Below are 144,179 nucleotides of genomic sequence, written 5' to 3' on the forward strand. Positions count from 1 at the left end.
CTGAGCTTGTGTGGCCTACCACTTCGCGGCTGAGCCGTTGTTGCTCCTAGATGTTTCCACTTCACAATAACAGCACTTACAGTTGACCGGGGAAGCTCTAGCAGGACAGACATTTGACGAACTGACTTGTTGGAAAGATGGCATCCTATAATGGTGCCATGTTGAATGTCATTTAGCGCTTCAGTAAGGCCATTCTACTGCCAATGTTTGTCTATGGAGATTGCATGGCTGTGTGCTCGATTGTATACACCAGTCTGTAATGGGTGTGGCTGAAATAGCCAAATCCACTAATTTGAAGGGGTGTCCACATACTTTTGTACACATAGTGTACCTTGTGAAAAGCCTGACGACCACCAACAGCGGAATTCTAAATCTCTCCCGTTGGAACAGTAAACACCTGGTACAGTGATGTTATAGTACTGTTGGATTGTTTCCACTTTATTCGCTCTACTATTTTCTAATCATTTTTCACTAGCGGATCAAGGCAAGAGAAGTTGAGGGGAAACGGCTCATATCCCCTCTTATCCTCTTTCGCTCGACCGAACAAAACCCACCAACCCAGTTTCCTGATCATAATGTAAATATAGCTCACCCCATGAAGAATACAGACTGTGCTGAAAACACAATGAGCAATATATCCTGAAATAAAACATGAAAGAAAAACACTATTTACAGTAAGGTTTAGATCACAGTTAACATGAAAGAAAAAGAAAAACACTATTTACAGTAAGGTTTAAATCACAGTCAACATGAAAGAAAAAGAAAAACATTATTTACAGTAAGGTTTAAATCACAGTTAACATGAAAGAAAAAGAAAAACATTATTTACAGTAAGGTTTAAATCACAGTTAACATGAAAGAAAAAGAAAAACATTATTTACAGTAAGGTTTAAATCACAGTTAACATGAAAGAAAAAGAAAAACATTATTTACAGTAAGGTTTAAATCACAGTCAACATGAAAGAAAAAGAAAAACACTATTTACAGTAAGGTTTAAATCACAGTTAACATGAAAGAAAAAGAAAAACATTATTTACAGTAAGGTTTAAATCACAGTTAACATGAAAGAAAAAGAAAAACATTATTTACAGTAAGGTTTAAATCACAGTTAACATGAAAGAAAAAGAAAAAAATTATTTACAGTAAGGTTTAAATCACAGTTAACATGAAAGAAAAAGAAAAACATTTACAGTAAGGTTTAAATCACAGTCAACATGAAAGAAAAAGAAAAACATTATTTACAGTAAGGTTTAAATCACAGTTAACATGAAAGAAAAAGAAAAACATTATTTACAGTAAGGTTTAAATCACAGTTAACATGAAAGAAAAAGAAAAACACTATTTACAGTAAGGTTTAAATCACAGTCAACATGAAAGAAAAAGAAAAACATTATTTACAGTAAGGTTTAAATCACAGTTAACATGAAAGAAAAAGAAAAACATTATTTACAGTAAGGTTTAAATCACAGTTAACATGAAAGAAAAAGAAAAACATTATTTACAGTAAGGTTTAAATCACAGTCAACATGAAAGAAAAAGAAAAACATTATTTACAGTAAGGTTTAAATCACAGTCAACATGAAAGAAAAAGAAAAACACTATTTACAGTAAGGTTTAAATCACAGTTAACATGAAAGAAAAAGAAAAACATTATTTACAGTAAGGTTTAAATCACAGTTAACATGAAAGAAAAAGAAAAACATTATTTACAGTAAGGTTTAAATCACAGTTAACATGAAAGAAAAAGAAAAAAATTATTTACAGTAAGGTTTAAATCACAGTTAACATGAAAGAAAAAGAAAAACATTTACAGTAAGGTTTAAATCACAGTCAACATGAAAGAAAAAGAAAAACATTATTTACAGTAAGGTTTAAATCACAGTTAACATGAAAGAAAAAGAAAAACATTATTTACAGTAAGGTTTAAATCACAGTTAACATGAAAGAAAAATAAAAACATTATTTACAGTAAGGTTTAAATCACAGTCAACATGAAAGAAAAAGAAAAACATTATTTACAGTAAGGTTTAAATCACAGTTAACATGAAAGAAAAAGAAAAACACTATTTACAGTAAGGTTTAAATCACAGTTAACATGAAAGAAAAAGAAAAACACTATTTACAGTAAGGTTTAAATCACAGTTAACATGAAAGAAAAAGAAAAACATTATTTACAGTAAGGTTTAAATCACAGTTAACATGAAAGAAAAAGAAAAATATTATTTACAGTAAGGTTTAAATCACAGTCAACATGAAAGAAAAAGAAAAACACTATTTACAGTAAGGTTTAAATCACAGTTAACATGAAAGAAAAAGAAAAACATTATTTACACTAAGGTTTAAATCACAGTTAACATGAAAGAAAAAGAAAAACATTATTTACAGTAAGGTTTAAATCACAGTTAACATGAAAGAAAAAGAAGATGTATATAATATAACTTATCGTTATATCTTAGGACTTCTTACACTTCTCTTAGAATCTTTTCTTTCTCTTTTTTCATGACAGGAGAGTGAACCTTTTCTAGTAGACACTCCCTGTACTTCTAAACTCTGGTTCCATGTCAGATTTTAACACAGGGGAGTAGTTTGAAGCATTCCTAAACTCACAGACCTTTAATTCTAGGGTCAGATTGAAACCACTGTGGGGAGCTCTACAGCATTCCTAAACATCAAACTGGTCTTGAGTCAGATATTGAACAGTGGGGAAAAGCACGGATGAACACTGGGTCTTGTTCTCTGGTCTACAGAAATCTAAGACATTCCTAAACTAACATCAAACTGGTCTTGGGTCAGATATTGAACAGTGGGGAAAAGCCCTGGGAAACATTACTGAACACTGGGTCTTGTTCTCTGGTAAGGTTGAGACCACTGGGGTGTAGTTTTCTACTTTTTAGTAGGATGGTTCACTTGTGTTTCGCACACGTTCTTGACTTAAAGTTCCGCAAAGTCTCGTGTACACACACACACACACACACACACACACACACACACACACACACACACACACGTAGTCCGAGACTGTGGACAGATTTACCTGTCAATCTATAGAGGGTTTTCTCCTGAGAGGTGGTGTAGACAGTCATCCAGATCTTGTTTTCTTTGTGTGGGTGTTCGTGCCAGACACAGAAGCCTCCACTCAAAGACAATTTGCTCACTTATCTTTCACTTTCCGTTTGTGCCTTTAAAAACTATTCTCAATGTCTAGGAACCCTTTAAAAACTCTTCTCAATGTCTAAAACTCCTTTAAAAACTCGTCTCAATGTCTAGAAACTCTTTCAACTCTTCTCAATGTCTCAAAGCCCTTCAAACTCTTCTCAATGTCTCAAAGCCCTTTAAATTCTTCTCAATGTCTCAAGGAAACAAATAAAGCTGGACTAAAATGGGGCTGAATAAAGGTGTCAGGACATCAAAGCCAGGATGTGGGCATGGCATGGCATGGGAGGGGAGTGTGTGTGTGTGTGTGTGTCTACCTGCCAGTGTGTAAGTCTATGTAGGCTATTTCTGGTTCCCACTGACTATCTACACACTGATTAGCTACATCTACAGATCCACCTATAAACAGCTGTGTCAGATTCAGAGCGGTCTGTATTCCATGTAGCTCAGATTCAGAGCGGTCTGTATTCCATCTAGCTCAGATTCAGAGCGGTCTGTATTCCATGTAGCTCAGATTCAGAGCGGCCTGTATTCCATGTAGCTCAGATTCAGAGCGGTCTGTATTCCATGTAGCTCAGATTCAGGGCGGTCTGTATTCCATGTAGCTCAGATTCAGAGCGGTCTGTATTCCATGTAGCTCAGATTCAGAGCTGTCTCTATTCCATGTAGCTCAGAGTCTCTAACCTTCCTGTGCCATATAGAGTTTGACTTCTAAATGGCACTCTATTTCCTATATAGTGCACTACTTTTGACCAGAGCTCCATGGGCCCTGGTCTAAAGTAGTGCAGTACATGTGGAATAGGGTGCACACACAGAGATAATGAAAACGCTAGTATAAAAAAGTGGAGAGGGGGGAAAAAAATATGACCATGGAAGAGAGGGCTAAGAATAGCAGCTAATTGTGTGAAACCTGCCACTGGCGCTCTCTCTCTCACACACACACACACACACACACACACACACACACACATTCCTTGGCAACGAGTCTGAACAGTAACCTAAGCTGGCCCACCACAGAAACCAAGGCAATCAGGAAACCAAAGTGCTGTGTGTGTGTTTGTGTGTGTGTGTGTGGGGGGGGGGGATAAACGAAAGCAGAAGACGTGGTGGAAACAAATCGTCCGAAAAATGAGCGGTGTGTGTGTGTGTGTCTCTGCAATCTGATGTATAGGTGAATGAGAGAGATTTTGTTCACTCATCCCCTCATCTTCCCCCTACCTTCACTCCTGGAGAGCCTCTGAAGTCCATTCTCTCCCCCTCTTTTTCCACCACACACAAACACAACATCTCTCTCTGATGGGCCACTCTCCTCTCTAACTGTGCCCAGACATTTCTTAACACAAGGCAAAAGGGAAAGAAGGAGAGCAGAGAGGAGAGGAGAGTGGAGGGGTTAAGTGAGGAAGGAGAGAGGAGAGGAGAGTGGAGGGGTTAGGTGAGGAAGGAGAGCAGAGAGGAGAGGAGAGTGGAGGGGTTAAGTGAGGAAGGAGAGAGGAGAGGAGAGTGGAGGGGTTAGGTGAGGAAGGAGAGAGGAGAGGAGAGGAGAGTGGAGGGGTTAAGTGAGGAAGGAGAGAGGAGAGGAGAGGAGAGTGGAGGGGTTAAGTGAGGAAGGAGAGAGGAGAATTGGTGAAAGGAGGGTGAGTGCAGAGTCAGAGACGGAGACGAAGAGAGAGTGAGAGGAAGGGTGAGGGAGAAGGAAAGAAGGAGAGGGGTGGAGAGGAGAAGGGTGAAGTGGAGAAGAGAGAGGGGAGAGGGGTGGAGAAGAGAGGAGTAAAATGGAGAAGAGAGAGAGAGGAGAGGAGGAGAGAGGAGTCAAAGGAGGAGAAGAAAGGAAGTGTTTGTTCACAACCACCGGCTGATAACTTCTCTTATCTCTTGCCCAGCTAAACCACATGCCCCTAGGCCACACTGAGGGAGCGGTGTGTGTGCGTGCGTATGTGTGAACAAGACAGGGCACGTGCCAGACGGACAGGGAGGAGAGAAAGTGTGAAAGAAAGAGGTCAAATAGGATGAATGGAGAAAGTGAGAGAATAAGAGAGAGAAAACATGGCCATGGAGAAAGGAGAGAGAGCAAGAGAGTAACAGACAGACAGATGGGGGAAAGATGAGTAGAGTTAGCAGGGGCTCGGCTTTGACCTGGTTCCACTCTCTCCCCCATGGTCACCCAGTCGCCTGATGACCACACACATCGCCGGCCCGCCGCGGTGCAACTGGCAGGGCACAGACGCCATCGCCCCACGACACAGAGCCGCCGCCACAATCCTCCAGACACCCCAGCTGGCCACCATTTTTGCTTGACAGCCCTGACTTAACATCTTTGGAGCTGATAGTTCGCCGTAACAAAAAAAAATGACTGTTGTGTCCGTGGAAAATTTTTGAGGGAAAGTGTGAATGTCAAACAACGCTTGGACTGCTACCGTATGTAGAAAACATATATATTTGCTTAGTTTTGTATTACTAGCAAAACATAGCGGCTGCCAAGACATTAACATAAAAGCTACATGTTTTTGAATTGTCGAGTTAAATGTTAAGTTAAATGAGGAGTGAAATATACACAGAGTATAACAGTGTGTATCCAGACAACGGTGACTGGGGTTGGGACGCAAATCGGTGAGTCGCTCCACATGTTCCAACTCCGGTTGAACCTTTAGGTCCTCGACTTCTGACTCCCCTGTTTATTGCTTATTATTAATTTATTATAATTACTATTTATTACAGTTTATTGGAACGCGATATCTTTAAGGCTTTATTCATTTCAGCTTTAAAAGGCCCGGTGCAGTCAAAAACGTGATTTACCTGTGTTTTATATACACGAGTGTACAAAACCTGCTCTTTCCATGACATAGACATGCGATCGGATGTAACAATTACAGGCATGTGTGCTTTGTCAGTGGCTGCGATGTAGGGTTCAGCCAGGAATTGATGGACAGTCGGAAGAGGTAATTAAATGGTAGGAGGAACAAGTGGTTTCAGATTTCACATCCTACGTCACACAGGCTCAAAACAAATACTACTGGGTCCGTGAAAACCAGGGCTATCACTCAATGTAAGGCAATTTGAATCTAGTGTCCACAGATCAATTTAAGTGAAAATGTCAGTCGGAATCAGTACCAGAGCCACACAGGTCCCCAAAACAGGGGTTCTTACATCGCAAATGTTTTAAACTCTTCCCTCTGCAACTGTATCCTGGACTTCCTGACGGACTGCCCCCAGGTGGTGGGGGTAGGCAATAACACATCCGCCCTGCTGACCCTCCACACGGGGGCCCCTCTGGAGTGCGTGCTTAGTCACCGTCTGTACTCCCTGTTCACCCACGACGGCATGTCTGCACACGACTCCAACACCATCATTAAGTTTGTTGACGACACGATGGTGGTAGACCTGATCACCGACGACGGAGGTCAGAGAGCTGGCAGTGTGGTGCCAGCACAACAATCTCTCCTTCAGCGTGAGCAAGACAAAGGAGCTGATCGTGGACGACGGAGGTCAGAGAGCTGGCAGTGTGGTGCCAGCACAACAACCTCTCCTTCAGCGTGAGCAAGACAAAGGAGCTGATCGTGGACGACGATGGAGGTCAGAGAGCTGGCAGTGTGGTGCCAGCACAACAACCTCTCCTTCAGCGTGAGCAAGACAAAAGGAGCTGATCGTGGACTACAGGTAAATGAGGATGAAGTGAATTCAATAGCTTGATTGCTGTTGGCAGTTTCCCTCTATGCCAAGTGATGTAACACCACTGTGAGTGAGGTTAGCTAACTCCTGGTCCCATTCATTAGGCACAAAACAAAAAGAAACAGGGAGGGACTAGCTGAACTTGCCCAATGTGAAACGCTCATATTCTTTTTCCGATGTAAAACGTTTTGCTTTGGCATGCCTTAATGAATACGACCCCTGTCCGGATGTCTGTCTCTCTCTGCCTCTGGGCTGCGTTCAGAGGAGTTTTTGTGTTCCTGAACGTTCCCCAGCGAGGTCTCGTTCCTCAATAACACCTCCTGAACAGCCTACTGTACAAGCCTTTGGGGCCTTTTAACTGTTAGTTTCACTCAGTGGGAGATTTATACGTCTATTAATGGAGGGGAGAAATTCATGCCTGTGGATGTTTTTATCTGCTCGATCTCAATGCGTGACTTTACATAGCAACAGCGATGAAAAATATATTTTTTTATTTAACCTTTATTTAACTAGGCAAGTCGGTTAAGAACAAATTCTTATTTAAAATGACGGTCTACACCGGCCAACTTGTGCACTGCCCTATGGGACTCCCAATCACGGCCAGTTGTGATACAGCCTGGAATCGAACCAGGGTGTCTGTGGTGACGCCTCTAGCACTGAGATGCAGTGCCTTAGACCGCTGCGCCACTCGGGAGCCCAATCTCTAGACTCTAGAGAGTAGTAGTACTACTGCGAATGGGAGTTGTAACGATTGCGGAATAGTCCTTACTCTCTCTCTCACACACACACACAAAAACACTTCCGGTGCGGAGGTGCACTCTTTATCACTGTGACAGTTCCATTTAACACGCGGCTCAAACGCACTTAGCCTCACATCCGTGTTTCCTGTGCCCCCATAGCGAGCAATAACACCCCCCCCACCACTTAACATTTGAGACGGGCGTAAAGCAGGAACAGATCCCATCGCCATTCACAGAAAAGCTCATCATATCCCTCCATATCTGGAGAGACAGCAGACTGGTGGTGGGATTGGGGGTTTGCTGTTATCCAAGACAAAGAGAATAGGCGATGTATCCAAGCTGTCAAACTTAGAGAAACATGTATGTAACCGATAGAGTCACGTTGAATAGCTGGTTTATACTGTATGCCTATACCGTCAGTATACAAAACATTAAGAACACCTGCTCTTTCCATGACATAGACTGACCAGGTGAAAGCTATGATATCTTATTGATGTCACTCGTTAACTCCGAAAGATTTAAATGCCTTTGAACGGGGTATGGTAGTAGGTGCCAGGCGCACCGGTTTGTGTCAATAACTGCAATGCTGCTGGGGTTTTCCTGCTGAACAGTTTCCTGTGTATATCAAGAATGGTCCACCACCCAAAGAACATCCAGCCTACTTGACACAATTGTGGGAATCATTGGAGTCAACATGTGGAACGCTTTCGACACCTTGTCTGAGTCCATACCCAGATGAATTGAGACTGTTCTTAGGGCAAAACGGGGTGCAACTCAATATTAAAGGTGTTCCTAATGTTTTGTACACTCAGTGTATGTTGCCACTTGAGAAAGCACATTTTGTACTGGTCAGCTGACCTGGTAGGCCTTCCGTTTTCTCGTGGAAGACAAGTCTGCTTATTTAAGTAGTGTTGTACAGAAAATCACAGATGTACAACACGTGGCCATTTGTAGATGGGATAAGGGATATGAGTGATATAGGCAGGCAGGCAAGGCAGGCAGGCAGGCAGGCAGGCAGGCAGGCAGGCAATGAACACGCACACACACACAGGCCTACATATTGGGCTTGGCACAACTCAAAATACAAATTAGGTTACTGAATAGGGTAGAACGACATGTTTAATATCCAAGAATAGGGGATTCATCCAAGGCCTACATCTGACCTTTCCAGTGAACCGTGTTATCCCCAGAGAACCTGAGCTCTAATGTCTCATCACCTACTGACAATTAAAAATACAACTCCAGGGCTGGCAGAAAGCCAGCAGTGTAGTGCTGCAGTGAGGCCTCTTCTCTCCCGGCAGCGGCATTAATCTGAAACACATGGCGAAACAGATGACTTTTTTTCTCAGGTCTTTCATTACAGCTACCGACGGACGGATGCTGACTGTTGCGGAGACGGATGCCGACTTGCTGTGACCTCGGGCATGGGGCGGCTACTACCAATTTCGCAATGCGAGCGGCAGCCATCTGCACAGTTGGACCTCCCGCCACTCTCTCACCCCGTAGGACACAGCACACAGAGATCCGGCCGTTTTCACATGGTGATTAATCACAGCGGACACGCTGTGCTGAACATGGCCAATCACCTCTATTAGCCCGGGAACCGCCGCCAACACAAGGCGAGACAGAGGAGACTTTGTTGGCGAGAACACAGGTCATTGTCCGCCGGTCGTGGCCTCGGCGACGCCTGGGTCCGTTTTGCGGACATGAAGTGGACATTGTGCGGGGCGTGTTTAGACAACCTCGCCGTGCACGGCCATGTATTTCCTCCCCAGTAGAGGCTACGTTTCCCATTTCATATTTTGCCACAAGATTCATTTTTCATGAATGTTTCATATTAGGCCTACATGCTAGAAGACGATTAAAAAAGGCACTTACTTAGCAAAGTAGCAGAAATGACATCTGGTGTGGCTTCTTCCACAGCAATAATTGGCACATGAAAGTGGTTTTGCACATTGATACTCGAACCCTAACTTCTTGACTTTTAATTCTATATCACTTTCTCCGAAGGGCCCGTGGCGGGGATTCGATGACAAAACGCCAGGTTACAATGAATTTCCTTTCTAAAGTTTAATCCAAACCCAAGTAGCAGCAGCAAAGACTCCATCAATCTGCTTTGTTACAGCTGACGGATGATTCCTAAAACTAGGAAAGTTTCCACTTTGGAACGTTATATTTTGAATATTCATGTTTATATATTTCTATATTCCTAAAATTTTGAAAATTGTTATTGAAATCAAAATAACTTACTACTCATATTACAGCGCAAGAGGTAGAGCTTCATTTGACACACATTAGTCCTTTGTAGCACGTACATATGAAACGTTATGTAGTATTAGAGGTGGTCTGGGTAAGGCGCAAACATCATTGAGAAATAATTAAGATACAAAATGTCAATTATGCTGTATGACAACAATTATTTCTCCAAAAGACCCTTCGATGGATAAAATTGTAAAAGAAATCTAAAAATTCTGGTCTTATTTTATTATAGTTTGGTGAGGAATCACCCTCTCATCTCTCAGGTGAATCTCCTCAGGTGCAGGTGAGCATTAGAAGGGTAGCCTACTGTGAAAATAAAAGTCCCTAACAAAGTCTCAATGGCAACGCCATAATAAAAGTATCAGATAACATAACATTTCTGATTCGGATTACTCCCTGGGAGCCTTTGACGTGGACGGGGATTAAGGCAGCCTCCCGGACCTCTCTGATTCAGAGGGGTTGGGTTAATTGCGTTAGACACATTTTGGTTGAATGCATTCAGATTGTGCAACTGACTAGGTATCCCCTTTCCATTCCCTGTCCCTGCTTTCAAGACCAGATAAGAAGACAAGATTGACCTACCTGAAGTGTGAGGTGACCAATTCAGGACTGTACGCAGCAGAAGGGCCACTAGTCGCTCTAGTTATAGACATCCAGGCTGTCAATCAGAAGGTTCAGGGCCCATATCCACAAAATATCTCTGAGTGTATTGATCTAGGATCAGTCCATATAACCTCATTATGATCTAAAAAGGCAAAAATTATCCTAGATCAGCACTCCTAGTCTGAATTGCTTTGCGAATAATAGCCGTGATCCTCATCTACCTCCCAATTAAAGTCATCTCACTGTTCAACACATTGTGTTAACCTACCTCACAACCTCTATATCAAGGGTGGAAATCAGTCTGGGAACTGGTTGTTTGCAAAATCCTTGAATTCACCTTAAATACATTTTTTACATGTCAAAATTATTTCACTCCCAGAATCTGGTCCATGCCTGTATATAACCCTCAATTCCTAGGCTACTGATTTACAAACACAAATTACCACTGCCATAAGCATTTTGTATGCTTAGCCAGTTTCGTCTCAACCAAATGCCATTAACATTTGCCGACATTTCCCTCTGCAGGAACCCACGACAGAGTCATGGCCCATTGGCAAGAAGATGATGCAGAGTTGTCTGGATTCTTAATACAACGAAATAAGACTGGGGTAGTTGGACTTAACATACGGGCTAACTATAGTCTACATACCTACGCCCTCCCAGGCCCACCCATGACTGTGCCCCTGCCCAGTCATGTGAAATACATAAATAAAGGCTAAATGTATTTATCAGTTTCAATTGACAATTGTGATGCCAGACACAGGCCTGGATGTTTCTGTGGGGGCTCACCTGGAAATTAAACTAGGGGAAACACTGGCCTAAGGGACCTTGGCAAGATAGCATTTAAGTGAACCAGTTATGTAGCGTTGTCAGTTACCTGCATTGCTATTAATGCTCATCCTGGACTGGTCAGTCGACGGAACAGCTCCTGATCGCTCCCAGACAAAACTGTGGGCAGCAATGCCGGCGAAGACAGGGAGTCGTGCCAATCAAAAGAGCTGTCAAAGAGGGTATTCAATGGCACGCCATGAAGTCCACGGCACGCCAGCAGTTCCGCCAGTGGGGATGCCTTCAGGCTGGCAGACACACAGGCGGGCAACGCAAGGGGGCAAGGGTCTTGGCAAAAACCTTGCGTTGGGTTGGCATGCCTTTTGGTCGAGTAGAGCTGGCATCCCTAGGCCACTACCAGACTGCCCCTCTCCCCAGTCCGGTAGGGAGTCGAGAGAGAACACACACCGTCATGCTGTGGAACAAAAGTAGCATTGGCGGGGAGAAAGGCTGTTTTTGAAACGCGTCTTGTCTCTAAAGTCAATAAAGGCTTTGTAGTGAATGGGGTTGGAAATAGGCGTAGTGAATCACAATGAATCGCGGCCTGCTGAGCTTTGTGGATCAGATGGGTTTAATCAGATGGTTTTAATTAATAGCAGACGTTTGATAGCCGACTCTGCTATTGAAGGGATGAGGCAGGATAATGCGTTACGCACCAAGGCGGCCCCATGTCGCAGTTTGCTTTTTGGTTTAGTTCCAGGGCCCACTGAGGCACAGATAAGACAAGACTAATCAATGTTTATCGTAAAGACAACTGTCAGTCACACATCTATCCTGGTCTTCACCATAAAAATTGTGTGTAGTTAACCTTCAACAATTGCCCTTTGGGGATTAATAGAGTGGATGGAATTAAAACTAATCTCCCCTGGCCCATAGACTACCTGCAAAATGGGAAATATTTAAATCATTGACATTTTAATGAGCATACAAAGGCAATCTAATACAGATGAGAGACCAATAAAAAAAAATAAAAAAAAGAACTGTAAAGTCTTATTGTAACCCCAGAGGTGGTGCTTGTCACTTAAGCGGTCAAACCCTGCTATCAAACGTTACACAGCGGGTCGAAGTGGACTACAAATGATCTTCTCTTTGAAGAAACATGCACTACTGTAGTAAAACAAAGTAACAGTTTATCAAAATAAGCAGTTTGATGAGAAAATAAGAACCATGACAACCTCTGATTAACCTGCATGTGAGAACTCAAGACTCATAGAAGACAAAGGCCCAGAAAGAACATAAACAAAGACCCACAAAGGACTTCAACAAAGACCCACAAAGGACTTCAACAAAGACCCACAAAGGACTTCAACAAAGACCCACAAAGGACTTCAACAAAGGCCCACAAAGGACTTCAACAAAGGCCCACAAAGGACTTCAACAAAGACCCATAAAGGACTTCAACAAAGACCCACAAAGGACTTCAACAAAGACCCACAAAGGACTTCAACAAAGACCCACAAAGGACTTTGAATGGAGGGGATGGCTGCCATTTTACAGGCTACTAACCAACTGTGCTATTTTGTTTGTTTTTTCACATTGTTTGTAACACATTTTGTACATAATGCTGCTGCTACAGTCTCTTATGATTGAAAAGAGCTTCTGGACCTCAGAACAGCGATTACTCACCTCGAACTGGACTAAAAAAAATTCTTTAATGAGTCTGACGCGAAGGATATACTGCTTTGTCAAGACGAGGCCCAAATCCCCATCATCAGCGTGAAGAACAGATGGAGAAAAAGGGGAAGGCAGGGTCCCTTGTAAGAATTTGCTGACGAGTAGGTAAACCACCACTACCCTCCGTATTATTGGAAATGTGCAATCACTGGAAAACAAATCTGGACGATCTACAATTAAGACTATCCTACAAACCGGACATTAAAAACAAATATCTTATATTTCACCGAGACGTGGCTGAACGACGACACAGATAATATAGAGCTGGCAGGCTTCTCCATGCAGCGACAGGACAGAGCAGCTACGTCTGGTAAGACAAGGGGCGGGGCTGTATGTCTATTTGTCAATAACTGCTGGTGCATGATGTCTAATATTAAAGAAGTCTTGAGGTCTTGTTCGCCTGAGGTAAAATACTTCACGATAAGCTGTAGACCACACTATATCTACCAAGAGAGATTTTATCTATATTATTCGTAGCCGACTATTTACCACCAAACTGATGCTGGCACTATGAGGACATAAGCAAACAAGAAAATGCTCATCCAGAAGCGGCACTCCTAGTGGCCAGGGACTTATTTCTACCAGCATGTCACATGCAACCAGAGGAAAAAAAATACTCTAGAGCAGCTTTACCCCACACACAGAGGCATACAAAGCTCTCCCTCACCCTCCGTTTGGCAAATCTGACCATAATTCAATCCTTCTGATTTCTGTTTACAAGTAATAACTAAAGCAGGAAGTACCAGTGACCCGCTCAATCCGGAAGTGTTCAGATGACACGGATGCTAGGCTAAAGGACTATTTTGCTAGCATAGACTGGAATATGTTCCGGGATTCATCCAATGGCATTGAGGAGTATACCACCTCAGTCACTGACTTCATCAATGACGTCGTCCCCACAGTGACCGTAAGTACATTTCCCAACCAGAAGCCATGGATTACAGGTAACATCCGCACCGAGCTAAAGGTTCAATTTGCCGCTTTCAAGGAGTGGGACACTAATCCGGATGTTTATAATAAATCCCGATATGCCCTCAGATGAACCATCAAACAGGCAAAGCTTCAATACAGAACTAAGATTGAATCATACTACACCGGCTCTGACGCTTGTCGGATGTGGCAGGGGTAGATAAATATTACGGTGTACAAAGGGAAACCCAGCCGTGAGCTGCCCAGTGACGCGAGCCTACCATACAGACTATATGCCTTTTATGCTATATACCGCCCCACAAGATCCACAGATGACGCAATCGCACTCAACACTGCCCTTTCCCACCTGGACAGTGTTCAACCCCATAGTGCCCACAAGGCTCATCACTAAGCTAAGGACCCTGGGACTAAACACCTCCCTCTGCAACTGGACCCGGGACTTCCTGATGGGCCACCCCCAGGTGGTAAGGGTAGGCAACAACATCTGCCATGCTGATCCTCAACACTGGGGCCCCTCAGGGGTGCATGCTTAGTCCCCTTTTGTACTCCCTGTTCACCCACGACTGCACAGCCAAGCACGACTCCAACACCATCATCAAATTTTCTGACGCACAACAGTGGTAGGCCTGATCACCGACTATGATGAGACAGCCTATAGGGAGGTCAGAGACCTGGTAGTGTGGTGCCACGACAACAAGCTTTCCCTCAATGTGAGCAAGACAAAAGGAGATGATTGTGGACTACAGGACAAGGAGGGCCCCCATTAACATCAACAGGGCTGAAGTGGAGCGGGGTCGAGAATTTCAAGGTCCTTGGTGTTCACATCAACAAACTATCATGGTCCAAACACACCGAGACAGTTGTGGGGAAAAAAAGTTATATAGCTGCAGCATCGAGAGCATCCTGACCGGTTACATCACTGCCTGGTATGGCAAATGCTCAGCATCTGACCTTAAGGTGCTACAGAGGGTAGTGCATCACTGGTACATCCAGGACCTATATACTAGGCAGTGTCAGAGGAAGGCCCAAAAAATTGTCAATTACTCCAGTCACCCAAGTCATAGACTGTTCTTTCTGCTAATGCACGGCAAGCAGTACCAGAGCACCAAGTCTAGGATCAAAAGGCTGCTTAACAGCTTCTACCCCGAAGCCATTAGACTGCTGAAAAATTCAACAAATGACCAACCCCCCCCTTTTGTTTTTACACTGCTGCTACTCTCTGTTAATTATCTATGCATAGTCCCTTTACAAATTACCTCGACTAACCTGCACCCCCACACATTGACTCGGTACCAGGACCCCCTGTATATAGACTCATTATTGTTATGTGATTTTCTTGTGTTACTTTATTTAGTAAATATTTTCTTAACTCCATTTCTTGAACTGCATTGTTGGTTAAGGGCTTGTAAGTAAGCATTTCACAGTAAGGTCTACACCTGTTGTATTCGGCGCATGTGACAAATAAAATTTGATTTGAACAAAACAATGGACTTCAACAAAGACCAACAAAGGACTTCAACAAAGACCCACAAAAGGACTAAAACAAAGACCCACAAAAGGACTTCAACAAAGACCCAGAACGAATTTCAACACATAATGAGTAGCTAAGACCAGAAAGGACAACCTTCCACCTCCCAAAGACCCCCAGTATAACTTTTCCAAGTGGACTGGCACGTCTTGTGTGATGCGAGGGCACCACCTGGAGGAGAAGTTGAATGTGTGCACTAACTGAGGTTTATCCATGTCAATATTTAGAACTGGTAATTGATAAGGTCAGCTTCAAACTATTACAAAATTGTCAGAAATAGTTTTAAAGGCATAAAGAGTTCCCATTCACAATATTCCACTAGACTTTTCAACATCAGTTTTGGTCCTATATTTATATTTTATTCATTTTGTATTTTTAATCCCAGCCCCCGTCCCCGCAGGTGGCCTTTTGCCTTTTGGTAGGCCGTCATTGTAACTAAGAATTTGTTAACTGACTTGCCTAGTTAAATAAAGGTTACATAAATAAATGAAAAATAAAATCCCCCCCAAAATGTTTGAGGTGTCAGGTGAAAAGCAGCTAGAGAACATTTAAACATGAGCCTAGTCCCAGCTCTATTCGCTTTGCCAACTCCTGTGGTCATTGTCAAACCCCTATAGGAGTTGGCAAGATGGCACAAACAGATCTGGGACTAGGCTACAGCAACATAGGAGTGCAGAGATAACACAATTCAGCCTTGCGAGTCGCTTCACAAAAGGTTGTAGGACATCATACAGCAAAGATAATTTTTAATGGTCCCAAATATTTCTGAACAACTAAGTATACACTTATGTAAAAGAAAACAAAGAAAAAAGAGAAGATATGACAAAATTGATCACATCTACAATTCCACTCAATCTTTAATCAAGACGGGATTACAAATTCTTTTTCCCAAAAAATCTGCAGTTTCAAAGGGCAAAAAAGGGTCAAACTAGCTCAACCTACTGAGGTCTTCAAAAACCTGTTCAAGAGCGACTGAAAATGTCCTGAACATGTAAAGGCTGGGTTGTTTACAAAAACAGGAGAGGGAGAGAGAGAGAGAGTGTGAGGGAGAGAGAGAGAGTGTGAGAGAGAGAAAAAGAGAGTAAAAAGACAAAATAAGAAACCGCTGTCTTTTTTCTAATCAAGAGGAAGAAATTCCCTCTGAGCGACGACAATGACATCATCAAAATGAAAAACAGACAGCATTTTCGCCGCACCGGTGTCTGCCGTCTCCCGTCTGGTCATAGAAACTAACTTCTTTAAAAAAACAACGTAAAAACAACAAAAAAACGGAGAGAGAAAAAGGGGGGAAATGTAGCGGAGGGAGGAGACAGAAAAAAAGGAGCTGGGTGAAGGAGGAGTCAGCGTAGGGGGTGAGTGGTGGTTCTGCGTCCGGATTGGCCGGCCCCATTTTGGGGGTCATTGCGATGTCCTTCCCTGAGTGGGGGGTTGGGGGTGGGGCAGTGGGTCATGGTCTGAGCCAGCAAGCTCTTTGGGGTTTTAGTTTGTATGTGAGTGTGTGTGTGGATAAATGTGTCTATTTTTCCGGTATTTTAGCTTTGTTGAATTATAAATCGTCAGTCCGCCCCTTTTATCTGACGGTAATATCGGAGATAGTCATTTCTCCACGCCTTCCTCTCTCGTCCATTCGTTCGCTGCGTTCGCTCCTAGCTCCGCGGCCTCCCGATTGGCACTTGTATATTGGGATTAGTCCGAGGAGACGCGTTTCCATTCATAGTCCGCTCCTCAACAAGAGCCCGATTAAAAAAACCAAGGGGGTGAAGTCATTGATGGTTTTAACAGTTTTTGTTAGTTTCTGTGCCTATCGTGGGATCGGTGGGAAATAGTCTGGCGCTCGGAGCGAGAGAGAACAACAACATTAACGTTTTTTTTTATTTTATTATTATTATTTTTAGGAGCTCAGCTTGGACTTCTTGGACAGGGGCGGAGTCTCCTCTTTACTCTCGCCGCTCACGTCCTCTTCGTCTTCCTCGTCGTCGTCGGGGTAGTCCACCAGCCCCACCAGACCTCCCTGAGAGAGCGATAGAAAGCGAGAGATGGCGAGAGAAAGAGAGAGATGGAGAGAGAAAGCGAGAGATGGAGAGAGAAAGCGAGAGATGGAGAGAGAAAGCGAGAGATGGAGAGAGAAAGCGAGAGATGGAGAGAGAAAGCGAGAGATGGAGAGAGAAAGCGAGAGATGGAGAGAAAGCGAGAGAAGGGGGAGAGATAATTAATCTATTTCAGATCTGATCCTCTGATCCGGGGGCCACATCAGGACCGCAAGCTACTTTCTTGGGGCCCACAGACTGATATCTGATTCCCATCCAGAGGACTTATTCCCTATTGGAACAATTACATTCATTACTATCGCATATTACAGGCCACATATCTTTGGAGTAACCATAGACCACCTACAAAACAATCTACACAAAGGGCGCAACAACTCAAACCACTAACATAGAATGCTGGCAAATATGTTAATGAGCCCCCAACAGCACACAAATAATATTTTGCACAATGTGGGCATTACTCAAAATGGCCAACTATAACAGCAGCAAGACGGGTGTTTGAGACTCCGGCATCAGACTGTGCAAAGCTAGCATACACCGCACCTGCTATTTGGGGTAAATTGACTACTGGGAAAAGTCAGCGGTTGTTGGTAGTGGCTCTGTAAACAAACCCAAAGTGTGGATTGCAGTCTGTCCTTCTCCAGACTGCGTTCAAGGTAAGGAAACAAATGTCAATTTTCTACTATGGGTAAACTATCCCTGTCTTCTGTAAGACCTAAACTACTAAAACACCCCCCAGCTCCTAAAACAAATCACCCCATTACTAGACACAGAACGAAGACAACTGACAAACTGGCAGGGTTACCTGGCCTTGTCCAATAAGACATTTTCATTTTCCATCGGGAAACATTTAAAATGTTTTCTGTTCTTACGTGCCTTAATGAACACAACTCAGGTCCCTGTGGGGTAGGTACTACTACCCACCTTTGTGGTGACTGCCGTCGGGGGCGAGCCCTTGGCCCCTGACCCTGGTGATCCTGGGGAGCCTGGCGAGCCGGGGTGCAACGAGGCGGAGGGAGGCGGGCTGGACAGGCTGGTCTTGGTAGTGGAGCCGGAGAAGGACAGCTTGAAGCTGGGGCTTTGGCGGCCCGAAAGACTACTGGACTTGCCCAGAACTTCCTTTTCGTCGGAGTCTTTCACTGTGTGGTGGAGAGACCGAGATACAGACAGTTGTAGGCAGTCAGTTTGACCATTTTTAAAGACACAACTTACTTTGTTCTCAGTACATAGACTATGTCAGCTACTTTCGAATGCATGAGATGCGCTTAAATTTAGTTAACTCAGAGTAACAGAACCAATTGAATAATCCCAAAAGTACAAATTCCAAGCTAATCCACGTGTACCTAAAAACTGTATTTCACATAACTGGCCTGGGTCAAATACACGGTTTGCCAGGAATTCATGCATTTTTTCCCCTGCAACTTACGTTTCTTCCTCTCCATGAACTTGCTGATGGGGTCCATGAGGTCTTCATTCTCGCCGCCGCTAGTTTTGGTGGTCTTGTTGTCCGAGGGGGGCACCACCGCCTCGCCATCCTCCAGCTCGTCCTCGTCCGCGTTGAACCACATCTCCTCGTCGTCATCCAACGTCCGCGCGTCTCGGCGGAACCTGTGGTTCCTCAGGATCGACCTCATGCTGTGTGAGGGGAGGTGACCAACGGTTAAACCTGACCGTGACTGTACAGTTTATTTACAGATACATAATGAATAGCAATCAATAAAGAACCGGCAGATTCCAAACTGTAAAAATGTTAAAACTATTGGTAAAGTCAATAGTGGAGGGGCATAAATATAGCAGCCCTCCATGCACTTATCACAAATTCCTCATTTGTTAAGTTCTCTGTATTGTACAGTGCTCTCTGTTACTCTTTTCTTGTATGGTCATTAGCAAAATATGCATGATCCCAATTCTAGATCCAAGATGGCGGCAACTTGAAAAAAAGAAAAAGATTGTGCTGATTTGTTGGCACATTGTACCATGTCGCGTGCAGTAGTTTAAACAGTCAGTGGGTAGCGCTAAAAAACAATCACATATCTGAACTCTGACATCTTTATCAATGTTTGACATTAGATCGAGTCAAAAGATCACAGCTCTAGCCAATGGGAATCCTTCAAAGCCAAAGACAGCCACTCTCTCACCCTGTAGCTAACGGTAGTCATTCCCAAACAACCACTGACTCACCCTGTAGCTAACGGTAGTCATTCCCAAACAACCACTGACTCACCCTGTAGCTAACGGTAGTCATTCCCAAACAACCACTGACTCACCCTGTAGCTAACGGTAGTCATTCCCAAACAACCACTGACTCACCCTGTAGCTAACGGTAGTCATTCCCAAACAACCACTGACTCACCCTGTAGCTAACGGTAGTCATTCCCAAACAACCACTGACTCACCCTGTAGCTAACGGTAGTCATTCCCAAACAACCACTCATTCACCCTGTAGCTAACGGTAGTCATTCCCAAACAACCACTCATTCACCCTGTAGCTGACGGTAGTCATTCCCAAACAACCACTGACTCACCCTGTAGCTGACGGTAGTCATTCCCAAACAACCACTGACTCACCCTGTAGCTGACGGTAGTCATTCCCAAACAACCACTGACTCACCCTGTAGCTAACGGTAGTCATTCCCAAACAACCACTGACTCACCCTGTAGCTAACGGTAGTCATTCCCAAACAACCACTGACTCACCCTGTAGCTAACGGTAGTCATTCCCAAACAACCACTGACTCACCCTGTAGCTAACGGTAGTCATTCCCAAACAACCACTGACTCACCCTGTAGCTAACGGTAGTCATTCCCAAACAACCACTGACTCACCCTGTAGCTAACGGTAGTCATTCCCAAACAACCACTCATTCACCCTGTAGCTAACGGTAGTCATTCCCAAACAACCACTCATTCACCCTGTAGCTGACGGTAGTCATTCCCAAACAACCACTGACTCACCCTGTAGCTAACGGTAGTCATTCCCAAACAACCACTGACTCACCCTGTAGCTAACGGTAGTCATTCCCAAACAACCACTGACTCACCCTGTAGCTAACGGTAGTCATTCCCAAACAACCACTGACTCACCCTGTAGCTAACGGTAGTCATTCCCAAACAACCACTGACTCACCCTGTAGCTAACGGTAGTCATTCCCAAACAACCACTCATTCACCCTGTAGCTAACGGTAGTCATTCCCAAACAACCACTGACTCACCCTGTAGCTAACGGTAGTCATTCCCAAACAACCACAGCTAGAATGACCACCAGCAACTCCAAACATCACTAGCAGAATTTTGATTCCACCGTCCTTCCATCCATTCAATCATTCATCCACCCACCCACCCACCCACCCACCCACCCAACCCATCCATCCACCCACCCACCCACCCACCCATCTACCCAACCCACCTTCAATCTATCCATCCCCCTCCCACCATCTTACAGCCTATATGTTCCCAGAGGGGGAAATCCATTTGCACCACATAGTAAAAACAATTGACACATGACAAACATACACAAAAACAATATTACCTGTCCAGCTTGGGGTTGTCAATACATTACCTGTCCAGGTTGTCAATATATTACCTGTCCAGTTTGGGGTTGTCAATATATTACCTGTCCAGGTTGGGGTTGTCAATATATTACCTGTCCAGTTTGGGGTTGTCAATATATTACCTGTCCAGTTTGGGGTTGTCAATATATTACCTGTCCAGGTTGGGGTTGTCAATATATTACCTGTCCAGGTTGGGGTTGTCAATATATTACCTGTCCAGGTTGGGGTTGTCAATATATTACCTGTCCAGGTTGGGGTTGTCAATATATTACCTGTCCAGTTTGGGTTTGTCAATATATTACCTGTCCAGGTTGTCAATATATTACCTGTCCAGTTTGGGGTTGTCAATATATTACCTGTCCAGTTTGGGGTTGTCAATATATTACCTGTCCAGGTTGGGGTTGTCAATATATTACCTGTCCAGTTTGGGGTTGTCAATATATTACCTGTCCAGTTTGGGGTTGTCAATATATTACCTGTCCAGTTTGGGGTTGTCAATATATTACCTGTCCAGTTTGGGGTTGTCAAAATATTACCTGTCCAGTTTGGGGTTGTCAAATATTACCTGTCCAGTTTGGGGTTGTCCTGCCTCTCCCTCTGCTGTTCGTAGCGCAGCTTCAGTCCTTTAAAGGTCTGCACATAGTTCACGTCCTCCAGAGCCTTCCAGTAGTTCTCCACTATGTGGGCCGTCAGGGACTTCACATCCTCCTGGGGGGAACGGGAGAGTATAAAGGGAGAAAGAGAGAGAGGGAGGAAGGGAGAGGAGGAAGGGGGGAGGGAGGCAGGGAGGGATGGGAATAGGAAGAACGTACCAGTCTTGTTTAATACAATGTCCTGTGTCATGTATATATACACGCACATTAGTATGTGGACTCTAATGAAATTTGTGAATTTGGCTATTTCCAGCCACACCTGTTGCTGACTGGTGTATAAAATCGAGCACACAGCCATGAAATCTCCATAGACAAACATTGGCAGTAGAATGACCTTACTGACTTTCAACGTGGCACCGTCATAGGATGCCACCTTTCCAACAACTCACAGTTCATCAAATTTCTGCCCTGCAAGAGCTGTCCCGGTCAACTGTAAGTGCTGTTATTATGAAGTGGAAACGTCTAGGAGCAACATCTGCTCAGCCGCGAAGTGGTAGGCTACACAAGCCCACAGAACGGGACCACCGAGTATGGAACGCGTAGAGCGTAGAAATTGTCTGTCCTCGTTCGCAACACTCACTACTGAGTTCCATACTGCCTCTGGAAGGAGCAACAGCACAAGAACGGTTCTTCTGCAGCCTCATTAAATAGGTTTTCTTGGCAGAGCAACCACACACAAGCCTAAGATCACCAAGTGCAAAGCCAAGCATCGGGGCTGGAGTGGTGTACAGCTCAAACATTGGACTATGGAGCAGTGGAAACGCGTCCTCTGGAGTGATGAATAAAGCTTCACCATCTGGCAGTCCGATAGACAAATCTAGGTTTGGTGGGTTCCAGCAAAATCCCACACCATCAGACCTCCTCCTCCATGCTTCAGGGTGAGAACGACACATGCGGAAAACACCCGTTCACCTACTCTGCGTCTCACAAGACACGGCGGTTGGAACTAAAAATCTAAAATTTGGACTCATCAGACCAAAGGACAGATTAACACCAGTCTAATGTCCATTGCTCGTGTTTCTTGGACAAGCAAGTCTCTTATTATTATTGGTGTCCTTTAGTAATGGTTTCTTTGCAGCAATTCGAGCATGAAGGCCTGATTCACGCAGTCTCCTCTGAACAATTGATGTTGAAATGCGTCTGTTAGTTGAACTCTGAAGCATTCATTCAGACTGCAATCTGAAGTGCAGTTAACTTTAATGAACTTATCCTCTGCAGCAGAGGTAACTCTGGTTCTCCCTTTCCTGTGGCAGTCCTCATGAAAGCCAGTTTCATCATAGCGCTTGATGGTTTTTGCGACCACTTGAAGAAACTTTCAAAGTTGTTGAAAATGTCCAGATTGACTGACCTTCATGTCTTAAAGTAATGATGGACTGTCGTTTCTCTTTGCTTATTTGAGCTGTTATTGCCATAATATGGAATTGGTCTTTTACCAAATAGGGCTATCTTCTGTATACCACCCCCTTGTCACAACACAACTGATTGGCTCAAATGCATTCAAAAGGAAATAAATTCCACAAATTAACTTTTAACAAGGCACACCTGTTAATTGAAATGCATTCCAGGTGACTAACTCATGAAGCTGGTTGAGAGAATGCCAAGAGAGTGCAAAGCTGTCATCAAGGCAAAGGGTGGCTACTTTGAAGAATCTCAAATATAAACACTTTTTTGGTTAATACATGATTCCATGTCTGTTATATCATCGTTTTGATGTCTTCACAATTAATCTACAATGTAGAAAAAATTTTAAAAAATAAAACCTGGAATGATTAAGTGTGTCCTAACTTTTGATTGGTACTGTATTTAGATAACATTTTGTGCACAAATCTGTTTACATCCCTGTTGGTGAGCATTTCTCCTTTGCCAAGATAATCCATCAACCTGGCATATTAAGAAGATGATTAAACAGCATGATCATTAAACAGTTGCGCCTTGTGCTGGAGAAAATAAAAGGCCACTAAAATGTGAGGTTGTCACACGACACAATGCCACAGATGCCTCAAGTTTGGATGGAGCGTGCAATTGACATGCTGACTGCAGGAATGTCCACTAGAGCTGTTGTCAGAGAATTGAATGTTAATTTCTCTATCATAAGCCACCTGACCACATGTAACCACACCAGCCCAAGACCACACCGGCTTCTTCACCTGCGGTATCGTCTGAGACCAGCCACCCGGAAAGTGCACACTGTCAGAAACTCCCTTTGGGAAGCTCATCTGCATGCTCGTCATCCTCACCAGGGTCTTGAGTGCCCCACGGTGGCAGTGGGGTTTCGGTTTGGACTGGCATAAGCTACGGACAATGAATTGCAATTTTATCGATGGCAATTGCATTTTATCGATGGCAATTTGAATGCACAGAGATACTGTGACAAAATCCTGGGGCCCATAGTCGTGCCATTCATCCGCCGCCATCACCTCATGTTTCAGCATGATAATGCACAGCCCCATGTCGTAAGGATCTGTACACAATTCCTGGAAGCTGAAAATGTCCCAGTTCTTCCATGGCCTGCATACTCCCCAGACATGTCACCCATTCAACATGTTTGGGATGCTCTGGATCGATGTGTACGACAGCGTGTTCCAGTTCCCACCAATATCCAGTAACTTCACACAGCCATTGAAGTGGAGTAGGACAACATTTCACAATCAACAGCCTGATCAACTCTATGTGAAGGAGATGTCTCACGCTGCATGAGGTGGTCACACCAGATACTGACTGTTTTTCTGATCCACGCCCCTACTTTTCTATTTTTAAAGGTATCTGTGATCAACAGATGCATATCTGTATTCCCAGTCATGTGAAATCCAAAAATACGGGCCTAATTACTTTCTTTCAGTGTATATATTCGAAAATTACAATAAAAAGTTACATCACAAAAAGATAAGACATCGGAAGCGGAAAAATACTCACCACGCGGACATACTCAAACATCTCTATGATGGCTGAGTTCATGAGGTTGTAGCGTGCGCCATTGTTGAGGAAGGCCTTGACCACGGGCTCAAAGAGGAAGTTCCTTATGATGTAGCGGTTGTAGAACTCGTCCTTCAGACCAATGATCCGCCGCATGAAGCGCAGCGCGCCTGGAGGAGAGGGTAAGGGGGGGTGGAGGAGAGAGAGAGCGAGAGAGGGTGTTGGAGAAGAGAGAGAGCGAGAGAGGGTGGTGGAGGAGGAGAGAGAGAGGGTGGTGGAGGAGGAGAGAGAGGGTGGTGGTGGAGGAGAGAGAGAGAGAGAGAGGGTGGTGGTGGAGGAGAGAGAGAGGGTGGTGGTGGAGGAGAGAGAGAGAGGGTGGTGGTGGAGGAGAGAGAGAGAGGGTGGTGGTGGAGGAGAGAGAGAGAGGGTGGTGGTGGAGGAGAGAGAGAGAGGGTGGTGGTGGAGGAGAGAGAGAGAGGGTGGTGGTGGAGGAGAGAGAGAGAGGGTGGTGGTGGAGGAGAGAGAGAGAGAGGGTGGTGGTGGAGGAGAGAGAGAGAGGGTGGTGGTGGAGGAGAGAGAGAGAGGGTGGTGGAGGAGAGAGAGAGAGAGGGTGGTGGAGGAGAGAGAGAGAGAGAGGGTGGTGGAGGAGAGAGAGAGAGAGAGGGTGGTGGAGGAGAGAGAGAGAGAGAGGGTGGTGGAGGAGAGAGAGAGAGAGGGTGGTGGAGGAGAGAGAGAGAGAGGGTGGTGGAGGAGAGAGAGAGAGAGGGTGGTGGAGGAGAGAGAGAGAGAGGGTGGTGGAGGAGAGAGAGAGAGAGGGTGGTGGAGGAGAGAGAGAGAGAGGGTGGTGGAGGAGAGAGAGATAGGGTGGTGGAGGAGAGAGAGAGAGAGGGTGGTGGAGGAGAGAGAGAGAGAGGGTGGTGGAGGAGAGAGAGAGAGAGAGGGTGGTGGAGGAGAGAGAGAGAGAGAGGGTGGTGGAGGAGAGAGAGAGAGAGAGGGTGGTAGAGGAGAGAGAGAGAGAGAGAGAGGGTGGTGGAGGAGAGAGAGAGAGAGGGTGGTGGAGGAGAGAGAGAGAGAGAGGGTGGTGGAGGAGAGAGAGAGAGAGAGAGGGTGGTGGAGGAGAGAGAGAGAGAGGGTGGTGGAGGAGAGAGAGAGAGAGGGTGGTGGAGGAGAGAGAGAGGGTGGTGGAGGAGAGAGAGAGGGTGGTGGAGGAGGAGAGAAGAACGAGAGAGAGAGTGGAGGAGAAGAAAGAGAGGGTGGAGGAGGAAAGCGTGAGAGGAAGTATCAGCACTGTGTGACAATATAGCTTCCGTCCCTGTCTGTCCAAAGCAGAGTTAGATCCAGAGACTCCGCACAACACCTGCCACCCAAAGCCAGCCGTGCTAGCTGACAAGCCAAGAGACTAGTCTATCATGTTGACTTTTATGTCTAAGGGAAGGTGACGTCAATTGAACGATGTCAGTTACTACAATCGCTAGATACAAACTAGCTAGTGATTTCACATCAGCTACAGTGCATTGGGAAAGTATTCAGACCCCTTCCCTTTTTCCACATGTTGTTACATTACAGCCTTATTCTAAAAAAGGATTCAACTAAATTGTGCAAACCCACAGTTTCCTCAGCTATCCGGGTGGCTGGTCTCAGACTATACCGCAGGTGAAGCCGGAAAATGTATTTAATCCATTTTAGAATAAGGCTGTAACGTAAGAAATGTGGAAAAAGGAAAGGGGTCTGAATACTTTCCACATATCCTGTATCACTCAGGGGGAAGGGATCTGATGTAGGCTGAAGCATGGGCTTGGTCCCTCTGTATTTACCCCATTGGACAACATCCTGACTCATCTTATTATAAATATATAAATTATTATTATTATTCACTCAAAAAAAGGTTGATTTCTATTACAAAGTAGGGCAATGTCATTGCCGGTTGTAACCGCATTTGTAAAACGATGCCATTCTAGCGATTGAAGGAGTAGAGAAATAAACATGGCGGCAATGGAAACCTGGGATCGCCCTCTTTATTAACAAAGGCCAAAACGACTTTCAAAATACATTTGCGAAAACTGCTTTCGAAAGTGTTTTCCTGTGATTGCATTAAGAATTGCTGTGCATTGACTTCATGTCAGAATACATGTTTCCCTCCCTATGACTCCTGCAACTTCAATGCACCTGGAGGGGAATATTTCTCTGGCACAGACTAGGTAAATAGGTAAACTGTTCTTCTATGGGGTTGTCTGATTTAGTTTTAATAACAGCATTATATGGCAGAAATAGTAGCAGTGGACAGTACCATCCTGAGAGATTGACTTAGCCGGCAGCTACCGTAGGCTACTCGCCGCTGCCACAGTGACGTGCATTATAGACCTGTTAATTCCCTTCATCTGAACATCGGAGTGTCCGCAAACAATCGTGCATGTCAGTTCAGTGCACACAGCGTAAAAGAAAATAAAATATTTCAGATTTACATTTATTTGGGAATATATTTTGTAGAACAGACATGGGTATGTATAGGCCAAACCAGCCTCCCCAACGTACTGTGTGTGTGTGCATTATAATTGTTATGAACACACCTATCCCTACCCACAAACACACTTAACACCCCCCCAAGATATACATTTTTATTGCAGATCTACACTGATCTGATAAGAAAAGAAAAAGATCTCTCCAGAATCCATATGAGGGGAAACCCGTCGTAGTAACAGTTACAGGCTGACTACACCGCTCGCGTCGCGTGTGCGAGCGCTGCAAAATAAATTTAGAAATCTGTTATTCAATTATTGCACCCACACTGCTCACGCGTGCGTGCCAACGAGCGACTGCGTTGCCAAGGGCTGAAATAGAAGTCAGTTCTATTTTTGACACAGATCGCGCTGCAAGTCCTGTCTCTCCCATCTCCTCATTGGTTTATAGAAGCAGGGACCCAAATGCCATCTCCTCATTAGTTATACCCATGTGGGTGACTAAAAGACGAACGAAGCCAGTGGCGGTAATGCACCTAATTTATGAAAGTTGCCAATCGCAATATAAAGTCAAGAGAAGAAAAAGCCTAGGAGAGATGACTAGAAACGATTCGGTTGACCGTTTTATGTGTGGATTAATTGGCAGAGTAGAGGACCTTGTGCATTTCAGGTAAAATAACAACTCAATGTTTTTATCACAGGACAAACTAGCTAGCAACAGCAAGCTAGCTAAAAAAAACAAATTAGCTAGCAAGTGCAAGCTAGCTAGCTAAATTGCCATAAATGTTTAATGCATTCGACCTGTCCCCAAGTTAATAGAATTGGTTCAGAGTTTGTTTTGATATTTTAACCTGCGTGTCGTGATCGCGTTTGGTGTGGGGGGACAAAATACATTTACGCACGATGGCTCACGGCGCATCCGGTTTGGGTTCCGTGTCAGGGATGCAAACTGCTGAGGGCCCAAAATGGTGACACTTTTTTTTGTTGCACTGAAACATGCAAAAAATCCCTGCTAGCGGGAAATGCAGGTTTAACTAACTAAACAACAAAGAATATGATCCACATGATCAGTCTCTGTGTGTAAAATAAAAAGTGGTTAATGTGAACCTAACTCACAGCTAAAAAATGTAAAGAAAGCAATCTAATGTTATTTGTTACCTAGATTTTACTGCAAATGAGAAAAAAACTATACAGTAACAGTGCAGTTAGCCATGACAGCCTTTATAATAGAATGCTTGTTACCATGACGGCCTTTATAATAGAACGCTTGTTACCATGACGGCCTTTATAATAGAACGCTTGTTACCATGACGGCCTTTATAATAGAACGCTTGTTACCATGACGGCCTTTTTAATAGAATGCTTGTTACCATGACGGCCTTTTTAATAGAACGCTTGTTACCATGACGGCCTTTTTAATAGAATGCTTGTTACCATGACGGCCTTTATAATAAAATGCTTGTTACCATGACGGCCTTTATAATAAAATGCTTGTTACCATGACGGCCTTTATAATAGAATGCTTGTTACCATGACGGCCTTTTTAATAGAATGCTTGTTACCATGACGGCCTTTTTAATAGAATGCTTGTTACCATGACGGCCTTTAAAATACAATGCTTGTTACCATGACGGCCTTTTTAATAGAATGCTTGTTACCATGACGGCCTTTTTAATAGAATGCTTGTTACCATGACGGCCTTTATAATACAATGCTTGTTACCATGACGGCCTTTTTAATAGAATGCTTGTTACCATGACGGCCTTTTTAATAGAATGCTTGTTACCATGACGGCCTTTAAAATACAATGCTTGTTACCATGACGGCCTTTTTAATAGAATGCTTGTTACCATGACAGCCTTTATAATAGAACGCTTGTGACCACACACACAAATATTGCACTTGGGAAAAAAACATCTTAAAGTAGTAATAGAATGAAACAAACAGGCATTATATTGTTGCTCTATTATAGTGGCCACTATAGTAGACATCGATCAAGTGCACAAGGCTATGTGTTCAAAAATAACTTTCACCTACTTAAAACAATGATAATCCCCCCTCATTCACAAGTGTTACTGTCAAGTTCAACACAACAAAAGCAATATCTTTGGGCTACACTGCACATTGTACACTTTCTGCCTGTAGACATCTGTTCTACAATGTGCCAGCAGAAGTGAGAAAGAGGGAAAGTGTGTGGTGTTCCTTTCACCTCTATAGTGGCATCCAGCTTAAGCCAGGCCCAGCTCCAGCTACACTTTAACCCTGAATCCACTTGTTTAACAATCAACACCTCATTTTCACCTAATTCTCACATTCTGAAAATTAGCCACATACAGTAGAGGGAAAACATTAGTTAACAGATTTGATCAGATGAGTTGGCTAATGTTGCTCAACATTTCTCTGGCTACCTAACGGAGATCCAGCTAGCAAGATACTTAATGATAATACTTGTTCCACCACACTTTCTCCCTCACCTCAAACTTTCCAAATGCCAGTAGTTTTTCGGTTAAAGCTCATGAAGTACGCTTCATCACCTTCTCACTCCCGTCTCCGTGGTCAGGCTTCTCACCTAACGTTACCTCTTCGTTATCTTTCAGGGGAAACGCTGGTGTAACTGACAAGCTGCCTTTCCAGAGCGCTAGCTGATGCTGTAACTAGTAAGTTGGTTGTCTCTTCTCTCTTCAGTCGGGTGCTGTGCTGCAATCTTTTGTTATGTGAACAATTGGCTGAGCCTTGGATACAGCCAGTATTGCTCCAAACGCGCATCACTCGATCTCTTACAGCCAGTGGTCATCAAAAGCCCCCCTCCCTCCCAAACTTTGCTCATCGGATGTACACGAATCACGTAGGTCACCTATTTTGGATTCAAAACGGCGAATTTCACCTAAAGGTGACTAGTTTGCATCCCTGAACAGTGAACTTTAACCCCTGACTATACGGTATGTATGTATGTATGTATGTATGTATGTATGTATGTATGTATGCATGTATGTATGTATGTATGTATGTATGTATGTATGTATGTATGTATGTATGTATGTATGTATGTATGTATGTATGTATGTATGTATGTATGTATGTATGTATGTATGTATGTATGTGACTCACAAAGGGCCAGGAAGGCGTGCTGCGAGGCGGTGAGCACCAGGACACGGCGTAAGACGTCCTTGTTGATGATGTAGTTCTTGATGTGGTAGGTGTGGTGCTCCACGCAGAACGTCAGCAGCTCCAGGATCAGAGCCAGCAGCTGAGACGTCTGGAAGTCATCTGGTGGAGAGAGGTGGTTAGTGTGTTTGGGGGGGTTCATAATTATCATAAAGCACTCACACACATACAGTACAGTGGCTCATATGGTGAGCGTGTGTGTGTGTGTGTGTGTGTGTGTGTGTGTGTGTGTGTGTGTGTGTGTGTGTGTGTGGGTAAGATTGGTGTTCATTCACTCACACATACAGTAGCTTATCTCAGGTGAGCGTGCCTGTACATATACCTTTCAGTGAATGTGTCCTTCCTCATGATAATCAGAGAACTCACATTTACAGTGGGCCATGGACAGGTCAAAAATAATGTCATCTTTGCACACACACACACGCACACACACACACACGCACAGGGGATTGATGACTCACCTTTGCTGAGTTTGTCGTCTGTGGTGTTGGCCAGTAGAGGAGCAGAGAGGATGTGCATGCAGTGCTTGTAGAAGAAGCTTAGGAACTCAGTCTTCTCAGTTTTCTGCAGGAGGACCAGATACAAACTGAGTTACAAACACTCCCAAGTAAAAAAAAAAAAGCTTCAACAAAACACAGGAGATCTACACCAGGGATTAGACGAGAGAGAGGCCTCATCTCCGGACGAGAGGAGAGAGGTGTGAGAAGGAGCTAGACCTTCGTTGGCGATGATCAGCATGTTCCCGCGTGAGGGTTGTTAGCTTAGGGTGAGAGGTGTAAGGAAGGGTGAGAGGTGTAAGGTAGGGTGAGAGGTGTAAGGAAGGGTGAGAGGTGTAAGGTAGGGTGAGAGGTGTAAGGAAGGGTGAGAGGTGTAAGGAAGGGTGAGAGGTGTAAGGTAGGGTGAGAGGTGTAAGGTAGGATGAGAGGTGTAAGGTAGGGTGAGAGGTGTAAGGTAGGGTGAGAGGTGTAAGGAAGGGTGAGAGGTGTAAGGTAGGGTGAGAGGTGTAAGGTAGGGTGAGAGGTGTAAGGAAGGGTGAGAGGTGTAAGGTAGGGTGAGAGGTGTAAGGTAGGATGAGAGGTGTAAGGTAGGGTGAGAGGTGTAAGGTAGGGTGAGAGGTGTAAGGTAGGGTGAGAGGTGTAAGGAAGGGTGAGAGGTGTAAGGAAGGGTGAGAGGTGTAAGGTAGGGTGAGAGGTGTAAGGTAGGATGAGAGGTGTAAGGTAGGGTGAGAGGTGTAAGGAAGGGTGAGAGGTGTAAGGTAGGGTGAGAGGTGTAAGGAAGGGTGAGAGGTGTAAGGTAGGGTGAGAGGTGTAAGGAAGGGTGAGAGGTGTAAGGAAGGGTGAGAGGTGTAAGGAAGGGTGAGAGGTGTAAGGTAGGGTGAGAGGTGTAAGGTAGGGTGAGAGGTGTAAGGTAGGGTGAGAGGTGTAAGGAAGGGTGAGAGGTGTAAGGTAGGGTGAGAGGTGTAAGGTAGGGTGAGAGGTGTAAGGAAGGGTGAGAGGTGTAAGGTAGGGTGAGAGGTGTAAGGTAGGATGAGAGGTGTAAGGTAGGGTGAGAGGTGTAAGGTAGGGTGAGAGGTGTAAGGTAGGGTGAGAGGTGTAAGGAAGGGTGAGAGGTGTAAGGAAGGGTGAGAGGTGTAAGGTAGGGTGAGAGGTGTAAGGTAGGGTGAGAGGTGTAAGGAAGGGTGAGAGGTGTAAGGAAGGGTGAGAGGTGTAAGGAAGGGTGAGAGGTGTAAGGAAGGGTGAGAGGTGTAAGGTAGGGTGAGAGGTGTAAGGTAGGGTGAGAGGTGTAAGGAAGGGTGAGAGGTGTAAGGAAGGGTGAGAGGTGTAAGGAAGGGTGAGAGGTGTAAGGTAGGGTGAGAGGTGTAAGGTAGGATGAGAGGTGTAAGGTAGGGTGAGAGGTGTAAGGTAGGGTGAGAGGTGTAAGGAAGGGTGAGAGGTGTAAGGTAGGGTGAGAGGTGTAAGGAAGGGTGAGAGGTGTAAGGTAGGGTGAGAGGTGTAAGGTAGGGTGAGAGGTTAAGAGGTAAGACGCTCTACTCACGTTGGCGGTAGCCAGCATGTTCTCAGGGTCCACCAGGGTGCGCAGCAGGCCCATCAGCTGCACGGCGCCGCCCAGCTCGGGGTCCGTGTCACAGATCATGTGCTCGATGATCAGGTTGATCAGCAGAATGTCCTGGGAGAGACACGGAGGGAGATACAAGAGAGACTTTAGACAGACACCATTAGCACTGCTCCCCCTAGGGACAGATCTGGGATCAGCTTCCCCTCCCCCAAACCTAACCATTAGTGGGGGGAAATGCAAAACTGACCCAAGATCAGCGTCTAGAGGCAATATTACCACTAGCACTCATGCTACCTTTAAAAACACATAGGCGACTCAAAGAACGTCAGACCGGATGATGTGAAAACCTGTTGACTACCCTACGTTGCTTGGCAGTTTGCCTGGCTGGCTGATTTGAAGAACATGCTAGCTTAGCAACATCCAAAATTCCAAACTGAACAAATATGGCACTTTGAACATCCAAACTTCCTAGCTACACTGTAGGTGATGTTGCTAAACATATCCTGATAGACATTAAAATGAGCCTAGTTATTGTTTTAGTTAGTCTTCATGACTAACAGAAGGCAAAAGGTTCAACCTTTTAGGCATCATTGTCTCATTGCAAACAATGACATCAGGTTTCGTCCTGGCATGATGAGTCGCCTATGTGAACGCAGCATCATGCACAATGGTGGCGTTCCAGGTCATTTTTATTGCAGTCAAGCTGTGCAGATTACCAAAGGATTCAAGATCACAAAGCCTGGAACGTCTCAGGAATCTCATTGATGGGACATAAGCCTAGAAATATTCTGAAATGCACAGCAGCGCGACAGCAAAAACGACAACCTGGAGCGTCACCCCTCACAATGTTCCAACCAGTGGCTGGAACCGGTTCAGGGAACAGAACCGAAAACCGGAAAATAACAACATTGAGGAACGAAACAGAACCGAAAGTGATCTCTTGTGTTCCGGAACAGTCCGTTATTTTGGTTGTTTCATATTTGTACCATTTCGATAGTCCATAACTGTGAGGTTAGCATCTCGGATGTCCTACTAAGGGAAATGCAGGGGTGTATTCATTAGACAAAAACCGTAGCAAATTCAGTTCCAAACGTTTTGCAAAGAAAACCGCTTAAACCAAAGGGAAAGCATTTTTTGCAATGACAACGAGAGTTTCTATTGGACAAATTCAGGTACTGTTGAAGTTAGAAGTTCACATACACCTTTGCCAAATACATTTAAACTCAGTTTTTCACAATACCTGACATTCAATCATAGTAAAAATTCCCTGTCTTAGGTCAGTTAGAATCATTATTTTAAGAATGTTAAATGTGAAATGTCAGAATAATAGTAGAGAGAATGATTCATTTCAGCTTTCATTTCTTTCATCACATTCCCAGTGGGTCAGAAGTTTACATACACTCAATTAGTATTAGGTAGCATTGCCTTTAAATTGTTTAATTTGGGTCAAATATTTCGGGTAGCCTTCCACAAGCTTCCCACAATAAATTGGATGAATTTTGGCCCATTCCTCCTGACAGAGCTGTTGTAACTGAGTCTGGTTTGTAGGCCTCCTTGCTCGCACACACTTTTTCAGTTCTGCCCACAAATTTTCTATGGGACTGAGGTCAGGGCTTTGTGATGGCAACAAAAATACCTTGACTTTGTTGTCCTTAAGCCATTTTGCCACAACTTTGGAAGTATGCTTGGGGTCATTGTCCATTTGGAAGACCCATTAGCGACCAAGCTTTAACTTCCTGACTGAGGTCTTGAGATGTTGCTTCAATATATCCACATAATTTTCCTCCCTCATGATGCCATCTATTTTGTGAAGTACACCAGTCCCTCCTGCAGCAAAGCACCCCCACAACATGATGCTGCCACCACCGTGATTCACGGTTAGGATGGTGTTCTTCAGCTTGCAAGCCTCCCCCTTTTTCCTCCAAACATAACGATGGTCATTATAGCCAAACAGTTCTATTTTTGTTTCATCAGACCAGAGGACATTTCTTCAAAAAGTACAATCTTTGTCCCCATGTGCAGCTGCAAACCGTAGTCTGGCTTTTTCATGACGGTTTTGGAGCAGTGCCTTCTTCCTTGCTGAGCGGCTTTTCAGATTGTCGATATAGGACTCGTTTAACTGTCGATACAGATACTTTTGTACCCTTTTCCTCCAGCATCTTCACAAGGTCCTTTGCTGTTGTTCTGGGATTGATTTGCACTTTTTGCACCCAAGTACGTTCATCTCTAGAAAACAGAACGCTTCTCCTTCCTGAGCGGTATAACGTCTGCGTGGTCCCATGGTGTTTATACTTGCATACTATTGTTTGTACAGATGAACGTGGCACTTTCAGGTATTTGGAAATTGCTCCCAAGGATGAACATTTCTTTTGATTTTCCCATGATGTCAAGCAAAGAGGCACTGAGTTTGAAGGTAGGCCTTGAAATACACAGGTACACCTCCAATTGACTCAAATGATGTCAATTAGCATATCAGAAGCTTCTAAAGCCATGACATTTTCTGGAATTTTCCAAGCTGTTTAAAGGCACAGTCAACTTAGTGTATGTAAACTTCTGACCCACTGGAATTGTGATACAGTGAATTATAAGTGAAATAATCTGTCTGTAAACAATTGTTGGAAAAATAACTTTTGTCATGCACGAAGTCGATGTCCTAACCAACTTACCAAAACTATAGTTTGTTAACAAGAAATTTGTGGAGTGGTTGAAAAACAAGTTTAATGACTCCAACCTACCGTAAATTCCGGACTATAAGCCGCAACTTTTTCCCCAGCTTTGAACCTCGCGGCTTAAACAATGACGCGGCTAATATATGGATTTTTCCCACTTTCAAATGTTTTCTCTCCAAAAAAAAAAAAACATTCTGTGACGTGCTCAGTTTTTTGGCGGCATGAAGCTTTCATTAGACCAATGAAATTGCCGAACGGGTTAAGGTCAAACAACTTTTTTGTTTACTGTTTAGATTAAATCGAGCGCTCTCAAACTTCCCATCATTCTGATTACAGTAGTCATTTTGTCACCCTCATCATGGCAAAGACACGGAGAAATGCATATGATGCAGCTTTCAAGTTGAAGGCGATTGATCTGGCTGTTGGAAAAGGAAATAGAGCTGCTGCACGGGAGCTTGGTCTTAATGAGTCGATAAGACGTTGGAAACAGCAGCGTGAGGAATTGACTCAGTGCAAAAAGACAACTAAAGCTTACTGCTAATTTTTTCTTTTTTGTTACAAGCCGTGTTTCGTTAAAGCCTATTTATTTTTGTTACAAGCCGTGTTTCGTTAAAGCCTATTTATTTTTGTTACAAGCCGTGTTTCGTTAAACCCTGTGTAAAGTTAATTTGTTTCAATGTACCGCTAGGCACCTGCGGCTTATAGACATGTGCGGCTTATTTATGTTCAAAATAATATATATTTTTTTTTAATTCAGTGCGGCTTATATTCAGGTGCGCTTAATAGTCCGGAAATTACGGTAAGTGTATGTAAAATTCCAACTTCAACTGTAGGTCCCTCCCCGCTTAATTGTGTTTGCTTATGTTTGGTTCATATTAAAACACATCCCTGGTATAGGTGAGAGCAGTACTCACGTCATCGTTCTGCTGGGACTCCTGCATGACAAACTCTCGTACCATAGAAGGGTTGTACTCCACCAGATAGGAGAAGATATCGGTGGCCGCGCCGCGCACCTGCACATCATCCATCCCCTGATGGCGCGCGCGCGCACACACACACACACACACACACACACACACACACACACGCACGCACACACACACACACACGCACACACACGACATCAGTCACAGAACACAATGGAATAGAATATTACGGAGTAGAACAGAATAGAATAACAACTTCATAACTAGATAGTCAAGAAAAAAAACAGCTGAATTTGTTAGTAATTGTTAAAGGCATATGGCACCTTAATACGCTGGTCAAAAAAGATCAGTCAAATGCTTGAGCGGTATTTGATTTAGTTTGCCTGGTCAAATGGAACGCTTCCAAAAGTTATTTTACCATTTCTGACCCTGACGCCCAAGCTTAATTAACTGAATGTTGACTGATTGATTTTATTCCAGTGTCATACACCTATTGGTGACCAGTTCACATGGGCTTATAAGTAATACTATTATTTCTTTATGTGCACAAAGCACAAAACTAAAATTACATGATCGCTAAATACTGCACAATTTAAACACCTCACCAATCCCCTTTTCACCAAAACATGTGTAAATATTGTACTATAAATTGGGCCTTACTGTATTATACTGATGTTAAAATGTTTATTCTGTTCTACTGAGACATTTACTTTATGTTCCTATTATTAATTATTATTGTTGTTGCATTGTCCAGAAGGAACCTGCAAGTAAGCATTTCATTGGACGCTGTATGCCATACATACAACTAATAAAACTTTAAACTTACACACAGACCATAATCTTGGCAAGAACTGCTGCCATTTTGTCACATTTTACAAACAATACATTTCTTCTTCTCCCCAAGACTATGAAAATAAAATCCTCAAACACTTTCAAGTATTTGTCGTGTATGACCCAGGTCTGGAGTGCTGTGTGGGCTCTCACCAGTACCACCTCTAGTGCAGGGAGAATGCCCATGTTCGACAGCGTCTTGAAGAAGGCTTCTCTGTTTTGAGGTTGTAACGTTTGGGAGAAGGCGCAGAACTCCTTTAGGAAGTTTACCTGTGGGGAAGAGAACTTCATGTTAGCCAATGACTACTATACAATGTGTGAGAAAAGTGGAAATAATTGTCAATTTTGTCCAAATAAACCATTGTGCTTGATTCACATTATAAGGCCAGGCCAAGCCAAGCCCTACCGGCCTGGTAATTTGACCTAGTTTGGTCGGGCCCATAGTGGGAGTCCGGCATTAGTTGCGTCTGTGCTGATGTCAGTTGGCGTACCAGTTCGTATCGCTTGTCGTCGTCTGTGGCCTCGTCTGTGAGCTGTGCAAAGAGGTCTGTCAGGAACTTCTCATCGTCCTGACCGTGAAGGAAAGAAAAACAAAACAACAAAGGATGAGCAGGAGGATAACGGCATAAGGCACGGAAACAGACCTGTCCGTTTTTGAGTTTGACTCCCAAATGGCTATGGTTGGAGAGGGGTAAGATCGTAGATCTGTGCCTATGAAGGCAATTTGTATCTGAAGCTTGCATGGTCAATAGGTCTGCTAATGTTTAGCTGTCCCACCATGTTTACCCTGGGGTTGTTTCAATAGGCACGAAACAAGAGAACATTTTTCCAAAAAGAGGAAGTACTACCGGTCCTTGTCCAATAGGAACACTCATTTTAACTTTTAGTTGAAAAACATTTGAACTTAACAACCCTGACTCACCGTAAGAGGAAGTTGAAAACTGTTTCCTAGATAAAGGACCTTTATGAGAAGTCCTTATTAGTGATGGGGGGGATGATTGTTACATATCGGCATATTTATTTATTTGACTTATATTGCAATATAAATGTTTTCATTAATCACAATATTTTTTGGCGCTAGTGGGCAGTACCTGTGACAAAACTCTGTTTCCTTCTAGAGCACGTTCTCCTCTTTTTAAAATGATGAGCCAACATGTTGTTTTCAGCACTTATTTCCATGACTGATCAAAACCTAGTTTTAGATTCGTAATATACTGAAAAAAATATTTAAAAAACGCAACAATTTCACAGACTTTTACTGAGTTACAGTTCATATAAGGAAATCAGTCAATTGAAATAAATTCATTATACCCTAATCTATAGATTTATCACGACTAGGAATACAGATATGCATATGTTGGTCACAGAAGAAAAACCAGTCAGTATCTGGTGTGACCACCATTTGCCTCAAGCAGTTTGACATCTCTTTTGCATAGAGTTGATCAGGCTGTTGATTGTGGCCTTTGGAATGTTGTCCCACAACTCTTCAATGGTTGTGCGAAGTTGCTGGATATTGGCGGGAACTGGAATGCGCTGTCATACATGCCGGTCCTGAACATCCCAAACATGCTCAATGGGTCACATGTCTGGTGAGCACGCAGGACATGGAAGAACTGAGATAATTACAACTTTGAGGAATTGTGTACAGATCCTTGCGGCATGAGGCCATGCACTATCATGCTGAAACATAAGGTGATGGCGGCGGATGAATGGCACGACTATGGGCCTCAGGATCTTATCATGGCATCTCTGTGCATTCAAATTGCCATCGATAAAATGTAACAGTGTTTGTTGTCCGTAGCTTGTGCCTGCCCACACCATAACCCCACTATGTGGCACTCTGTTCACAACGTTGACATCAGCAAACCACTCGCCCACACGACACCATACACGTGGTCTGCGGTAGTGAGGCCAGTTGGACATACTGGCAAATTCTCTAAAACGACGTTGGAGGTGGCTTATGGTAGAGAATTGAAATCAATTCTCTGGCAAAAGATCTGGTGGACATTCCCACAGTCAGCATGCCAATTGCACGCTCCCTCAAAACATCTGTGGCATTGAGTTATGACAAATCTTTAGAGTGGCCTTTTATTTTCCCCAGCACAAGGTGCACCTGTGTAATGATAATGCTGTTTAATCAGCTTCTTGATATGCCACACCTGTCAGGCTCACTAGTGTATGGACAATATCTGGGATCTTCTATTTCAACTCATAAAACATGGGTCCAACACTTTAATATTGCGTTTATATTTTTGTTCCATATACATATTGTATCAGCGCCTAAGTAATTCCTAGTTAATTTACCATAGTTAGCCAAGTTTCAGAGTCAGCAAAATAACTTTTCTTATTGGACAAGCCCAGCTAGTCCCTCGCTGCTTCAGTCTGCTTTCTTCACTTTGGTGCCTGATTAACACAGCCCATGTCTGTCCGTTTCCCCCCACACAGCATAACTTGTTTACAAAACACTGCCGTTTCCACGGAGACTACCGTACATAAACAAGGTGTGGAGTTGACAGTGCAAAAACCATAATGTCACTTGACCATAAAAGCAGCCAATCATTGACCATGGGTACAGCACGTACAAGACAAACTAAAAAGCACATGCTTCCTTTATAGTGAGAACACACAGCAGTAATTTATACTACACTTTATCTGGTGTTTCTGTACTGATACAAAGGTTGACCATTTATTTTAGTTCCAAGAGGTGGGGTTAGGGCCCGGCTGACCAAGCGGTGGGGTTAGGGCCCGGCTGACCAAGCGGTGGGGTTAGGGCCCGGCTGACCAAGCGGTGGGGTTAGGGCCCGGCTGACCAAGCGGTAGGGTTAGGCCTGGGTACCAGTCTCTTTACTAGCTAATCCACTTCCTGTACTCCATGTCAGACTGGCCTTTCTGCCATCTTCAAATACGAACACTATCAATAATGAGCTAGAGGAGATCACTCTCACAGTTATCGTCCAATCAAAACGATTATGCAAATATTGGAACACTACCACTTTTTCTCTCCACAGAACATGTTGGTATCTGGTTGCTAAGCAACGGTTTGTTTGTCCAGATGAAACCAGTCTGTCAAAAGTTTCTAGCTCACATCTAAATGCATAACGCAATTCAAAGCACAAAATGCCTTAAAATATAACAACTTGCCTAGCTAACAGCTAAATGTTTATTTTTGACTTTGTTATAAATTATAATTCTATTTGAGGCTTCACATGTCATCATGGAAAATATTCTATGTTATTTCCAACAACCAATGAGCAACTCTGCTGTAAATCCAGCACATACTGAATGTTGAGATTGCCGAAAGGCCCGTTTATTTGCCAATGACAAGGAGAGGAACGTTAGCGACTGGTACTCAGACTGGGGTTTATATGGCTATCATAAGAAAAACTAAAACTGAAATAAAAAACAAAACACAGAAATGGCTGACATTTCACCATTACAGCACGCTCCCCATGTGTACACCTGCATGTGTGTGTGTAGCGCCTTACTCTGGCCTATGTTGTCCTGACTGTGGCCACTTAATTCAAATCAAAATCAAATGTTATTTGTCACATCCTTGGTAAACAACAGGTGCAGACTAACAGCGAAATGCTTACTTACGGTACAACAATGCAGAGATAAAATGTTACTAATTATAGAAAAAGTAAGGAGGAATAAATACAAAACATTTTTATGTTAACTGTGCATGCTGGTGCCCTCCCTGTGTCCCCACAGACTCACCTGCAGCATGCCCACGATCTCCACCTTGTTGAAGAAGATGAACGAGTGCAACGTGGAAAGCATGTTCTCTTCGAACACCGACGGCGTGGGCAGCACCATGTCCTGGATGTACTGCACCCGGTACGTCTGGTGGATCTTGGCGCGCAGCTCGGGGTCGCCGATGGGGATCACCTCCTTGAAGCGGGCAGTCTTGGTGAGGAAGTCACGGTGGCGCCGCGGCGCAGCCCCCAGCACCGGGTCGTGCTCCAGGCAGCCAATCACGTCCATGATGCACTCCTCGGAGAACATGACCTCGAACAGGGCCGTGCGGTTCAGCAGGAAAATACCTTTGACAATCTCGTAGAGGTGGTGGAGGCCGTCGGCGTTCTCCAGGTCCTCGCACTGGCGGAAGAGCTCCAGGAGCTTGCGGATGTAGCCCTCGTTCTCCACAGCCAGGGCCAGTTTCTCACGGCGTAAGGGCGAGGGGAGGGAGGAGGCCACAAGTTCGGCGAGCTCCTCGAGGCGGCCCAGCTCGCAGGGTGGGAGCTCAAGCCCCGGGGAGGACATGTCGTCGAAGCGCTCCTCCTCCGACTCGTCCACCAGCTCTTGGGTGATGTCCACCGACGGGTCCTTGCCCTGGACCTGGTAGAGATGGGACAGAAACACAGGAGTAAACATCATATGAACAAACCAATGCGTTATAACACCACAACATTAGGGACAGAACAGAGAGAAACATGAGTCAAAACACAACACATGAAGGCATTAGTTATACATAAACATGCATGCTCTAACCTTTAAACCATACTTAGAAATGTAGAAAATTCAATTATCTCACATTAAGTGAGTGCTAAACATATAATTATACTTCATTACTAAGGGATTTTTGGCTTCTAGCCACAAGACAATAGAGTTGAGTATGTTCCACCTTCATCTTATACTCACACGCACACAGAGAAGAAAAGTGGGATTACCTGACAGATTTTCTCCCAGATCTCATCGCAGCCGGCCTTCTCCTGGAAGCTGAGGGCCAGGTCATAGTTCTCAGCCTCCGACCATACTATCAACGTGTCCTGACGGAAAGAGACAAAACAGCACTATTACTATCATAAATACGCTGTTAGAATAAGACAGGAGACATTACGCTAACATTCAAGTGTCTTCGTCTAGCAAGTGACTCACCTGTTGTTTCTGGTAGGCTGTGTTTGGGTTTATCTTCGACTCCAGCAGCAGGGAACCTGGGGGTGTGAAGAAACACAAAGTGAGTTAGCGATAACACCAAAAACTAACATGCAGCTTTGCACAAACATTTCTACAGCTGAAGTGGACTCAGCTCACTGCTGCAAAAAAAACGGCCAGGGGCTAAATCGGGAGTTGTGTATCTCGGCCCCTCTTTGGGTGGCTGTGGGGACAGTGTGATTATGTAACTGTAAGGCAATGACATACTGTTTAGACCGAGCTGCGTTTACAACAGGGGCCTGGCTGAGATGGGGCATGATATTCCACGATCACTTCTAGCTATGTATTTGTATCTTTTAGTGCACATAGTATGAGGATTCAGGGACAGTGACTTGTATTGAACTCAAGGGCTCAATGGACCACCCACTAATTAGATATCAGGCTCCTCTTTTGACTTTCTTCATAATAGTACACAAAAACGAGGCTACGTAGTTTGTTTACAGATAGCTAGCTAGGTGTTATCAACAACATCGTGACATGATCAGAACAAAGAGTATAGTAATCAATCAATGGTTGTGAGTATTAGTGAGAGTATAACAATACTTTTACCTGACTCACCATCGCTCTCCGCTCGCACCAGCAGAGACATGCCTTTCAGCCGCTCTACATAGCCCGAGGAGACGTGTCCGGTGCCGCGGTCGTCCCATTGTCTGTCCTCGTTGAGCGTATAAACTTTGACTCGGCGGCGGGTGTCCGTCATCTTGGCAGGTGGTCGTGACCGCTTTCCCCCAGCCGACTTCTGTTTACCTCGCGCCGCAACGCGCCAACTCTACCGATTGCCTAGTATGGTGGTTGTGAGGATCAACTACCGTAGATCCACTTAGTCAGTAGATTTCAAAAACTAGATGAACTAGCTAGTTATCACAGTTCGCTATGTGTAACTTGCTACAGATGCTAGCTGGCTTCCACAAAACTTGTCTCGCACAGACCAAAAAGCCTACGACGCGTCCGTTCGCGCTGTCTAACAGATCCGTTAGCTAGCTACCTACACATTCTCCTTCAGAAACTAGCTACACAAACAGTACAACCATAGACCAAATAATACGTATATAAACTAGGTTCGAATGGGAGACATTCAGTGTAATATTATGGCTATGTTAGAGGACTTCAGCTATAGTACACTGAGATAATTGCTGTATGCTAGCTAGCTAGCTATCTACCGGAGCTAACTAGCTAGCACGTTAGCTAGCTAGTCGGCTAACTGCCTTGCTACATTCAACATCTTATGAAAACAGTACATTATTATACATCGACAAATACCATGCACCGGTTACATTATTGCCCGTTTACGAACCGCAACCAGTGTCGTTAAATGTAGCCCGATGTTTCCGATCAGCTATACGGCTTTCTGTAATACGTTAGCTGCTAGCTATTTCTTTCCCAAGTGTTCCGCCATGTTCTGGCTCTGGGCCGCGGAGAAATCCGTCTCTCTCCTCACTGGGTGTCCTTGCATTTCAAATTGAGGCAGACCATCAAGCTGTAATCGTATAACTCCCCCCAATGTTATGTTTCACATACTAACATTATTTGTTATTCATTTCCATCATATTGCTTATCTAGATAATTGTTAACTACAGCCCCTGTGACCATTCAGCCATCTTGGGTCCCTTCAGAAAGTCAGTACGGGGTTTCCAGCACAGCAACAACAGGGCAGCACAATAGTATCCAGCTGCAGCCCCGCAGTAGCCTGTCACAAAACTAGCCTGTCACTAAAACCAATACCATCGACAGGCCGTGGTTAATCCCTAGCACAAACATGTTAACTTTTTCTTTCCTCCTTTCCTAACTTCGAGGAAAGGGTGGTAGGGATGGAAAGGAATCTAGGAAAGCAGGTAAGGAAGTTAGGAAAGGAAGCTAGGAAAGAGGAAAAGATAGGGAGTTAGAAAATGGAGTGAGGAAAGCGAGAAAGGAATCTAGGAAAGAAAATGAGTAAAGTAAAGGAAGCTAGGAAAGAGAGCTCGGTAAGGAAAGGAGATAAGGAAATAGAGATAGTGGAATAAGAAGTAGGGATGGAAAGGAAGTTTTTTTTTACACTGTTGCTACTCGCTGTTCATTATCTATGCATATTCGCTTTACCCCTACCTACATGTACATATTACCTCAATTACCTCAACTAACCTGTACCCCCGCACATTGACTCGGTACCTCTAATATAGTAACCTCGTTATTGTTATTTTATTGTTACTTTTTTTTACATTAGTTTATTTAGTAAATATTTTCTCAACTCTATTTTCTTAAAAATGCATTTTTGGTTAAGGGCTTGTAAGTAAACATTTCACGGAAAGGTTTACACCTGTTGTATTCAGCGCATGTGACAAATCAAATTTGATTTGATTTGATTTGGAAAAGAAAGGGAGCTAGGAAATGAGGTTGGAAAGGGAGCGAGGAAAGGAGAAAAGGAATCTAAGAAAGAAAATGAGGAGTTTACATGTATGTGGTAGGAATTAACCATGTCCAGTAGATGGCAAATTTTCTCATAGAAAATTGATGCAACAATTTCCTGCTATGATGCGATCACATTTAATTGTCTTGTATCTGTAAAAACAGCTGGACATAATGATGTCACACCTAAAAAACATATTTTTTAAATGCTTAAAACTAGAATGTCAAATAAAAATGAAGTGGTTGAAGTGTTTCCATTTTGTCAAATTGCACATTGGTATCTGTTTCATTTCTCAGGTAGCATGAAAAGCCAGCATGGATAGAATGCAAGAATTTACTAATATTTGCCATATTCTAGTAATTTTCATGTGTCAAATTTCTGCCCTGCTAGAGCTACCCCGGTCTGTAAGTGCTGTTATTGTGAAGTGGAAACGTCTAGGAGCAACAACAGCTCAGCCACGAAGTGGTAGGCCACACAAGCTCACAGAACAGGACCGGCAAGTGATGAGGCTGCGTGGCGCTTAACAATCCTCTGTCCTCGGTTGAAACACTCACTACCGAGTTCCAAACTGTCTCTGGAAGCAACATCAGCACAAGAACTGTTTGTCGGGAGCTTCATGAAATGGGTTTCCATGGCCAAGCAGCTGCACACAAGCCTAAGATCACCAAACACAATGCCAGGCGTCGGCTGGAGTGGTGTAAAACTCACCGCCATTGTTCTCATGACCAGTGGAAACGTGTTCTCTGGAGTGATCAATCACGCTTCACCATCTGGCAGTCCGACAGACTAATCTGGGTTTGGCGATTGCCAGGAGAACACTACCTGCCCCAATGCATAGTGACAACTGTAAAGTTTGGTGGATGAGGAATAATGGTCTGGGGCTGTTTTTCATGGTTCGGGCTAGGTCCCTACAGCATACAACAACATTCTAGACGATTCTGTGCTTCCAACTTTGTGGCAACAGTTTAGGGAAGGCCCTTTCCTGTTTCAGAATGACAATGCCCCCGTGCACAAAGCAAGGTCCATTCAGAAATGGTTTGTTGTAATCTGTGTGGAAGAACTTGACTGACCTGCACAGAGACCTGAACGCCGACTGCGTGCCAGGCCTATTCGCCCAACCTCATTAATGCTCTTGTGGCTGAATGGAAGCAAGTCGCCGCAGCAATATTCCAACATTTAGTGGAAAGCCTTCCCAGAAGAGTGAAGGCTGTTATAGCAGCAAAGTGGGGACCAACTCCATATTAATGCCCATGATTTTGGAATGAGATGTTAGACGAGCACGTGTCCACATACTTTTGGCCATGTAGTTGTATGTATGTATGTTGTATCTACATAGGCCTTATTATATGGGCTAACCAACTCATTTTCAGCATTTCTTCAGTTAGTAGCAAAGTAGGCTACAGCCTCATGATAAGCCAATGCCAACCTAATAGTTTCTTAAGAAGAATTTATACATAGGCCTACCTGTAGGTACTCTCTCCAGGGTGTCATCCTCCTCGTCGTCTACGGACGCCTCTCCCTCAGGGCAATTGTCATCACCTATGTGGAGATTGAGAATCACAACATTATTGCAAGGTACCTTGCTGAAGTCCTGTAGCCTAACGTAACATTACTTACCAGCACGTGAGCTGTTTATGTTGGTGTGCATTGAAACAACAGGTCTTTGTCCTAGGATTTCATTCTTTCCGATAGGAAGAGGAACATGCTTTTACCTCCAGGACCACATCGAGGAAGCTTTCTTTTTTCACTCAGGTAGCGCTGTTTCAAGGCCTTCCACTTGGATCTTAAGATGTGCCAGGCTTTGTTATAGCCCTTACTCTGCATGTCTTATTTACAGTAATTGTTCAAACAATGAGGCGTTTCTTTGGCGTTTCCCATCTTAAATACTTTTGAATCAAACCAAAAAACTCTTTGGTCTCTTCCTCCGTCCACTTGAATCTTTGTGTACTCGGCAGGGTTTGAATGGCGCTGGAGGGTATAGCAGCTGTTTTACAGGCTCCTGACCAATTGTGTTATTTTGTGTGTTAACTTCCTTAGTGCATAATGCTTCCGCCATCGTTTCTTATGATAGAAAAGAGCTTCTTGGACATCAGAACAGCAATAACTAACATCGATTAGGATGAGGATTTTTACTTCAATGAGTCCGAGTCGAAAGACATACTGCTCATTCCGGACCAGGCCCAAATCCCTGAGACTCGGAAAAAGGAAGAGGCCGGAGTGCGGGATACCTAACAAGACTACATTTCCGGAAAAGGGGCCGCAGATCGGGCAGCCTTCTGAGAATCCGGAGGCGAGCAAGTATACTCCCACTGACATCCGTTCTTCTTGCTAACGTGCAATCATTGGAAAATAAAAATGATGACCTACAATTAAGATTATCCTGCCAACGGGACATTAAAAACTGTAACATCTTATGTTTCACCGAGAAGTGGCTGAACGAAGACAGACAATATAGAGCTAGCGGGATTTTCCATGCACCGGCAAAACAGAGACGCTACCTCTGGTAAGACGAGGGGTGGAGGGGTGTGGCTATTTGTCAATAACAGCTGGTGGGCAATGTCTAATATTAAAGAAGTCTCGAGGTATTGCTCGCCTGAGGTAGAGTACCTTATGATAAGCTGTAGACCACACTATCTACCAAGAGAGCTCTCATCTGTATTATTCGTAGCCGTCTAGTTACCACCACAGAACGAAGCTGGCACTAAGACCGCTCTCAACCAACTCTATAAGGCCATAAGCAAAGAAGAAAATGCTCACCCAAAAGCGGTGGTCCTAGTGGCCAGGGACTTTAATGCAGGCAAACTTAAATCAGTTTTACAAACATTTTACCAGCATGTCACATGTGCAACCAGGGGGAAAAAAAATCCTAGACCACCTTTACTCCACATGCAGAGATGTATACAAAGCTCTCCCTCGCCCCCATTTGGCAAATCTGACCATATTTCTATCCTTCTGATTCCTGCTTACAAGCAAAAACTAAAGCAGGAAGTACCAGTGACTCGCTCAGGACGGAAGTGGTCAGATGACGCGGATGCTACACTACAGGACTGTTTTGCTAGCACAGACTGGAATATGTTTCGGGATTCATCCAATGGCATTGAGGAGTACACCACCTCAGTCATCGGCTTCATCAATAAGTGCATCGATGATGTCGTCCCCACAGTGACTGTACGTACATTTCCCAACCAGAAGCCATGGATTACAGGCAACATCAGCATCGAGCTAAAGGCTAGAGCTGCCGCTTTCAAGGAGTGAGAGACTAATCCGGACGCTTATAAGAAATACCGCTATGTCCTCAGACAAACCATCAAACAAGCAAAGCGTCAATACAGGATTAAGATTGAATCCTACTACACCGGCTCTGACGCTCGTCAGATGCGGCAGGACTTGAAAACTATTATGGACTACAAAGGGAAACCTAGACGCGAGCTGTCCAGTGACGCGAGCCTACCAGACTAGCTGAATGCCTTTTATGCTCGCTTCGAGGCAAGCAACACTGAAGCATGCACGAGAGCACCAGCTGTTCTGGATGACCGTGTGATAACGCTCTCGGTTGCTGATGTGAACAAAACCTTTAAACAGGTCAACATTCACAATGCCGCTGGGCCAGACGGATTACCAGGATGTGTACTCAAAGCATGCGCGGACCAACTGTCAAGTGTCTTCACTAACATTTTCAACCTTTCCCTGACCGAGTCTGTAATACCTACATGTTTCAAGCAGACCACCACAATCCCTGTGCCCAAGGAAGCGAAGGTAACCTGCCTAAATGATTACCGCCCTGTGGTACTCACATCGGTAGCCATGAAGTGCTTTGAAAGGCTGGTCATGGCTCACATCAACAGCATCCTCCCGGACACCCTAGACCCACTCCAATTCGCATACCGCCCCAACAGATCCACAGATGACGCAATCTCAATCACACTCCACACTGACCTTTCTCACCTGGACAAAAGGAACACCTATGTGAGAATGCTGTTCATTGACTACATACAGCTCAGCGTTCAACACCATAGTGCCCACAAAGCTCATCACTAAGCTAAGGACTCTGGGACTAAACACCTCCCTCTGCAACTGGATCCTGGACTTCCTGACGGGCCTCCCCCAGGTGGTAAGAGTAGGCAACAACACATCTGCCACGCTGATCCTTAACAATGGGGCGCCTCAAGGATGTGTACTTAGTCCCCTCCTGTATTCCCTGTTCACCCATGACTGCATGGCCAAACATGACACCAACACCATCATTAAGTTTGCTGACAACACAACAGTGGTAGGCCTGATCACCGACAACGATGAGACGGCCTATAGGGAGGAGGTCAGAGAACTGGCAGTGTGGTGCCAGGGCAACAACCTCTCCCTCAATGTCAACAAAACAAAGGAGCTTATTGTGGACTACAGGAAACAGAGGGCCGAGCACACCCCCCATCTTCATAGGCCGCGTTTTTGTTGTTGCACTGTCTCTACCCACACATGCATATATACGCTACACACATATGCTGCTGCCTAGTCACTTTTACCCCTACCTACATGTACACCTGCACATTGACTTGGTACCAGTACCTTGTAGATAACAATAACAAGGCTATTTTGTTTTACTATTTCTTTTTATTAGCACATCTTTCTCACTTTTTAACTCAGCATTGTTAGCTCATAAGTAAGCATTTCACAGTAAAGTCAACACCTACTGTATTCGGTGCATGTGACAAATACATTTAATTTGTTGCTGTCCTGAAAGCATACGCTATAATAGAATGAATGAAATGCGGACTGGTGATTTATAGTTACGTGATGATATTACGTGCCCCGCGTACCTTCAAAATGAGTCAGCATTAATCACTTATTCGAAAATCACTGTTTGTCATTTGTTCGCAATAAAGTTTTACCTAAAATATAAATCCACCACTGTTGAAAGGATAAAAACTTTCATTTTTAGAAAATGTCTCTATATTCCATTTCACATCACATTTGCGACATTGCTTTTGTTGAATAAACCTGGGTCAATGGAAACCTGCCTAGTGACAGGCTAGTTTTAGTGGCAGGCTTCTGTGGGTCTGCAGCTGGGTGCATATCGAGCAGCCCGCCACATTTTAAAGCAACAGTACACAGGTTTCAAAACGTAAGACAAGAAGAGCCTCTCAGCATCACTTGGTGCAAAATATGAAGATATATGCAGCTAATGATAAGGAATCATAATCATACTACACATGCACAGCAAGAGGAAAATATTAAATTATTTGGAAGAATCTTTTCAGATTCAGGTCTCCCTAGAGAATGTCATGTTTCATCCTCTGGTAATTTACCAAATGTTTCTAAAGAATTCAATCAATTTGTGAATCTTCATTACACCGAAGATGAGCTATATATATTTACGTAAAGATTTGCCTCTTCTGCTCGGCTTGTTCTCATCTTCTCAGTATAAAAGCATAGATGCAGTCTGTACCATAAGTAGTATATTGATATGCTTTCAGTAAAAAAAGACACTCCAAATCAAATCTGAAAACAATAGTTCATTTCCTGTATTCAGAGAAAATAACAAATGAACATGAAATCAGATGTCAGGCAAATACATTTACAAAAACAGACAGGTTTAAAATGAGAATGATAGTGAGAGGTGCAAATATGGAACTTAATCTACTGACACTAACATCACCCTAAATCAAACATCAACATTTTCATTTCATTTTTTTAATGAACAAATCACACCCTTAGTGGCATGTTACAATTCAATTCTCCCTTAAAATGTATAAAAACAAAGCAAAAAGTCACTCATATCCCTCTTCCTTGAACAGAAAGGAGAACATTTGCTGAAAGAAAAACAGTACTTAAATAGTTGTCCTGTTTTTAGCTCGTTTTTCTTCTGTTCAATAGACCCATCTTCACCAAGCAACTAGCCCCTCCCACAAATAGACCCAAACAAATCACAGGCTTGTCTCCCGTCACCCCACCCCATAGATCACTGTCCCGTCACCCCTCCCCCAGATCAGTCCCTGTTCAAATACCTTCAATATAGTTGTTTTCTCCCTTCCTTGGAGTACTCACTGATCTGATTGGATTGGCGAAAGCAATAGGTTGATAACCTTGCTCTCATCTATCCAATCACTTCTAGATCTGTGATTCTCAAGGAAGGGAGGCTGCACTTTGTTCTGTGTGTACTCGAACAGGGCCACTGTCCCCCTCCCTTTATACAGCCCAGTAATAACCCAGACCAATAAAACCAAGGCCCACCCCTACAGCCATCTGATGAAGTTGCCCCCATGCACTGTTCGAGAATCAGGGTTTTTACCTCCTAGTGGTTTGGTTTCTGATCGTGGTAGAGCAAACTGACCCTAGATCTGTGCAATGGGGGCAACCTCTTGGCTACCCTGCCTTTACTTCCCAGCTTGTTGAGCCTGACGCCGCAGGAGCACATAAATCTTCTCCTTGATCCAGTCTTTGTTGTACGGCTGGTACGTCTGAGTGTCCGCCCGGTACCTGAATGAAGAGCAGGAGGTTAGTATTCATTAGCCACCAAACAGAATAAAAACAGACAAACCAGGAGGAAATACATTAACGTTTCCAACAAGAAACTCTTTTTCAAATCATTTTTTAAATGTAACCTTTATTTAACTAGGCAAGTCAGTTAAGAATTTGTTCTTATTTACAATGACGGCCTACTAGGGAACAGTGGGTTAACTGTCTTGTTCAGGGGCAGAACGACAGATTTTTACTCTGGGATTCAATCGAGCAACCTTTGGGTTACTGGCCCAACGCTCTAACCACTAGGCTACCTGCTACCCCCAAATAAGACCCAGGAGAAACATGTCATGAACATAAGATTGTTCTCCCACGACATTAAGCCTTGTGCTCAATTGGTACAGATAGGCTATTTGATCCCAGGAAATAATTCTACCAGACCTAATTAGAAGGCAATTCTTAGTCGCATTCCAAAATGGAACCCTAGTCCCCTAAAACCTTGGCAGAGCTGTGAAATGCCAGGATAGACCAGGGTGGTATTCACTAGGAATGGAAGCAAACGAGCCAAAACGGTGAGGGACTACCTGAACTTGTCAAATAAGACATTTTTGTTGTTGTTTTTTCTCCTGTTGCAAAACATTTCGCTACAGTGTCAACTAACAAATACAACCATGCAGTATAATAATAGCACCTCTGGAATGCAAGGTGGATTTATTGCTTAACCATTGGGCTCTAACGGCGAGGTTGTACAGTACTACTTACACTAGACAGCTGAGGTCCGCCAAGTCATCAATGAAGTCAAACAGCTGGCTGATGTCATAGGTGATGGAGGGACTGTTGGGATTCATCCTCTTCAGGTGCTCTTCGTACATTTTACACACACCTGGATCAGGAGGGACACAGGTTGATACGGTGATACATAGAACGAGGCTACATCATGTGAAAATACTTCTGAGTTCAGGACAAAAACACACTGTGCTGACCAACAGTTAAAAGCAGAAAGTCGCCATGTAGAATCGTCTGGATATTATAACAGAAAGTGACGGCCAATGTTCTGGTCAGAGGCAATAGGATGGCCAACCGCTTATTTTAACCATTCGTTGGCACAGTGTGTTCTTCAAGTAGGGCCTACACCTGGGTAGTGTTCAGTAGGGCACACCGTAGCAAAACGTTTTGAAACTAAACATGAAAATCTGTCTTCTTATTGGACATTCGGGTAGTAGCCTATACTCCATTAAAAAAATAAAAGGGGGGGGAGTGTTTTATCCCTACTGGGAACAACCACTTCAGAGACCCAAACAGCACCACTCGGTTTCTGTAGACTGATTCTCACCTTCCATGCATTCGTTGACTGACTCGTAGTCGGCATATGTTCGCCCCTCTGGTCTCTTAGTTGGCTGGACAAGCAGAATTGTGTGCGACTGTAAAGAAGAGAAAAACACAGTCGGTTTTTAACATATGTAAGTGTGTATTTGGCCTATACTGTAACAACCAAAACACACCGACCATGACGTTGTCTTCCACAATTGCATTGGGTAAATATTGTTACACACTTTGCCACTGCTCAAATTGTATTTTATTATACAGACAAAGTTACAATTTATCCAATAAGAATTGAGCAGATGGAATTTGTTCTGACGAACCTCATAACAGTTCCTAACGAATCAGCTTTGTTTACTGTCTCGATAACGCAGAGACTTGTTGTTATTGTATGATACGCATCAACATCCGCGAAGCTTGATAACATTAGCGTAAATGACTGCATTTTGCTTATTAGGCAAATGTGTATCTAGCTAGTAATGTTGCGAGTTCCTGCCAGAGCCCTGTGTCTCGGGCTAGCCACAGTTTTAGCTAGCTAGCTCAGCAAGAGTCGAATGATTGGATAATGTAGTTCAGATTGTTTTTGCTCTTCGTACAGTGCAATCACACTTACCATGTTTGTGCTGGAGTCCGATTATACTTTTAAAGCTAGACTTACAGATTCAGCGTTTAAATGGCTGTTATATTGCTCTGTTAGCGCCGTGAAATGCAGCTGTATGGATAGAAATTACGAGAAAGGAAGTAGGGATGGTTCGTTCGGGAACGGCTCTTTTCAACGGATATTTTTTGCTGAACGTCGGGAACCGAATCGCGGTGGTGAAAGAGCCGTACGTTTGGCTCCCTTGCTTGCTTGCATACTGCTACGATTGCTTTTGGAGCACAAAAATACTTTTTCTAAAGAGAGAAAATCCTCACTGCAGAAACAATAAATAGTGGCGAGAGTGCGTCAATCTGGTCCACGCAGATTTCTTCAGTGAGTAAAAAAAATTATATATATACTAATTTGCTCGGGTACAAATGTATTTGAACGCACAACCTTTTGCTTTACATTGGAGATTTGCTATGTTGTCATGGTTCTAGGTCGATTTTTAAGCATTTTGAACGAAGAGCCGTTTGGGAGCCAAATGAGCCAGCTCTTTCACGGGAAAGGAGCCAAGTTGGCTGGCTCACCGAAAAGTCTGCGAATGGCCATCACTAGAAAGTGGAGAAAATGTCTATCTATTTCAAAGTAAAAGAACCTATTCAAAATAAAAGTCTCCATTAACTACGTGATATATATACTGCAAAAATAAATAAAGAGAACACTAAAATAACACATTCTAGATCTGAATGAATGAAATAATCTTATTAAATACTTTTTTTCTTTGCATAGTTGAATGTGCTGACAACAAAATCACACACAAATAATCAATGGAAATCCAATTTATCAACCCATGGAGGTCTGGATTTGGAATCACACTCAAAATTAAAGTGGCAAACCACACTACAGGCTGATCCAACTTTGATGTAATGTCCTTAAAACAAGTCAAAATTAGGCTCAGTAGTGTGTGTGGCCTCCACGTGCCTGTATGACCTCCCTACAACGTCTGGGCATGCTCCTGATGAGGTGGCGGATGGTCTCCTGAGGGATCTCCTCCCAGACCTGGACTAAAGCATCTGCCAACTCCTGGACAGTCTGTGGTGCAATGTGGCATTGGTGGATGGAGCGAGACATGATGTCCCAGATGTGCTCAATTGGATTCAGGTCTGGGGAACGGGCGGGCCAGTCCATAGCATCAATGCCTTCCTCTTGCAGGAACTGCTGACACACTCCAGCCACATGAGATCTAGCATTGTCTTGCATTAGGAGGAACCCAGGGCCAACCGCACCAGCATATGGTCTCACAAGGGGTCTGAGGATCTCATCTCGGTACCTAATGGCAGTCAGGCTACCTCTGGCGAGCACATGGAGGGCTGTGCGGCCCCCCAAAGAAATGCCACCCCACACCATGACTGACCCACCGCCAAACCGGTCATGCTGGAGGATGTTGCAGGCAGCAGAACGTTCTCCACGGCGTCTCCAGACTCTGTCACGTCTGTCACGTGCTCAGCGTGAACCTGCTTTCATCTGTGAAGAGCACAGGGCGCCAGTGGCGAATTTGCCAATCTTGGTGTTCTCTGGCAAATGCCAAACGTCCTGCACGGTGTTGGGCTGTAAGCACAACCCCCACCTGTGGACGTCGGGCCCTCATACCACCCTCATGGAGTCTGTTTCTGACCGTTTGAGCAGACACATGCACATTTGTGGCCTGCTGGAGGTCATTTTGCAGGGCTCTGGCAGTGCTCCTCCTGCTCCTCCTTGCACAAAGGCGGAGGTAGCAGTCCTGCTGCTGGGTTGTTGCCCTCCTACGGCCTCCTCCACGTCTCCTGATGTACTGGCCTGTCTCCTGGTAGCGCCTCCATGCTCTGGACACTACGCTGACAGAGACAGCTCGCATTGATGTGCCATCCTGAATGAGCTGCGCTACCTGAGCCACTTGTGTGGGTTGTAGACTCCGTCTCATGCTACCACTAGAGTGAAAGCACCGCCAGCATTCAAAAGTGACCAAAACATCAGACAGGAAGCATAGGAACTGAGAAGTGGTCTGTGGTCCCCACCTGCAGAACCACTCCTTTATTGGGGGTGTCTTGCTAATTGCCTATAATTTCCACCTGTTGTCTATTCCATTTGCACAACAGCATGTGAAATTTATTGTCAATCAGTGTTGCTTCCTAAGTGGACAGTTTGATTTCACAGAAGTGTGATTGACTTGGAGTTACATTGTGTTGTTTAAGTGTTCCCTTTATTTATTTGAGCAGTGTATATAACGCCAGTGATAAACTGGGGCCACTCTTCAAGTGTAAAAAGTTAATAAAAATATATTATGACACAAGAAGAAGGATAACATGCTACAACAGATTTGTTCAGTTCAGTTTATTGATACCAACAATGACAGAAAGCACAGAGAAATGGTGCAGGTCAGATCTTGGAAGACATTTGTTCACAGATGAAGTAATTTATGGAATTGCTTCATATCTTTCCTTTCCTCTGTATGGTGTGTGTGTATGACTGAAACACATTCATCCTGTGTCTCTTAAGACCGGGCGCGGTATGCCCTCGCCCTCACGCCCACCCTTACTCTCATGCCAGACCGTGCAGGTGGGGATGCCTGTCGTGGTGTCACGACGGCGCCGCCACACTCCCTCTGGCAAACGTCCCTGGACACAAAGTTGTTGGCATTGCCATGGCAACCGCCATACCAGAACTGGGTGCAGCTGCCAGTGGCTGAGTTGTAGTGGAAGCGGGATGTCCAGTTGGCACAGGGTCCATCGTCACGTGACAGGGAGCACATATGGCCGGACTGAGCATAAGCTGGGGCAGAGTGGTCCTGCAGAGAGAGAGAGAGAGAAAGTCAGACACACGCACACACAGAGAGACATACATACATACATACATACATACATACATACATACATACATACATACATACATACATACAGAAAGAAAGACAGGCAGACAGGCAAACAGGTGGTATAGTAAGACATATATATATTTAACCTTTATTTAACTAGGCAAGTCAATTTAAGAACAAATTCTTATTTACAATAACGGCCTACACCGGCCAAACCCATGACGACGCTGGGCCCATTGTGCGCCGCCCTATGGGACTCCCAATCAAGGCCGGTTGTGATACAGCCTGGATTCGAACCAGGGTGTCTGTAGTGATGCCACTCTGGTATAATGGGTGGTAGCAGCTCTTACCGCAGGTGGGTGGTAGTCAGCACATCCTGCCCTTCCATGACCCTGAGCAGGAGTCACCCCATCCAGACAGCAGCCGTACCTGACAACCAGACACACACACAGGTAAGATATAGAAAACAAACCAACAGGTCGCTGGTATGGACAGGCACACACAAAAACAGGTGAGACAGAAACACGGACGGCATCCATATAGGCCAGGGCTGCCCAACCCTCTTCCTGGAGATCTACTGTCCTGTAGGTTTTCGGTCCAACCCTAATTTAGCGAATCTGATTCAGCTAGTTAAGGTCTTGTTGAGCAGCTAATTAGTAGAATCAGGTTTGTTAAATTAGGGTTGGACTGAAAACCAACAGACATTTTACATTTACATTTTAGTCATTTAGCAGACGCTCTTATCCAGAGCGACTTACAGTAGTGAATGCATACATTTCATTTCGTGCATTTATTTATTATATATATATATATTTTTTTCTTTGTACTGGCCCCCCGTGGGAATCGAACCCACAACCCTGGCGTTGCAAACACCATGCTCTACCAACTGAGCCACAGGGAAGACCTGTATGGTAGATCTCCAGGATGAGGGTTGGACTGAAAACCAACAGGATGGTAGATCTCCAGGAAGAGGGTTGGACTGAAAACCAACAGGATGGTAGATCTCCAGGAAGAGGGTTGGACTGAAAACCAACAGGATGGTAGATCTCCAGGATGAGGGTTGGACTGAAAACCAACAGGATGGTAGATCTCCAGGAAGAGGGTTGGACTGAAAACCAACAGGATGGTAGATCTCCAGGATGAGGGTTGGACTGAAAACCAACAGGATGGTAGATCTCCAGGAAGAGGGTTGGACTGAAAACCAACAGGATGGTAGATCTCCAGGATGAGGGTTGGACTGAAAACCAACAGGATGGTAGATCTCCAGGAAGAGGGTTGGACTGAAAACCAACATGATGGTAGATCTCCAGGATGAGGGTTGGGCAGCCCTGATATAGGCCATTGAGTTAAAAGTCACTAGTTGGACTGCAAGTAACATACATTTTTGTCACAATCAACCTCTTTGTGCCATGTGTGTGCGCAACACAACGCTATCTCTATCTGAACGTTATGTAATGTTCTGTAACCGTTCTGCGCCGTACTGAACAGAACCAATGTCTTACCGGGTGCGTTCACAGTCATCTGTGGGACAGCCCTCTCCCCTATGCCCACCAGCGGAAGTGTGACCATCCGGGCAGCAGCCATAGTATGACTGGGCACAGTGGGGACCAACCACGGTGGTGGAGTAAGGGTCATACACTGTGTTAGTGGCTAAAGAGAGCAAACACACATAAGGTCACATGTTTACATAATGTATACAAATAGCTTATCCTTAATGAGAGTAGCTTACCAAGACAAACTTCCAAAAGGACTAATTCAAGGTAAAAAGGAGTTGGAGCACTCCACAAAGAAAGGCAGAGATTTTTTTTTTTTTTTTCACTCTGAGGAAGACGTTAGCTTGACGTTGAAACATCAGTCGTCTGTTCGCATCCTGTACAATGGATTAAAGTGAGCAAAAATAAATAAATCTCTGCCTTTTCTTTCTGGAGTGCAACAACTCCTTTTCACCTCAAATTAGCCCTTTTGGAAGTTTTTCTTGGTAAGCCATTCTCATGATTTTTGTCATTGTTGTTGAACACCTTTCCTTTCCTTTGTTTGGTGAGGTACGAAGGCCCACCTGAACTCTATATTATACTTAAAGTAAACACCCACCCGGATAAAAATGAGCATGTAAGAATATGTAGAACTGAGTGTGTTTATTTTTTTAGCTAGACAGTATATTTAGTAGTGGTAGGTATGTTTAGCTAGACAGTATATTTAGTAGTGGTAGGTATGTTTAGCTAGACAGTATATTTAGTAGTGGTAGGTATGTTTAGCTAGACAGTATATTTAGTAGTGGTAGGTATGTTTAGCTAGACAGTATATTTAGTAGTGGTAGGTATGTTTAGCTAGACAGTATATTTAGTAGTGGTGGGTATGTTTAGCTAGACAGTATATTTAGTAGTGGTAGGTATGTTTAGCTAGACAGTATATTTAGTAGTGTTAGGTATGTTTAGCTAGACAGTATATTTAGTAGTGGTAGGTATGTTTAGCTAGACAGTATATTTAGTAGTGGTAGGTATGTTTAGCTAGACAGTATATTTAGTAGTGGTAGGTATGTTTAGCTAGACAGTATATTTAGTAGTGGTAGGTATGTTTAGCTAGACAGTATATTTAGTAGTGGTAGGTATGTTTAGCTAGACAGTATATTTAGTAGTGGTAGGTATGTTTAGCTAGACAGTATATTTAGTAGTGGTAGGTATGTTTAGCTAGACAGTATATTTTTAGATATAGGCCTACCAGTTTGGCAAATGGAACGTGTGATGTATATATGTAGCTACGATTTTATGATGGATTACAACACTGCCTAGACCACTCAAATTCAACTCTGGACCTCAAAGCTAGTTCCTGGACTGATTCAGACCTGGGATACCAGGTGGGTGCAATTAGTTATCAGGTAGAAGACAAAACCAGCAGGATCTGGACCTCGTAGGGTCAGAGTTGAATGCCTTTGGTCTAGACAGGGAGGACTGGGACATACAGTATGTACCATAAGAGAAGTGTGTTTTAGCACCACCACCACAGGAGGTTGGTGTCACCTTAATTTGGGAGGACGGGCTCATGTTAATGGCTGGAGCGGAATAGGTGGAATGGTATGAAATATATTAAACCTATGGTTTTCCAAGTGTTTGATGCCATTCCATTTGTGCCATTCCAGACCTTATTATGAGCAGACCCTCCCCTCAGCAGCATCCACTTACCACCACCAATCAACTTACACCACTGTGCACACACCCCTCGTTACTATGACAACTAGCATAGCTATGTCAGCAAACTGCTGTCTGAACATGCACAAATCCCATTTGATCACTTGTAACTTGCTGATTGGACAATCTATAGGCCAAAACAGATTTGAAAAACAGAACTGATTGGAGCATTAAGGCTTGCAGGGTAAACAAGGCTTCAGAGAAGTGTGTTTTAACCTGAGGATAGATAGTCTCATAGTCAACTGTGATTTGTTGGAGTGAGAAATTAGTGATAAATAAACGGTAAGCTATTTCTGTCTCTACTTTAATTATCCCAAGACAGTATACGAACATTGGTGATTATAATTTCACACACAAACTGATACACACACACACGTACCTGAAGGGTTATAAGGCACAAATCCTCTCAGAGTTCTGTCATGTCCTCTTGGGTCATGGACACTTGGTACACCTATACAGAGAGGGACAAGGATGAACAGAGAAACACACACACACACATACACACACACACACACACACACACACACACACACAGGGATTGGACTCACTCTGGGCTTCATGGCAGGCCTGGGTGTTACAGTGCTCCACAGTGGGGGGTCTGGGATGGGGGGAACATCTGTCCTCCCCATGTGGGTTCTGTTCTATGTCCATACACACCACCCTTCTCTCACGCACCCCTCCACCACACTTCTTAGAGCACTATAGGGACAAAGAGAGGGAGGGAGAGACAGAGGGAGAGGGCAGTGAGAGAGAGTAGGATGGAAGGATAGAGAGGGAGAGAGTGACACAAAAGTAAGGAAAGATGAGAGGATACATAAGAGTGAACTGTAGTCTGTCAAAAGTATCTCTCTCATTGTTTATGTATGTTATTTAAAGTGTTTTGTAATGTAGGATTTTGACCCAATAAAAAAAAAGGTATCTGTCTCACCAGTCCGAAGTCATTGACGTGCCAGCTGATGTGGGTATGGCAGGCTTGTTTGTGGCAGGCCTGGACTGTGGGTGGGCGTGCCAGACCGCTGCAGGCCTGCTCCGCAAGGTGCTCTCCTCCCGCCCCCACACAGAACACCTCCCTGGTCTGCTGGCCATCACCACAGCTCACTGAGCACTGGACATTGGACATATCAATTAGGGAATTTAGCGGCAAAATAAAATCTGCAATCTGAAAATCATTCTGTGGCGACACAGTAGTTGTTTAGTTCAGTAGTTTACACCTTGCTAGAGAGGTACAGTATAGTGAACATGATTTTGCGTACCGACAGATACATCTTGTTGACAGAGAGGTTTGGGAAACACTCTCCTAATCTACCCTCTGTCTTCATACTGCTAACGTTGACTCTATACTGGCCATACTGGTACCCAGTACCCAGTATTCACCCCACTGTAGCTACCCAGTACCCACCACACTGTAGCTACCCAGTACCCAGTACTCACCATACTGTAGCTACCCAGTACCCAGTACCCACCACTGTAGCTAACCAGTACCCGATACCCAACACACTGTAGCTACCCAGTACCCAGTACCCACCACACTGTAGCTAACCAGTACCCACCACACTGTAGCTAACCAGTACCCGATACCCACCACACTGTAGCTACCCAGTACCCAGTACCCACCACACTGTAGCTACCCAGTACCCAGTACCCACCACACTGTAGCTAACCAGTACCCACCACACTGTAGCTACCCAGTACCCAGTACCCACCACACTGTAGCTACCCAGTACCCACCACACTGTAGCTACCCAGTACCCACCACACTGTAACTACCCAGTACCCACCACACTGTAACTACCCAGTACCCACCACACTGTAACTACCCAGTACTCACCACACTGTAGCTACCCAGTACCCACCACACTGTAGCTACCCAGTACCCACCACACTGTAACTACCCAGTACTCACCACACTGTAGCTACCCAGTACCCAGTACTCACCACACTGTAACTACCCAGTACCCACCACACTGTAGCTACCCAGTACCCACCACACTGTAGCTACCCAGTACCCACCACACTGTAACTACCCAGTACTCACCACACTGTAGCTACCCAGTACCCAGTACTCACCACACTGTAACTACCCAGTACTCACCACACTGTAGCTACCCAGTACCCACCACACTGTAACTACCCAGTACCCAGTACCCACCACACTGTAACTACCCAGTACTCACCACACTGTAGCTACCCAGTACCCAGTACTCACCACACTGTAACTACCCAGTACTCACCACACTAGCTACCCAGTACCCACCACACTGTAACTACCCCAGTACCCACCACACTGTAACTACCCCAGTACCCACCACACTGTAACTACCCAGTACCCACCACACTGTAGCTACCCAGTACCCACCACACTGTAGCTACCCAGTACCCAGTACTCACCACACTGTAGCTACCCAATACCCAGTACTCACCACACTGTAGCTACCCAATACCCAGTACCCACCACACTGTAGCTACCCAGTACCCGATACCCACCACACTGTAGCTACCCAGTACCCAGTACCCACCACACTGTAGCTACCCAGTACTCACCATACTGTAGCTAACCAGTACCCAGTACTCACCACACTGTAGCTACCCAGTACCCAGTATCCACCACACTGTAGCTACCCAGTACCCAGTACTCACCACACTGTAACTACCCAGTACTCACCACACTAGCTACCCAGTACCCACCACACTGTAACTACCCCAGTACCCACCACACTGTAACTACCCAGTACCCACCACACTGTAGCTACCCAGTACCCACCACACTGTAGCTACCCAGTACCCAGTACTCACCACACTGTAGCTACCCAATACCCAGTACTCACCACACTGTAGCTACCCAATACCCAGTACCCACCACACTGTAGCTACCCAGTACCCGATACCCACCACACTGTAGCTACCCAGTACCCAGTACCCACCACACTGTAGCTACCCAGTACTCACCATACTGTAGCTAACCAGTACCCAGTACTCACCACACTGTAGCTACCCAGTACCCAGTATCCACCACACTGTAGCTACCCAGTACCCAGTACTCACCACACTGTAGCTACCCAGTACCCACCACACTGTAGCTACCCAGTACCCACCACACTGTAGCTAACCAGTACCCAGTACTCACCACACTGTAGCTACCCAGTACCCAGTACCCACCACACTGTAGCTACCCAGTACCCAGTACCCACCACACTGTAGCTACCCAGTACCCAGTACTCACCACACTGTAGCTACCCAGTACCCACCACACTGTAGCTAACCAGTACCCAGTACTCACCACACTGTAGCTACCCAGTACCCAGTACCCACCACACTGTAGCTACCCAATACCCAGTACCCACCACACTGTAGCTACCCAATACCCACCACACTGTAGCTACCCAGTACCCAGTATCCAGTACCCAGTACCCACCACACTGTAGCTACCCAATACCCACCACACTGTAGCTACCCAGTACCCACCACACTGTAGCTACCCAATACCCACCACACTGTAGCTACCCAATACCCAGTACCCACCACACTGTAGCTACCCAGTACCCAGTACTCACCACACTGTAGCTACCCAGTACCCACCACACTGTAGCTACCCAATACCCACAACACTGTAGCTACCCAATACCCACCACACTGTAACTACCCAATACCCACAACACTGTAGCTACCCAGTACCCACCACACTGTAGCTACCCAGTACCCACCACACTGTAGCTACCCAATACCCACCACACTGTAGCTACCCAATACCCACCACACTGTAGCTACCCAGTACCCAGTACTCACCACACTGTAGCTACCCAGTACCCACCACACTGTAGCTACCCAATACCCACCACACTGTAACTACCCAATACCCACAACACTGTAGCTACCCAGTACCCACCACACTGTAGCTACCCAGTACCCACCACACTGTAGCTACCCAATACCCACCACACTGTAGCTACCCAATACCCACCACTGTAGCTACCCAATACCCACCACACTGTAGCTACCCAGTACCCACCACACTGTAGCTACCCAATACCCACCACACTGTAGCTACCCAGTACCCACCACACTGTAGCTACCCAGTACCCACCACACTGTAGCTACCCAATACCCACCACACTGTAGCTACCCAATACCCACCACACTGTAACAACCCAATACCCACAACACTGTAGCTACCCAGTACCCACCACACTGTAGCTACCCAGTACCCACCACACTGTAGCTACCCAGTACCCACCACACTGTAGCTACCCAATACCCACCACACTGTAGCTACCCAATACCCACCACACTGTAGCTACCCAATACCCAGTACCCACAACACTGTAGCTACCCAGTACCCACCATACTGTAGCTACCCAGTACCCACCACACTGTAGCTACCCAATACCCACCACACTGTAGCTACCCAGTACCCACCACACTGTAGCTACCCAGTACCCAGTACCCACCACACTGTAGCTACCCAATACCCAGTACCCACCACACTGTAGCTACCCAGTACCCAGTACCCACCACACTGTAGCTACCCAGTACCCACCAGACTGTAGCTACCCAGTACCCACCACACTGTAGCTACCCAGTACCCAGTATCCAGTACCCAGTACCCACCACACTGTAGCTGGACACACTGTACTCGGCACACTGCTGCTGGTTGCAGGCCTGCTGGCTGGCCGGCCTGGGTAGTCCCTGGGAGACGCAGTAAGAGTCGTCCACCACGTGGGGCGCCGTCGAGTCCTGGACCATGCACTGTACACTACGGTGCTGTGTGCCTCCATTGCAGGGGGCTGAGCACTCGGACCAGGCGCTGTATGTGTAGGCGTACGTGAGGGACTCGCGGTGGCGCAAGTTGGCGGCGGGAGCGGGAGGGGCGGGCGACACATCACGGTCCATGCCGAGGATCTCTCCGTTGATCACCGCCTAGATATCAGATAACACAGATTAAGACAATATGAGTGTGTGTGTGTGTGTGTATGTGTGCGTGCGTATGTATGTCTGTGTGTGTATGTGTGTGTGTTTGTCAGTGTGTGTGTCTGTGTGTGTGCGCACGTGCGTGCATGGCATGTTGAATTATTAAATGTGGAATGAAAAGAACGATATAAGGTAAGTGCTAATACCCTACAGATGCCTGCGATACAGATGTCACTGCGGCCCACATAGCAGGGTGTCCCGTCCACCACGGCAGGCCTGTGTCTGTAGAAGAAGTTCTCTCCACGGGGGACGCAGTTCAGCTCACATGGGTTAGACGCTTCACAAGTAAACAACATTAGTCATTCTTCATGTATGTAAAATGAGGATATGGGTAATAATCCACAGTGAAATATTACACTTTATAATTTGCATGTAATTCCCATTGTACCTCCATGGTAAGGCAGCCAGGTGTAGCGTTTGCTCTGGAAGTCCATCCTATTAAACTGGGCACACTGCTCCTCACGGATATCCCTGGAACCCACTGGACATGCCTGCATGGAGCAATTACAGACAATCTCAGTTTGTTGGTGTTTTCATTGGGGGTGGGGTTGTGTGTGTGTGTGTGCATGCGTGTACCTGCGTATTACAGGTGCGGTAAGATTTTGAAGATCCCACGCAGTTGTTTCCTCCGTCTGTCCTGCAAATCAAAGAGGAGAGTCAGAAAGACATACAATCCTCATACACACACACTCTCTCAACTCTCTCTTTCTCGGTCTCTCTCTTTTTTCTCTGTCTTTTTCTTTCTCTGTCTCTCTCTTTTCTCTCTCTCTCTCTTTCTTTCTCTGTCTCTCTCTCTTTTCTCTCTTTTCTCTTTCTTTCTGTCTCTCTCTTTTCTCTCTCTCTCCATCTCTCTCTCTCACACACTCTCTCACATTCACTTTTTTTTACCTTGCCGTGATACATTGCCTGGTCCTCATGGCTACTCCTGTGCCACAGGGGCGGCTGCATGGCCCATAGGTTCCGTATTCTCCCCAGTAGTCATTGCTGGGCGCCGTTAGCTGGAACACAACAGCAGTGAGCACACCAAACACCATAACCCGCCAGTAAACACAGTACTCGGTAAGTATACACCAGAATAGCAAGTGGATAACATCCTATCACCACAAACAATTACATATCATTACACAAACCTTTTACACACCAGTATGGTAATGATATAAAATCCCCACATTCCAGCTGTTTTTGTAAACAAAATATATGACTGTGTGTGCCTGTAATGTGTAATGACATGAGTCGTGTTGTATTATTGCTGTTTTATATACATGTTGGGGTACTATGTAGTAGTATTGGATCATCATATGTATTTACGGTTTGTTTTTGTTTTGTTTGTCTTTCATTGAGGGTACTCACTGAAAATCTGCTTTGTATAATATTGATATATAGGAAGCTCCAACAGTATTGGGAAAGCGACACATGTGTTGTTGCTTTGGCTCTGTACTCCAGCACTTTGGATTTCAGTACAGACTGTCAGCTTTAATTTGAGGATATTTTCATCCATATCGGCTGAACCGTTTAGAAATTACAGCACTTTTTTTACATAGTCCCCTCATTTTAGGGGACCAAAAGTATTGGAAAAAATTCACTTATGTGTATTTATGTATACTGAACAAAGATATAAACCAACATGCAATAATTTCAACGATTTCACTGATTTACACAGTTCATATAAGGAAATCAGTCAACTGAAATAAATTAATTATGCCCTAATCTATGGATTTCACATGACTGGGCAGGGGCACAGCCATGGGTTGTCCTGGCCCAGCCAATCAGAGTTTTTTCCCACAAAAGGGCTTTATTACAGACAGAAATATTCCTCATTTTCATCAGCAGTCCGGGTGGCTGTTCTCAGACGATCCCGTAAGTGAATAAGCCAGATGTGGAGGTCCTGGGCTGGCGTGGTTACAAGTGGTTTGTGGTTGTGAGGCCAGTTGGACGTACTGCCAAATTCTCTAAAACGACGTTGGAGGTTGGACATTCTTGCAGTCAGCTAATTGCAGTCAGCTAATCCCTGAAAACTTGAAACATATGTGGCATTGTGTTGTGTGACAAAACTGCACATTTTATAGTGGTCTTTTATTGTCCCCAGCACAAGGTGCACCTGTGTAATGATCATGCTGTTTAATCAGCTTCTTGATATGCCCCACCTGTCAGGTAGATGGATTATCTTGGCATAGGAGAAATGCTCACTAACAGGGATATAAAAAAAATATTTCTGGGATCTTTTATTTTAGCACATGAAACCAACACTTTATATTTTGCATTTATATTTTTGTTCAGTATAGTAAAATGTTAAGTGTTTGGTCCCTATTCCTTGCACGCAATGACTACATCAAGCTTGTGGTTCTACAAACTTGTTGGATGGATTTGCTGTTTGTTTAGGTTGTTTCAGATTATTTTGTGTCCAATAGAAATTAACGGTAAATAATATATTGTGTCATTTTGGAGTCACTTTTATTGTAAATAAGAACAGAATATGTTTCTAAATACTTCTACATTATTGTGGATGCTACCATGATTACATATTGGCCTTAAATGAATCGAGAATAATGATGAGTGAGAAAGTTACAGAAGCACAAATATCATACCCCAAGACATGCTAACCTCTCACCATCAAATCAAATGAAGTCAAGCTTTATTTATCCATCAACGCAATGTGCTTTACAGGAAAAAAATATTTTAAAAAAACTATGAAAATAAAGCTGAAATATTTACTACACAAAAAACATAAGATAAAATCAAAAGAATGACAAACTGAACAAAAAAGCACCCTGAGGAAAAGCAAATCTAAAAATGTGTTTTAAGATCTATTTTTTAATGTTTCCAGTTTCAGCCCCCCTCAGGTTCTCTGGCAGGCTATTCCAGAGGCTGGGGTCATAATAACTAAAGGTTGCCTCTCCATGCCTCTTGGTCCCCCTCAGGTTCTCTGGCAGGCTATTCCAGAGGCTGGGGTCATAATAACTAAAGAATGCCTCTCCATGCCTATTGGTCCCCCTCAGGTTCTCTGGCAGGCTATTCCAGAGGCTGGGGTCATAATAACTAAAGGCTGTCTCTCCATGCCTCTTGGTCCCCCTCAGGTTCTCTGGCATGTTATTCCAGAGGCTGGGGTCATAATAACTAAATGCTGTCTCTCCATGCCTCTTGGTCCCCCTCAGGTTCTCTGGCATGTTATTCCAGAGGCTGGGGGCATAATAACTAAAGGCTGTCTCTCCATGTCTCTTGGTCCCCCTCAGGTTCTCTGGCAGGCTATTCCAGAGGCTGGGGTCATAATAACTAAAGGCTGCATCTCCATGCCTCTTGGTCCCCCTCAGGTTCTCTGGCAGGCTATTCAAGAGGCTGGGGTCATAATAACTAAAGGCTGCCTCTCCATGCCTCTTGGTCCCCCTCAGGTTCTCTGGCAGGCTATTCCAGAGGCTGGGGGCATAATAACTAAAGCCTGTCTCTCCATGCCTCTTGGTCCCCCTCGGGTTCTCTGGCAGGCTATTCCAGAGGCTGGGGTCATAATAACTAAAGGCTGCCTCTCCATGCCTCTTGGTCCTAGGCTTTGGGATAGTTAAAAGTGCCAGAGGAGCTGAGGGACCTACTGGGTACATAACTTAAAACCATGTCTGACATATTGGGGAGCACAATCCTGGATTGATTTAAAAACCAATAGAATAATCTTAAAATGAATTCTAAAACTCACAGGCAGCCAGTGCAGACTTTAAAACCGGTGGTGTGTGTGCTCAGTCTGGTGTCGGTCACTACCCATGCTGCATCATTCTGTATGTTTTTACAGTTGACAAATTACCTTCTTGGGTAGACCATTACAATAGTCAAGCCTGCTTGTAATAAAAGCATGGATGAGTTTCTCTGTATCAGCCTGAGAGAGAAACGTCCGCACCTTGGCAATGTTCCACAGGTGGTAAAAAGCTATTTTGGTCACATTCCTAATGTGTGATTTGAAATTGAGTTCAGAATCAAAAATAACACCTAGGTTTTTTACTTTTTATTGTCCGTGAATTAAAATGTGCGGCTAGATTCTCTCTCTGTGCTTTGGCTCCAACAAAAAGTACCTTGTCTTGATTTACCTATAGGAAGTTGTGAGCCATCCAAGTATTTGAATCACTAATACAGTCTAATAATTTATCCGTGGAGCTAAAATCCTCTGGTAACACAGAAATGTAAAGTTGTGTATTATCTGCTTAGCAGGGAAAATCAATGCTGTGCTTTCTGATAACGCTGCCAAGGGGTAACACCTATAAACTGAACAGTACCGGACCCAAAATCAAACCTTGTGGAACGCCACGTGACATGTATTTTCACTGAGTTATCTTCAACAAGGGTGACAAAAACTCTTGACCTGTTAAATAGGTCCTAAACCAATTTAGAACTGGACCGGAGAGACCAACCCACCTCTCCAGTCCGTCCAGAAGGACATCATGGTCACCAGTGTCGAATGCAGAACTTAAATCTAAGAGTACAAGGACAGACAGCTGTTTGGCATCTGCGTTGACTCTAAGATCATTTACCACTGCAAATAAGGCTGTTTCTATGCTGTGGTGGGCACAAAACCAGATTGGATTTTATTCTAAATACGGTTGGCACTTAAATAATTTAGCTGTTTGAACACTAATTTCTACAGAATTTTGCTTAAGAATGGAAGGTTGGAGATTGGCTGAAATTTGCTAAGAGCTGAAGAATCTAAATGACTTTTCTTCAGAAAGGGTTTCACCATAGCAGTTTTTAGTGCAGTGGGGAAAGTGCCTGTGAACAGGGACTGATTAACAATAGCTTTCACTTCTTGAGATATGCAATTAAAAACAGTTTTGAAAAGGTGGTGGGGATAGGATCGAGAAGGCAGGTAGAAGACTTAAGTTGTGATATCCCTTTCCTGAGCATGTCTGTGTCAACCAGGGTAAATAAATCCATAGTGCCTTTGTGTGCTAGGTTAGGGGACAGATCACCAAACTTCTCATCAGGTCTTGACTGATACCCAGCCTAATGTTGGTTATCTCTGAAATATGCCGCAAACTCATCACATTTAGATGTGGAGGAAAGTTCACATAGGTCTGCGGGGGTAGGATTTATAAGGCCATCAATGGTCGAGAAGAGCACTCTCGAATTATTCAGATTATTAGTGATCAAGTTAGAAAATGAGCCCGTCTGGCATTTGTAATTGCCTTGTTATATATGCCAAGTTGCTCTCTCAGAATATCATAATAGACCTGTAACTTTTACTTTCTCCACTTCCGCTCTGCCTTTCTGCAATTTCTCTTTGATTAGTTTCCTCACTCATCCAAGGGCCTCTCCGTTTGGCTGTGGCCCTTTTCAACTTGAGCTATGGCATCAACAGTTGACCTTAAATTGCAATAAAAACAATCAACTAAATCACCACGAGAGGAAGGCAGAATAGGTGATGGAGTATTGTTCATACACTCAATAAATCTGTGGCAACTTCAGAGGTAAGATAGCGTTTCTTAATGCGTTCAGTATTACCCTGTGCTATGGGCAACAGGGTAGTAAAAAAATACAAATAATAATAAAATACAATAACAGGAGATGTGAGTATTTTTGAGGTGGGGGGTATGGTATTGGTGAGTCTGTAACTTTCTCACGCATCATTATTCACCTGTATGTTTTTTTTAACCCAAGCAATACATCAAATCAAATAAGTATCACTCACAGAAGATGATGGTACAGCCAGTAACTGCAGGAGAACCAGGACCAGTAGGATGTTCATGTTTACTAGCAGAGATAGGAAAAATACAAAGGTGCCTAAACGTTTGCAAAAATGTCCAAAATACAATAGAATATATGATCATCGTTCAATCGTACCTTTTCAAGATCTCTGTAGTTCAAATCCACTCCTCTTGCTCAGTGTCCCAGAAGGATGTGCACTCGCCCAGGAGACAGGAAAGCGACTGACACTCAGTTATCAGCCCTCTTAACTTCCCAGCTCTCAGAGCTGTTAGCTATAGTACAGGTGTCCGGTTACAATTAACTCCTTGCATGAAATTAACGCCTTTAAAATTCAATTCACTTTGTTCCTTTCAACTTGGATTTCCTTGTTTTTCATATTTTATGTTGTTGCTTTTTATCAGGATACATACCTATTCTGGGGTAAAACTTTTCTTCTGTTCATTCTGGCAAACTATGATATTCAACTCTGTCTGAAGTGACATCCAGGCCAATAATGTGTTGGTAGTACAGTATGTTATTGTGCACAGTATTTGATACATCGACCTTGTTGCACACAGACATTGATATATTGTGAAGCAGGACAGGGCAGAGCAGGACACCATAAGAGCAAACAATAACACAAAATGTACCTTTTATTTTACAGTGAAGAAATTACCTCTGATCATTACACAATAATAACCTAGGAATTACAACACTGAATTACTCTTTCTCTAGGAATCAGTCTATGAAGCACCACTAGGCTAAACAGGTAGTTAGTTACCAGTTATATTCTTTGCAGAAAGTACCCATTATTATTCCACAACCATTCCTATAGTACCAGGTAAGAGGTAAGTATCAGTGGTATCAGTAACGTAGAATAAAGTGAACAATTGGAAGGACAATGAAATGATCCTAGAATTCAGAACGTATATTGTGATGGGGAAACGATAACAAAGGTCTATAGTGTGTAGCTGTGGGCTGATTGTCTCTAGACTTGATTCTGGCTGTTATAATAAATTGTTCTATATATCTGATGATAATGATTGACGACAGAGCTAGTTACCGAAGGACCGAGGACACACTGACGATTCACATGAATGTATACACACATAGGTATTGTATTACACCATTATGTATCAAGTATATACTGTACATGCTGTGTGATTCAGTCTAAGACTGCAACAATCTTCTGCTCTGATGTGGATTGTTGTTCCCTTTTTGCTATTATTAAACCTAATTCATTGTACCAGCTGCCACTCTTTCTTAGAGGCCTGAGTTTTCCTTATTACAAATATACACATCCATAAAAGCATAGAGTATAACAGTTGAAAAAGACATGGTTACACACATCCAGAGACAACAGTTAGTTAAGTCCTTTAAAGGTTTGTTTGTGGCTCAACTTCGTGCGACGTTTACCACTCTAACCGCTGAAAGTCCCTTTTGCACACCCCACAACCCCACTAAACACACACCAAGTCACTGAAATCACCTTAGGGGGTTATTTCTGAGTTATTTCAGTGTGAAAACAGAGGAAGAGCAATGCCAGGGTGGGGAAGGAATCATGCCCTGTTTCTGTGTGTTAGGGTGCCATTAGCAGCGGTTCCCATGCCACGTTTTCACCAGACAGGAGAAGACAGTAGACATTACGGCTTCTCTGCTGGGGAACACACAGCCACACGGAACCCTGGAATATATACTTTAATCTAATCAGTAGGCCATCTATCCTGGGGAGAGAAAGGGGAGGGGGAGGGAGAGGTAGAGAGAGAGAGAGAGGGAGAAACACAAGGCAGAAAAATAGGGGGATTTCTCAGTCAAAAGCAGACAAGACAGAGTGCAGGAGAAAGGGACGGAGAAAGGGACAAGACAGAGAGCAGGAGAAAGGGACAGAAAGGGACAAGACAGAGAGCAGGACAAAGGGGCAAGACAGAGAGCAGGACAAAGGGGCAAGACAGAGAGCAGGACAAAGGGGCAAGACAGAGAGCAGGACGAAAGGGACGAGACAGAGAGCAGGACAAAGGGGCAAGACAGAGAGCAGGACGAAAGGGACGAGACAGAGAGCAGGACAAAGGGACGAGACAGAGAGCAGGACAAAGGGACGAGACAGCGAGCAGGACAAAGTGACGAGACAGCGAGCAGGACAAAGTGACGAGACAGCGAGCAGGACAAAGGGACAAGACAGCGAGCAGGACAAAGGGACAAGACAGAGCAGGACAAAGGGGCAGAAAGGGGCAAGACAGAGAGCAGGACAAAGGGGCAAGACAGAGAGCAGGACAAAGGGGCAAGACAGAGAGCAGGACAAAGGGGCAAGTCAGAGAGCAGGACAAAGGGACAAGACAGAGAGCAGGACAAAGGGACAAGACAGAGAGCAGGACAAAGTGACAAGACTGCGAGCAGGACAAAGGGACAGAAAGGGACAAGACAGCGAGCAGGACAAAGGGACAGAAAGGGACAAGACAGCGAGCAGGACAAAGGGACAGAAAGGGACAAGACAGCGAGCAGGACAAAGGGACAGAAAGGGACAAGACAGCGAGCAGGACAAAGGGACAGAAAGGGACAAGACAGCGAGCAGGACAAAGGGACAGAAAGGGACAAGACAGCGAGCAGGACAAAGGGACAGAAAGGGACAAGACAGCGAGCAGGACAAAGGGACAGAAAGGGACAAGACAGCGAGCAGGAGAAAGGGACAGAAAGGGTAAGACAGCGAGCAGGACAAAGGGACAGAAAGGGACAAGATAGCGAGCAGGACAAAGGGACAAGACAGAGAGCAGGACAAAGGGACAGAAATTGACAAGACAGAGAGCAGGAGAAAGGGACAGAAAAGGACAAGACAGAGAGCAGGACAAAGGGACAGAAAGTGACAAGACAGAGAGCAGGACAAAGGGACAGAAAGTGACAAGACAGAGAGCTGACGTGGAGAAGTGTCCTCCGATGACCTGAGAGCCCAAATCAAAAATAACTACAGTATGTAATGTGTAGAACTGTAGTTCTTTCTGGTTGGTTCTGAACTACTTTGGTGACCATATTTCAGGTGCTCCCAACTGGGTTCAAACCCATGGTCTCCTTCATGCTACTGCGTTAGCTGTGAACTAAAGCCTAGCCATTAGCTCAGGGAGCTAACACTAGTCTTCAGGTCTCAAACAAGACTGTTAAACTTGCATAGGCTCAGATATGACAGATTGATGTTGAGGGATGAGTCACAAACAGCTAAATAAAAACGCTAAAAACACCATTCCACAAAGATGTCTCCCCCCTCCCGTATCTCCACACAGAGTGATACATCTCTATCCTCTCTAAACCCACCACACAGTCTCTGCTCTCTCAAGTGTCCATTTGGTTTTCCATAGAGCAGTCTGGGACAGAATCTGAATCAGTCAGTCTCTCATGGGTTGTGTTCAGTACATCGCCAAACATTTCGCAGAGCAAATGAAAATCTTCACTCTCATTGGAAACATCCAGGTAGTATCTCCCGGTTTCACTCCATTTCAAAATGTTTTCTGCCTACTGAACACCACAGCGCTCTTTTCCCCTCAGAGCTGCCTGTTGAGCTTCTGCGCTTGCCTCTCCTTGGAGTTGAAGGCGAACTTGGTGTCCTGCAGCTCCTCCATGGCGTCCATGGCCTCCTGCATGTCACGGGACAACGCCTCGTACCTCTCTGCCAGCTCTCTCCGCTCCTGCCTCAGCTCCAGCACCATGCGGGTTAGCTCTGTCATGTTGTGGCCACAGTGGCCCCGGAGCTGTTCCACGTCAGAGAGGAGAACCTCCATGCTGTTCATCAGCTGCTCTAGGCGCTCAGGAGACACCAGCATCCCGCCCTCCCCCATCCAGACTGAGAAAAGGCTGTAGTGAAGAGGCTTCACAGGAAGACTAGCAGATGGCCTGGAGTCAGCTAATGGGGATCCAAAGAAAGAAGAAAGAGAAATCCAAACCAGGAAACAGAAATGTAGCGGTGATCAAACCAGGAAACAGAAATGTAGCGGTAATCAGAGGTGCTGATGATCAACAAGTAAAGTGGGAAAGAAATATGAGTACAGAGTTAAAAGAAAAATGCTAGAAAAAAACAAGAAGAAAGTAACAGAGAAAGAGAAGTGGCTCCTGCTCTTATTCTCTCTGTAAAAGGTTTTTAAGCTTCTTCTGGCTGAATACAGGTATAAGGGTAATCCTCTGTGCTTTGTGTGTTTGTGTGTGTGTGTAATAGAGAGTACAGTATGTCTGCACAGACCATAGTGTGTCTGCACCTGTGTGTGTTCAGCCTGCTCTCTGACGTCTGCTGCTCACTAATCCGCTTACAACAGCTAACCTGACCTCCACCCCACAGTCAGGGTGCCTGCTTACCTCCCACTTCATCATCCTTCCCAGCCCTGAATTTGTCTGTCTGAGTCAAGGTGATCATAGATCACAGAATTCCATATAAGACGCAGAGGCAGAATGTGAATTACGGGGGTCGGCTCCCCTGAATGAGACATCAAAATACTTAAACTTACATGCAAATTACCTGCTGTTAACTTTAAAATGATTGGAATGAATTATCCAAAGAGAGTGTAAAGAAGGTAACAAAAGTAAAAGTTGTTTTTTTTGGGGGGGGGAATCATTTGACAGAGATGTGCGCCGACAGCAAGATGTGCGCCGACAGCAAGATGTGCGCCGACAGCAAGATGTGCGCCGACAGCAAGATGTGCGCCGACAGCAAGATGTGCGCCTCTGTCTCAGAATGTGTAAGCCCAAGTATCTGATGCTTTCTGGACTAAAACAGTATTACATGGGCTAGATAGAGGGGGTGCTGTTTTGCCCGGATGCTTTCTCTCGTGAGATACTGTAGATTCAGCCACTTGTGAATTGAAGGAAAATTCTAAAACATTATTTCATACGTTTTTTTCTTTTTTTATATTGTTCACATTTTTGGGGAAGATTGGCTTCCCGTGGCATACATGAATACACCCACTGTAGTAGGCCTAATGACAATCACAATGCCATTACACTTATGGTGTTTAACAGCGCAGCCACAGGTAACCTACTTTTTTTAAGTGATTTGTTTGAGTATCAGATGAAAACATCATGACTGGTTGTTCATACCACATTAAAATGTAAATACATTTTTACTGTTAAATTACATGTCTTTACTATTAGACCCATTAAAATATGTTTTCCATGCTCCTCTGAATGTCATTGTACTATTTTCCCTCTGCAGAGGTCTTGCTTTCTCTCTGGCTTCATTATGGTGATAGAAACTGTGAAGACACACAATTCATGAATGTGTAAGGCAATACAATCTATGTACAAGAACTCTAGTATGGGAATATTAAACCTTACCGAAATGACCATGATGTATGAGATGCAGAGGTCAGCTGCACCATTTGATCAGCAGAGGTCAGCTGCACCATTTGATCAGCAGAGGTCAGCTGCACCATTTGATCAGCAGAGGTCAGCTGCACCATTTGATCAACAGAGGTCACCTGCACCATTTGATCAACAGAGGTCAGCTGCACCATTTGATCAGCAGAGGTCAGCTGCACCATTTGATCAACAGAGGTCAGCTGCACCATTTGATCAGCTGTCACAAGGAGAAGCGGACCAAAGTGCAGCGTGTGTGTCGTTCCACATTTTATTTACACTGTGAAACTATGCGATACATAAACATAAACTAAAGAACAAAACAACAAACCGTGACACAGAGGTGAAACATACACTACTCAAAAACAATCTCCCACAAACCCTGGTGGAAAAAAAAAAAAGACTTAAGTATGATCTCCAATTAGAGACAACGAGGACCAGCTGCCTCTAATTGGAGATCATCCCAAACAAAACCCCAACATAGAAATACAAAACTAGACCCTGACAACATAGAAATAGAAAACATTTTAAAAAACTGTCACGCCCTGACCTACTCTACCATAGAATATAACATCTTTCTATGGTCAGGACGTGACATCAGCAGAGGTCAGCTACACCATTTGATCAGCAGAGGTCACTTTCAACATGGGAATGTAGTAACTTTGGTTACATTAGGACAAGATATTTATGACACAAACACATTTGACACCATACCCCACAAGGACCTGGACAAAAGGAACACCTACAGTACATGAGAATGCTTTTTATGAACTACAGCTCAACCTCAACGTCAGCAAGACGAAGGAACTTATTGTGGACTATAGGAAACGTAGGGCCAACCACGCCCCCATGCAGATCGACAGGGCTGTAGTGGAGCAGGTCGTGAGCGTCAAGTTCCTCAGTGTCCACATCACTAAGGACCTATCATGGTCCACACACATCAACACAGGGCATGACAACTCAGGAGGCTGAAGAGATTTGGCATGGGCCCTCAGATACTCAGAAAGTTATATAGCTGTACCATTGGAAGCATCTTGACTGGCTGCATCACCGTTTGGTATGGCAACTGCTCAGCATCCAACCGCAAGGCGCTACATATGTACGGCCCAGTACATCACCGGGCAGAACTGCCTGCCATCCAGGACCTCTGTACCAAGCGGTGTCAAAGGAAGGCCCTAAAAATTGTCAAAGACTCCAGCCACCCAAGTTCTCTCTGCTACCGCACAGGAAGCAGTACCGAAGCACCAAGTCTGGGACCAAAACAGCTTTTACCCCCAAGCCATAAGACTAAACAGTTAATCAAATGGCTACTCATACTATTTACATAAACCCCCTTTATTATTTATTTATGCATCTTAATTGTTTGCACTGACTCTATGCACACTCACTAGACTCTACCCACACACTACACTGACACAGCAACACACACACACTGCTGCTGTCGTGGCTGGACCTGGTCTCGCTTGAAAAATAGATTTGGATTCTGTTTGACTTGACAATTCCATAAGGACATGGTAGGAGAGCAGAAACAGACAGTCACCCAGGCTAGTCCGACACTTATTAACCAGGCTAGTCCGACACTTATTAACCAGGCTAGTCCGACACGTATTAACCAGGCTAGTCCGACACGTATTAACCAGGCTAGTCCGACACGTATTAACCAGGCTAGTCCGACACTTATTAACCAGGCTAGTCCGACACTTATTAACCAGGCTAGTCCGACACTTATTAACCAGGCTAGTCCGACACTTATTAACCAGGCTAGTCCGACACTTATTAACCAGGCTAGTCCGACACTTATTAACCAGGCTAGTCCGACACGTATTAACCAGGCTAGTCCGACACTTATTAACCAGGCTAGTCCGACACTTATTAACCAGGCTAGTCCGACACTTATTAACCAGGCTAGTCCGACACTTATTAACCAGGCTAGTCCGACACTTATTAACCAGGCTAGTCCGACACGTATTAACCAGGCTAGTCCGACACTTATTAACCAGGCTAGTCTGACACTTATTAACCAGGCTAGTCTGACACTTATTAACCAGGCTAGTCCGACACTTATTAACCAGGCTAGTCTGACAAGTATTAACCAGGCTAGTCCGACACGTATTAACCAGGCTAGTCTGACACTTATTAACCAGGCTAGTCCGCCACGTATTAACCAGGCTAGTCCGACACTTATTAACCAGGCTAGTCCAACACGTATTAACCAGGCTAGTCCGACACTTATTAACCAGGCTAGTCCGACACTTATTAACCAGGCTAGTCCGACACTTATTAACCAGGCTAGTCCGACACTTATTAACCAGGCTAGTCTGACACTTATTAACCAGGCTAGTCCGACACGTATTAACCAGGCTAGTCCGACACTTATTAACCAGGCTAGTCCGACACTTATTAACCAGGCTAGTCCGACACGTATTAACCAGGCTAGTCCGACACGTATTAACCAGGCTAGTCCTACACGTATTAACCAGGCTAGTCTGACACTTATTAACCAGGCTAGTCCGACACTTATTAACCAGGCTAGTCCGACACTTATTAACCAGGCTAGTCCGACACTTATTAACCAGGCTAGTCCGACACTTATTAACCAGGCTAGTCCGACACTTATTAACCAGGCTAGTCTGACACTTATTAACCAGGCTAGTCTGACAAGTATTAACCAGGCTAGTCCGACACTTATTAACCAGGCTAGTCTGACACTTATTAACCAGGCTAGTCTGACACTTATTAACCAGGCTAGTCCGACACTTATTAACCAGGCTAGTCCGACACGTATTAACCAGGCTAGTCCGACACTTATTAACCAGGCTAGTCCGACACTTATTAACCAGGCTAGTCCGACACTTATTAACCAGGCTAGTCTGACACTTATTAACCAGGCTAGTCCGACACGTATTAACCAGGCTAGTCCGACACGTATTAACCAGGCTAGTCCAACACGTATTAACCAGGCTAGTCTGACACTTATTAACCAGGCTAGTCTGACACTTATTAACCAGGCTAGTCTGACACTTATTAACCAGGCTAGTCCGACACTTATTAACCAGGCTAGTCCGACACGTATTAACCAGGCTAGTCCGACACGTATTAACCAGGCTAGTCCGACACGTATTAACCAGGCTAGTCCAACACGTATTAACCAGGCTAGTCCAACACGTATTAACCAGGCTAGTCCGACACTTATTAACCAGGCTAGTCCGACACGTATTAACCAGGCTAGTCCGACACTTATTAACCAGGCTAGTCCGACACTTATTAACCAGGCTAGTCTGACACTTATTAACCAGGCTAGTCCGACACTTATTAACCAGGCTAGTCTGACAAGTATTAACCAGGCTAGTCCGACACGTATTAACCAGGCTAGTCTGACACTTATTAACCAGGCTAGTCCGCCACGTATTAACCAGGCTAGTCCGACACTTATTAACCAGGCTAGTCCGACACGTATTAACCAGGCTAGTCCGACACTTATTAACCAGGCTAGTCCGACACTTATTAACCAGGCTAGTCCGACACTTATTAACCAGGCTAGTCCGACACTTATTAACCAGGCTAGTCTGACACTTATTAACCAGGCTAGTCCGACACGTATTAACCAGGCTAGTCCGACACTTATTAACCAGGCTAGTCCGACACTTATTAACCAGGCTAGTCCGACACTTATTAACCAGGCTAGTCTGACACTTATTAACCAGGCTAGTCCGACACGTATTAACCAGGCTAGTCCGACACGTATTAACCAGGCTAGTCCAACACGTATTAACCAGGCTAGTCTGACACTTATTAACCAGGCTAGTCCGACACTTATTAACCAGGCTAGTCTGACACTTATTAACCAGGCTAGTCCGACACTTATTAACCAGGCTAGTCCGACACTTATTAACCAGGCTAGTCTGACACTTATTAACCAGGCTAGTCTGACAAGTATTAACCAGGCTAGTCCGACACTTATTAACCAGGCTAGTCTGACACTTATTAACCAGGCTAGTCCGACACTTATTAACCAGGCTAGTCCGACACGTATTAACCAGGCTAGTCCGACACTTATTAACCAGGCTAGTCCGACACTTATTAACCAGGCTAGTCCGACACTTATTAACCAGGCTAGTCTGACACTTATTAACCAGGCTAGTCCGACACGTATTAACCAGGCTAGTCCGACACGTATTAACCAGGCTAGTCCGACACGTATTAACCAGGCTAGTCCAACACGTATTAACCAGGCTAGTCTGACACTTATTAACCAGGCTAGTCCGACACTTATTAACCAGGCTAGTCCGACACTTATTAACCAGGCTAGTCTGACACTTCATATGCGTGCTTTTGAGGCAGCTCTGTTGTGTCTGCTGGGATGAAGGAACAGAGAAAACGTAAAATATCGCATGATGTAGCAGCACAACTAGCTACTTCAATTATTACCTCAGCTCCTTCAGTATCAAACATGGGCTTTATTTGACTCCAACTTTAACGTTGGTGAGTTTTGTTCTGTTAGCATGTCCTCCGTTGCCTGTTGCTCGTTATGTGTGTTTTCCTGAACCACTTTACACAAGAAGAAGTTCCTTCACATGAACAATAAAGATATTTGAGTTGAATTAAAAGGTATTTTCTTCCTGGTAACTATGTATCAAATTCAGTGATCATTTCTATCTTCAAGTACCAGAAAACACCCAGATATAGTGTATAGTTGGAGCTTGGAAGTACTCTTGTAAATGTTCTTGTTCTTCCCTCCAAAGGCAACAGACAGCACAGCAGGTACACATACAGAGCGGTAATTGAGCTCATGGACTCTTTTATCCTCTGGGTAATGACAAATAACATACACTCACTCCTCTCAAACAGAATGAAACAGTCTGAGAAAAAATGGTCTATTGCAATAATATGGCTAAAGTTGTAGTACCGCCAATTAGCCACCAGATGTCAGTCTATACCCATCAATGTAATACAATGTCACTATGAGTGAATATAATAATAATAATAATAATTTGGGGTGTTTCTATTTTTCATTTATATAAGTGTGAAATGGAAATTAGGTTTTTGTTTATTTCAACCCCCCCTGAGACACCACCAGGGAGGGGAGTCAGAGTCACCATTGTCCAGCACCCCTGGAGAAATTGACATTAAGTGCCTTGCTCAAGGGCACAGACTGATTTTTCACCTTGTCAGCTCGGGGATTCGAACAAACAACCTTTCAGTTACTGTCCCAACGCTTTAACCTCGAGGCTACCTGCCGCATATCACATTTTACCAAACACAAATTCCATAATTATGCAACCTAACTTCACAAATGAAACAGAACCCACCTGTGACTGTGTAAATGGCAACAGCCTGTGTCACACTGATTCCAGTGGCTAAAATATCCTAACTCTTATTTTGCGAGACAAATCGACTTGTTTGACATAGATTGCATCTTATGAAAACGTGTTATTGTAACATCCATTCACAGTTACTCTAAGAACTCAAAAATACTTTTGAGCAGGACGCAGCAGCAGGTAAATCAGGGATGGGCAGCATTGATGGGGGAGGGGGCCACAGTTGTTACCTGGTCTGCGTACCAACATCCAACCCCCCCATACAATCTACCTGCAGTGAAGCCGCTCCGGTTGCGCATATTTTCTCGTCATAAAGTTAATTTACGAAAATCGCTATTTAGCAAGTTATCTGACTAGCTAACATTAGCCAGCTAGCTAGCGAGTGTTATGACATGAGAATGAATTTGTCATTTGTAATTCGTGTTGTTTAATGTTTTAGGGACTCCTGAGAAAACCAGCAATCCAGGCTGTCGTCTTGTGAAACAGTGGATGTAAAGAATCTAGCTAGCCAAAGCATTTACTGCAAATTGAATGTACAATTGTATAAACGTGCCTTGCAATGCAGCTGAAGTAACATAGCTAGCTAACTATTTACTTGCTTATTGTGTAGTGGATGATACAAATAACTGCATGTCTATGGATGTGTAGCTCGATACAGTATTTAGCCGACACGTGTATGGACCCTAAAACGTTTGGTATGAATATTAGTTCAGAACTTATCTATGAACCTCAGCTATCACAGTTGTATCGACGTCAAGTCGGAATGGCATTAATGAAGCCTATGGATAGAGTAGAATGTAATAACTTTATTTTGCCAAGGAGGCAAGTCCTATATACATGTACTGTTGTTATTACCACGCATGAGATCCCCACATTGTAGACTGTTTGTTCATTGAATATATTCACTGATCATGTACTCTTCCTTGGCAAATAAAAGGTGAGGTTCAGGTATGAATCTCTGAGACATTCTTTGTCAGTCATATCAAACTCCATTCTTTGAATGATGTTTCTCCATGTATGTATTACAATTATACACTTCAACAGTGTTTACCACTCCTGCTCCTGTGACATCAATGATTACACATTGTAACTATGCAATAGACTAGAAACATGATTGATTTGTAAGTCATATATACAGAAAAGAAACTATGCATATCTAACTTCCTTCATCTGCATTAATCTGAGGACACAGGATAGTATTTCAATGAGATACTTAATTTCAACCCGTGGAGAATGTGAAATGCTTTATTGAAAGAAGTTCATTATCCAGGTGTTATAAATACATAATACATGCATTATAATTATGACACTTGTTATATTATATTATAAATACAAGTTCAATCTGTACTAGCTCTGCTAGGGCGAGTAAAATGGTCAGAGTGGTCTCATTTGTGTCTGGAAGTAGCTAGCCAACGTTAGCTTGGGTGCTTGACTGCCGTTGTAAGGCCAGAATGCTCAGATCAACCCTACTCCTCGGCCCGAATGTCCAGTGTGCGTTCCGAGAGCGAAACGGTCTGAATTTACAAACTGACAATCTGACAACACTGAATTTATGAGCGTCAAGTTGTACAGGACCATACTTTCTGTTCCATTCTAACGGAAACCCAGAGGGTTTTTCATGGAATAGAAACACCATAATATTAATCAAATTAATTTAGCAAGTACCAGTCTAAAGTTTGGACACACCTACTCATTCCAGGATTTTTCTTTATTTTTACTATTTTCAACATTGTAGAATAATAGTGAATATGTGTGCCCTGCATTCTGTAGTATAGACATGGCACTTTCCCATGTTTACTACAGTATGTATTGTAGACGGCACAGTAGACTAATGTCAGGTGCGTCGTAGAAAGTGGACCAAGGCCCAGCGGGTATCGTGCTCATCTTTTATTTATATAAATGAACACTTAAACAAAATAAATAGACGTAAACCAACAGTTCCGTAAGGACACAAGGACTATACGAAAAACAACTACCCACAAACACAAGAGAAAATAAACCCACTTAAATATGGCCTCCAATTAGAAGCAACGACAACCAGCTGCTTCTAATTGGAGGTCGTTCCCAAAACTAACATAGAAATAGAAAAACTAGAAAACCCACATAGAAATAGAAAACATAGAAGATACACCAAAAACCCCGAAAGACAAAACAAACACCCCCTGCCATGCCCTGACCAAACTACAATAACAAATAACCCCTTTTACTGGTCAGGACGTGACAACTAATAAACAAATAAACACATTTCGTTTATAAAATAATGGGGGAAAAAATACTCTTTCAAAATGCAGATGTTGATTTAGTTATGGATCCATAACCAATTACTATGGGAATAAATATCACTGATTTACAGAAATATTGGAACAAAGTTGTCGAATGAAGGCAAACAATTTAGAATCCTCCAATCCTGTAGCCTACTCCCGACCGTCATGTTGTACAGCGGAAACCCTGAGGGTTTTGTTTTTCTCTGAATGGAAACACCATAATATTAATCAAATGAATTAAGCCAAATTTCTTAAAATCACTCCCATATACTATGCTATTACAAAAAGGTTTTAAATTCTCTGGTAATGCCAATACGGAATACTATCAAATGCTTCTCAAAGATGCCCTCTGGTGGTCAAACTAGCAATAACTTGCAGTAACATAAAAAATGGCTGAAAATGAAATTACGTGCCACAGAATGCTGCAGCAGCACGCAAGGTGTGCCGCAGTATGACTCAACTTTTAAAGGAGGAACCACTGCTATCAGCTACTGGCCCACACTCCAAACCGCCAGGCCACCAGGCCTCCAAGATCCCCCTTACAGTTCCCCTGAGACCCCCCCCCCCCCCCAAGTCACCATCCCCCAATGCACCAACAACCAACAAAATGAACAAAAGAGAAACATTTTGAAAATCTAAGGAAAAGAGAAAACAATGCCAAAACAAAAGCCATCAAGGACAACAACAAAAAACATAACAACCGAGTCCGACTTCTTCCTGTGTTTGTAGGATGCCGTTCCCAGTTATCCCAGTAGAATGAGAACTTGTTCCCAACTGGCCTACCTGGTTAAATAAAGGTCTAATAAAAATAAAAATAGAAAAAAAATCACAGCTACAATGCTTACTGGGAGGAACAGGAGCCATCTCACTAAAAGGAGAGTAAGAGAATGAGAATGAGTTAACCAATGAGTTCATGAGACATTTTTCTGTCTGTCCATGAAGTGAAACCTATAAAAAGTAATAATGGAATAATATCAACAACGTAGACAACCTAAAGGGACATTACACTTTCAAATAAAAATCTGTCAGATGTTTTCATATCGCTAAAGTAGTCTAATGTCAAACTGAAACCACGTCCAACGAAACCGGTTGTATAGATCAAGCTCATCTCATGACATTGTTTGTGTAGATCAAGCTATATGCCTCCACCCCAAATTAATAGAAAAAATAGGCACCGAATAAAACCAAGACAACAGGAAATAAGACAGGGATTATCTTTTCCATTCATTTAGGGTGGAGGCATATAGCTGGATCTACACAAACCATGTCATGGTACGTGGCTTCATCTTTCAGGAATGCAAACTGCTGAGGGCCCAAAAAGGTGACACTGAAATATGCACAAAATCCCTGCTAGGGGGAAATGGAGGTTTTAACAAATTAAACAACAAAATGAATATGATCCACATGATCAGTCTCTGTGTTAATGTGAACCTAACTCACAGCTAAAAAATGTAAAGAAAGCAATCTAATGTTATTTGTTGCTTAGACTTTACTGTAAGTCTTGAGAACAAAACAATACAGTAATATTGCAGTTAGCCATGACAGCCTTTATAATAGAATGCTTGTTACCATGACAGCCTTTATAATAGAATGCTTGTTACCATGACAGCCTTTATAATAGAATGCTTGTTACCATGACAGCCTTTATAATAGAATGCTTGTTACCATGACAGCCTTTATAATAGAATGCTTGTTAGCATGACAGCCTTTATAATAGAACGCTTGTTACCATGACAGCCTTTATAATAGAATGTTTGTTACCATGACAGCCTTTAAAATAGAATGCTTGTTACCATGACAGCCTTTATAATAGAATGCTTGTTACCATGACGGCCTTTATAATAGAACGCTTGTTACCATGACGGCCTTTATAATAGAATGCTTGTTACCATGACAGCCTTTATAATAGAACGTTTGTTACCATGACGGCCTTTATAATAGAATGCTTGTTACCATGACAGCCTTTATAATAGAATGCTTGTTAGCATGACAGCCTTTATAATAGAACGCTTGTTACCATGACAGCCTTTATAATAGAATGTTTGTTACCATGACAGCCTTTATAATAGAATGCTTGTTACCATGACAGCCTTTATAATAGAATGCTTGTTACCATGACGGCCTTTATAATAGAACGCTTGTTACCATGACGGCCTTTATAATAGAATGCTTGTTACCATGACAGCCTTTATAATAGAATGTTTGTTACCATGACGGCCTTTATAATAGAACGCTTGTCACCATGACGGCCTTTATAATAGAATGCTTGTTACCATGACGGCCTTTATAATAGAATGCTTGTTACCATGACAGCCTTTATAATAGAATGCTTGTTACCATGACAGCCTTTATAATAGAATGCTTGTTACCATGACGGCCTTTATAATAGAACGCTTGTTACCATGACGGCCTTTATAATAGAATGCTTGTTACCATGACAGCCTTTTTAATAGAATGCTTGTTACCATGACGGCCTTTTTAATAGAATGCTTGTCACCATGACGGCCTTTATAATAGAACGCTTGTCACCATGACGGCTTTTATAATAGAACGCTTGTCACCATGACGGCCTTTATAATAGAATGCTTGTTACAATGACGGCCTTTATAATAGAACGCTTGTCACCATGACGGCCTTTATAATAGAATGCTTGTTACCGTGACGGCCTTTATAATAGAATGCTTGTTACCGTGACGGCCTTTTTAATAGAATGCTTGTTACCGTGACGGCCTTTATAATAGAATGCTTGTTACCGTGACGGCCTTTTTAATAGAATGCTTGTTACCGTGACGGCCTTTTTAATAGAATGCTTGTTACCGTGACGGCCATTTTAATAGAATGCTTGTTACCATGACGGCCTTTATAATAAAATGCTTGTTACCGTGACAGCCTTTATAATACAATGCTTGTTACCATGACGGCCTTTATAATAGAATGCTTGTTACCATGACGGCCTTTATAATAGAATGCTTGTTACCATGACGGCCATTTTAATAGAATGCTTGTTACCATGACGGCCTTTATAATAAAATGCTTGTGACCACACACGCGCAAATATTGCACTTGGGAAAAAAACATCTTAAAGTAGTGATAGAATGAAACAAACAGGCATTATATTGTTGCTCTATTATAGTGGCCACTATTGTAGACATCGATCAAGTGCACAAGGCTATGTGTTCAAAAATAACGTTCACTGAGTTAAAAAAAATTATAATCCCCCCTCATTAATAATATGACGTGTTACTGTCACGTTCAACACAACAAAAACAATATCTTTGGGCTACACATTACTACATTGTACACTTTCTGCCTGTAGACATGTTCTACAATGTGCCAGCAGAGCATGATACCCTTTGTTGGCATAATTGATCTCTTTCAGGCATACCCCTTTTATCCACTGTATTGAAAAAATGAGAGAGGGAAAGTGTGTGGTGTTCCTTTCACCTCTATAGTGGCATCCAGCTTAAGCCAGGCCCAGCTCCAGCTACACTTTAACCCTGAATCCACTTGTTTAACAATCAACACCTCATTTTCACCTAATTCTCACATTCTGAAAATTAACCACATATTTTAGAGGAAAAAATGTCATTTCACAGATGGTAGTTAGTTCGTTAGCTAGTTAACATTTCACACAGATTGCCAGGGTCCAGTAAGCAACTAACCCGTTGCGTTATAACTTGAGGAACGGTGTTGTGCCGAAAATATCCCCCCTGCCAGAATCCCCCCACCCCTTCGCGTGAACGCGCACACACTCAATTCTTCATTGCTGAGACTTGCTTTCTAGTTGAGATTTCTGTTCACGTTAGGCTGCGTTTCATTTGATTTTTATGACGGTTTGATCGCAGGGGAGGCACTAGTAATGTCTGCAGTTCTCGGTTTGGCTAGTTGTTTCAAGTGTATTAGTCTATAAATACATCTCTTTGCCAAAATTCATCTCTCTCATGTCTTATTTGACTAGTAGTTGTTCTGAAATGTTTATTGCTTACCTACATTTTACTCCCTCCTCTATGTTTAATAACACACACATACGTTAATTATTCATTTTGGTTGCCTATCCTGACGTGAAGTTTGTTCTATAGAAAGTATTTGACTCTGATGTCGCCACAGAAGGTATTTGACTCTAGCCACAAAATGAAGGAAATTAGAAGGGGGGAGGATTTCGGCAAGACTATTTTCTTGCCTGCCGAAATCCCCCCCTTCTATTTTGGGACTGCAAGGCCTGGCACACTTCTGAATCAATTTTGGTGACCTATCATGCCCTCTGATGTGTGCCACAGGAAGTATTAGACTCTAGTCACAAAAGGAAGTGGTTATTTCAGCAATAATAGTTTTCAGAGCCCTCTACTGTTCTCTCTACCCATCCCTCAACCCCCCATCCCATCCTGCTTTTCCCTCTTATGGCTTTTCCTACATTTAAAAAAACAAACACTTTTTCTGTTTTAGTTTTTAAGAATGTAGGTACAGTAGTAATAATAAAATAATAATAACAATAATAAATCCTGAACCACCACACCAGCAAGTGCAGCCTCCACACCAGCGTCCTCCACCTCCACAGCCTCCACACTAGCGTCCTACACCTCCACAGCCACCACACCAGCAGGTGCAGCCTCCACACCAGCGTCCTCCACCTCCACAGCCTCCACATCAGCGTCCTCAACCTCCACAGCCACCACACCAGCGTCCTCCACCTCCACCACACCAGCGTCCTCCACCTCCACAGCCTCCACACCAGCGTCCTCCACCTCCACAGCCACCACACCAGCAGGTGCAGCCTCCACACCAGCGTCCTCCACCTCCACAGCCTCCACACCAGCGTCCTCCACCTCCTCAGCCACCACACCAGCGTCCTCCACATCCACCACACCAGCGTCCTCCACCTCCACCACACCAGCGTCCTCCACCTCCTCAGCCACCACACCATCGTCCTCCACCACACCAGCGTCCTTCACCTCCACAGCCTCCACACCAGCGCCCTCCACCCCCTCAGCCTCCACACCAGCGTCCTCCACCTCCTCAGCCACCACACCAGCGTCCTCCACCTCCACAGCCACCACACCAGCATCCTCAGCTACCACACCAGTGTCCTCCACCTCCTCAGCCACCACACCAACAGCAGCAGCAGCAGCTACTGATATAAACAAAGTTATGTAATCTTGTCAGGTTGATCCATTTATATATCTCAATACACTACAGGTATATTTTTCCAGGTGTTGCAGAGGCTTGGGGAGGAAAAGATGTATATGTGCTGTTGTCTAGAATTGGCCCATATCAAATCTTTTATCAGGATCTCCACAGAACTGATGCAAATATGGAGCTGGAAAGTGAGGTAAGACTGTATTGTACATACAGTATATGTCAACACTATGTGTGTGAGTAATCTGTGTATTTATAAGGAAAATCTAAATTGTTGTTTTTCCATGTAACAGATTTACCTTCATTGTCTTTCTTTTCTTCTGTCAGACCATCAATGTCGGCATGTTCCATCTGGGTGAAATTTTAATAGGCAGTCAACCGAGCAAGCTTTCTACATTGATACCTTTGAAATTACTGCCATTTGGGGGAGCAAGAAATCAAAATGTAAGGTTGGTTGGATTATTCTCATAATATCATAATATTATATTTGACATATTTTGAACTCAAGCAACTGTATCCTTGCTCTATTCAATTTCAGATTGATCCAATGATGTACAAGTACATTATTGGCATCATCAATGAACACAACCACTGGACTGTGATAGTAAGCTGCTAAGGCAGTACTAACAACTACATACATAATACAGAATATACATGTGAACACATACACGTGTGTAAAATGTGTGTGTGCCATATGTGTGTATTTATGTGTGTGTAATCTGTGTGAATGTAATATGTGTGTGTAATGTGTGTGTCTGTCTAAACTTGAAAGGTTATGCTGCCATCCCAAAAGAGGGCTCTGTTCCTCGACCCAATGAGGCAGTAAGGCTCTGTTCCTCGACCCAATGGGGCAGTAAGGCTCTGTTCCTCGACCCAATGGGGGTAAGTGCCAGAAAGATAAAAATATGCCAGGGGTGACAAGGTGAAAACTGCTTTTAATTTAAAAAATTACAATGGAATCAATAAAGTCTTTGAAATGCTATACTGTTATTAATCTCTATATTGTAATCAATAAAGTGCTTCAAAATGCTGTACTTTTATTAACATGTATGTTCAGATCATTCCTGAGAGAGAAGGGGTGTAATATCTCCAGATGGACGTGTGGTATCCTTCCTCACCCATGTCAACAAGATGTTTCTTCTTACATTTTAGTCATTTAGCAGACGCTCTTATCCAGAGCAACTTACAGAAGTGAGTGCATACATTTTTCATACTGGTCCCCCATGGGAATCAAACCCACAACCCTGGCATTGCAAGTGCCATGCTCTACCAAGCGAGCCACATGGGACTTCGCCTTCAAAGTGAGTATAAGTAATGTACAATTAACCTGCTGAAAGTAAACTGACTAAAAGGCAAAACAGAACTGTCAAATTATATTATAGCTGTGTTGTTGTATACTTGCTAATTATAATCTTAAGTGTAACTTAATTTTGTTGTGGAAAACTGAAATGACCATCACATTTTTCCCCAGTTTGCTGAATGTGTTCTGAAGGTTTGTCTTTTCAAATACGGACAAAGATGTTAACATCATGAGAGAAGAAATAGCAGTCACTCTCCTCCAAACACTGGTATGATCAATTTATAATTTAATATAATTGTAGATAAAACAAAAACATTTATATGGATCTTTCAAGGTTGTCTTTGATCCAACTTCTAACTAGATGGCCATTAAAACACATGTATTTAAATAATTTTGTTACAAGAAACCTATACTATTCCCTTGTTCTCTGTTCCCTGTTTGCTCAGAAAAATACATGTAAATATGTACAGACTACTTGACATTATGTTTTGCTAGATGACCTGAGCCAACTGTGCCACTTCTGTGGGGAGGTGGACAATAATGAGGAAGACACTAACTGGGTAATTGCTTGTTCACTTCTAAAGGCACATTTTTACGAGTACAAATTTGTATAAGCAGTAATATTTCTAGAGGTAGTATTATCCGCTTTGTCTGATAATTAAATAATTGCAATTCAAGAAATGTCACGATTCCCACCGACGGTGGCGCCTCCTCCTGCTCGGGTGGCGCTCGGCGGTCGTCGTCACCGGCCTACTAGCTACCACTGATTCCCTTTTTTGGTTTTCCCTTGTTTTTGGTTTTGTGCACCTGTGTTTTGTTTGGGTAATTAGCGGGGCTATTTATTTTAGCTGGTCCGCTTCCGTGTTGTGCGGGATTATTTCGGTACACATCAACAACTGACACCCACCAAAGCATCGTTACCCATCGCGCCACAAAAGCCGCGGCCCTTGCAACGCAAGGGGAAACCCTACTTCAAGTCTCAGAGCGAGTGACGTCACTGATTGAAATGCTATTAGCGCGCACCACCGCTAACTAACTAGCCATTTCACATCGGTTACACTCACCCCCCCTTTGACCTCCTCCTTTTTCCGCAGCAACCAATGATCCGGGTCAACAGCATCAATGTAACAGTGTAGGTTCCGTCCCTCTCTTCGCCCCAACCCGGGCTCGAACCAGGGACCCTTGGACACATCAACAACTGACACCCACTGAAGCATCGTTACCCATCGCGCCACAAAAGCCGCGGCCCTTGCAACGCAAGGGGAAACCCTACTTCAAGTCTCAGAGCGAGTGACCACCGCTAACTAACTAGCCATTTCACATCGGTTACACTCAGTTCGGCGAAGCGTAACTATGATGTGGGGGACAGGGAGTTGCTAGCGGTGGTAAAAGCTTTGAGGGTGTGGCGGCACTGGCTTGAGGGGGCTAAACACCCCTTTCTCATCTGGACCGACCACCGAAACCTGGAGTACATCCGGGCAGCGAGGAGACTGAATCCACGTCAGGCAAGGTGGGCCATGTTCTTCGCCCGGTTTAGCTGCACTATCTCCTATAGACCGGGTTCCCTGAACACTAGAGCCGACGAGCTGTCCCGCCTCTATGACACGGAGGACCGGCCCATCATTCCAGCATCTAGGCTGGTGGCACCGGTGGTATGGGAGGTGGACGCGGACATCGAGCGGGCATTAGTGTTGGAACCTGCGCCTGCGCAGGTTCCCGTGGGTCGCATGTATGTGCCGCTCGGTGTTCGTGATCGATTGATTCGATGGGCGCGCACGCTACCTACTGCGGGTCATCCTGGTGTGGAGAGGACAGTGCGGAGTCTCAGGGGGAAGTACTGGTGGGCCACCTTGGCTAAGGACGTGAGGTCCTATGTCTCTTCCTGTTCGGTGTGCGCTCAGAGTAAGGCTCCTAGGCATCTACCGAGAGGGAAGTTACAGCCCCTCCCCGTTCCACAACGGCCATGGTCGCACCTGTCTATAGATTTCTTGACGGATCTTCCCCCCTCTCAGGGGAACACTGCGATTCTGGTGGTTGTGGATCGGTTCTCTAAGTCCTGCCGTCTCCTCCCGTTGCCCGGTCTCCCTACGGCCCTGCAGACTGCGGAGGCCCTATTTACCCACGTCTTCCGGCACTACGGGGTGCCGGAGGACATTGTCTCTGATCGAGGTTCCCAGTTCACATCCAGGGTCTGGAAGGCGTTTATGGAGCGGCTGGGGGTCTCGGTCAGTTTGACCTCCGGTTATCACCCCGAGAGCAATGGGCAGGTGGAGAGGGTGAACCAGGAGGTGGGCAGGTTTCTGAGGTCGTATAGCCAGGACCGGCCAGGGGAGTGGGCGAGGTACATTCCCTGGGCTGAGTTAGCCCAGAACTCACTTCGCCACTCCTCTACTAACATGTCACCCTTTCAGTGTGTTTTGGGTTACCAGCCGGTCCTGGCACCATGGCACCGGAGCCAGACCGAGGCTCCTGCGGTGGAGGACTGGGTACAGCACTCCAAGGAGACCTGGAGAGCCGTCCAGGAATCCCTAAAGGAGGCCAGTGGACGGCAGAAGAGGAGTGCTGACCGCCACCGCAGTGAGGCACCCGTGTTCGTACCGGGAGACAGAGTCTGGCTCTCGACCCCGGAACCTGCTCCTCCGCGTGCCCTGCCGGAAGCTGGGGCCGCAGTGTGTGGGGCCCTTTAAAGTCCTGAGGAGGATAAACGAGGTGTGTTATCGGTTACAACTCCCTTCCTATTACCGTATTAACCCCTCGTTTCATGTGTCTCTCCTCAGGCCGGTGGTAGCTGGTCCCCTGCAGGAAGGTGAGGTGCCGGAGGTCCCTCCACCCCCTCTGGACATCGGGGGGTCCCCGGCGTACAGCATACGGGCCATTCTGGACCCGAGACACCGGGCGAGGGGCCTGCAGTACCTCGTGGACTGGGAGGGGTACGGTCCGGAGGAGAGGTGCTGGGTGCCGGCGGAGGACGTCTTGGACCCATCCATGTTGAAGGAGTTCCATTGCCTCCGTCCGGATCGCCCTGCGCCTCGCCCTCCGGGTCGTCCTCGAGGCCGGTGTAGGCGCGCGCGGGAGCCGCGCGTCAGGAGGGGGGTACTGTCACGATTCCCACCGACGGTGGCGCCCCCTCCTGCTCGGGTGGCGCTCGGCGGTCGTCGTCACCGGCCTATTAGCTACCACTGATTCCCTTTTTTGGTTTTCCCTTGTTTTTGGTTTTGTGTACCTGTGTTTAGTTTGGGTAATTAGCGGGGCTATTTATTTTAGCTGGTCCGCTTCCGTGTTGTGCGGGATTATTTCGGTACTGACGGCTCATGTTCGTGTGTTTTCTCCCCTGTGTTTGGGAATGTTTGTTTTATGTGTGAGTGTAAATTAAATACGCCACTACCCTGTGCTCGCTGCTTCCTGTGCCTCATTCCTTCACCACGACTACCAACCCGTTACAAGAAAATGTATTTAATGTTTTAAATATATTAACATTTTTCATCCTAAATTTCAGATTGGTTGTGACTGCCCGCGATGGTTCCACCAGTCCTGTATGAAAACCATCCCATCATTGGAGGATTATGTCTGCGCTGCCTGTCAGGACTAGGTTAGGCTTGAGTTCCAGGCGACGGTATCACCTGGAAAACTTTCCATAAAAAGTGGACTAAATGTTCAGTCGAGCTTTTGCAGCATTCCAATTTGTTTGTTATTTATATATAAATGTTTATGTTTCTTTATACTCTAATTTTGCTTTCTGTGGCACACACTACTGGTCAACATGAGCTACCAAAATTATTCAGAAGTGTGCCAGGCCTTGCAGTCCCAAGACCCTTTTCTCTGAATATATCAACGATGTCGCTCTTGTCATTCCCTGATCCACCTCTGCGCAGACGACACCATTCTGTATACATCTGGCCCTTCTTTCGACACTGTGTTAACTAACCTCCAAATGAGGTTCAATGCCATACAACACTCCTTCCGTGGCCTCCAACTGCTCTTAAACGCTAGTAAAACTAAATGTATGCTTTTCAAGCGTCTGCTGCCTGCACCTGCCCGCCCGACCAGCATCACTACTCTGAACGGTTCTGACCTAGAATATGTGGACAAATACAAATATCTAGGTGTCTGGCTAGACTGTAAACTCTCCTTCCAGACTCATATCAAACATCTCCAATCCAAAAATCAAATCTAGAATCGGCTTTCTATTTCGCAACAAGACCCCCTTCACTCATGCAGCCAAACATACCCTAGTAAAACTGACTATCCAACCGATCCTCGACTTCAGCGATGTCATCTACAAAATAGCTTCCAACACTCTACTCAGCAAACTGGATGCAGTCTATCAGTGTCATCCGTTTTGTTACCAAAGCCCCTTATACTACCCACCATTGCTACCTGTATGCTCTAGTCGGCTGGCCCTCGCTACATATTCGTCGCCAGACACACTGGCTCCAGGTCATCTATAAGAAAATAGCCTTGCCGAAATCCTCCCCCCTTCTAATTTCCTTCATTTTGTGGCTAGAGTCAAATACCTTCTGTGGCGACATCAGAGTCAAATACTTTCTATAGAACAAACTTCACGTCAGGATAGGCAACCAAAATGAATAATTAACGTATGTGTGTGTTATTAAACATAGAGGAGGGAGTAAAATGTAGGTAAGCAATAAACATTTCAGAACAACTACTAGTCAAATAAGACATGAGAGAGATGAATTTTGGCAAAGAGATGTATTTATAGACTAATACACTTGAAACAACTAGCCAAACCGAGAACTGCAGACATTACTAGTGCCTCCCCTGCGATCAAACCGTCATAAAAATCAAATGAAACGCAGCCTAACGTGAACAGAAATCTCAACTAGAAAGCAAGTCTCAGCAATGAAGAATTGAGTGTGTACGCGTTCACGCGAAGGGGGGGGGGATTCTGGCAGAGGGGAGCTTTTCGGCACAACAACGGCAAGGGAATCGTATACCAGTTAATACTATAGCGAATTGGTTTGGTTACTAACGTTAGCACATCAACGTTAGCAGTCTGACTTTATTAGCCAGCTAATTTTCACACCATAAACTCAATTATTTGATCAGTTAAGTTGGCTAACTGGCTAATGGAGAATTCAATCCAGCTAGCAAGATACTTAACAATGCTAACAATACTTGTTCCACCACACTTTCTCCCTCACCTAAAACTTTCCAAATGCCAGTAGTTTTTCGGTTAAAGCTCATGAAGTACGCTTCATCACCTTCTCACTCCCGTCTCCGTGGTCAGGCTTCTCACCTAATTAAAACCGGGGACATTTCCAGTTCGACGGTCAATATATCATTAAAATATCCAATGTTATTATCTATGAAATAAAAAAGGTGGACAATTCTGGTTTCATGTATTTAGTCTAACAGGCACACTGTGATAGAAAGAGAAAACAACTATATTACAGAAACACTACAGACAAACAGATCTGTCTGATCTGAACAGCCATTCAGTGGTCCTGGTAGTCTGGGTAGAATAAGAGCAGAAGAGAACATGAGCAAAAAAAAAGAGACAATAGTATATGTCAAATACTTAACATAATAAGAAATAAGATGATGAGATTGGTAACTGTCTTTGGCCAGCTTCTCCATGAACTCCTGGCAGGGGAGGATGAAGTTTGTCTTCACAATAAGCATGGCCTTGATGGTCAGAACAGTGAACCTATTTCTTGCTGCTGTCCATATATCATTCATTTGGGAGAACACTCTCGACTGGTGCATTACTTCACAACAGACGCTAATCTAGCCCGGTTAGTGTGTGGGATGTCGTTCTCTTTGAAGTGGGTAACGACCGTGCTCCATCTCTGACTAAGCGGTGTCTCAGATGTTTCCATTCTTCAAGTGATCCCCCCTTTAAGAACTCTTGCAGGCCAGTAACCTCGTCACACAATGCATCCTCAATGATGGTCACAATGGGGCATTTTTCCTGCAGTGTGCCTGCTGCCTTCTGGATCTCTTCACGCTGAGGTTGCCTTTTTAAAAGGAGACAATGTAAATCTTTTACATTATTTGTGTGCTTTCCCCATGCTTGCAAATAATTCACAGCCGTAGTGAAGAAGGATTGGGATGTTTTGAGAAAGCTCTCTTTAGACATTGCTCCATTTTCCTCTAGCTCTCTCAGAAGTCCTCTGACCAAAACTGGAATGAAGTTGTCATCACGCCTTGCAGTCAATTTTGCCTCAATGTTTCTCAGAATTGCAGCTGACTCCACTGCACAGTGGTCCTGGCCTCCAAGCATCTTGATCATGTCACTGAATACGGTCAGGTTTCCATGGACAAAGGCCAGCCAAAGTTCAGTCAGTGGATCGTCGAACATTGTTCGCAGGACAACAGGGCATTTGTCTTCAGAAAGAAAAAAGGATTACAATGACATACATTTTCAGCACCCTTTCTAGAGCAGGGAGCATGGACAGCCAGCGAACATTGCTGTGTCCTAAAATGTTATGGTACTCCTGGCCAACAAACTCACAAAAGCTCTTCAGTCTTTCTACTCTGATGGTGAAAATATGAAAATATCCAAATATCTTTGTGAGCAGGTACTCAACATCATATCCAAAGCTGTTCTGGCCGTGTTATGAATGATGTGGGCAGGACAACCTAAGCCAATCACCTCCCGCTGCAGAGCATTTTTAACTTTGGTATGGACATTGACCCTCCCCAGCCTATTCAGTCCTCCAAAGTTGGTATTTGTGTTGTCGGCAGAGAATGTTTTCCAGGTTACATTTTTGGATGACCACCAGGACCTCAGCTGCAATTTCCTCTGCTGTGTCTCCGTTCAATTCAACAAAATCCACCAGTTTTATTTCCACAGATGTGCTGCCATCATATATCTTACAATATCTGACTACTATTGGCAGCAGCTTTACATGTCCATGATTGGACGCATCAATGGACAGGGACACAAATTCAACCTGGTCTAGGTCCTGTGTTACCAAAGTAGTTGCCCATGGTGCTAACACGTTACTCACTATGGCTTCACATTTTGTCCTAGCACATGTAAATTATGGCTCATAAAGCTTCCTTGTCAGTTGTGCTGTGCAGTCCATAGATCTGTAACTATGATTGTGTCGCATAGTGTGGTATGCAAAGACACTCTCCTGCACAGCTAAATCATATTCTTCTTGGGATGGCTCTACCTTCTTGAAGACGCTTGTGGTGATGTTGTGTATTCACTTTGACACTTACTAGCTTCTGGCCGAGTTTTCCCACATCAGTTTTCTCTAAAACTATCGTGAGCAAGTAGTTAGTAGAAGAAGAGTGAATGAAGCTGCTATAGCGAGCAGCCCGCTCTGTTGGCAAAAACAAGCACAACGGGATTGAGACGTCAACCGGTAGGCTCTGCTGCCCGAGCCTTCTTGCCAAGTAAAATATTTTACTTTGGGTCTGTTTTTAACGCACAGTTAAAAAAGGGGACATTTCCGCGGACAGCTCCAGCCGGGGACAGGCCACCAAAAACGGGGACTGTTCCCGGAAAACGGGGACGTCTGGTCACCCTACTGAAAGGTGACTAGTTTGCATCCCTGATCTTTACATTACTCTAGTTTCAAGCTCTGAAAACATCTGACAAAATGTTCATTTATGAGTGAAATGTCCCAATAAGCGCCTCCATGGTCTTTGAATCGCCATTAATTTCTCTACGAGGCACACGGCATCTACTGCACAAAAATATCCAACAACAAACGCAAGTGTGTCTGGCTGTTTTGCCAAAAAACGTACCTCTTGGGCTGGCAGGGGGTGTCCCGTTCTGGGTAGTGTTCTGCTGTCCTGTGAGAGTCAACGTTACAGTGAAATCAATTGTAAAATAACAAATTCAACTCAGATGTTATATTTTGTCTGTAGAATTAAAAGAGGAAAAGCCAATGTAGTTCGAGCCCTGAATGTTGATTGGCTGACAGCCGTGGTATATCAGACCGTATACCACGGGTATGACAAAACATGTATTTTTACTGCTCTAATTACAACAGTAACCAGTTTATAATAGCAATACGGCACCTCAGGTTTTTATGATATATGGCCAATATACCACAGCTAAGGGCTGTGTCCAGGCACTCTGTGTTGCATCGCGCATAAGAACAGCCTTTACGTGTGGTATATTGGCCATATACCACACCCCCTTCGGGCCTTATTGCTTAATTCTCATACAAGTAAACAAAACCATGGTGTCATGACCTGAAGCAGGGCTCATTCACAGAGTGAGTGCTGCTTTAATGTAATTGTGTTCATTTTGATCTTAAAGGCTAAACTGATAATAGATCAGCACTCTTACTCTGAGGTACTTTGTGAATACGTGTCCAAATTAAAAATCCAGTAAAAAAAAGTACCACCAACTCACTAAGTCTCATTATTCTCAAATTAGGATAAACATTAGGTAGCACTTTGACACATTTATAAATAGATTTCATACTACCAATAGATTTCATACTACCAATAGATTTCATACTACCAATAGATTTCATACTACCAATAGTTTTCATACTACCAATAGATAGTTTTCATACTACCAATAGATAGTTTTCATACTACCAATAGTTTTCATACTACCAATAGATTTCCAAGCATTAGAATTAATAAGCATTTCTAATGATTTATAGAACCTTTATAAGCATTAATTCTCATTTGTAACCTACTAATTTACTTAACTAAAATGACCAGCTATCTCACTACCTTCAGAATAACTCAGTATGCAGGAGGGCGTGTATTAGAATGAGTCTCACTCATCTAGCTTTGGGCATTTGTTTAGGGGAGAAGCAGCACATAGACATGTGGGGGGGAACACAGATACTGCACTCCCACTGTGGAGAGAAAGACTTAACAAACAGCAATCACACAGTCAAGGGGGGGGGGGGGGGGGTTCTATTGGGTCTGTCCTCCATTACTGTTTTACCTGTGATAAGCATTTATACATGTGTATTTATCAAAGTTATTTTAAACCGGTTAGGTTATGACAAATGGACACATAAAAGACGCATAGCTAATAATGTTTGAAAGAGGTTTGTACCAGGTGTGTCTGTACCAGGTGTCGTGTTGGCAGAAATCTCTCCATCACAGTCAAGGCCTGACAGAGAAAAACAAAGGTTCTGTGGTGTTTTGTGTCATACTTATGCCATACTGTTGTAGATAGCAATGAGGAGATGGACAGGGGGGAAAGAGGAGATGCACAGGGGGGGAAGAGGAGATGGTCAGGGGGGAAAGAGGAGATGGACAGGGGGGGAAAGAGGAGATGGACAGGGGAGAAAGAGGAGATGGACAGGGGGGAAAGAGGAGATGGACGGGGGGGAAAGAGGAGATGGACAGGGGGGAAAGAGGAGATGGACAGGGGGGAAAGAGGAAATGGACAGGGGGGAAAGAAGAGATGGACAGGGGGGAAAGAAGAGATGGACAGGGGGGAAAGAGGCGATGGACAGGGGGGAAAGAGGAGATGGACAGGGGGGAAAGAGGAGATGGACAGGGGGGAAAGAGGAGATGGACAGGGGGGAAAGAGGAGATGGACAGGGGGGGAAAGAGGAGATGGACAGGGGGGGAAAGAGGAGATGGACAGGGGGGAAAGAGGAGATGGACAGGGGGGAAAGAGGAGATGGACAGGGGGAAAAGAGGAGATGGACAGGGGGAAAGAGGAGATGGACAGGGGGGAAAGAGGAGATGCACAGGGGGAAAGAGGAGAAGCACAGGGGGGAAAGAGGAGATGGACAGGGGGGAAAGAGGAGATGGACAGGGGGGAAAGAAGAGATGGACAGGGGGGGAAAGAGGAGATGGACAGGGGGAAAAGAGGAGATGGACAGGGGGGGAAGAGGAGATGGACAGGGGGGGAAAGAGGCGATGGACAGGGGGGAAAGAAGAGATGGACAGGGGGAAAAGAGGAGATGGACAGGGGGAAAAGAGGAGATGGACAGGGTGAAAGAGGAGATGGACAGGGGGGAAAGAAGAGATGCACAGGGGGGAAAGAGGAGATGGACAGGAAAGAGGAGATGGACAGGGGGGGAAAGAGGAGATGGACAGGGGGGAAAGAGGAGATGGACAGGGGGGAAAGAGGAGATGGACAGGGGGGGAAAGAGGAGATGGACAGGGGGGGAAAGAGGAGATGGACAGGGGGGGAAGAGGAGATGCACAGGGGGGAAAGAGGAGATGCACAGGGGGAAAGAGGAGATGGACAGGGGGGGGAAGAGGAGATGGACAGGGGGAAAAGAGGAGATGGACAGGGGGGAAAGAAGAGATGGACAGGGTGAAAGAGGAGATGGACAGGGGGGGAAAGAGGAGATGGACAGGGGGGAAAGAGGAGATGGACAGGGGGGAAAGAAGAGATGGACAGGGGGGGAAAGAGGAGATGGACAGGGGGGGAAGAGGAGATGGACAGGGGGGGAAGAGGAGATGGACAGGGGGGGAAAGAGGCGATGGACAGGGGAGAAAGAGGAGATGGACAGGGGGAAAAGAGGAGATGGACAGGGGGAAAAGAGGAGATGGACAGGGGGGAAAGAAGAGATGGACAGGGGGGGAAAGAGGAGATGGACAGGGGGGAAAGAAGAGATGGACAGGGGGGAAAGAAGAGATGGACAGGAAAGAGGAGATGGACAGGGGGGAAAGAGGAGATGGACGGGGGGAAAGAGGAGATGGACAGGGGTGAAAGAGGAGATGGACAGGGGGGAAAGAGGAGATGGACAGGGGGGAAGAGGAGATGGACAGGGGGGGAAGAGGAGATGGACAGGGGGGGAAAGAGGAGATGGACGGGGGAAAAGAGGAGATGGACAGGGGGAAAAGAGGAGATGGACAGGGGGGAAAGAAGAGATGGACAGGGGGGAAAGAGGAGATGGACAGGGGGGAAAGAGGAGATGGACGGGGGGAAAGAGGAGATGGACAGGGGGGGAAGAGGAGATGGACAGGGGGGAAAGAAGAGATGGACAGGGGGAAAAGAGGAGATGGACGGGGGGGGAAAGAGGAGATGGACAGGGGGGAAAGAAGAGATGGACAGGGGGGAAAGAAGAGATGCACAGGGGGGAAAGAGGAGATGGACAGGAAAGAGGAGATGGACAGGGGGGAAAGAGGGGATGGACAGGGGGGGAAAGAGGAGATGGACAGGGGGGAAAGAGGAGATGGACAGGGGGGAAAGAGGAGATGGACAGGGGGGGAAGAGGAGATGGACAGGGGGGGAAAGAGGAGATGGACAGGGGGGGAAAGAGGAGATGAACAGGGGGGGAAAGAGGAGATGGACAGGGGGGAAAGAGGAGATGGACAGGGGGAAAAGAGGAGATGGACAGGAGGAAAAGAGGAGATGGACAGGGGGGAAAGAAGAGATGGACAGGGGGGGAAAGAGGAGATGGACAGGGGGAAAGAGGAGATGGACAGGGGGGGAAAGAGGAGATGGACAGGGGGGGAAAGAGGAGATGAACAGGGGGGGAAAGAGGAGATGGACAGGGGGGAAAGAGGAGATGGACAGGGGGAAAAGAGGAGATGGACAGGGGGAAAAGAGGAGATGGACAGGGGGGAAAGAAGAGATGGACAGGGGGGGAAAGAGGAGATGGACAGGGGGAAAAGAGGAGATGGACAGGGGGGGAAGAGGAGATGGACAGGGGGGGAAAGAGGCGATGGACAGGGGGGGAAAGAGGCGATGGACAGGGGGAAAAGAGGAGATGGACAGGGGGAAAAGAGGAGATGGACAGGGGGGAAAGAAGAGATGGACAGGGGGAAAAGAGGAGATGGACAGGGGGAAAGAAGAGATGGACAGGGGGGGAAAGAGGAGATGGACTGGGGGAAAAGAGGAGATGGACAGGGGGGGAAAGAGGAGATGGACGGGGGGGAAAGAGGAGATGGACAGGGGGGAAAAGAGGAGATGGACAGGGGGAAAGAAGAGATGGACAGGGGGGGAAAGAGGAGATGGACAGGGGGGAAAGAAGAGATGGACAGGGGGGAAAGAAGAGATGCACAGGGGGGAAAGAGGAGATGGACAGGAAAGAGGAGATGGACAGGGGGGGAAAGAGGAGATGGACAGGGGGGGAAAGAGGAGATGGACAGGGGGGAAAGAGGAGATGGACAGGGGGGGAAAGAGGAGATGGACAGGGGGGGAAAGAGGAGATGGACAGGGGGGGAAGAGGAGATGCACAGGGGGGAAAGAGGAGATGCACAGGGGGAAAAGAGGAGATGGACAGGGGGAAAGAGGAGATGGACAGGGGGGAAAGAGGAAATGGACAGGGGGGGAAAGAAGAGATGGACAGGGGGGAAAGAGGAGATGCACAGGGGGAAAAGAGGAGATGGACAGGGGGGAAAGAAGAGATGGACAGGGTGAAAGAGGAGATGGACAGGGGGGAAAGAGGAGATGGACAGGGGGGAAAGAGGAGATGGACAGGGGGGAAAGAAGAGATGGACAGGGGGGGAAAGAGGAGATGGACGGGGGGGAAGAGGAGATGGACAGGGGGGGAAAGAGGAGATGGACAGGGGGAAAAGAGGAGATGGACAGGGGGGAAAGAAGAGATGGACAGGGGGAAAAGAGGAGATGGACAGGCGGGAAAGAGAAAGGAGAATATAATCACTCCTGAAGAAAAAGAGAGAAAGGGAAGTTGGGAGAAATAAAATGTAACTGATGAAGTGCTGATGATGCATAGGAAGACATTGAGCATTGTAATAAAATGAAAAACTGAACTTAGGCATAGAACTGTCTAGTCAGTGTAAGTAGTCTATTATGTTGAGGAGCCTATTATCTTTTACTCACTGGATTGATTGCTGGCACATTCACCATCGCTGTTCCCTGAAACAAAAAATAGATTTGAATTAATATTTTTTCACACAACACACATAGACTAATTAGTCCTCACCATAATGTGTGCCGTCACATCTCAATGTTGTTTTCTCGTCCCACTTCAACCACGCCTGGTCGTCTTTAATGTAAACACAGCAGCCCTCCGAGCTTTTCAATCCTGTCCCGCACACAGGGTCATTACTTCCTCTTGGCTCAAAACAAGACACCATTTCACCTCCTCTATTGGAAACCCTGGTTGTCCTGTATCTGCAAGCTGCTGTAAGAGAGAGACAGAGAGGCACAGACGATTGATCATTGTGTCAGTTTGAGACAGGTATGTACCATGATTGAGTCTGTCTGAATAGGAGCTGATCACGCCTTATCCACATCAACGGGGCTGTAGTGGAGCGTGTCGAGAGCTTCAAGTTCCTTGGTGTCAACATCACTAAGGACTTAACATTGTCCATACTGTGACGGACCTGAATTTTTCTGAACCGTCTCAGAGCTTCTCCTTCCAATAGGGCGCTATCCCTTTAATTCTCAATTAATTAGTGCTTCTCCTTCCAATAGGGCGCTTTCCCTTTAATTCCCAATTAAATAGCCAGCATCAGCTGCGCAAAAGTGGGGTTGTGATGGAGACATGAATGAGGATGTGGTCAACCCTCAGTTCTGAAGCTTCTCTCTTCCGTTTGTTTTGTTGCATTTAAAAGTGTGCTTTGTAGCCTAATAGCAAGTTTACCCAGGATCGGATCCACTCTTTGCGTCCATGGACTACACCTCTCTTGTGGCCTTTTCTTTGCTGGAGATCCGTCGCAGATTGGCTTGTCTGACTGACCACAACCTTTTTGTATACAGTATTTCATTTGTTTTGGTGTGATGTATACCGTGATGATTTATGTTGTGAGGACATATTAAGATTTGATAAGCTTTATAGTTGTGTGGTAAAATATTTCTTATTTTGATTTTATGATTGATACTGGATTTACGCTACACTTGTATGAACGGACAAACATTGCGTGACTAAGGTCACTTGAGTTCCCTGAACTTCTTTACCGGTGTCACAGTCTTCGTCGTGTTGAGGAAAGGAGGACCAAAATGCAGCGGGATTGTGGACACTCATGTTTTATTACTGACAAAAACAAGAGTAAAGCATCCACTTGACAAACAAAACAATAAATGATACTCACGACACGAAACAGTTTTGCAGGCTCACAAACGCAATGCAAAAACAATCTCCACAAAAGACACATACAAACACACCCTAATATATGGGACTCTCAATCAAAGGCAAATGGACAACACCTGCCTTCAATTGAGAGTCCCAACCCCAATTAACCACACATAGACATACAACAGCTAGATCAATCATAGACATACATAACAAGGAACAGTGCCCAAAAACCCCGGAATACACAAATCAAATCCCCTACAACAAACACACCACCCCGAATACCATAAAAGAAATACCCTCTGCCACGTCCTGACCAAACTACAATACCAATTAACCCTTATACTGGCCAGGACGTGACAGTACCCCACTCCCTTAAAAGGTGCTAACCCCGGAAGCACATTAAGAAAAACAAAAAAAACAACAACCCCAAACAACAACAACACAAAATTCCCCCCTACTAAAGGGAGGGAAGGGAGGGTGGCTGCTGTCAACGACGGCACAGTGCTACACCCCCCCTCCCCAACCCACCTATATCTGGAGGTGGCTCCGGTTCTGGCCGTTCCGGGCAGTCGGGCCACTCTGGCAGCTCGGGGCAGTCTGGCAGCTCGGGGCAGTCTGGCAGCTCGGGGCAGTCTGGGCAGTCTGGCCGCTCGGGGCAGTCTGGCCGCTCGGGGCAGTCTGGGCAGTCTGGCCGCTCGGGGCAGTCTGGCCGCTCGGGGCAGTCTGGCCGCTCGGGGCAGTCTGGGCAGTCTGGCCGCTCGGGGCAGTCTGGGCAGTCTGGCCGCTTGGGGCAGTCTGGCCGCTCGGGGCAGTCTGGCCGCTCGGGGCAGTCTGGCCGCTCGGGGCAGTCTGGCCACTCGGGGCAGTCTGGCCACTCTGGCAGCTCGGGGCAGTCTGGCCACTCTGGCAGCTCGGGGCAGTCTGGCCACTCTGGCAGCTCGGGGCAGTCTGGCCAACCTGGCAGCTCGGGGCAGTCTGGCCAACCTGGCAGCTTGGGGCAGTCTGGCCAACCTGGCAGCTTGGGGCAGTCTGGCGGCTCCTGACTAGTGGGCGGCTCTGGCGACTCTTGACCGACGGGCGGCTCTGGCGACTCTTGACCGACGGGCGGTTCTGGCGACTCTTGACCGACGGGCGGTTCTGGCGACTCTTGACCGACGGGCGGTTCTGGCGACTCTTGACCAACGGCGGTTCTGTCGACTCTTGACCGACGGGCGGTTCTGTCGACTCTTGACCGACGGGCGGTTCTGGCGACTCTTGACCGACGGGCGGTTCTGGCGACTCTTGACCGACGGGCGGTTCTGGCGACTCTTGACCGACGGGCGGTTCTGGCGACTCTTGACCGACGGGCGGTTCTGGCGACTCTTGACCGACGGGCGGTTCTGGCGACTCTTGACCGACGGGCGGTTCTGGCGACTCTTGACCGACGGGCGGTTCTGGCGACTCTTGACTGGCGGGCAGCCCTGGCGACTTTAGACTGGCGGGCAGCCCTGGCGACTTTAGACTGGCGAGGCTGGGTTTACGCACTAGATGCCTTGTGCGTGGTGCTGGTACTGGGCGTACCAGACTGGGAACACGCACCTCCAGGCTAGTGCGGGAACAGGATGAGTCGGACTGGGCTGACGAACTGGAGGCCTGGTGCGTGGTGCTGGTATTATCCTCACCAGCCAACTAGCACGCCTCTCAGGACTATTAATAAAGGCTAACACAGGTGAAAACATTAGGACACGCTCTGTAGGGCGAATGTCGTGCCTAATGCACCAACACAGTAGCTCTCTCATCCTTTTCTCCTCCAATTTTCCCATCAATTCCTTTATCGTCTCTGTTTCTCTCACATCCCATTTTCCCCCGACTAGCTCTGGTTCCATCCTCGGCTCCGCCGATCTGTCCGTGTGCCCCCCCAAAAAAAAATCTTGGGGGTGCCTCTCCAGTTTAAACGCCAGTCGCGTTCCTCGGTTCTCACCAAATTCCCCTCGCTCCTTCCTCTGCTGCTTGGTCCATTGTTGGTGGGAGATTCTGTCACAGTCTTCGTCGTGTTGAGGAAAGGAGGACCAAAATGTAAAGCATCCACTTGACAAACAAAACAATAAATGATACTCACGACACAAAACAGTTTTGCAGGCTCACAAACGCAATGCAAAAACAATCTCCACAAAAGACACATACAAACACACCCTAATATATGGGACTCTCAATCAAAGGCAAATGGACAACACCTGCCTTCAATTGAGAGTCCCAACCCCAATTAATCACACATAGACATACAACAGCTAGATCAATCATAGACATACATAACAAGGAACAGTGCCCAAAAACCCCGGAATACACAAATCAAATCCCCTACAACAAACACACCACCCCGAATACCATAAAACAAATACCCTCTGCCACGTCCTGACCAAACTACAATACCAATTAACCCTTATACTGGCCAGGACGTGACAACCGGGTTGGACTCTTTTTAGGCCCGAGGTACAGGACATTTCTGGAGGAACCAGAGCTCATTATTTGTTATATTGTTATGTGTGTGTGATCATTTATGTTGGTAATACAACACATGCAAAATAATACAGTTGTTTTTGAAGTTCTTTCCAATGTTTTAAGGGTTTATGAAAAGTGTATTTCCATCCTGACTTTTACATAAGTCCTTTGTATTGGTGTAGACTTGACGGACCAGAAAGGACTCAAAGGAGAAACCAATATTTTCTCTGGTAAGCACAACCTACCTGGCACCCCTATAAACGATAACCTCAAGTCAAAACCGTTACAATACACACACCCGCTCGACAACACCTCTTCCCCCTCAGAAGGCTGAAAAGATTTGGCATGGGCCCTCAGATCCTCAAAAAGTTCTACAGTTGCGCCATCGAGAGCATCTTGACTGGCTGCATCACTGCTTGGTATGGTAAACGCACCGCCCTCGACCACAAAGCACTACAGAGGAAAGCCCGAAAAATTGCCAAAGACTTCAGTCACCCAAGCCACGTATATGCTTAGAATGATGTCTTGTAATGCTTGTTAATTCTTTGAAACTCAAGCTTTATGTCTTGTATGTGAATCCATTCATTTTACAAAGTCATTATATAATACTTGCTTTGATATTCGCTTCTCATGGCCATTCCTTGATACATACAGTATGATACCATAAATACCTCACATGCGACTCACAATAAAGACTAAGCAATTATTAGACTATTAAAATGTTTATCTGACCTCAAAGATAATTAGCAATATGCAAAATACAAAAATTCCCAATCAGGCTCTCATACCGTCACATTTTTTTACATTTTAGTCATTTAGCAGACGCTCTTATCCAGAGCGACTTACAGTAGTGAATGCATACATTTCATACATTTTTTCCCCCCGTACTGGTCCCCCGTGGGAATCGAACCCACAACCCTGGCGTTGCAAACACCATGCTCTACCAACTGAGCCACACGGGACCATGTCACAGTCACCTAATCATCCCTAGCGTACAATTGACTCATTCATCGCCCTCCTCTCCCCTGTAACTATTCCCCAGGTCGTTGCTGTAAATGATAACGTGTTCTCAGTCAACTTGCCTGGTAAAATAAGGGTACAAAAAGAAAAAATGGTTTAGCCACGTGCAATCAAGTATTGAGTTTAGCTAGCTAAGATCAAGGAATGCTCATGAGAAGCGAATATCAAAGGAGGTATTATATAATAACTTTGTTAAATGAATAGATTCACATACAAGACATAAAGCTAGAGGATAAGAGAACAAGGGTATTTTTTTACATTTGTAACATCTGAAGGTATAACTTTCTCCACCCAAAACCAACGACCAGTCAAACGATACCAAGTTTACAGTGTAACCTGACCTCCAAGGCCCAATCTCCACAGGGTGTCACAGCATCTAAGGGCTTGTGTGGGGGATGAGAACAATGTAAAGAAAAATACAGATTTCCTGAGAAGACAATAAAACCTCTTTGCCTATAGTAATTCAGAGTTCCCTCTGTCCAGATACAAATTACTACAGAGATCATACAACCATATACAGTTGAAGTCGGAAATTACATACACTTAGGTTGGAGTCATTAAAACTCGTTTCATCACATTCCCAGTGGGTCAGAACTTTACATACGCTTAATTAGTATTTGGTAGCATTGCCTTTGAATCGTTTAACTTGAGTAGCCTTCCAATTGCTTCCCACAATAAGTTGGGTGAATTTTGGCCCATTCCTCCTGACAGAGCTGGTGTAACTGAGTCAGGTTTGTAGGCCTCCTTGCTGGCACACGCTTTTTCATTTCTGCCCACAAATTTTCTATGGGATTGAGGTCAGGGCTTTGTGATGGCCACTCCAATACCTTGACTTTGTTGTCCTTAAGCCATTTTGCCACAACTTTGGAAGTATGCTTGGGGTCATTGTCCATTTGGAAGACCCATTTGCGACCAAGCTTTAACTTCCTGACTGATGTCTTGAGATGTTGCTTCAATATATGCGAATAATTTTCATTCCTCATGATGCCATCTATTTTGTGAAGTGCATCAGTCCCTCCTGCAGCAAAGCACCCCCACAACATGATGCTGCCACCCCCGTGCTTCACGGTTGGGATGGTGTTCTTCGGCTTGCAAGCCTCCCCCTTTTGTACCTGTTTCCTCCAGCATCTTCACAAGGTCCTTTGCTGTTGTTCTGGGATTGATTTGCACTTTTCGTACCAAAGTACATTCATCTCTAGAAGACAGAACGCTTCTCCTTTCTGAGCGGTATGACGGCTGCGTGGTCCCATGGTGTTCATACTTGCGTACTATTGTTTGTAAAGATGAATGTGGGACCTTCAGGCGTTTGTAAATTGCTCCCAAGGATGAACCAGACTTGTGGAGGTCTACAATTTGTTTTCTGAGGTCTTGGCTGATTTCTTTTGACTTTCCCATGATGTCAAGCAAAGAGGCACTGAGTTTGAAGATAGGCCTTGAAGTACACCTCCAATTGACTCAAATGATGTCAATTAGCCTATCAGAAGCTTCTAAAGCCATGACATCATTTTCAAGAATTTTCCAAGCTGTTTAAAGGCACAGTCAACTTAGTGTATGTAAACTTCTGACCCCCTGGAATTGTGATACAGTGAATTACAAGTGAAATAATCTGTCTGTAAACAATTGTTGGAAAAATTACTTGTGTCACGCACAAAGTAGATGTCCTAACCGACTTGCCAAAACTATAGTTTGTTAACAAGAAATTTGGGGAGTGGTTGAAAAACAAGTTTTAATGACTCCAACCTAAGTGTAAGTAAACTTCCGACTTGAACTGTACATATGGACAGAACCAAAACAAATCATCAAATGATTCTGTCTAATCGCAGCACAATCTGCAGAACTGGGATGGCTGTATCCCCCATATATTATATATATATATATATATATATATATAACATTCTGTTGGTTGCAAAAATGTTGTATAATAATTTAAATCCAACGTTGTTTTGTGTATCAGTTCATAATCCATGTGACATTGAAAATCTCTTCCCAACTATTTTGCAAACTATATGGCACAGCTGTCAATTTTTTGTCCTTAAATGAAACTGGTATCTTTTTTATTTATCACAATTTTCTTTAACCAATTTTGTTCTTTAATTCAGGACCAACAGACAAGCTCCTTACTCTCTCCCCCTTCCACTTGCCTCTTCCATTTTTGCGGTAATGCTACAATTACTTGGTTGTAATTTTGAGCAGAGCAGATATTTCCATATATTTTTGTTAGCTACACTCCACCAGTCCTATTTATCATATATTTTACAAAGATTATACCGTTTTTAAAAAGAAAATCCCAAAATAGTTGTTTTTTATCAATTACTATATTTGAGTTGAACCATAATATTTGTTTTGTCTTTTCTGGTAGATTAAACTAAAATTGCAACCAACTTTCTATGGCTTGTTTTAAAAATAGCGATATTTTGGAGATTATTTAATTTTCAAATAACCAAATGTAAGAGGTTGTAATCTGAATAAAGGGAAAAGGGCCATTCTTGAACGTAGGGTGAGACATTCTTACTAATCTGCTAGAGAACCAGTTCAGATTTAAGTATAACTTAAGTATAACAGGTATTCTTCTTTCCATGCAAGATCTTATTTATTTTTGCTAACTTTCTATTAAAATGTATTGTAGTGAGATGATTTCTTTCGGGATATGAATACAGAGTATATCCACTTCACCGTCAGACCATTTTATTGGTAATTTATACGGTAATGTAAAAGTTACATTTTTTAGTGATCCAACACGTCAATAGTATAATTATCATAATTTGGTTGTAATCCAGAGGTTAGAAAAATGATCTGGATCATCTATGAGGCTGTGGAGGTCAGCGTACAATGACCTCTGTTTATAAGTCCTGGATTTCTAGCCCCTTCATATTATTGTAGGATCTGATTTTAATAGCTAACATTCCGATGGCCATAATAAATAGATACAGTGCATTCAGAAAGTATTCAGACCCCTTCACTTTTTGTTACGTTACAGACTTATTCTAAAATGTATTCAATTGTTTTTTCCCTCATCAATCTACACACAATACTCCATAATGCCAAAGCAAAAACAGGTTTAGAAATTTTTGTAAATGTATAAAATATGAAAAACTGAAATATGCACTGTGGCAGACAGCAGGGAGAATTGAGGGGAGTGGTTATTGAGGGAAGATATCTTGCAGCCCTCTGGCTCCATCCCCCAAGCCTTATATGGATTTCCTGCCCCAACGAGACAAGGCTGTGATGCGTTAAGCCAGGGAGTGCTTGTGGATAAAGGAGGAGGCAGCCTGCACAAAGGGGCAGAGTGGGAGAGAACCAAGAGTGGTAGGAAGAGCGAGAGAAGCGAGAACAATATCTGTGTGATTACCCGTTGTGACCTGGACTGTAGGGTTATCCCCCTTTTGTACCGGACCGGATTGGCTGAGGAGTGTGAGGATTACCCCTGGAAAACGGAACGGACAACGAGAACAGCTTGTGGACTGTGAGGTGATTGGTGCATATCCCCCTCTTCCCCAGTGTACCAAAACCCCTAATAAACTTCCCATTTGCATTCTATTTGTGATACTGGTGCATGTTTTGTTACTGAACTTGGTGACGTGGAAACCCCACACCCTTGAGCCTGCTACACCACCAGCCACCAATACTCTTCCTAGAGCTGGCCGCCCGGCCAAACTGAGCAATCGGTGGAGAAGGGCCTTGGTCAGGGAGGTGACCAAGAACCTGATGATCAATCTGACAGCACTCCAGAGTCCCTCTATGGAGAAAGGAGAACCTTCCAGAAGGACAACCATCTCTGCAGCACTCCACCAATCAGGCCTTTATGGTAGAGTGGCAAGATAGAAGCCACTCAGTAAAAAGATACATATCAGCCCGCTTGGAGTTTGCCAAAAGGCACCTAAAGGACTCTGACCATGAGAAACAAGATTCTCTGGTCTGATGAAACCAAGAACGAACTCTTTGGCCTGAATGCGAAGCGTCACGTCTGGAAGAAACCTGGCACCATCCCTACGGTGAAGCATGGTGGTGGCAGCATCATGCTGTGGTTAAGTTTTTCAGCGGCAGGAACTGGGAGACTAGTCAGGATGAAGGGAAAGATGAACGGCGCAAAGTACAGAGAGATCCTTGATGATAACCTCCTCCAGAGCACTCAGGACCTCAGACTGGGGCGAAGGTTCACCTTCCAACAGGACAACGACCCTAAGCACACAGCCAAGACAATGCAGGAGTGGCTTCGGGACAGGTCTCTTAATGTCCTTGAGTGGATCCGCCAGAGTCAGGGCTTGAACCCAATCTAACATCTCTGGAGACCTGAAAATATCTGTGCAGTGACGCTCCCCATCCAACCTCACAAAGATTGAGAAGATCTGCAGAGAAGAATAGGAGAAACTCCTGAAATACAGGTGTGCCAAGCTTATAGCATCATACCCAAGACTCGAGGCTGTAATTGCTGCCAAAGGTGCTTCAACCAAGTACTGTGTAAAGGGTCTGAATACTTATGTAAAATATGATATCAGTTTTATTTTTTTATAAATTGGCAAACATTTCTAAAAAACTGTTTTTGCTTCGTCATTATGGGGTATTGTGTGTAGATTGATGAGGATTTGTATTTATTTACTCCATTTTAGAATAAGGCTGTGACGTACAAAATGTGGAAAAAGTCAAGGGGTCTGAATACTTTCCAAATGCACTGTATATATGTCAAAAAAAATCTTGCATATCTTCATTTATTTCCACTATTAACAAATAATATGCGTAATAATGTAGGCAGTTCATATGAAGGATTGTTAACTTTAACCCGTTCAGGCATTACAAAAATGACATTTTTGGCAAGGAATTCTTATTTTGTCAAACAATTATTGTGATTCATCTTGTATTGTCCCTAAAATATTTACCCCATAGCAACACACACACTCATTAGGGGAAGGGTTAGCTAAAAGGGTTAAGATTAGGGTTAGGATTAGGGGAAGGGTTAGCTAACATGCTAAGTAATTGCAAAGTAGCTAAAAAGTACTATCACAGTGCTAAGTCATACCGGACGGATTTCTGCCTACTTGAACGCCAATAACTCAGATACACATGAAAATATTAAATGACCAAGGAAATCTATAAAACATCACTCAGAGATAAACAAAAACAATATAACATTCAAAATGGGTGAACCTTTCCTTGGAAGTAAACATCTGTCTTATGTAACAATACCCAATGTGTGTGCATTACATAAGTTTTCAGACCCTTTACTCAGTACTTTGTTGAAGCACCTTTGGCAGCGATTACAGCCCGGAGTCTTCTTGGGTATGATGCTATAAGCTTGGCACTAATGATGCACCGATATGACATATTTGGCCTATACCGACATACCGATAACCGATATAATTTTAGCAGGCTTTTAAGTATTCTAGTACAGTTAAATATTTAACACACACACACACATGGACACAGAGGTCTAAGGCACTGCACCTGCAAGAGGCGTCACTACATTCCCTGGTTCGAATCCAGGCCGCATCACATCCGGCCGTGATTGGGAGTCCCATAGGGCGGCGCACAATTGGCCCAGCGTCGTCCAGGTTTGGCCGGGGTAGGCCGTCATTGTAAATAAGAATTTGTTCTTAACTGACTTGCCTAGTTAAATAAAGGTTACACACACCCGCACACACACACACACCACACTGACCAAAAAGTTATTTTCTCCATTACCAGTAAAACATAATCAAAACCTATTTCATTCACTCACTTGCTGTGCTGTTTTGTTGTTCATTTGTTCAGTCGTTTCATTCTCAAACAGGATTTCTATGGAACGCCGTTTGGGTCTTTGCGTGTCAAAAAATATACTATTTAACACTATCTGACGTGTCAGATAAGCTTCAGGACCTGAATATGACTGCAATCAGGACCTGAATATGACTGCACATCACATAATAATTGAACGCGTTCATAATTTTTTTACTTATTACACATTGATTACACTATCACTCGTATTTCATATGTCACAATGATTCATCGATACGTATGCTATGATGCTGGTAAAGTTGTCTCGCGCACCTACAGTGCTGGTCATAAAAAAAAGCTAGCTAGCTCATGGATGCAAATAATGTTCTTCCCCAAAAACATAGCAAGATGACATGATCTGTTTCAGTAGCTATAGTTAACTAGCTAACTATATAGCTAGGTGTCATCATCTAAAATAACCCTAATTTATAAGACAGTTCTTATTTGATTAATGGTGGTCGGACCCATCTATGTGAAGCTAGCCACAATAAGGATTAGCCACAATAGTGGACTTTGCTGTTAGCCTTCAAATAAAAGTATGGCATAATTCTACTATTTGTATTCATTTGCATCACTGTCAATGACATACTTTTATTTTGAAGGCAAACTGCAAATTCCACTATTGTGCCTAATCCTTATTGTGGCTAGCTTCACAACACATAACCCAGTGAGGTCGAGCCTCACTAGTCAGATGAAGCTAGCTGGCTGCTTATAACATTAGCTATGGGCAACAGGGTTAAATAGCTGGCTAGCTATTTATTTTCATGAACTGAAATTCAATTTCAATAGGCGAACAACAAGTGGCAACCTACTTACTTACGAGGATTCCTAAATCATTGCTAAGAATAAAGAAAATGACTGCAGTATTTACTGGTCATTGTTTTCAGGCTGGTTGTATTGGTGCTAGCTAGGTACCAAGCTAAATCTAGCTACCCCAGAAGTTGCGGTCGAACAAATTATGCTTTATTATCAATGCGGTATTGTAAATACGTCGTTCGTGGCCGGTGTTTGCTTGTTTGCTGACTTTTTTGTACAGCTTTGACAATGCTACTGTATCTTTTTGACACGCAAAATCCCAAACGGCGTTTCATAGTATGTATGTCGTGAAGCTAATAGCAGTGACGCTATTGCTGTGTAACACCGGTAGGGCAACATCGGAAAAATGTTGACCGGTGCTCGACTCGTCGGTGAAAGTCAAAATCACCCACGACAGAGAAACGTTGATAATTCCATTATCTTGGCTTTAATGGATTTCGTCATTGAGTTGTCTCGCTGAAATTGTGTTACTATTTCAAAGGACTGCTTGACTTGTTGACTGCTCGATCCACACAGCAGACATTGGGGGCTAGTTTAGGAATGCTGTGTTGCACGTATAGCTCAATTTTACATGGCATCATTACGTCATGTACCTTTGTTATTTAGGTATGCACGTCATCAGCTTTGACATTGGTTTAGCACATCGGGTGTTAAACTAGACATCGGCCGATACCGATGTTGGCAGTTTTAGCTAATATCGTCCGATTCCGATATGTTCACCGATATATTGCGCATCCCTACTTGGCACACCTGGATTTCTCCCATTCTTCTCTGCAGATCCTCTCAAGCGCTGTCAGGTTGGATGGGGAGCGTTGCTGCACAGGTATTTTCAGGTCTCTCCAGAGATGTTTGATCATGTTACAGGGCTCTTTCTGGACCACTCAAGGACATTCAGAGATTTGTCCCGAAGCCACTCCTGCATTATCTTGGCTGTGTGCTTAGAGTCGTTGTTCTGTTGGACGGTGAACCTTCACCCCAATCTGAGGTCCTGAGCGCTCTGGAGCAGGTTTACATCAAGGAACTCTCTGTACTTTGCTCCGTTCATCTTTCCCTTGATCCTGACTAGTCTCCCAGTCCCCACAGCATGATGCTGCCACAACCATGCTTCACCGTAGGGATGGTGCCAGGTTTCCTCCAGACGTGACGCTTGGCATTCAGGCCAAAGAGTTCAATCGTGGTTTCATCAGACCAGAGAATCTTGTTTCTCATGGCCGGAGAGTCCTTTAGGTGCCTTTTGGCAAACTCCAAGCTGACATTTTACTGAGGAGTGGCTTCTGTCTGGCCACTGCCATAAAGGCCTGATTGGTGGAGTGCTGCATAGATGGTTGTCTTTCTGGAAGGTTCTCCCATCTCCACAGAGGAATTCTGGAGCTCTCTCAGAGTGACCATCTGGTTCTTGGTCACCTCCCTGACCAAGGCCCTTCTCCCCCGATTGCTCAGCTTGGCCAGCTATAGGAAGAGTCTTGGTGGTTCCAACCTTCTTCCATTTAAGAATGATGGAGGCCACTGTGTTCTTGGGGACCTTCAATGCTGCAGAAATGTTTTGGCACCCTTCGCCAGATCTGTGCCTCGACACAATCCTGTCTCGTAGCTCTACAGACAATTCCTTTGACCTCAGGGCTTGGTTTTTGCTCTGACATGCACTGTCAACAGTGGGACCTTATATAGACAGGTGTGTGTGCCTTTCCAAATCATGTCCAATCAATTGAATTGACCACAGGTGGACTCCAATCTAGTTGTAGATACATCTCAAGGATGATCAATGGAAACAGGATAACCTGAGCTCAATTTCGAGTCTCATAGCAAAGGGTCTGAATACTTATGTAAATAAGGTATTTCTGTTTTTAATATTTAATTAATTAGCAAAAATGTAAAAAAATCTATTTTCGCTTTGTCATTATGGGGTATTGTATTGTAGATGGATTAAAAACACAATTTTCTTCATCAATTTTAGATTAAGGCTGTAACGTAACAACATGTGGAAAAGGGGAAGGGGTCTGAATACTTTCCGAATGCACAGTATCATAATAATTTGATTGTCCCGGATTTACATTTACTATGTTACGTCTAGTCTATGAGACCAGGCTGAGCCACATTAAGGGGATGGGGGTGGGGTTAGAGGTTAAACCCAGGACAGTTTTTAGGGAAACACTTGTGACCTTCTCTCGTTGCGTTTAACCATGGAAGAAGTGTAGCCAGCAGTTAAAGCTTAAATTGAACTGCGTCGGTAGACCTACTCTGTCTGAGGTGGAAAGGTGGGCCTAACTTTTGAAAGTGCCATGCTGTAATAGACAAAAACGAACCATATTTTGTAAGTAGAGCAAGCATTGAGTATTTCCCTCCCCACTTTAGCTGAGACAGGTAGAAACGTACTCTCTACAAGACAATATGTATCCCAAGGGCATAGACAGATATTTTGGGGGGATAGGCCTAGAAAAATGTGGATAGGCATTATTTCTACTTATTTATTTAATTTATTTTGCGACGTGCACCGTATATTATTTCGTAATACAATCGTTTTATACTAGTGCATAGTACTTGGAGCAAACTCATTACATACACAAATAATTACCTATATCCCAGCATATTAAAACAAGACAGTAACTTTAGACCAGTTGCCAACTTGCCAACAACATAAAACTCATCTTCAGACGCACTTTGATCTCGATGGGCAAACGAGCCTATATTTGATGTTACCATTTATTCCACGGCGAGCAGTAGTACTGTAAAATGGTACCTTACCTTTACTAGACGTATCATAAGGCGTGACTTACATCACAAGGTGCAGACAGCGAGGCTTTTAGTTGAATATGGTGATGATTTCATCATAATCCAATGTATCTGTCAGTTCACGCTCAAAAGACAGCAAACTGAAGCGGTTCAGCCGGGCACTTGTCATTGATGTGCGAAGATAATTTTTTATCCTAGTTGTTGTTGAGAAAAGTCTCTCCACACTGCATGATGTCATTGGACGTGTGACAATGATCCTTAACAGAGTTTATATTAGGGAAAATATCACCAGGGCAGCTGTCAAGTACACTCATTATGGAGGAAAAGTCACTCTTTCCCATGTTCATTTTGCGACTCAACTGCTAAATAAAAACAGTGAATTCAGCATCCTCAATTGATATCGCATAATGATCGCATGTGGTCTTCAGCTGCTCTTTAGGGCCACAGGTTTGGGATTCTTTGGAAAAGGAGGCTGCCGTTTGCATGATCCCGTATGTGTCTTCTTGAGATCTTGAGTTCAACTCAGAAGTGATGGGTCGTTTGCGAACGAGTCGGCTCTTGTAGGTGAACGTTGGGAGCCGGCTCGCATATCAGATGAGCCAAATCTATCTATAGAAATGTAAAAAAATGAAGATATCAATAATCAAAATATTTATATGAATAGAATTAACTAATTCAAAGAACGAATGGATGCTGTTTGACGAGAGAGCAACTGGGGATGCAGCACGAAGGAATCCCTCAGCAGATGCCTCTTGGGGATCGAGGGTAACCTAATCCCACTGACGGGATTGCTAGCAAGGCGGGACATTCAAAACATCAAAAATCTAATAATTTCAATTTCTCAAACAATCAACTATTTTACACCATTTAAAAGATAAACATGTCCTTAATCGAACCACATTGTCCGATTTTCAAAGAGGCTTTACGGCGAAAGCATAAAGTTAGATTATGTTAGGAGAGTACTTAGCCAAAAAAGTTCACACATCCATTTTCAATTCAAGGACAGGCGTCACCAAAAGCAGAAAACCAACTAAAATTATGCACTAACCTTTGACAATCTTCATCAGATGACACTCCTAGGACATTATGTGACATGAAAATAGTACAGCCACAACATTTTCATTTCCTGCTTGTATTTTTTCTCAGGTTTTTGCCTGCCATATGAGTTCTGTTATACTTAGAGACACCATTCAAACAGTTTTAGAAACTTCAGAGTGTTTTCTATCCAAATCTACTAATAATATGCATATTCTATTTTCTGGGCCGGAGTAGTAACCTGTTTAAATTGGGTACGTTTTTCATCCGGCCGTGAAAATACTGCCCCCTAGCCCCAACAGGATAATGGAGGTCCGATCCTATTTGGAGGAGCCTGCAGATCCTCTGAGCTGGTGGAAGAACAAGGCCTCTGTCTACCCACGGCTTACTAAAGGCATGACAGGGAGACTCTGCATAGTGGGCACATCCGTTCCCTCTGAGAGGGTCTTCTCAAAAATGGTTAAAATAATTAATGAGTGAAGAAACCGCGTCAACCCCTCGAAAGTGAAGCAGCTTGCATTTCTGAATGCAAATCTCTCATAAAAGCAAAATATGGTCTGCATTGCTGTGTGCTGCTGGTTATAACATGGCAATAAAGAAGAGAGAGAAAAGAGGGACCAGTTTAATGTTTTAAGTGGGATGCTGCAGTTTTGCACATTGTTATTTATTTTTCTTTGATATGGTGCAAAATTCTATTATGTTGTTCAGATTGTATTCGTTTTGAATGGTTAGATTTATATGCACTTTGTTTATATACATTAAAAAGTTATACTTTAAATGCAAATGTTTAATAGCATTATTTTTCATAACAAATAAATGCATTTTTAAACACAATGTATTTAAGGTAGAGAATGATTTCATAAATTTTTTTTTTAACACCAATCATAGTCAAACTATCCCAAACTGTTTGACTTTAAAAAATACAAAACATATATATTTTTTAAGAGCCGTTTGGGAGCCAAAAGAACCGGCTCTTTTTGGTGAGCTGAGCCGAACGAGAAATCCACTGAAAAGAGAAGGAATACATATCACTACAACTCAGTAATCTGTCTAGAATAGTGTTCCAAAATTGCCTCAGGTCACTGTCACTCTTGATGCTGGATGTTTTCCCTAATGCCAAATTTACAGGCAGTTTTCGCTGCCGTGATGCACTCACATCCCAATACCATCTCTTCAGTTAGCTTGAGAACTTTATCAAAGTCTCCACCTGAGTTATCTCTGAACGTAGAAAATATGCTTTTGAGGATTTAAATTAAACCAATACAGTACGTCACAGATAATGTAGAGGTTTGTAATGCCTTCGCAGCAAAATCACTAGTGTCAAACAATTTACTAAACCAGAATAACATATATAAGGACGTCTTGTTCTGGATTTGTGATAAGAGGGCATCGGCTTCTATTTTGGTTTGCCCACAAGCCTCTGAAAACTCTGCAAGAACCTCTAAAATGACATCTAGCAGTGTAGCTCCCTCCAGTAACCACGAACACAACGGTTGGTTGATTTTAACTGGCGGTTTTATTCTGTAGTTTTAGTCAGAATTATCACCTTCCGTGAGAACTATAAAGTAAATGAAAATACAACTGTGCAAAACTGCAGCATCCCACTTAAAACATTAAACTGGTCCCTCTTTTCTCTCTCTTCTTTATTGCCATGTTATAACCAACAGCACACAGCAATGCTGACCATATTTTGCGCACTCTTTCAACTTTCTTGTCTTATGAGTTATTAGCTTGTTATAACTCTGAAGTGCTTACATACATAAAAACAGTTTAGCCGGAGATATAACAGTATCTATTTTTGTTACATTGTAATAAAATACCCATAGAAAATACATCTCACATGCGTTTCTTTTAAAAATGTAATAAAATAAAACAATTTATATTGAACCATTTCAGGGACATTTTTGGGGTATCCGTGGCTATGCCGCTGATGTGTCCCATGTACGGTCTATAACAGTGTATTGCATTGGGGACTATGGAGGGGGTGGAGAACGAAATGCTGCTGGGTATGCAAAACACAAGACTGTTGGTTTGCCATGTTTTACTCGCCTCTAGTTGACTAAATAAATACAATTCTTATTAAAGCAAGCACACGCGTCGGGGTCGGGACCGAGGCTAACTTACTCCGTAAAATTCCTGTAAAGAGATCAAGGAAAGACATAAATATCTTACCGTCAGGGTTGCCCAAAACACACGTGGCTACATAATACAATAGGCAGAGTATTAATATTAAAGGCTTGTTGACATCCATATGTACAAACATATTAAGTAACTAGAGAAACAGTGCTCAAACTTTTCCGCGTCTATCACTGAGTACAGGTTGAAAAACCCCTCAGCGGTTGCTGCGAGAGGATGAGAGGAAGTTCCTGTTTAAACGTCAGTGTTGAACAAGCTGTGTCACGGAGTGAAGGACCGTGTCCCATTCATTTCCTGAAAACGGTGAGAAACGAGGGCAAGAACCATGTACTCTACCTTGACAAATAATGGTGCAGTTCAGTAATGAATGTCTTTGAGATAATTTTTCAATCATATCCAAAACCAGGAGTATCAAATTCCACTATTTGAATGATGCACTGTTTGCATGTATGTATTACAATTATACACTTCAACAGTGACTCATTCCTCCTGACAGAGCTAGTGTAACTGAGTCAGGTTTGTAGGCCTCCTTGCTCGCACACGCTTTTTCAGTTCTGCCCACAAATTTTCTATAGGATTGAGGTCAGGGCTTTGTGATGGCAATGCCAATACCTTGACTTTGTTGTCCTTAAGCCATTTTGCCACAACTGTGGAAGTATGCTTGGGGTCATTGTCCATTTGGAAGACCGATTTGCAACCAAGCTTTAACTTCCTGACTGATGTCTTGAGATGTTGCTTCAATATATACACATCATTTTCCTACCTCATGATGCCATTTTGTGAAGTGCACCAGTCCCTCCTGCAGCAAAGCACCCACAACATGATGCTGCCACCCCCATGCTTCACGGTTGGGATGGTGTTCTTCAGCTTGCAAGTTTCCCCCTTTTTCCTCCAAACATAACAATGGTCATTATGGCCAAACAGTTTTTATGGCCAAACTATTTTTGTTTCATCAGACCAGAGGTTATTTCTCCAAAAAGTATTATCTTTGTCCCCATGTACAGTTGCAAACTGTAGTCTGGCTTTTTTATGGCGGTTTTGGAGCAGTTGGCTTCTTCCTTGCTGAGCAGGCTTTCAGGTTATGTTGATATAGGACTCGTTTTACTGTGGATATAGATACTTTTGTACCTGTTTCCTCCAGAACGTGGTACCTTCAGGCATTTGGAAATTGCTCCCATGGATGAACAAGACTTGTGGAGGTCTACAATTTGTTTTCTGATGTCTTAGCTGATTTCTTTTGATTTTCCCATGATGTCAAGCAAAGAGCTCAATGTGCAGTTCAAAAATGCGTCTTACCTTAATTCGCCACGAAATCCCTAGTTTCAAATCAACTATTTTTTTAGAAGCTGTTCTGCACCCTTTTTCATACATTTTCCCCACGTGGGCCAGCCGCCTAGCAATTCGAGTTCAACCAATGAGCATCAGTCCCTCGCCATAAGAATGTCAGCTAACAAGATACACCCAGAGCAAAGAGAATCTGGTGCACAAATCTGCACATATGTGATGTAGTATCCAATTTTAGTCAAACTTTTGGCTTGTGAGCTCTACTTTCAGAACTACTGGCTAAAAAGTACTGGAGAATCCATTTAAGAGTAAAGGTTAAAAGGTTAAAAAAAATTCAGGAGAGAGGACCAGACTTGAATGCAACCATTTTAACTAGTTTCCTTGAACACAGCTCCTCAACAAGCATTAGCTGCAACTCATTGCTAATCAACCTCTACACTAGTCCTCTCTCTCAATCACCAATGGCACCCAACTTAATTAAACCTGACCAGACAAATGTTCCTCCTCTTTTGTCACGTTGGTATGAATGATCGGGAGACAGGCGCAGGAATGCGTAATATGGGTTTTTATTACACCCAAATTACGGTGTGCCGTGTAAGGACACGGGCACGAAGACCAAACAAACACATATACAACACACAGGGTTGAAACCCAAACAAAAGAGCGAGGAGTTCCTCAAATAAATAACACAAGCGCACAATGATTATCACACGGGACGAGACCCGTAATGATCTGCGCAGTCCAATCCACAAGGGCACGAAAGCCCAAAACACACAGCACAGGTACTCACACATACCAACGGACACTGTAACAATAATCAACAGCCCAATGGAAACCAAAGGGCACACTTATACAAGTACTAATAAGTGGGAATAGGGGACAGATGTGCGTAATGAAAGTTCCGGAGGGATCCGTGACATCTTTGCTCTGTAGTGCATGTTGTACAACAATGTGCGAGACGAGTCTCATGAAGCTTTGCTAAGTTCTCTGTTTAGCAAGTTAATTGTAAAATTTAGTCAAAATCTTGTACCTGCGCCCGTTTGATACGTTGAGTATTCCTTTCATTCATGTTAAGAGTAGTTGATAACTGCTTGCCACGTCAGTATACCATTAATGAACTTGTCCAGGGTCACGTATGCCACAGTCCATGTGACGGCAGGCCACACAGTATCAGATTGCATCAGTTTGTTACAAATTCACTATTATATTGGCCTTATCCTATCATCCTGCAGACCGGCCTTCTCACTCTAGAAATGCCACCAGGTTCTTGGCATTGCCGTCTGTCCAGCCATGATTGTTCTATTCCTCGTGCCCCTTTTCTTCCACTAAACTACTTCTCCCTCTCTCCGGTCGGTTGACTATGGTTGCCCCTCCTGTCAGGAACCTGCATTAACTCAAGCACACTTATTTCAGACACCATCTACCTCAAAAACGGAATCCTACCCAACCAACAAAAATAGGATTGTCTTTCTTCCTTCATTGGAGTTTTTTCCTTGCCACAGTGCCTTGTGCTTGCTCTCATGGGGTCTAAGGTTGGGTCACTCCATTGGCATCTCGTCCATATGCCTGTACTACTTCAACTATATTGGCAACTATTCAGTGCCTGCAGTACAGAACAGCTTCCTTCCTCTCCAGGGTATGACTAACTTGGCGTTCTCTTTTTGAGGATTGCCATCACCACAGCAGCCCAACTACCACGGCCTGACTATGTCTACCTGCGACTCCAAGCCAAACTCTAAAGTCCATCCCCTGGATTCTTCATCTGCAGCCATCTGCTTTATCTGGTCCATTCTCATTCCTCTCCTGGATCCTCTCACATCCATTCCATTTCCTCAATAAATATTCTAAACCCATTTCAATGTCAGGTCCTTAAACTCATGAAGGTTAGGTTGAAAGCTAGATGACTCGAGATGAACGTGACCAAAGACATGACTGAAACGGAAACCAAGTATGATTATGGGGGTTAGATAAATGTTTGACATTATAAAGATAACCTTTTATCAACCACTGCCATGTTGATCTGAGCCTTGCTGTAGGAAATCCACAGTGTACAGCTGTTGCATATGCACCTTACTGCCTCCAGTTCCCCCTCACGCTGCAGTCACAGCCCGGCTTCAGTGACTCGCTGTCACGTTCGTCGTAAACAGTGGACCAAAATGCAGCGGGAATGTGTACACTCATCTTCTTTAATAGGTAGAACGTGAACACAAAACAAAATAACAAAACAAGGTACAATGACTACACGGAGAAACAACTACCCACGAAAACCCAAGGAAAAACACCCATAGGACCTTCAATTAGAGGCAACGAGGAACAGCTGCCTCCAATTGAAAGTCAACTCAATCAACTAAACATAGAAATAGAAAACCTAGAACGAACATAGAAATATACTAACATAGAACATTAACCACAAAACCCCGAAACACACTAAACAAACACCCCCTGCCACGCCCTAACCAAACTACAATAACAAACAACCCCTTTTACTGGTCAGGACGTGACAGTACCCCCCACCCAAAGGTGCAAACCCGGGATGCACCTTAAACAAAAAAACACAAAAATAAACGCCAAAACAAAAATAATCCTAAACTAAAGGGAGGGAAGGGAGGGTGGCTACCGTCACCGACGGCTCCCGTGCTACACCCCCCCTCCCCACTCCTCCGACTACGGAGGTGGCTCAGGCTCCGGCCTTAGTCCCCAACCTAACCTGTCCACCCCCGCTGAATGCTCAGGGCTAAGGCGCGTCGCTGGAGACCTCAAGCTGAGGCGCGTCGCTGGAGACCTCGGGCTGAGGCGCGTCGCTGGAGACCTCGGGCTGAGGCTCGTCGCTGGAGACCTCGGGCTGAGGCTCGTCGCTGGAGACCTCGGGCTGAGGCGCGTCGCTGGAGACCTCGGGCTGAGGCGCGTCGCTGGAGACCTCGGGCTGAGGCGCGTCGCTGGAGACCTCGGGCTGATGCGCGTCGCTGGAGACCTCGGGCTGATGCGCGTCGCTGGAGACCTCGGGCTGATGCGCGTCGCTGGAGACCTCGGGCTGATGCGCCGGACTGGAAGGCGACTCTGGCTGCGCCGGACTGGAGGGCGACTCTGGATGCGCCGGACTGGAGGGCGACTCTGGCTGCGCCGGACTGGAGGGCGACTCTGGCTGCGCCGGACTGGAGGGCGACTCTGGCTGCGCCGGACTGGAGGGCGACTCTGGCTGCGCCGGTTCCGAACTGTAGGGCGACTCTGACTGCGCCGGTTCCGAACTGTAGGGCGACTCTGGCTGCGCCGGTTCCGAACTGTAGGGCGACTCTGGCTGCGCCGGTTCCGAACTGTAGAGCGACTCTGGCTGCGCCGGTTCCGAACTGTAGGGCGACTCTGGCTGCGCCGGTTCCGAACTGTAGGGCGACTCTGGCTGCGCCGGTTCCGAACTGTAGGGCGACTCTGGCTGCGCCGGCTCCGAACTGTGGGCCGTCTCTGCAGGCTCCGGGCTGACACACTGGAGGCCTGGTGCGTGGTGCTGGCTTTGGAGGCGCCAGAACAGTAACACGCACCACAGGGCTAGTGCAAGGAGCAGGAACTGGATACACTGGTCCATGAGTAAGCACTGGAGGTCTGGAGCGCACAGCCTGCACAACCCATCCTGGCTGGGTGGTAACAGTAGCCCTGCATGGGCGGAGTGCTGGCACAGGGCGAACTGGGCTGTGCAGAGGACTGATGGCTGCCGTGCGTAGAGCAGGCGCAGGGTAGCCTGGGCCTAGGAGACGCACTGGTGGCCAGATGTGCTGCGCAGGCATACTCCTACCTGGCTGGATGCCCACTCTAGCATGGCACCTGTGAGGGTCTGGGATCGCTCGCACCGACTGTGCGTGCGCATGGGCGAGATCGTGCGCACTTCCGCATAGACCGTCGCTCTTCTGATCCGCTGCTCCCCATAATAAGCACGGGGAGTTGGCTTAGGTCTACGACCTGACTTAGCCACACTCCCCGTGTGCCCCCCCCAAAAAATGTATTGGGGCTGCCTCTCGCACATTGCCAATCGGCGGGTATAATGCCTCGTAACGGCGCCACTCCGCCTTGGCTGCCTCCAGCTCCTCCTTAGGGCGTCGTTACTCCCCAGCCTGGTGCCATGGTCCTGCCCCGTCCAAAATTTCCTCCCATGTCCATGAATCCAAATAGTTCCTCTGCTGCTCCTTCCTTGGTCCGTTGGTGGTGGGTAGTTCTGTCACGTTCGTCGTAAACAGTGGACCAAAATGCAGCGGAATGTGTACACTCATCTTCTTTAATAGGTAGAACGTGAACACAAAACAAAATAACAAAACAACGACGACAAACAGTCCCGTAAGGTACAATGACTACACGGAGAAACAACTACCCACGAAAACCCAAGGAAAAACACCCATAGGACCTTCAATTAGAGGCAACGAGGAACAGCTGCCTCCAATTGAAGGTCAACTCAATCAAAATTCTGGCAAATTAGGTCGCAACGAGCCAGGCGGCCCAAACTGTTGCATATACCCTGACTCTGCGTGCAATGAACGCAAAATGACACAATTTCACCTGGTTAATATTGCCTGCTAACCTGGATTTCTTTTAGCTAAATATGCAGGTTTAAAAATATTTACTTCTGTGTATTGATTTTAAGAAAGGCATTGATGTTTATGGTTAGGTACAGTCGTGCAACGATTGTGCTTTTTTCGCAAATGCGCTTTTGTTAAGTCATCCCCCGTTTGGCGAAGTCGGCTGTCTTTGTTAGGAAGAAATAGTCTTCACAGTTCGCAACGAGCCAGGCGGCCCAAACTGCTGCATATACCCTGACTCTGTTGCAAGAGAAGTGACAGATTTTCCCCAGTTAAAAGAAATTCATGTTAGCAGGCAATATTAACTAAATATGCAGGTTTAAAAATATATACTTGTGTATTGATTTTAAGAAAGGCATTGATGTTTATGGTTGGAGCAACGTGTACCTAAGCAATTATATGCAACGCAGGACAGGCTAGATAAACTAGTAATATCATCAACCATGTGTAGTTAACTAGTGATTATGATTGATTGATTGTTTTTTATAAGATAAGTTTAATGCTAGCTAGTAACTTACCTTGGCTTCTTACTGCATTCGCATAACAGGCAGGCTCCTCGTGGAGTGCAATGTAAAGCAGGTGGTTAGAGCGTTGGCTAGTTAACCGTAAGGTTGCAAGATTGAATCCCCGAGCTGACAAGGTAAAAATCTGTCGTTCTGCCCCTGAACAAGGCAGTTAACCCACCGTTTCTAGGCCGTCATTGAAAATAAGAATGTGTTCTTAACTGACTTGCCTAGTTAAATAAAAGGTCAAAAAAAAAAAAAAAAAAGTTAAAATTTCAAAATCGGCCAAATCGGCATCCAAAAATACCGATTTCCGATTGTTATGAAAACTTGAAATTTGCCCTAATTAATCGGCCATTCCGATTAAATCGGTCGACCTCTAGTGGACATACTGTCTTCTAGTCAAGGCTCATCCTACTTCTGCACACATTTTCTATTCATATACTGTCCATACTGCCTATACACACACCATCATATACATTTACAGTGCATTCAGAAAGTTTTCAGACCCCTTGACTTTTTCCACATTTTGTTGCGTTGCGTTACAGCCTTATTCAAAAATATATTTAAAATTGTTTACCCCCCCCCCCCAATCTACAAACAATACCCCATAATGACATCACAATACCCCATAATGACAAGGCAAAAACAGGTTTTTAGACATTTTAGCAAACAGCCACATTTTAATAACTATTCAGACCCTTTACTCAGTACTTTGTTGAAGTACCTTTGGCAGCGATTCTACCGGTCAAAAGTTTTACAACAACTACTCTTTCAAGGGTTTTTCATTTTTTTCCATCTGCATTGCTTGATGTTTGGGGTTTTAGGCTGGGTTTCTGTATAGCACTTTGTGACATTGGCTCATGTAAAAAGGGCTTTATAAATACATTTGATTGATTGATTCTTTCTACATTATAGAATAATAGTGAAGACATCAAAACTATGAAATAACACATATGGAATCATGTAGTAAGCAAAAACGTGTTAAACAAATCAAAATATATTTTATATTTGAGATTCTTCCAAGTAGCCACCCTTTGCCTTGATGACAGCTTTGCACACTCTTGGCATTCTCTCAACCGGCTGCTCAAGCTCAGTATCTCTCCACCTCAGCTAAACCACTTCCTCCAGGTGTCTTTCAGTTTAACTCACGTTCGCCTTATCTTGGGTTCTGATCAGCTCCTTCACCCTGTCAGGCCTCACAAACGCTGACCACACAAACGCTGACCACACAACATTCCACATCTGGCTTCTTCAGCTGGGGGATAGTCTGGGGGGGTATATCCTGGTGGTATATTCTGACAAGATCAATCAAATATATTTTTAAAGCCCTTTTTACATCAGCAGATGTCCCAAAGTGCTATATAGAAAACCAGCCTAAAACACCAAACAATGCAGATGTAGAAGTACGGTGGCTAGGAAAAACTCCCTAGTTTGTGTAGGAACCTAAGAAGAAACCTAGAAAGGAACCAGGCTCTGACAGAGTGGCCAGTCCTCTTCTGTCTGTGCCGGGTGGAGATTCTAAGAGTGCATGGTCCTTTAAGGCCAGATTGTTCTTCAAGATGTTCAAATGTTCATAGATGACTAGCAGGGTCAAATAATAATCCATGATTATAAAGGGTGCAACAGGTCAGTACCTGAGGAGTAAATGTCAGTAGGCTTTTCATAGCCGAGCATTCAGAGGTCGAGACAGCAAGTGCGGTAGAGAGAGAGTCAAAAACAGCAGGTCCGAGACAAGGTAGCACGTCCGGTGAACAGGTCAGGGTTCCCTAGCCGCAGGCAGAACAGTTGAAACTGGAGTAGCAGCATGACCAGGTGGACTGGGGACAGCCAGAAGTCATCAGGCCCGATAGTCCTGAGGCAAGATCCTAGGGCTCAGGTCCTCTGGGAGGGGAGAGAAAGAGAATTAGAGGGAGCATACTTAAATTCACACAGGACACCAGATAAGACAGGAGAATTACACCAGATTTAACAGACTGACCTTAGCCCCCCAGCACATAGACTATTGCAGCATAGATACTGGAGACTGAGACAGGGGTGGGTCGGGACACTGTGGCCCAGTCCGACGATAGCCCCGGACAGGGCCAACCAGGCAGGACATAACCCCACCCACTTTGCCAAAACACAGCCCCCACACCACTAGAGGGATATCAACAGACCACCAATGTACTACCCTGAGACAAGGCTGAGCATAGCCCCCACACCACTAGAGGGATATCAACAGACTACCAACTTACTACCCTGGGACAAGGCTGAGTATAGCCCACAAAGATCTCCTCCACTACGCGAGACTGAGGGGGCATAAAACTGGAGTCTCCCCTCTATCAATGGAAATCAATGTCTGCGAGGGCGGATGGCAGGCAGGAGAAGTGGGAACATTCTAGCAAATTAGATACTGGATTAGCATGTGAACAACAGGCACAACTCCGATATCAAATAGTTTTTTCCTCAAAGTTGGCGGGATGTCATGCGCATCCACTTATATCAGTACAAGGTTACTAAACGTCTATTTCTTCAAATTGGCCTCACATAGCAAATTCGACACATTGCCCTCCATACAAAATATCACCATGCCCACTGATTCACGCTTTATTTTTGCATAGACAGATTATGGGGCAGAGTCTTGCTTCAACTCTTCCTTTCAGGACACATGAGGATCTAGCAGGTTGCACATGGACAAATCAGAGACTCATTAACTTCTCTAGGGCCAGCGGGACGAAATCGTCCCACCTACGTAACAGCCAGTGGAAACCCAGAAGACAGCTAAATGCAGCACTAACCTTTGATGATCTTCATCAGATGACACACCTAGGACATTATGTTATACAATACATGCATGTTTTGTTCAATCAACTTCATATTTATATCAAAAAACAGCTTTTTACATTAGCATGTGACGTTCAGAACTAGCATACCCCCCGCAAACTTCCGGTGAATTTACTAAATTACTCACGATAAACGTTCACAAAAAGCATAACAATTATTTTAAGAATTATAGATACAGAACTCCTCTATGCACTCGATATGTCCGATTTTAAAATAGCTTTTCGGTGAAAGCACATTTTGCAATATTTTAAGTAGATAGCCCGGCATCACAGGGCTAGCTATTTAGACACCCAGCAAGTTTAGCACTCACCAAAGTCAGATTTACTATAAGAAAAATGTTATTACCTTTGGTGTTCTTTGTCAGAATGCACTCCCAGGACTTCTACTTCAATAACAAATGTTGGTTTGGTCCCAAATAATCCATTGTTATATCCAAATAGCGGCGTTTTGTTCGTGCGTTCAAGACACTATCCGAATGGTAAAGAAGGGTGACGAGCACGGCGCATTTCGTGACAAAAAAATGCTAAATATTCCATTACCGTACTTCGAAGCATGTCAACCGCTGTTTAAAATCAATTTTTATGCCATTTTTCTCGTAAAAAAGCGATAATATTCCGACCGGGAATCTGCGTTTAGGTAAAAAGACGAAAGAAAATAAAGCATGGAGTCGACTCGTGCACGCGCCTAAGCCCATTGTCCTCTGATCGGCCACTTGCCAAACGCGCAAATGTGTTTCAGCCTGGGCCTGCCTCGATATCATTCAGCTTTTTCCCGGGCTCTGAGAGCCTATGGGAGCCGTAGGAAGTGTCACGTTACAGCAAAGATCCTCAGTCTTCAATAAACAGAGACAAGAAGAACAAGATCTTGTCAGAGAGGGCACTTCCTGTAAGGAATCTTCTCAGGTTTTTGCCTGCCATATGAGTTCTGTTATACTCAGACACCATTCAAACAGTTTTAGAAACTTTAGGGTGTTTTCTATCCAAAGCCAATAATTATATGCATATTCTAGTTACTGGGCAGGAGTAGTAACCAGATTAAATCGGGTACGTTTTTTATCCGGCCGTGTCAATACTTCCCCCTACCCCCAACAGGTTAATTGATAGTGCTGCTTGTTTTGGAGATGTTACAGCTACAGTTAGCTACTTTACATGCTTATATTGACTTTGAAATAATGGTTTGTAGCTACATTTGATAGCTACACTACATGACCAAAAGTATGTGGACACCTGCTCAATGAACATCTCATGAATCTGTGTAGGCTAGTCAAGTTCTTCCACAGATTTCAACAAATCAGTTTTTATGAATCTCGCTTTGTGCATGAGGGCATTGTCATGCTGAAACAGGAAAGAGCCTTCCCCAAACCGTTGCTACAATGTTGGATGCACAGAATCGTCTAGAATTTCATTATATGCTGTAACGCTAAGATTTCCCTTCACTGGATCTCAGGGGCCTAGCCGGAACCATGAAAAACAGCCCCAGACCATTATTCCTCCTCCACCAAATTTTATAGTTGGCACAATGCATTCGGGGAAGTAGCTTTCTCCTGGGAGCCGCCAAACCCAGATTCGTCAGTTGGACTGCCAGATGGTGAAGCATGATTCATCACTCCAGAGAACGTGTTTCCACTGCTCCGGAGTCCAATGGTGGCAAACTTTACACCACTCCAGCCAACGCTTGGCATTGCACATGGTGATCTTAGGCTTGTATGCGGCTGCTCGGTTAACGTTAGGGGAAGGGGAAGCTAAAATGGGAAGGGTTAGCTTACATGCTAAGTCTACTGAACAAAAATATAAAAGCAACATTTTACTGAGTTACAGTTCATATGAGGAAATAAGTCAATTGAAATAAATTCATTAGGGCCTAATCTATGGATTCAACCTCAGGCAGCGGGGGAGCAGCAGAACCCAGACAGATGCAGAGAGAAGAGGCCTCACCTACAGACAGCGGGGGAGCAGCAGAACCCAGACAGATGCAGAGAGAAAAGACATCACGTGTAAAGTAGACTGTGTTACCTGACTGTGTGTAGACATGTGTAAAGTAGACTGTGTTACCTGACTCTGTGTAGACATGTGTAAAGTAGACTGTGTTACCTGACTCTGTGTAGACATCACATGTAAAGGAGACTGTTACCCGACTGTGTAGACATCACGTGTAAAGGAGCCTGTGTTACCTGACTGTGTAGACATCACGTGTAAAGGAGCCTGTGTTACCTGACTGTGTGTAGACATGTGTAAAGTAGACTGTGTTACCTGACTCTGTGTAGACATGTGTAAAGTAGACTGTGTTACCTGACTCTGTGTAGACATCACATGTAAAGGAGACTGTTACCCGACTGTGTAGACATCACATGTAAAGGAGACTGTTACCCGACTGTGTAGACATCACATGTAAAGGAGACTGTTACCTGACTCTGTGTAGACATCATGTGTAAAGTAGACTGTGTTACCTGACTCTGTGTAGACATCATGTGTAAAGTAGACTGTGTTACCTGACTCTGTGTAGACATCATGTGTAAAGGAGTGTCACAAACTTCGTCGTCTGACGATAAGGAGAAATCACTGTCAGACCAATACGCAGCGGGTTGCGTGTTCCACATCATTTATTAAGTTTGATGCACACGGAAAAACAATAAACTAGAACGACAGGAGACAGTTTCACAGGCTATCACTATACGTAGCAGTGCGAAATAAAACAACCCACAAAACCCAGGTGACAAACACACTCCTAATATATGACTCCCAATCAGGAACAACGATAACCAGCTGTCCCTGATCGGGAGCCACACAGACCAACATAGAAACAGAAATACCAGAAAAACACATACAACAGTACTTCTGCCACGTCCTGACCAAAAATACTAAACAACTACTCCCTCTGCTGGTCAGGACGTGACAAGGAGACTGCTACCTGACTGTGTGGACATCACGTGTAAAGTAGACTGTGTTACCTGACTCTGTGTAGACATCACGTGTAAAGGAGACTGTGTTACCTGACTCTGTGTAGATATCACGTATAAAGGAGCCTGTGTTACCTGACTCTGTGTAGACATCATGTGTAAAGGAGACTGTATTATCTGAAATCTAGGACACACTTCTTGGGTGATCAATAGTTCAGAGTTCAAACCATTTCACGTGTGGAGCAAGCTCTCTCATTTCCTGGTCTGTATAGTTGAAATTAGCCCTTTTCAATGTGGAGGACATGTCCTCCCGTTATTTGGAACTGAGGTGACTTTTCGTCACGGAGGCTTTTAAAGAAATGTAGAAAAGGGGTTGGTTGGTTCATCATTTCCAACCAATGTCTATTCACTTGGGCGTGGCTACTGACTTAGTTAAACTTTACAGGAAGACAATTTTCTCATTTAAAAGGTTAACATCATATTACATCATTTTGCAAATAGTTTAATCTTTACTCATTCATTTTATACAAGAATTAGATGCAAGCCTCATAACTGAGGAACCTGTACAAAAATAGTTACGGTATTGTGGCTGTATTGTCTTTCATGAGGTCACAAACAAGAAACAAAATGGACCGGTCGTAGCTGGCTTCTCCACCGACCGTTTACACATTCTCCAAAATAGGAATATTGTTCAATTCTTAAATTCTGGGATGTAGTAGAATTTGGCGGGAGAGTCCCTTTGTTCTATTGTGACCCTCTCTCTCCCATACTGCATGGTCAGGGAGACAAGAGTCTCTGCAAGGAATTTATGACGGGGTTCACATCTCTGCTAACCAATTCACTGAAAGGGCTAGCGTCATAACAGTGTAGACATCACGTGTAAAGGAGACTGTGTTACCTGACACTCTGTAGACATCACAGGTAAAGGAAAAATGTGTCCGTCTCGCAAAGGAGCCTTCAACCACAAGTGGGCGTTGCGTTTTCATTGGAAGTCTCCATTAAAAGGCATGACATCTGTCACATCTTAATGGAGTGATTATGGGTATTGTGAACAAAGCTAAATGCCGGATGTCCACCAGATGCATATGGGTTTTGTTTTGCCAGACTTCTAGCAAAACAATTTGCACATTTGCATCGCTTTTCAACTAGCTAAAAGCTAGTTAGGAGAACTAATGCAGCAGGTTAGGAGAACTAACGCAGCAGGTTAGGAGAACTAACAACTGTTATCCCCAACGCGACAGCTAGATGGAGCTGCACTCCATCTAGCCACCACCGTACAAACAATCATTATCATAACACCGATTAACGCTTGATCTGACTGAATGTAGGCCTTATTCCTGATCATCCCTCCAACTGGGACAGTTAACAGAATTGCATTTTCTCAGGGAAAACAATGTTTCATTCTTAGCTAGAATCATTGTCAGGTGTTGTCGAATGTGATTTCATGTGGTCTAAAAACTTTGAATGAACTCGCACAACTTATCATCGGGTTTAGTTTCACATTGAAGTTGGTTAAAACATGTGGCAAACACGCATCCCGCCCCAACCTCACGCTTCAGCCTCTATCTGGCACTTCAACACATTCCACATCATTTGTCATCTGATGTTTTCCACGGTACAGAAGTAGAAGGTGCTCAACCAACATGAGTAGAGGTGCAATCTAAAAATGTGTAGACATCATTGGACAGGAAAAGGCACAACGCTCGCTCAACATTAAAACAATTGTAGTTTTATTATACAAGTTTAAAAGATTGACGTTTCGGTCTTCAATGGCCTTTAGAATAATCAAAAGTGAATGGACAAGTTCATATAGGGCATGGGGGAGACAATTTCAGAGAAAACTCTTCAGCTGGTGGTGCTAATGAGAGACAGTGTTAGACCATACAGGATAGCACTCAGGGTGTGATGTGCTGTGGTCAATGTCTCCACCTAGTGATGAAATATAGAAGTGAAACCAGTAAACAACAATTGGAAACCTGGACAAGCTTTTTTCAACCACAGTAGGTGTAATTGATATACAACCACTACTATATAATACATGTTGAATATGTTGTGTATTGAAAATAAGCAACAAGGCTAAGCAAAACTAGGGATAACAACATCAACAGCTTAGGAAAAGAGGTCTAACAACTGGTTTGGACAACAGTTAGTGAGCGCTGATTATTCTGGAGAAGGCCATTGAAGGCCGAAATTTATAATAAAACTGTATTTTTTTATGAGCCAGTGTTGTTTTTCCTGTCAAATGTTTTCCATGGTACAGAAATAATTGGATAAGATTTCTGACAATGAAAGCAGATGGCATAAATAAATACAAAATCACCGTGTAAAAAAAAGCAAGTGCATTCTGTGAAACTAGTTACAAAACTAGTTTCAACTCTGATGGTTTTGTCACAAAAACTGTCTTGCGCTCTAGCCAACAGCTTGCAGATAAAGTGTGGTCGGCTACCTACATTATGAGATTATTATGGTGCTTTCTCGTAGAGGACCACACAACATATCATCGCGTGACTCCAACTTTACTTCGATATGATGGTTATTATATCAATATTTGCGCATAAAGGCGTTTCTACCGCCATTTCTCGCATAATTACATTTATAATCACAAAGATACCACCGTGTCCATCAACCCGGTCGTTACTTGTTTCATGCATCACGTAATTCATCTGCATGAAATGGTTTTATGGAAACGCTGTTAGTGGCTTTGTTATATTGTATAGTTTGACATCTTTCAGGATGTTTGGCTTTACGTTACGTTGCGTTTTGCTTACATTCTGTTTTACGTTTTGCTACAGAGCAATTATTACATAGGCTACTATTTTTTATTTATGAACTTCAGGATAATCCCTATTTGAGTACCTTGGTCTAATGCAGCCTGTTCATTTAACATTGTAATAAGCATGGAATTAATGTAGAAGGCATCATCACGCACTGTACTGTATTTAGCTGAGGTACTTGACATGTGAGTCTTGCCCAATACAGTATATTGGCCAATGTCATGGTGCGTTCAAGACAACTCGGAACTAGGAAATCTATGAACTCCGACTTGTGGGAACGCTGAAAAAAGTCATTGGGAAAAGGCGTTTAACTTCTCAGCTGCATCCGATTCATTAACAACTGTGACAAAGGTTGGGATCCCTTGTGCATGCGCTGGGTGTCTGAGAGATCATAGCCTATGTTTAAAAGGCTCTAATTAATTAACCATGAATGTGCACTGTTCAAAATATATCATCAGTCAACGTTATTGCTAGCTCTTGCCCCCAAAATAAAGTGTACCATCTGGGTTAACTTGATTAAGCTTACGAAAACAGATCTAATATGAGTGTCATTCCAGATGAGAAATAGGACACTATTTCAAAGCATAGTACATGTAATGTTTGCTTATGTGCAATGTAATGTTTAGCTGTTACACAGGAGTTAGCTAGTTAAAATGAATCATATCTTGAGGAGTAATTACCTGTAATTAATGTTTACTTATACAGTAGATTACCCATCCTGACAAGTTTGCCCTAATTTTTCAAGATTCTGGAATGTGATCCAAGTGTGAAAAAAAAATACAAATAAACACACTAGTGCATCACAGAGTATCATGTAATATCTACATAAATGCAATAGAGTTACTAGGTGTTACACAGGATTCAGCTATTACTATATCATTACTTAGGCCCAAATGAAAATACATACAAACAATAGATGAGTTTCTACTTTAGTCAACTTTAATGCAACATGTAAAAAAAAAAAACTAAAAAAAAAACGTACATTTGTTACAAAACAATATGGATTTTTATTGTAAGATTAATGTGATTAATTCGATTAAACAAATATATAACTTAAATAACTATTCTAGTGGTGACTGAAATCTGTCGCCTTTAGAATGGTGAGTAACCTAGATAGCTAATTTAGAAAAACGGGATTGTCTTGTAACAATGGAAATCAACAACTCTGTCTTCATATGTTTCTTTCTTGTAAGCATTTTCCCATCCTGGAGTTTGTGACCTTGTGGAAATCTGTGGTAGAGAATAAAAATGTATGACAATTTAGCATTAGACACTATGTTAACCTATACTAGTTATCATCATCATCATGCTTTCTATACTTTAGCACTATAGCTAGCTATGCCTAACTAGCTACCTAGCGAGTTCTTGTGTTATCCAGCTAGCTATAAAAGTGCACGCTAACTCCAAAGATTTGTATAACTAAGCCAAGATAGACCACACCCTTTTGTTTCCAATAGGAAGCTAGTGAGCAGAGTGCGCAGAACAAGCAAGAAGATGGGCAATGCCAAGCATGAGCTAGCAAGATCCTATTGGCACGTTCTAGCATGTATTGACATATTTCCATTAGGGAATGCCTAGTTTGTGAAGTATGTGGGTGCAATAACTAAATTCGCCCTTCCACTCCATCTTAACATTGCAATTTTTTGGCAAAGGGAGTCCACCCTGTTTGTTAAATAGTGTAGTTTTGGGAACAGAAAACTGTATTGAGATCAAATGTTTCATTGTTTCTAATGTTTCACCGTCAGAACGTCAGCACAGTTCTATCTCGCTCTCTCCTCTCCCACTGCCAGTCACTCTTCTTCATACTCTCCCACTGCCAGTCACTCCTCTTCATACTCTCCCACTGCCAGTCACTCCTCTTCATACTCTCCCACTGCCAGTCACTCCTCTTCATACTCTCCCACTGCCAGTCACTCCTCTTCATACTCTCCCACTGCCAGTCACTCCTCTTCATACTCTCCCACTGCCAGTCACTCCTCTTCATACTCTCCCACTGCCAGCCACTCCTCTCCCACTGCCAGCCACTCCTCTCCCACTGCCAGCCACTCCTCTCCCACTGCCAGTCACTCCTCTTCATACTCTCCCACTGCCAGTCACTCCTCTTCATACTCTCCCACTACCAGTCACTCCTCTTCACACTCTCCCACTGCCAGTCACTCCTCTTCATACTCTCCCACTGCCAGTCACTCCTCTTCATACTCTCCCACTGCCAGTCACTCCTCTTCATACTCTCCCACTGCCAGTCACTCCTCTTCATACTCTCCCACTGCCAGTCACTCTTCTTCATACTCTCCCACTGCCAGTCACTCCTCTTCATACTCTCCCACTGCCAGTCACTCCTCTTCATACTCTCCCACTGCCAGTCACTCCTCTTCATACTCTCCCACTGCCAGCCACTCCTCTCCCACTGCCAGTCACTCCTCTTCATACTCTCCCACTGCCAGCCACTCCTCTCCCACTGCCAGCCACTCCTCTCCCACTGCCAGTCACTCCTCTCCCACTGCCAGCCACTCCTCTCCCACTGCCAGCCACTCCTCTCCCACTGCCAGCCACTCCTCTCCCACTGCCAGCCACTCCTCTCCCACTGCCAACCACTCCTCTCCCACTGCCAGCCACTCCTCTCCCACTGCCAGTCACTCCTCTTCATACTCTCCCACTACCAACCACTCTTCTTAATACTCTCCCACTGCCAGCCACTCCTCTCCCACTGCCAGCCACTCTTTTCCACACTCTCCCACTACCAGCCACTCTTCTTCATACTCTCCCACTGAGAGGAGTGGCTGGCAGTGGGAATACAATTACATTCTTGACGATTCTGTGCTTCCAACTTTGTGGCAACAGTTTGGGGAAGGCCCTTTCCTGTTTCAGCATGACAATTCCCCCGTGCGCAAAGTGAGGATCATAAAGAAATGTTTTGTCGAGATCAGTGTGGAAGAACTTGACTAGCCTGCACACAGCCCTGACCTCAACCCCATCAAACACCTTTGGGATGAATTGGAAAGCCGGCTGCAAGCCAGGCCTAATCGCCCAACATAAGTGCCCAACCTCACTAATGCTCTTATGGCTGAATGGAAGCAAGTCCCTGCAGCAATGTTCCAACATCTAGTGGAAAGCCTTCCCAGAAGAGTTGAGGCTGTAATAGAATCAAAGTGGGGACCAACTCCATATTAATGCCCATCATTTTGGAATGAGATGTTCGACAAGCAGGTATCCACATACTTTTGGTCATGTAGTGTATTTGCAAGCTTTAGGTTAGGTAACTTAGCTAGCTAGCTAGCTAGTCAATGTTAGAAACCTAGCTAGCTTGCTAGCGTGATAGCTATTCCAAACAAAATGCAACAGATTGCATGGAAAGTCTATTCTGTAGAATGTGCTATGGTAACTAGCTAGCCTAGTTGGTAGGCCTAAAAAAAACACCAGCTAACGTTTGCTAGCTAGCTAGCTAACCACAGTTAGCCAGAGCAATATATGGCTAGGTAGCTGGAAAATTCTAGCTAGATAGCTAACTTCCTATGCTAAATCATCCAGCAGAATGAATGTATTCCCCCCGAAAAAAACTAAACAGACGGCATGGAAAACTTACTTTCTCTGTCCTGTCTTGACCTTTTTGTGTCATCTACAACACTTACTTTCTTTCGCGCCAATCTATCATGTCTTGATTTTGCACACTGTCCTTCTCGACCCCGTTCTTTTACAAAGTGACATTTGAGGTCATCGTTATTTCAAGTGTGTTGTGCAGATGGTCAGACATTAAGCCTTAATTCCAATGCATCACATCCAAAACTGAGAATGTTCTTCAACAGTGCAAGGTTACAGGAAGAATAAGTCTTATGGCCATTTTAAGTGCATTTATAAACCATTATTCAACCAATCTCACAATTTTAACCATAACACATTATTCATGTGTCTAAAAATGTTTAATAGGTGGTTAAAGCAATTGACCCAAATACACATGTGAAATACACAGGAAAAATATTTAGCAATTACATTTTTTTTTTATGTGAACCGTTTGTGAAGCTGTTTTTGCCATTGCGCTCATAAGCTTCCATGATTTTAAAACAAAAGCTTGACCTGGTCCTGGGAATCAGATTCCGTGTACAGAAAGAGCAAATTGGAGTAGGGCTTTAAATTCTACGTCATCCTATTTAACCGATTACGAAGGTATGTATAATTAACATTATCAGCCAACTAGCTAGCTAGCTAGGCTAGCTCAGTACTTGCCAGAAGCGACAGCGTTAGTCAGCTAGCTAAACCAGTAAACAAAACAACCAAAGTTAACTTACTACCTGGCGATGTAAGCAGAGTTGTGTCAATGAGGTGATCGGTTCTCAGTTGGCTAACACATATCATGTTTATGCAGGCTGTAACATGGTGTTTGGATGCTATCGGCAGTGGTGTAAACTAAAGTACCGGGTACTTAAAAATGGACTACAGGATCTTAAGCACAACAAATGGGTAACATACAGTATAGCACAAATTGGATTTATGACATGTTAAACGAATCGCACAAACCCAAAATTATTATTATTTTTCTTGCAGGACGAAACATATCATACGACATGGATGACGTAGGACACAATTTGATGATGTAGTGCACAAAAAACGGGAACCACTTTTTGGCTCATGAGCAACACTTTCAAAACTACTGGCTGAAATTATACAAATCTTTAAGTACTACTTAAGTAGTTTACAACCTTTACTTTTCATCCTCTATAGTTTTAAAGAAAATAATGTACTCTATGGTGCACTAGTGTGTTACTTCTCCGACTTGGACTTCCAGAAACGTAAAAAATTAGGGAAAGGTTGTCAGAACGGGTAATGTACTGTATATAAGTAAACATTAATTACAGGTAATTACTCCTCAAGATACACTTCATTTTAACTAGCTAACTCCTGTGTAACAACTAGTAATTTGTATGTATTAAGGATCCCATACTCTTCCTGGGGTGCAGCAACATTAAGGCAGTTCTATACAATTACAAATATTACATGACATTTACATTTCATAACACTTTTCACAACACATTAAGTGTGTGCCCTCAGGCCACTACTCTACTATCACATATCTACAATACAAAATCCATGTGTACGTGTGTGTGGAGTGCGTGTGTAATTACTTTGTACTTTGGCAAACATTACATGTGCTTTGAAATAGTGTCTTATTCCTCATCTGCGATGACACTAGTAGTCGTATTAAATCTGTTATCGTAAACTCAACCAAGTTAACCCAGATGGTACGCTATATTTTGGGGGCACGTGCTAGCAACAACGTTGACTGGAGATATATTTTGAAAAGTGCACATTTAAGTAATTAGAGCCTATTGAGCATAGGCTATAATCTCTCAGACACCCAACGCATCCATTTGGAATTATCATCCTAGAGCTCTGACTTCTCCAACCTGAAGATCACTGATGTCACAAATTTTCCCAGTTTGAGCTTGTTTTTTATTAATTCCTAGTTGTCTTGAAAGCACCATTTATCAGACATCTGGGTCATATTCATTAGGCAGCAAATGGCAGAAAACAGACTGAAATATGCAGGGATTGCCTGGGACTTGTCCAATAGGAAACACTAATTTTCATTTTTCATTGCGAAACATTTCAAAACGTTTTCTATTGGATGCCCTAATGAATACGCCCCTGGTAGTGTTGGCCTATGCTTTACTTGAGTCTTAATGAATCCATATACAGTGCATTCGGAAAGTATTCAGACCCCTTGACCTTTTCCAAATTTTGTTACATTACAGCTTTATTTTAAAATGGATTTAATCGTTTTTTACACCCTCATCCATCTACACACAATAGCCCATAGAATGTTCTGCAAATATATTAAAAATAATAAACTAATACATTTACATAGGCATTCAGACCCTTTACTCAGTACTTTGTTGAAGCACCTTTGGCAGCAATTACACCCTTGTTCTTGGTTATGACACTACAAGCTTGGCACAGCTGTATTAGGGGAGCTTCTCCCATTCTTCTACGCAGATCCTCTCAAGCTCTGTCAGGTTGGATGGGGAACGTTGCTGCACAGCTATTTTCAAGTCTCTCCAGAGATGTTTGATTGGCTTCAAGTCCGGGCTCTGGCTGGGCCACTCAAGGACATTTAGAGACTTGTCCCGAAGCCACTCCTGTGTTGTCTTGGCTGTGTGCTTAGGGTTGTTGTCCTGTTGGAAGGTGAACCTTCGCCCCAGTCTGAGGTCCTGAGCGCTCTGGAGCAGGTTTTCATCAAGGATCTCTCTGTACTTTGCTCCGTTCATCTTTCCCTCGATCCTGGCTAGTCATCCAGTCCCTGCCGCTGAAAAACATAACCACAGCATGATGCTGTCACCACCATGCTTCACAGTTGGGATGATGCCAGGTTTCCTCCAAACGTGATGCTTGGCATTCAGGCCAAAGAGTTTTATATTGGTTTCGTCAGACCAGAGAATCTTGTTTCACATTATCTGAGAGTCCTTTAGGTGCCTTTTGGCAAACCCCAGCAGGCTGTCATGTGCCTTTTACTGAGGAGTGGCTTCCGTCTGGCCACTCTACCATAAAGGCCTGATTGGTGGAGTGCTGCAGAGATGGTTGTCCTTCTGGAAGGTTCTCCAATCTCCACAGAGGAACTCTGGAGCTCTGTCAGAGTGACCATCGGGTTTCTTGGTCACCTCCCAGACTAAGGCCCTTCTCCCCCGATTGCTCAGTTTGGCCGGGCGGTCAGCTCTATGAAGAGTTTTGGTTGTTCCAAACTTCTTCCATTAAAGAATGATGGAGGTCACTGTGTTCTTGGGGTCTTTTAAAGCTTTTTTGGTACCCTTCCCCTGATCTGTGCCTAAAGACAGTCCTGTCTCGGAGCTCTACGAACAATTCCTTCGACCTCATGGCTTGGTTTTTGCTCTGACATGCACTGTTAACTGTGAGACCTTATATAGACAGGTGTGTGTCTTTCTAAATCATGTCCAATCAATTGAATTTACCACAGGTGGACTTCAATTTGTAGAAGCATCTCAAGGATGATCAATGGAAACAGGATACACCTGAGCTCAATTTCGAGTCTCATAGCAAAGGGTCTGAATACTTATGTAAAGGTATTTCTGTTTTACTAAATACATTTTCACAAAGTTCTATACCTGTTTATGCTTTGTCCTTATGGGGTATTGTGTGCAGATTGATGAGATGTTTTTATTTATTTAATCCATTGTATAATAAGGCTGTAAGGTAACATAATGCGGGAAAAGGCAAGGGGTCTGAATACTTTCCGAATGCACTGTACAAGTTGACTGGAGAGTAGGCTGCTCCTAGATGACATTGAGCCTCTTCTCTGGTCTCTCTCTACTGGTGTTGGCCATGGTGGTCCTCTGGTTCTTCTCCTCTTCCACATAGCCTTGCTTCATGATACTGGTGATGTACAGGAACAACGTCTGTGGGACAACATGAAGGTCAACACATAAGACATGGAATAGACATCTACTGCTCTATTATAGGGTGGTACTAGGTACTAGGGGGTACTTGGCCTATCCACAAGGGGTACTTGAGAAGACTCATGAGACCATAGGTTTACTGATAAAATACACATGAGGGGTTACTTCAGGTGTACTCTGGGCAGAGCAAAATTCAGTTGGTGGTACAGTAACCGAAAAAGGTTGGGAACCACTGGTATAGAGTATACACGGCAGTCCTTTTGAGATGTCTGAATGAATTTCAGTCAAAAACTGAACATCTCTCTGTTGTCCCATTAGCACAGCACAACACTGAATATGCTCAGGGCTTACAGTTTTTCCCCCGGATGTTCCTGGTGCTCTTGTTAATGGAGAAAAAAAAAACTTAGAAAGCCTTTTACTTAGTGAATAACAACACATAAAAATAAAACATCATACTGGCAACATGTTTTCAGCACAACTCTGCTGGATTTCAAATGTGCCCTTTTAGCTAAATGCCAAGCTGATAAAGGGCCTATCCTGGAGATATAAGCATGAGCTCAGCCTATTCAAGATATTACACTATACACAACATGCAACAATTTCAAAGATTTTACATATAAGGAAATCAGTCAATTGAAATAAATAAATTAGGCCCTAATCTATTGATTTCACATGACTGGGAATACAGATATGCATTTGTTGGTCACAGATGCCTTACAAAAGGTAGAGGCATGGATCAGAAAACCAGTCAGTATCTGGTGTGACCCCCATTTGCCTCATGCAGCGTGACACATCTCCTTCACATTGAGTTGATCAGGCTGTTGATTGTGGAATGTTGTCCCACTACTCTTCAATGGATATGTGAAGTTGCTAAATAGTGGCAGGAACTGGAACACACTGTCGTCTACGTCGACCCAGAGCATCCCAAACATGCTCAATGGGTGACATGTCTGGGGAGTATGCAGGCCACGGAAGAACTGGGACATTTTCAGCTCCCAGGAATTGTGTAGAGATCCTTGCAACACGGGGCCTTGCATTATCATGCTGAAACATGAGGTGATGGCAGTGGATGAATGGCAAGAAAATGGGCCTTAGGATCTCATCGCGGTATCTCAAATTGCCATCGATAAAATGCAATTGTGTTCGTTGTCCGTAGCATATGCCTGCCCATACCATAACCCCACCACCACCATAGGGCACTCTGTTCACAACGTTGACATCAGCAAACCGCTCACCCACACGATGCCATACATGCTGTCTGTCATCTGCCCGGTACAGTTGAAATCCGGATTAATCCGTGAAGAGCACACTTCTCCAGCGTGCCAGTGGCCATCGAAGGTGAGCATTTGCCCACTGAAGTCGGTTATGACGCCGAACTGTTGTCAGGTCAAGACCCTGGTGAGGATGATGAGCTGACAGATGAGCTTCCCTGAGACAGTTTCTGACAGTTTGTGCAGAAATTCTTCAGTTGTGCAAACCCACAGTTTCATCAGCTGTCCGAGTGGTTGGTCTCAGACGATGCTGGATGTGGAGGTCCTGGGCTGGCGTGGTTACACTTGGTCTGCAGTTTTGAGGCCGGTTGGACGTACTGTCAAATTCTCTAAAACAACGAGTCATCATGCCAATTGCTCACTCACTCAAAACTTGAGCCATCTGTGGCATTGTGTTGTGTGACAAAACTGCACATTTTAAAATATTATTTTATTGTTCCCAGCACAAGGTGCACCTGTGTAATGATAAATCTGCTTAATCGGCTTCTTGATATGTCACACCTGTCAGGTGGATGGATTATCTTTGCAAAGGAGAAATGCTCACTAACAGGGATGTAAACAAATTTGTGAACAACATTTGAGAGAAATAAGCTTTTTGTGCGTATGGAACATTTCTGGGATATTTTATTTCAGCTCATGAAACATGGGACCAACACTTTACCTGTTGAGTTTATATTTTTGTTCAGTGTAATTGTGTTACTAAGTGGTGTCTTTCTGTCTCTATTTCATTGGTTGAGACAAGAACCAGTACAGTACAAGATTCAGTCTCAAGTGCTAATTGAAATGCCTATCTTGTATAATTTCATCCATCATTCCCTAGCCTAAAGCCATTCAGGCCCAGGTGTTTTGTGATAGGACATTTCCTGATCCAAGGCCGTGTCTAGACTTGACAGTTCATACAGCTTTAGTATTCTGATCATAGAGTTCTGTTCATGGAATTCCAAACGCGTCATGCATCTACACCGACATTTAGATGTGTTCACAGTGTGTCTGGATTCTCTTTTCCCGCTCTATATTCAAATGCCAGAATGTATTTTACAAATGGTGGGATAGGTCAATATGATAGTAACACAACAACAACTGACGCCAGTAGCTAACTACTGTAGCTAACTAGCCAGCTAGCCTCTGTAGCTAGCCAGCAAGCTTTCAAGGAACGCTAAAGAGATTGCAAACGGGTTAGCCTAACTCTACCCAAACAAAAAAACATTTTTCTAAATACAGCATTAGCTAGCTGGCTAGCATGTATGAGGCCAGCAAACAATTTCCTCACACGCTAGGAACATATTTCCTTCAATGTTACAATAAAAAAGTGCCTTTCAGTCCCAAAAAACAAGTTTTTAGGAGACTTGTGCGAGGAGTGCTGATGACGCGGCCCACTGCGAGCAAGCAATGCAGATGTAGAAGCACAGTGGCTAGGAAAAACTCCATAAAAAGGCAGGAACCTACAAAGAAACCTAGAGAGGAACCAGGCTCTGAGGGGTGGCCAGTCCTCTTCTGCCTGGTGGAGATTATAAGAGTACATGGCCATTAAGGCCAGATAGATCTTCAAGATGTTCAAATGTTCATAGATGACCAGCAGGGTTAAATAACAAATTCACACACAATGCATCCCTCACCATCCCTAGACCTAAACACAAACAGACCACAAAGCAACTTTTGTGCATCTCCTGTCTTTTCAATGCGATCTTCGTATTCTCATGGCAGAAGTCGCATGTAAGCGTCAAGTGTAGACACGACCACAGTGGTGTACATTTTTGCTATTAATGTGTTACATCTGGTAAATAGCTTACAAAGGTGACATTGTATGCCTATGAGTCTAAGTGGTGAAACATTTTTCTCATAGTGAGTTGCGTTTGGTAAATGGATATGGAAAAAAGGAGATAGCTAAAGTAGATAACTGTGGGCCTACAACCATATTCACATCAGAGTTTAATAGCGGGAACCGGGCTACGGAGAAACCTGTTTCCTGAGATAAATAATTGAGAGAAACCGGTAAATTATAATTAATTATTTCTATGAACAGTGTGTCGTGAAATGGAACTGTTAAATTATATGTAATGTTTTAATCTTGCTTCCCTACTACAGCCGTCTCTGATCTGCTAATCATCAACGCTCATTCCTTTACAATTCTGCTGTATGGCAAAGCATCACTAAAAGAAATGCCACCGAGGCAGAATGCAAAATCTACAAGGGCACAATAACATGTTCCGGCGGTTCGACGAAGTGTAGGATTGATCTGACATGCAGGCCAACACCCCCAACATAGTGAGTGAGGTAAGTGCAGAGAGGGGGATTCAGCAGATCGTTTTTTTAGCTTGCGCTACAGACGGCTATATCGGTCCGCTAATACAGGAGCAGTGCACTACTTTTGTGAGAACATTTGTTTATTTTTTTGGTGATTATTCAGGGGGGTTTGCAACATGTTTCATGATGTTACACTAACAAAAGCAAGCACACAGCAGGTTTAGATTCAAGTG

General features: G+C 44.3%; 5 protein-coding genes across 7 annotated transcripts in view; all 5 read right to left on the bottom strand.

Annotated features, from left to right (window-relative positions):
• Window positions 1-16,110: 16,110 nt before the first annotated feature.
• LOC115175071 (serine/threonine-protein phosphatase 4 regulatory subunit 3) lies at window positions 16,111-43,373 on the bottom strand. 3 transcript variants are annotated; one of them, XM_029734239.1, is made up of 15 exons: window positions 42,143-43,373; window positions 41,528-41,583; window positions 41,320-41,418; window positions 40,367-40,987; window positions 37,141-37,218; window positions 36,803-36,919; window positions 35,807-35,923; window positions 32,203-32,334; window positions 30,630-30,732; window positions 30,112-30,270; window positions 24,548-24,717; window positions 21,547-21,689; window positions 18,856-19,064; window positions 18,354-18,568; window positions 16,111-17,392 (listed from the first exon to the last, which is right to left on the bottom strand). In XM_029734239.1, exons 1-15 carry the CDS (start codon window positions 42,282-42,284, stop codon window positions 17,273-17,275), a joined length of 2,481 nt encoding a protein of 826 aa, XP_029590099.1. In that variant the 5' UTR covers window positions 42,285-43,373; the 3' UTR covers window positions 16,111-17,272. The 3 variants fall into 3 exon arrangements, with proteins under 3 accessions (XP_029590099.1, XP_029590097.1, XP_029590098.1); XM_029734237.1 differs by having other exon boundaries at window positions 42,134-43,372; XM_029734238.1 differs by having other exon boundaries at window positions 21,547-21,686; window positions 42,134-43,370.
• Window positions 43,374-49,454: 6,081 nt separating this feature from the next.
• LOC115175073 (enhancer of rudimentary homolog) lies at window positions 49,455-52,530 on the bottom strand. The gene is made up of 4 exons (XM_029734240.1): window positions 52,354-52,530; window positions 51,754-51,841; window positions 51,183-51,303; window positions 49,455-50,438 (listed from the first exon to the last, which is right to left on the bottom strand). The coding sequence occupies exons 1-4, from the start codon at window positions 52,354-52,356 to the stop codon at window positions 50,336-50,338; spliced, it is 315 nt and encodes a 104-aa protein (XP_029590100.1). The 5' UTR covers window positions 52,357-52,530; the 3' UTR covers window positions 49,455-50,335.
• Window positions 52,531-54,678: 2,148 nt separating this feature from the next.
• LOC115175075 (papilin) lies at window positions 54,679-69,265 on the bottom strand. Its single transcript, XM_029734244.1, has 13 exons — window positions 69,136-69,265; window positions 68,984-69,045; window positions 64,210-64,319; window positions 63,898-63,958; window positions 63,710-63,812; window positions 63,468-63,598; window positions 62,962-63,270; window positions 59,285-59,461; window positions 58,905-59,055; window positions 58,736-58,807; window positions 56,674-56,821; window positions 55,522-55,600; window positions 54,679-55,147 (listed from the first exon to the last, which is right to left on the bottom strand). Exons 2-13 carry the CDS (start codon window positions 69,038-69,040, stop codon window positions 54,854-54,856), a joined length of 1,692 nt encoding a protein of 563 aa, XP_029590104.1. The 5' UTR covers window positions 69,041-69,045; window positions 69,136-69,265; the 3' UTR covers window positions 54,679-54,853.
• Window positions 69,266-72,506: 3,241 nt separating this feature from the next.
• On the bottom strand, window positions 72,507-118,418 carry LOC115174424 (uncharacterized). The gene is made up of 8 exons (XM_029732928.1): window positions 118,223-118,418; window positions 101,129-101,329; window positions 101,026-101,061; window positions 97,327-97,383; window positions 96,045-96,092; window positions 82,735-82,757; window positions 73,312-73,351; window positions 72,507-72,865 (listed from the first exon to the last, which is right to left on the bottom strand). Exons 1-8 carry the CDS (start codon window positions 118,311-118,313, stop codon window positions 72,507-72,509), a joined length of 855 nt encoding a protein of 284 aa, XP_029588788.1. The 5' UTR covers window positions 118,314-118,418.
• A 21,794-nt stretch (window positions 118,419-140,212) lies between these two features.
• LOC115175078 (cytoglobin-2-like) overlaps window positions 140,213-144,179 on the bottom strand; it is a 20,617-nt gene continuing 16,650 nt past the window's right edge. Inside the window, exon 6 of the mRNA XM_029734250.1 lies at window positions 140,213-140,431. Within this exon, the coding sequence (XP_029590110.1) occupies window positions 140,309-140,431 (123 nt within the window). The 3' untranslated portion in view covers window positions 140,213-140,308. The remainder of the gene's footprint in view (window positions 140,432-144,179) is intronic.

Source organism: Salmo trutta, chromosome 35 (assembly GCF_901001165.1).
Source record: "Salmo trutta chromosome 35, fSalTru1.1, whole genome shotgun sequence".
NCBI classification, from domain to species: domain Eukaryota; kingdom Metazoa; phylum Chordata; class Actinopteri; order Salmoniformes; family Salmonidae; genus Salmo; species Salmo trutta.

Bases quoted from the DNA above. Each gene is read 5' to 3' on its own strand.
- LOC115175075 (XM_029734244.1), bottom strand. From the start codon at position 69,040: ATGAACATCCTACTGGTCCTGGTTCTCCTGCAGTTACTGGCTGTACCA. The intron at 63,271-63,467 runs GTATTAGCACTT...TCTGATATCTAG, and splicing joins GTATCGCAGGCATCTGTAGG to GCGGTGATCAACGGAGAGAT. The intron at 55,601-56,673 runs GTAAGACATTGG...TCTGGTTGTCAG, and splicing joins GATGACTGTGAACGCACCCG to GTACGGCTGCTGTCTGGATG.
- LOC115175073 (XM_029734240.1), bottom strand. The intron at 51,304-51,753 runs GTGAGAATCAGT...CTCCTGATCCAG, and splicing joins AGTCAACGAATGCATGGAAG to GTGTGTGTAAAATGTACGAA. The intron at 50,439-51,182 runs GTAAGTAGTACT...CTCTTCATTCAG, and splicing joins GCGGACCTCAGCTGTCTAGT to GTACCGGGCGGACACTCAGA.
- LOC115175071 (XM_029734237.1), bottom strand. From the start codon at position 42,284: ATGACGGACACCCGCCGCCGAGTCAAAGTTTATACGCTCAACGAGGAC. The intron at 41,584-42,133 runs GTAAAAGTATTG...TCACACCCCCAG, and splicing joins GGAGAGCGATGGTGAGTCAG to GTTCCCTGCTGCTGGAGTCG. The intron at 36,920-37,140 runs GTACGCCAACTG...TCTTCCCCACAG, and splicing joins ACGACAAGCGATACGAACTG to GTAAACTTCCTAAAGGAGTT.
- LOC115174424 (XM_029732928.1), bottom strand. From the start codon at position 118,313: ATGTTTGTACATATGGATGTCAACAAGCCTTTAATATTAATACTCTGC. The intron at 96,093-97,326 runs GTACAAACCTCT...TGACTCTCACAG, and splicing joins ACCTGGTACAGACACACCTG to GACAGCAGAACACTACCCAG. The intron at 72,866-73,311 runs GTAAGCAGGCAC...GATCCCCATTAG, and splicing joins GAAGGATGATGAAGTGGGAG to CTGACTCCAGGCCATCTGCT.